This window comes from Pinus tabuliformis, chromosome 2_2 (genome assembly GCF_031772625.1).
Source record: "Pinus tabuliformis cultivar Carrire ecotype Pingquan chromosome 2_2, CPIR1, whole genome shotgun sequence".
NCBI lineage: Eukaryota > Viridiplantae > Streptophyta > Pinopsida > Pinales > Pinaceae > Pinus > Pinus tabuliformis.
Genome location: NC_142300.1, coordinates 20,044,576 through 20,188,754, shown reverse-complemented (window position 1 = coordinate 20,188,754; position 144,179 = coordinate 20,044,576). Strand labels below are relative to the sequence as shown.

At 37.0% G+C, this 144,179-nt stretch overlaps 1 protein-coding gene across 1 annotated transcript; it reads right to left on the bottom strand.

Moving 5' to 3' along the window:
- Positions 1-112,623: 112,623 nt before the first annotated feature.
- On the bottom strand, positions 112,624-114,235 carry LOC149191329 (uncharacterized). The gene has a single exon (XM_089406220.1). The coding sequence runs from the start codon at positions 114,075-114,077 to the stop codon at positions 113,133-113,135; it is 945 nt and encodes a 314-aa protein (XP_089262346.1). The 5' UTR covers positions 114,078-114,235; the 3' UTR covers positions 112,624-113,132.
- Positions 114,236-144,179: the final 29,944 nt, after the last annotated feature.

The window sequence follows — 144,179 nt, the reverse complement described above, 5'->3', positions numbered from 1 at the left end:
ATAATTCAGACTGGTAGCATACAGGCCTTCCTCCCTACACCAAGATCACTCCCATAGCATACCCACTCACATCCATCTCCACCTTAAATATTTTTTGTGAGTTTGGTAATGCAAGAATCATTACTTGACTTATTTTCTTCTTCAAATCTTCAAAGGCCTTATGTTAACCCTTTCCTACTTGAAAAGTCTTTCCACTCATTTTTATGGCATGGAGTGGTGTAGTTACAACTAAATATGAGGCTATGAATTTTCTTAAGTATTGTGATACCCCAATGAAACTACTAACCTCAGAAACATTGGTAGGAACTAGCCACGTCATGATGGCCTCCATCTTAGCGAAGTCCATATTGAGCTCTACTCCGCCAATCACATGGCTTGAATACACCAAATAGTATTGCACGAACTCATATATCTTGATATTTTCTAATAATTAGTGACTTTTAAAAGTCTCTAGCATCTACATCAAATTTGAGATGTGCTCCTCCCAAGTAGCTCTACATACCAATATATAATCCAAATAAACAATAAAAAATCAATCAAGATATGGGAACATATATCAGTCATTAATATCATGAATGTATCTAGTGCATTATGTAAACCAAATGCCATGAATAACAAATCATGAAAAGCTTGTTTGGTTTTGAAGGAGGTATTCCAAGTATATTCATCTTTGATCCCAACTTGGTGATACCCTAGTTTTAATGCAACTTGGTGAATATTTTTCTCGTTCTAACTAGTCCAATAGGTCACCAATCCTGAGTGGGGGTACCTATTCTTGAGTGTAATTTTTTTAAATCCCAATAATCAATGCAAATCCATTAAGTCCCATCATTCTTTGGCATAATCATGATGGGTGACCCACATGGTGAGGTACTAGGTTAAATACCTTGCTCCAATCGCTACTAGAATTGCTTCTTTACTTCACTTTCCTCTAGAACGAACTATTTATACATCCCAATTTTTGGAAATAGAGAGTCTAGAAAGATTTGGATCATGTGATCCACTTCCCTCTTGAGTGGTATCCCTTTATGCTCCCATCATAGTCCCATGTATACGTGTAACAACTCTTCTAGTCTATGTCTTTGTGCCTTAGGGCATCCCTCTAAGGATGACTTTTCTCTTGTTAAATATTGTACATACTAATTTTCTCCAAAAATAATAAAGCATACTTATTTAACAATCAATTTTATTTCCTTTTTAACCAACCAAGTACAATGACTAGGTTGCGACTCACAAACCTATAGAAAATAATTTTGATAGTAGTCTATGGATAATGGGAGAAGACTCCATGCCCTTACAAGTTATCCAGAATCATAAGAGCTCAATCTCTTCTCCTCCTAAGGAAGAATTTGCATTAAACAATAAGAATGAGGCCATTACACGTTGCCTGGATCAAATTAGCATACTTAGGGAACCTACCAAGGAAGAATGTAAAATAAGTTGGAAACATGTTAGTGAGGACATAAAGTGAAAAGATCCTAGCACTTTACATATTTCCTTGGATGGAGTGCAAAAATATGTAAAGTGCATGGGAAAATGTGGGTATAATTTGATTAGATTATATTTCCATTATCTTATGCTTTTTTTCTTGGACAAGCCCTACAAGAAGGAATATAATTTGGCCAAGAAAAATGAAGTTGTATATTATAAAACCATACACGAAGAGGGATATACCTCCTTACATATGAAGCAGGACAAACATATTTCAACCTTAGCCACTTCCATGGGAGCCTTGTTCTATTTGAATCTAATTGATTGTTAGTTACATAAGGGTCATGCAGTAGTTTTTTCTAGGGGGAGATGATGAGTATCCAAATTGGCACATTTTCAACACTCATTTGTAACATTTTTTATGTCATTATTCCACTTTCCATTCCTTCCTTATCCATTTTTCATCCATTATTACCCTATTTTTTGTGTAGGTATGAATAATATTTTTTCCACCACTTTTACACTTATTCTTATGCACTATATTGGAAAAAAAAACCATACTAACATTGTCAGAAATTTGCAAAAGTGATGGTTACAACTCCTCTGTGTTGCTACAACATCAGGTGCACCCCCACAACAAGTGTTGCCAACTGACACGTGTGCTGCAATTCCTTGGACAAAGACAAGCAAGTGTTGTGACTCTCCTCCATGCCATTTCTGCAAATCCTTTGTGTTTCTTCAACTCTGATGTGGTCACTTACAAAAAGGAATGCTGCAACTCACTCATTACCATTGAAGTTGATGTGGCTCATGAATACCTTGGACTTTGTGTTGCTGCAACTCTCTTAGTGCAACTCTTTTTGTTGCAACTCCTGTTGTTGCAACTCCAACATACTACACCAACTCGTAAGTCATTGCTACAAATTTATGCCTAACACGAGTCTCTCATGATGGAAGGTGATGGAGGAAAGTGGGTGACCAATTAAGAAGGATAAATGAGTTGCCAATGATGCCCAACTAATTCGAGTTATCTTTTGCTTAATTCATACCAATTTTTGATAAGCTTGTTGTAATAGAACGAACCATCTGATTCTCTTGAGTTGGCCATATGACCTTTCCATTATTTTAGTTAGAAAACATATTATATAAATACATGGTTTCCTTCAAATTTTGTAGGGAGGAGAAAGAAAATAAGATTTTACCATTACCCTTTGTAGAATTTCTCTCTTTACAGTAATAGAAAAACTCCTTTGTTTCAATTGCTCGATGTCAATTTTGTGATCATGTGACTAAAGATTTCATAGTACCTTTTATAAGGAGTTATGGCCTACTCCTTAGCTTGTTACTACTAGGTAGCATTAGTAGGTATTTAATATTTACAATTCTATTAATTTTCAATTAGTTACTATTGTTGCAATTTCGTTAATTTCCTTTTGCTACAATTCTGTTAATTTCCTTTTGCTGCAACTTAGTTAGTTTCATTTGTTGCAACTCTAATAGTTTCTTATGTTGTAGTCATGTTACTTACATGTTATTGCAACTCTAGGTTATGTGATTAAAACATTAATTTCATAATTAATGATTAATGCATTTATGGAAATTTTGGTTATTGTTGCAACTCACATGTAGATTAGTGTTACTTTGTTTTCAGTAATAGTTTATGATTGAGATCTTTGTGATGTTTGAATATTGTTTTTAGGTAGTTTTATTGTCATTCATTGAACCATAGGAATGTGCCATTGCATCTTTGTTATAAAAAACCAAGAATATCATTATACTTGAACATGTCACTTCTAGCAGTTGGTTTGTTAACTTTTTTGCAACTGTGTTTACTTTCATGATTTGTGATTTACTTACTCTACAATTTATTTTCATACAAGAGTCTTTTATTTCCTGCAAAGTGGTGGGCTCCAGTATTGCAGCAATAATGCTGCAACTCCTAGGACTCCCTTCTTTACTTTTATCAACCCGATAGTTCGTAACAAACTTGGAAGCGACGGTGTTGTATGCACAAGTACTAGCTGCTCTTGCCGCAGCTGTCACTTGGTCAGCTGGCACAAGTTTGGTAGGAGCTTAAGCCAACTTCTATGAGCTCTGAGAAGAAGATTTTTAACTGATGGACGAAATCTAACTCTAATAAGGCTGATCTACTTGCAGAAAGAAACTGGAAAGCTGAAAGGGAACGTAAACCCTAGCAAACCCTAATTTTACCAGCTAGCCCTACTGATACAAGAAAGAGGATGCAAGCTACTGAAAGAGATGCCATTGACTTCTAGGAAGGTAAAATACATGTATTTAAGCTACTTCTACAGTAACATCTGAAAAAAAGCATCTTTTTGTATTTTTGAATAAGTTGCCAGAATTATCATGCATGCGATTTGACTTTTTTTTATTGTGCCAAGGTGGATTGGCGAGAGGAAATGCTTGGAGGAGGTCAGAAAGGTTCAGAGAGGGCCTAAGGGGTCCCTAACACCCTTCCAGAGAGTTTCACAAAGTTTTTCTATCAAGAAACCTCATTCGTGAGCCTCTTCAGGAAGTCTGCAGGGATTCTACAGGATGTTCTGGAATTTCTACAGGATGTCTATAATTTTCTACAGGTTGTTCAGAAATGGGATTTTGGAGGATGGATGGAGAGAGAAAGGTGAAGGAGTGAGTATGGAAGTAGGACAGGGTGTAAGGAGGTCCAAGACTTGGTGGATGGAGTTGAGGAAAGATGAAGATGGCTGGATTTGTTCAAGGAGGAATGAAGCAATGTTGCACAAAAATTAGGGTTGCGTGAGCAAGTGTGGCAAATGCAAGGCAAGAATCCAAGTTAGGGGATGGAGCAGATGGGATTGATGGAGTATGGGTAGATAGGGAAGTGGTACAGGTGCTCTGCAAGTTATTTTTCCAACTGAACCAACGAAGACTTGTAAAATCAGAGACCTAGTTACGTTGACCTAACCTGATCTAGCTAATAGTAAAGAGAATGAACAGAAGTTTTAATTGCAATGAAACCATGTATACTAACTATGAAATGAAGCATTCAAGAATCTGAACATGTAACCAACTTCTGCAAATGAAAATCAAACACTAATGATTGCATGGTAAAGCAAAGTCAGTGTTTTTGTTGGCAGCAAGGTCACCTTGATCCCAACTCCTAATCCCACTGAGGGAGAGGTGAAATCAGAGGTGCTTGATGGCATTTTTTTGGAGATTTTCCCTATCAATAACCTATCAACTCAATCTGAACATCAAAAGTCTTTCTGATCATCAACAGTGACCTAGTTAATCAGCAAGATTTAATCTACTTAACAGAAATGATTTTGCAAAGACATAAAGAACAAACAACAATACATAAAGGAGGCCTTGGCACTTGGGTTGGGCCCAACCCCAAGAGCTGCAGGCTCCTATAAAGAACTCAGATCTGATGCCAAGTAAAGCTGCTTTTCATTACTCAAAAATAATCATCACAAGAAAGTTATACAGCAGTAGCTACAAGAAAATGAGCTGAGAAAATGACAGCACTATAGTGCAAATACCAACAATTCCAAAAGTAAACTACGAAGGCTGAGGCCTTCCTATTTATACACTACGAGGGGCCTAGAAACCCTCCTTAATTCAAGGGACTCGGCTGTTCAAACTTCCAGTAAATAGTCACTCTTCCCAAAGTTGCTCGGCTGCCTTTAGGATTCGTTTTGGTGGCCTGTTGAGCTCGGAGTTGAGGGTGGAGATTTCGAGGAAGGGCCATTTAATGCAAGAGACAACCTCCCTACAAATGCTCACCTCAAGTTTGGCTGTCACCTGGCCCATAATTGCTTGGTTTTGCTCCAAAATTTGTCCAAAAAACCTGAAATAACCACGTATTAGCCTCCGTGGTAGAGGGACCACCCTTATTCGTTCAAATAACATAAACATACTAAAAAAAACAAGCATAATCTATGAAAAATGGTGGATTGATCAAAGAAAATTAGGAAAAATGAGCCCAATAAGTTACCCAATTTGAGGCTCATCATCACCCCCTTGCTAAATGGGTTGCTCATCCTCCGAGCAACTAGTCCAGCTCATCATCCTTTATGGATTTGACCGCCTCCCTCACGTCCCAGGCCTCCATGGTGATATCCTCTTCCCGGTCGTGGAATCCTGCTTTCCTTTCCACTTCCTCCCATTGTCTACCTTCCTCCTCTTCCTTAACTCCTTCTAGCAATCCCAAAAGCAAAGGAGGACTGAATTTCAGGCCAATCCAATTGGCCTGCAGATTCTGCATCAACTGTTTGTAGAGAGGTACCCTTGCCAAGGCTTCCCTCATCCTGGTGGGAGAGTGGTATTCCTTTATCTTCAAGCTGTGAGGCAGTGTGTTCCACCGCCTTGTGTAGGCATGCAGGCAGTTTTCTCCCAACAGTCTCTCCATGTCCTCAAAGTGGGAAATAGCTTGAGCCTGTTGCTCAATGTATTCCGGTAGATCCTAAGGGCTGTTGGCCAAGTGCTGGTGGGCGCTTATCACTACTGAGGGGTCATCCGACTCTGCTCTGATCATTAGTGGCTCACTGAGTTCTCTGCCTATGATGCTGCGGACCTCTGCTGCTCTCTTCTCCTCATGACTCATCCAAGAGGCCATGGCCATAAGTTGGACATCTCCTATCACAGTGTTGGGATCCCATGCATTCATGTTCGGAAGGGCGAAGTTGTGCAAGTAAAACTTTGATAATTTGGCCCTGTCCTCCGATGAACTACTGCCACATAGAGCTGCAAATTGATGATAATTTTGGAATAGGGTGATGCCCCTTTGGGCCAAGGTGTTGATCTGAAACTATAACCACTGATCCTTGAGGTATAGGGCATAGGATTTGGCAGGCTGCCTACACTGCAGAGCTTCCATTGCCCAGCTGGCCATGTAGGCCAGTTGAGCCTCCTTTTCTTGTACCTGCTTATTCAGAGACTTTATCTCCAGGCCTGCTTGCAATTCCTTCTCCTATAGCTGTCTATTCAGTGTCTCAATTTCAGCATGCATCCCTTCCCTTCTCTGCTATTCATCAGGGGTATCTTTGTCTGATGTGGGCTCCTACTATTTCTGTTTTTCTCCCAAGACGTGAGGCCTATCTTCCTTCTTCTGTCCTTGTAACTGTAGCTGCTATTTAAGCAGCTCATTTTCTTCCTGTAGCTTGACCCGCTGGCTGCTCTCCACATGTCGTACCATAGCCAATTCCCTTCTTGCCTCTTTGAGTTGTTCCTCTAGAGGACCTATATCTGCCACACCCTTGGACTTAGCGATCTTCATCCAAGTGTGGGTCCTCACTCTCTCTTCTTCTAGTGCAAGGAAAAGTGGCACTGTGAATTTTTGGGGAATGATCTTTCTGGCCTCTAAGAAGTTATAGTAGGAGCCCAAGCTGGGCTGGGGGCTAGGTTCCACAATTTTCTCCACTTGTTCTTCCTCCTGTGGTGATTTAGCTGCCTCCCCCTCCATTTCTTCGGTCTCCTTTAGCCTAGCCAGTGTTTCCTGTAGAACAGCCTCAGCATCCTGTAGAGAGGCCTTTGTGTCCAACATTTTCATTCTTTCTCTCCAGGTGGATGTCTTCGGGCTTCCCCGTTCATAGGTGATGGATGCCTTTGAGGGAGACCTCTCCTTTTGTGTAGCTGGGGTGTCTACAATCATGATTGGTTCTTTTGACGGTGGCTGGGGTCTGCCAGTCTTTATCCTCACGCTCCTTCTTGCCTTAAAATACATGGAAGGCTCCCTCTTCTGCTTCCCTGTTTGCTTTGGAGATGTGCTTAGGGTAGCCAGCACAGCTGCTGCCTCCCTGGCTAAAATCTCAGGCGATTTTTCCTTCTATTGCCCTGTTTCCAGACTTCCTGTAGAAAGTCCTGTGTCTACTATTTTTTGGCTTCCTGTAGAAACGATTTTTTGGCTTCCTATAGAAGCGGTTTTCTGGCTTCCTGTAGAAGCTGTCTTCACTGTTTTGGTCTGCTTGGCTGGGGGTGCCTTCCCTTTTAATTTTGCTGTGGTTGCCTTGGTTGTGTCCTCACTTGTTTGGACTTTTTTAGTCCTCTCTGCCCTGATTTGCAATCGTTTCTCCCTTGGTGTTTGTGCCTTTATTCCACCCACAGTTTTGGGCTTAGCAGCTTGGCCTTTCCCTCGTTCCTCTTCTTGTTCCTTCTATGGTGGTCTGTCTTGGGTTTCCTTACCCTTGGATTTCTCTTCTGCCTCAATATGCTCCCTTTCCTCACTGCTGGATGAAGTGAGTTCCTCGGCCAGAATCCGAATATCATCATCCTTGGATATATTGCGAAAAATATCCCAGGAGAGAGGGACAGTGTAGGTATGGAGGGCATCTTCCACTAGAAGCTTGATAAGCCCATGATGGGCTAGCTGGTCCAGTGTCCCTTCCTTCAATTTCGTGCCACACTCAATTAATGATTGTAGGAGGAAATAGGGGATGCTTAACTTTTGTTTTGGGGGTAAATCCATCCTATGTCTGAGTTCACTTAGCAAGCGGAAGTGATAACTGTAAAAAATATTAAACCGCCCCTCACGGGTAATGTATTTCATGATTTGAAGGCTGACCTCGCTCCAAAAAGGGTGTAGGCTGGCTCTCCAGACCCCATTCTTATCTTCTGAAAACTGTTCCTCTGGGTCACTGCCACCAAAGAAGAGAGAAGGGTGACTCAGTGAAGTGGTGGGGGTGTTGGGTAGGAATTTTCCGGTATTATCTCTGTTCCTACAAGGCATGAAAAGATTTTTGGTTTCTTTTGTTTTTTTTTGCTTGTACCTGCAAAACTGAAACAGATGGAATTGCAACTAACTGAAATCTATCTTGTGGAAATGAAAATGCGGAATTGAAATGAAAGCAGGAAAGGACTAATCTATTTTGCTGAAATCAAATTGCGAGAATGAAATGCTAGACTACGCTTGCAGAATTGAAATTCTATTCTACGTTTGCAGAATTGAAATTGCGGAATTGAAAGGCTAATCTATGAAAGCAGGAAATGTCTAGTTTACTTTTGTAGAAATGAAATTGCAGAATGGAACTGAAATAAACTACTTAGCAGAAGGTTAGAGTAGGAAAATAGAAGAAAAGCAGCAATCACAAATACTCTGACGCTTCCCCGGCAACGGCGCCAAAAAGAATGGTGGGCTCTAGTATTGCAGCAATAATGTTGCAACTCCTGGGACTCCCTTCTTTACTTTTATCAACCCGGTAGTTCGTAACAAACTTGGAAGCGACGGTGCTGTATGCACAAGTACTAGCTCTTGCCGCAGCTGTCACTTGGTCAGCTGGCACAAGTCTGCTAGGAGCTTAAGCCAACTTCTATGAGCTCTGAGAAGAATCTTTTTAACTGATGGATGAAAGCTAACTCAAAGAAGGCTAATCTACTTGCAGAAAGAAACTGGAAAGTTGAAAGGGAACGTAAACCCTAGCAAACCCTAATTTTACCAGCTAGCCCTACTGATGCAAGAAAGAGGATGCAAGCTACTGAAAGAGATGCCATTGACTTCTAGGAAGGTAAAATACATGTATTTAAGCTACTTCTATAGTAACATCTGAAAAAAACAACTTTTTATATTTTTGAATAAGTTGCCAGAATTATCATGCATGCGATTTGACTGTTTTTTACTATGCCGAGGTGGATTGGCGAGAGGAAATGCTTGGATAAGGTTGGGAAGGTTCAGAGAGGGCCTAAGGGGTCCCTAACACCCTTCTAGAGAGTTTCACAGAGTTTGGCTATCAAGAAACCTCATTTGTGAGCCTCTACAGGATGTCTGCTGGGGTTCTACAGGATGTTCTGGAATTTCTACAAGATGTCTATAATCTTCTACAGGTTGTTTAGAAATGGGATTTTGGAGGATGGATGGAGAGAGAAAGGTGAAGGAGTGAGTATGGAGGTAGGACAAGGGTGTAAGGAGGTCCAGGACTTGGTGGATGGAGTTGAGGAAAGATGAAGATGGCTGGATTTGTTCAAGGAGGAATGAAGCAATGTTGCACAAAAATTAGGGTTGTGTGAGCAAGTGTTGCAGTGAGGCAAGAATCTGAGTTAGGGGATGGAGCAGATGGGATTGATGGAGTATGGGCAAATAGAGAAGTGGTATAGGTGCTTTGCAAATTGTTTTTCCAATTGAACCAACGAAGACTTGTAAAATCAGAGACCTAGTTACGTTGACCTAATCTGATCTAGCTAACAGTAAAGAGAATGAATAGAAGTTTTAATTGCAATGAAACCATGTATACTAACTATGCAATGAAGAATTCAAGAATCTGAACATGTAACCAACTTCTGCAAATGAAAATCAAACACTAATGATTGCATGGCAAAGCAAAGTCAGTGTTTTTGTTGGCAACAAGGTCACCTTGATCCCAGCTCCTGATCCCACTGAGGGAGAGGTGAAATCAGAGGTGCTTGATGGCCTTTTTCTGGAGCTTTTCCCTATCAATAACCTATAAACTTAATCTGAACATCAAAAGTCTTTCTAATCATCAACAGTGACCTAGTTAATCAGCAAGATTTAATCTACTTAACAGAAATGATTTTGCAAAGACATAAAGAACAAATAACAATACATAAAGGAGGCCTTAGCACTTGGGTTGGGCCCAACCCCAAGAGCTGCAGGCTCCTATAAAGAACTCAGATCTGATGCCAAGTAAAGCTGCTTTTCATTACTCAAAAATAATCATCACAAGAAAGTTATACAGCAGTAGCTACAAGAAAACGAGCTAAGAAAATGACAGCACTATAGTGCAAATACCAACAGTTCCAAAAGTAAACTACGAAGGCTGAGGCCTTCCTATTTATACACTACGAGGGGCCTAGCAGCCTTCCTTAATTCAAGGGACTCGGCCGTTCAAACTGCCAGTAAACAATCACTCTTCCCAAAGCTGCTCGGCTGCCCTTAGGATTCGTTTTGGTGGCCTGTTGAGCTCGGATTTGAGGGTGGAGATTTCGAGGAAGGGCCATTTAATGCAAGAGACAACCTCCCTACGAATCCTCACCTCAAGCTTGGCTGTCACCTGGCCCATAATTGCTTGGTTTTGCTCCAAAATTTGTCCAAAAAACCTAAAATAACCACGTATTAGCCTCCTTGGTAGAGTGACCACTCTTATTCGTTCAAATAACATAAACATACTAAAAAAAACAAGCATAATCTATGAAAAATGGTGGATTGATCAAAGACAATTAGGCAAAAGGAGCCCAATAAGTTACCCAATTTGGGGCTCATCACAAAGTGTGGTGTGTTTAGTCATATCAGTGACCTATGAAAGCACCTTTTTCTTGTGTTATGACAACCATCATATTACTACAACTCCAAGACACATAACAAATTTCACTAACATATATTGTGCTCGAACAAGTTCCAAATGAACCTTGGAATGACAATATAAATGTACATCTAACAAATTTCTCACTAATATAAGAAGAAATTGAAAATATAGTCAATTTACCAACAATCAGGAAGGGACATGACTACCCATTCATGGCTATTGACAATTTCATCAAGATGTGAATTCTCATGCCTTGTAAAAATACCATCAAACTAGAAGAAGTAGTAAACTTATTCCTTGGACATATTTAGATGCACTTTGGAATCCCAAGGAGCATAGTTTTAGACAAGGACACGATATTTTTTAGTGCATTTTGGAATACATTGTGGGATAATACAAACACAAAGTTGAAGAAGTCTACAACATTCCATCCACACATAGATGGATAAACAAAAGTAGTCGACAACACATTGGTTGCAACTTTTAAGAGGTTATAATTAGAATCATCAAAAGACTTGGGATGAAGATATGGTATGTATAAAACACTCTTATAAAATATAAGTCCACACTTATGGTGGTAAGTCCCCATTTGAAACTTGTGGTAAGTCCCCATTTGAACCTTGTTTTGGATATTTTCCACCTTCACCTTTAGATATTGCATATGGACAACAAGGAGCAAGGGAGGATCTTTTCTGGGATACCTTAAGGGCAATTTTTTTTTTAGAAGATTAGGTAGATCCATCTATAAGTACAAGATACATTGTATATTTCATAGGAAAAATGATCAACACAAAAAAAGAATTCATTTAGAGTGGAAGATTGAGTATTGTTGTAGTTAAACAAGGAGAGGTTATAGGGTCCTGGTAAGAATAGTAAGGCTCTATGATATGGTCCCTTTGAGATATTGGAAATAATGGGAGATAACACCTATATACTTAGTCTACACCCATACATGCAATTCTACTCAGTAATGAATGTAAAAAATATTGAACTTTATGAGCCTTCCATGTTGGACCAAGAAGACAAGTCTTACCTTTTGTGGAGGATTTAGCACTAGATGCTTATGAAAAGTTTATAGAGGATATAGTATTGTATAAGAGGTCCAAGAATATAATACAAGTCATCATAACCTTTGTAATATTGGGTTAAAAAGAAAACTTCCAATTCAACCTAAATGGTACTCCAGGGACAAGGTAGAGGGACAATTTCCTCAACTCATTAAATAAAATCTTTTGGGAAATAAAAGCATGGCAAAATGGGGAGGTATGATCTAGATTGGATAATCATATTATTTATCATCCATATTTATTCTTTTAGTAATATATAAATTTCCTTGGATATTTCACTATAAAATTCATCATAAAAGATCTACTAGGTTATATTAGAAAACCCGAAATATACATTATGAGAGTTTATTTCTCCTTAGTTTTATTGGTACATTAATTATTGTTTATTGTGTATACATGAAAATTATAATTACATAGAGAATAAAGAACATTAAAATAAAAATCAAAAACCAAAAAGTGACACAAGAAATAACTTAGAAATCATTTTGGGAGAAAATCTAGCTAGAACGTGAGGTTGCTCTGCTCTCTTTCTCTAAATGGAAAAATGGATCCAAACACAATGAAGTGAATCATGTGGCCCATGGGTTAGTATAGTGCACAAGTCCTCTCTATCTACTCTCTACCTATCCGTTCATGGCTACTCTCGTCATGTATGGAACAAAATTCTCTCGAATAGAATGTAACCCCTTTTCCTCCTAGTGGCCTGGTTATAACACATCTCGATAGCCTAGTAATGGTTAATTTTGAATCCTTCAACTCTTAATTAGAGTTAAAATATTGAATCTTCTACTGTATTCTTCATCTTGATCATGGGGCTAGCCCATTTTCCATGAATAATGTGTGTTAGAATAAGATCCTCTCGAATTACAGTGGTCAAAACAGGAAGGTCAACTTTCGAGTGGCATAGCTTTTGCATACGGACTTTGATTGAGGTGATTCTTACGTTATTGGGAAATATATGTGTGCATAATAGTTTTTAAAGATATGTAATTAAGTGGAAATATTTTACCTCCAGAAAGTTTTGTTTGATTCCTCATGTTACCCTTGAAAGATTTTAGACCCCAATTTGCCAAACTAGGTCCCGACGGTAAAAATGGTCCTAAGAACTGATTCCTCTACTTTTCCCATCACGAAAGCTTCAATATGTATAAAAAAAAATATAATGATCCAATCTGGACCAAACCTCCCCATTTTGGGAGGATCTTGGTCACCAAAATATTCTACTGAATGAGGTGAGGAAAATTTTCCTCCACCTTTTATTGGGTATACCATTTATCCTTGCCTAGAAGCTATTCTTTCAACACAATATTCTAAGAGTCATGCTACCCTTGTCATGTAGTTATGGACCTATTCTACAAAACTATACCCTCTGTTAACTCTACCTAAGCATCTACTCTTGAATCCTATATAAATGGGAAGACTTGTTCCTCTTCATGTTCTAGCATGGAAGGTTTATAGAGTTTTAGATTCTCTACATTTACCATTGAGTCTATAGGCATTATATTCCACCTTTGCCAATATATCAAAGGGACAATATCATCGAGCCTTAATTTTCTTATTAGGACCCTGTAGCCTCTCCTTGTTCAACTGTAACCATAATTTGTCTCTCACCTTGAAGGAATTATTTGTTCTATGCTAATCATGCATGGAATTATAATTTTCTTGTGACTCCTACAATGTCTCTTGTACCTATATATGGATTTTCATGGTCTTATAAAAACAATTATGCCCTTAATGTACCCTTTGTAAGATTCTCCCTCACTCCTCCTTGCTATCGTTATGCAATATTCCAAGGTGAAGGTGGCAAATATAAAAAACAAGTTTCAAATGGGGAATTACCAATAGAAGCATGGAATACTTGCTAATAAGAGTGTTTTATATATACTGGATTTTCATCCCAAGTATTCAAGTGCTTCTAATTGTAACCACTCAAAATCTGCACCAAAATCCTATTGACTACTTTTATTTTCCCATTTGTTTTTTAATAAAATGTGGTATACCTCTTCAACTTTTTGTCCATCTTCTCCCACAATGTAGCTCAAAAAACACTGAGAAATATTATTTACCCGTCTAAAATAATGTTTCTTGGTATTCCAAAGCGCATTGAAACTTTTCCAAAGAACATATGTGTTGCTCCTTTCCCATTGATGGTGTTTTTATAGGGTATTAGAAATCACATCTTACTAAACCCGCCAACTACCATGAATAGGTAGTCATGTCCCTTCCTGGTTGTTGGTAAACCTTGCACAAAATCTATGGAAATTATTTCCCAAGTGTTGGCTTAGGGGGTCCTAACCAAGGTTTAGAGTTAGTTGCACCAAAAAAATCCCTACACTATTGGCCCTTTCAACATCAATCCGCAGTGCACAGGCTGAAGTCTCACCTGAAGCAGTATGGGTGGATGCTGGAACCAAGTTTCCGCACCTAGAGATCAATGTGATGTCCTTTTGGCGACCTAGATCTATCTTCACGCAGACCTCTATGCTCCTGTAGCCTATTGTTGTAACTTCCTCCAATCAACATCTAGACCTCCGTGAAGGTCTACGACTAGCTTTTGCGGACCTTGAATAGGCGAATTAGCTACTTACGTGCACCATAGATTACTCTTAGACCATTATTTGCTCAGATCTACTTAAGTGTTCGATAACTTTAACAGAAAGCGTTATAATCTTCGCGTAATCACTTAACATTAATTGTGTTTAAATAATAATGTAGAACAAGTAAAGTCGTGCATCAATACATCATTATTTCATAAAACCATTATTCATCACAACATAAAGCACATTCATACATAGCAAAAGTTAATAGATAAAACACAAGAATTTCTGCAACAATCTTCTTTACTGATATCCAGTTAAGCTTACAGACTCAAGACTTCCCTGCGCACTCAGCTGCAGCGGTCCACGCACTCAGCTGCCGACACTACTCTAGGCATCTATGCACTCATTTGTAGAGCCTTTTCCTCCTCTAAGACTTCTACTTTTGTGCTAGACTTCTTTGCTTGTACCCATAGACTTCTTCCATTACTTCCCTTAGACATCCCTAAGATACACCTTTTTATACAATCCCATGGTTTGCAGACCATGGGTAGATCTTCACAAGTCGACTCAAGTTACATGAAAGAAGGGTAAAACCCTTTTTGACTCTTAATTAGCTACGCACTCTGCAACCACATTTTGTGGAGACTTTACATCTTTTTACATCAAAACTTGGGATTTTCCCCCAAAACTGACCCAATGTTACAGATCCATTTAGGAACATCAACCCCAACTTACAGATCAGTACTATTAGGGCCCATCAAACCCTAATTCAGTTGTTACATGCCCTAAATGAAGTCAACCATCAAAATGCCTCCTTCCCAAGAGATTCCATGACTGAAATCATCCAAAAACTGCCTCTAAGAAGATCAGCGCAAGCAGGCCTTTATCAAGGTGCACTGCAGTGTAGCCCAGTACATTGCCAGGGTGCATTGCAATGCACTTGAGCCCTCTTTGGCCTGCGCTGGGTGAATTTGAGTGAAATCTACATTGGGGTTTGGAATATTCTTATCCATAGGATGCCTCTAGAAGTTTCCTAAGGCTATCCACTCCTTTGGGCTCGAAATTGGATGAGGGAGGGAGTTAAGGAACATCAATCCCTTTATCCCTTCCTCCATGGAACTAAATCCTAAGTTTGGGAGGGCATTCATTATCACCATTTATGGCATAACTTCCTTCATTCACCTATAAAAAGACCACTCATCTAAGTGATCAGGGGCTGGAAATCATTGAATTATAGGGAGATGTTGTTAGTATGAGACTTGAGTTGGTTTCAAGTATTGTAATGATGTCAAAATGTCTTGCTTTTTATGAGTAGAGGATGGGATTGAACTGGAAGAGTGACACTGAATCAAGCAAATTGGGTTGTAACTCTTCCTTTTATTAATAAAGTGTTCAAAGATTTTTCCATATGTTTGTATTGTTCATTGATGCTTTCATATGTGCTTTATGCACTTGATTCCATTTTATGTTTAATCAATAGATCATTATCATATTCTTTGATCGGTTTTTGTCTTTTGTCTGTGTGTAGGTACTTTTCAAGCGGATTAAGTACGGAAAGGAGCGATAGAATTGGTCAAGGGAGATAAGGAGTAAGCAAAAGCTTCAGGTAGGCTTCTTTACTATCTTATTTAATGTATTGGTTATAGAAAAGGTAGAGAATAGGGAGATAAGGAGTAAGCGAAAGCTTCAGGTAGGCTTCTTTACTGTCTTATTTAATCTATTGGTTATAGAAAAGGTAGAGAATGCTTTGCATTGTTGTTCTAGACTTAGCTACTAGTCTAGGGGTTTAAGCGTTTATCCGTAGACACTAAAACTTCCCAAAACAAATTGGCGACTCCGCTGGGGACCAATTATCCATCGTAGTATCTTATCAGCCTCGTAAGACATTTTTACATACTGTAATTGTGGTTGTTGATTGAATTTCAGTCTTATTTCATTGAAAATTGAGTCAAAACTATGTCAAACTGCCTTCAGAAATGGCTTACTATCACTAGTGTAGCCCAATTAAGGACACAGTGCGCTGTAATGCACTTCCCGCATAGAGCCGGTGCACTAAAGCACACTGTCTCTCACTGCGGCCTACGCTAATCCCTTGGGGGTCAGTTTCCCATCTAGGAGCTGAAGTTTTGTGCCAATTTTCTCTTATTTGAATGATTTTCTAAATGTCAATGATGTCTTGTCTCTAAAAATAGTTTTTCATCTCCTTAGCTAGCCCTACTTAGACTAGGATTGATAAATGCTTCTTATGTATTTACTTTGTCATTTTCAATCTATAGTCGAAAGTTAGTTTTTGGTTAATTGATCTTTGTCGAAAGAAAGTGTCGTAAAATCGTCTTTTCCTTCGAAAATTGAATTGTCGTAAAGTCTTCATTCATGAAAGATTGATTGATTGATGTGTGCATATGATTAGTCTTTTTGTTGAAAGTGTCGTAAAGTCTTCCTTTCCTTGAAAAGAAATTTTCGCAAAATCATCATTTTTATGAAAAGAGTTTATTGATCAATTGTGCATTAGTTTTCCTTTTTTGTTCATTCACATTAAGGGAAATCGAAAAGAAATGCATGCATGTTGCATTGAAAAATTTTGTGTGTGCTGATAAGAATAGTGTAGGGAATTTGCATTTAGATTGTGCTCTTTTCTCTTTGATCAAAAGAAATCTAATTGCTCTATCCCTAAGTAGCTAGGATTTTCATCGTTAAATTGAATGGAAAAATGCTTATCATGATAGTTGCATTCCTAGGAATTTCAAAATACATCACGTGGTGAACTTGAAAGGCAAATTCCTAAGCAAGATCAACTTAAAATAAACATCAATTTACCTAATGGAGCATTGTCATTAACGAGAACATTTAGTGGTTCTAGGCTAGAGATGTGTTCTGGCATCGTAAAACAAAGTAGCTGTCACTAACTTGTCTGCAATACATCCTGAGTGTGATACCTCATTCCACGTACGTGAGTATATCGTAGCTCGTCCACGTACCTTTGGGTATATAGGGCGGTGTTACAGTATGTAAAGTATATGGGAATGCTCTCACTGTGCGGTTTTGCATTAGACAGCGCTTATACGGACTGGGCCTCCACGTACCTTCGGGTATATATGGGAGGACAACTCTAGGTTTCTATCCATCCTTAAGTAATTGAGTTGGCCGCCTTGTAAACTGTGATACACCGAACACAGCATTCGGGGAGATTGCCTGCTCGTACTTCTTGGTTCGCCAAGAGGTATTCTACAGTTCACAGTTGCTTGGTAAACCTTTTGCCTAGTATACCCATTTTTGTTTATTTCTTTTTTTGATAATAAAATTAATCAGCAATCATGGAGGAACATCAACCCATACCCCATCGTTCGCAGAGAATAGCGAGCAAACTGCCTTTACCTCCTGAAGCGACACCAATTCGGGCAAAGAGGTCTCGCTTAACTGAGTTTAGTACATCAAGAACTCCTAGTTCTTCATCTGAGTTACCTGAATCATCTATTTTGGTAAGTACAGAGACTCTAGTTACTCCAACTATTTCTGGTACATCTGTTCCTGAAGAAGAAGTTTCACAATTACCTGAGGACATTAACACTGATCCTAGTGAAACAGTAACTAAAGTTGTTCAACAACAAGTTGATCCTCAACTTGAAATTGCTCAACAAGAAAGTACTTCTAAACTTGAATCAATTCAACCAGAAGTTAATCCAAAAACTATCCCAGTTCAAATAGAAGTTACATCTGAACCTGAAATTGTTCAGGAACCTCTTTCTAAAATCGTTGTTCATTTACCTGAACATCTGGACTTCGAATTTGAACATTCAGAAGTTGTTACTTTACCGGAATACGATCAACCGGTTACCCCTTAGACATCAGTAACTATTGAAACTTCAACTTCATCAACACCAGAAATATTTTACGGACCTGACGGTGAAGTTCTTCCACCAGGTTTAATTTCTATAGAGGAGGAATTGGAAGAATATTCCACACCTGGAACCCCGTTTCATTTTGGAATTGGGCTTTATATTTACCCTAATACTCCTGCTTTTTTCGCTTCATTTGATCCTACTTCTTTTCAAGTACCCGTCGATTCTTTAGGACAACTTTTGGGATAGTTAACTATGGCTGAACAACCATCAACATCTCAGACTATATCATCTGATGCAGCTACAACAGAATCTTCTGTTGTAACCTCTTCGATGTTTTCTACCACACCTGAGTCGCACCTATATGGTGAATCATTCATCTCGGTTGGTTACCAATCATTGTCTGGAACCCACTCAGGGGTTGCTTCTACACCATGGTTGTCACCCATGTCATCAACTGGAATTTTACTTGGTTCTTCTCTAATGGGAACTCAATAGTTTGATCCTGCATATCAGTATGAAGCTGGGTAATCTGATCAACAAAGACCTATGTATCCATTAAATACTGGATTGCCACCATATGGAGAGCAATATGCTTATTCATCGTATCCTCCTTATTCCGGGGGACTACCATATGGTAATATCCCACAGTATTAAGCTCAATCTAGAATTAGAGTTTGTAAATGGAAACCAACAATGCCAGTTCAACCAAGGCTTGTGTATCCAACACAACCAATGCAAACTGTGTCAGCTATTCCCACTACACCTGTTGTTACTACCATACCACAGTCACAAGTTCAAACTATTGTATCTCAATCGATACAAACTGATCCTTCTACCTTGTAATCACAAGTTTCAAGTCAAGAAGTTCAAGTTCCTCAAGTTTTTGTACAACAACCACTTGTTTCTGGAGTTCAACAACAACCTCAGGTTAGTATACCCTTATTTGGACTGACCCAGGCTTACACTGGTATAGTTTATTCACAACCTGGCCAACCTTTCATTGCTGGACAGCAACAACCATTAAATTAACAACAATTGTACCAACAACAACAACAGTTGATTCAACAACTGTGGTAGCCTCAATTTCAACAACCCCAATTCTAGCAATTCCAACCCCAATTTGGACTTGTTCCACAAGCTTAACTTGGTTTTGGTCAACAAGGATTTGCAGGTTATGGACAACCACACATTCAACCTAGTTATCAACAACCACCTTATACTGGTTTTTTTCAACAACCATGCCAAGGTTACCAAATGTAGATGCCCTATGTCAGTATGCAAAGACCTATTGCTCAGGCAATTCTATCATATCCTAGGTATGCTCAACATGACTTGAATCAACAGTTGCCATTTGTAGCAACTTTAGAATTACCAGATTTAAATCAGCTCACTAATTATCAAATCTTATATGCACCTTGGTGGCCGGTAATTCCGCTTAAGTTACCATCTGACATTCCAAAATTTAATGGAAATCCTGAAGAAGGCCCATCAAATCATGTTATGACCTTTCATTTGTGGTGTTCATCAAACTCCTTAAATGATGATTCGGTTAGACTTCGTCTTTTCCGAAGAACACTTACTGGTCCAACTATTAAATGGTACATTGAATTACCAAGAGCTTCTTTCAATAATTTCACCACTTTAGCCACTACTTTTTTGACCCACTTCCAGTTACCTATCAGATACGAGACTGGAACAGAACTCCTAACCAACTTTAAACAGACTACTACTACCCATATATCAGATCATATTCATGAGTGGTGGTGTCATCGTCGAATGGTTAAGACATATGTTCCCGATCAACTTTTAGCTGAGTGGTTCATAAAATCCTTGTTGCCATCAATCACCGAGGATGTGGCAAAAGGTGGAGTTGTCACAGAAGAGCAAGTTATTTCTCGTGCCCAATACTTGGATTTGATTTACACACAATCCGGCATGCTTTATGATAAAATTCCCAATGCACCTTAACCAGCTTTCACTGTTCCTCCTCCTCCACAATCGAGTAAGGACTCTCATGCTGGCGATGGTGTGATTGGTTTTTGAAACACACAAACAGCAGGGAGACCATCTGGTCAAACTCTTACTGTTTCCAACCAAACTACCAATGCTTCAGAAAATACTCTTGCCTCTGAGATTAATGTCGTGTCATCTGACAAAGGCAAAAATCCAAAGCAACCTGGGAGCAAGAAAAAGGGGAAAAACAAAAATAAACAAGAAGATTCCCTCCCGAGAAATCATCTGGTTCCTCTACTTTGACAAGGAAACCTCATTATCCATGTCTGATATGTAATGATGAGCATTTTACAAGAGATTGTCCACATCGCTCTGAGGTCTCTAAACTTTTAAAGACTTCAAACACATCGACAGTGTTGACTGATCCGTTTCCAACCCCAGAGACACATTTGGTTGCAACAAACCATGCTTCCACATCCCAAGTACTCATGTTATCCATCACAAAGCCACAAAATGAAGTTTTGGTGTCAACAAGAAACAAAGATTATGGAAATCCATTGTCATCGAATAATCAGGCCACTGATCAACCTAATCCTTCGACTTCGACTTCATCTGAAGTTGTTCCACCCATTGTACCTGAATTGACAATAAAACCACCAAAGGGAGTTGTGCACAAATCGACATTCAACCCTCGAGCTTGAGCAGCTCAAAATTATAACATAGTGGAAGATCTTGCTCAATCACCTTCCGCTATGTCGACACTCGAGGTGTTGCAAAATTGTCCCTCCCAAAAGTAGGCTTTACTGTCAGCAATAGGCGGAATAGATCCTATGGATTCAAATCTTGTGGTTTTTAACCATGCAGGATATTCACCACAGTTACCGGCGCAATTAGCTTTCCTAATCCAAGTAAAAGCTCTCAATAAGAATGTTCACCGAACTATTATTGATGAGGGGGCATCTACTTGCATTATGTCCATGAGCTGTTGGAAAACACTTGGTTCACCGCCGTTGTCACGATCACCAACTATGTTGAAAGCTTTTGATGGAAGAACATATACTCCATGTGGGATTTTGAGTAACCTGCAAATTGAACTTGGGGGCAAAACAGTTACTGTTGAAGTTGAGGTAGTTGACGGACCCCTCGATTACAACATTTTACTGGGAAGGCCTTGGGTATATGCTATGGTTGCTGTGGTTTCCACGTACTTTCGTACTATTGCATTCCATTTTAAGGGTGGAATCACAGTCATTGATCAGCTAGCCTTCTTTGCCAATAGTTCACAGGCTACGGGAAGCATTCCATTGGTACATGGACCCCTGCTGTCACTTCAAAGTGTTGGAGTAGGTCTTTTTAAAGATCCTTCCCTAATGGGTACTTTTACCCTCTCGTCACCATCTGATTTGGCGGAAGTGACAAGAGTAGAGACTTGCAACATGATTTCCTCCTCATCTGATTTAAGGAGGATAACCAACCAAGTTGAAGATGATAGTAATATTGAGGTGTTGTCATTAAGCCCCATTAAATTATCATAGCAATCAATCTTTCGGGCTTGTGCGGCAAACCCAAAACCGCACTCAACAATTGTATGGGTAGATAGGTCGTTAGAATATGGTACCTCTTCGGATCTTTTTTCATGTATACATTCTACAAATGAAGGAATCATCCAATCAGTGATGATAGGAGAGGAACCATGGGAAGATTATCATCATCATTCCCATCTTCCAGAAGAAATCAAAGATTATTCAAATGAGCTAAACCACCCATCAATCGTTGATTTCCTGTCGAATTCTGTTAGAGTAGATACTGTAGATTCTGAGCGTAATTTGTCAAACATAGAAGAAACGATTTCTATAAACATTTCAACCAAGCCTAACATTGTAGAAAACATTCATATCGGCAAATCTTGTTCTCCATTGGAACTTGATAATTACAAGGAGATGCCAGGAATTGACTCAAGCATTGTTGAACATGAGATCAAAATGTAGCCTGATGTCAAACCAGTACGACAGCGCCTTCGACTTGTTCATCCAAAGAAAGTCGTTGCCATTAAAGCAGAGGTTGAAAAACTTTTGCATGCTGGCTTCATTTTCTCTGTACCTCTTATCGGTTGGGTATATAACATTGTTCCAGTTATGAAAAAACAAAGGACAATTCGAGTGTGCGTCAATTATAGAGATGTAAATCAAGCATGTCCAAAAGACAATTATCCTACACCCTTTATCGACCATATTATTGAAAAATGTGCCGGACATGAAATCTTCTCATTTATGGATGGATTTTCTGGCTACAATCAAATCAATATCCTCCCAGAGGACCAATCTAAAACAACTTTTATTTGTCCGTGGGGCACATTTGCCTATCAAAAGTTACCTTTTGGTTTGAAGAATGCCAGGGCTACATTTTAGAGGGTGATGAATTATGCCTTCCATGACATCAAGCACATTGTTCAACCTTATCTTGATCATTTTCGTGCTCATTCACGAAAGCGGACTGATCACCTGCAACATTTGAGAGTAATATTTTTACGGTGCCGACACTACAAGATATGGCTCAATCCACACAAGTGTGTGTTTTGTGTTGGCTCTAGTTGATTCCTTGGATTCATGGTCTCAAAATATGGAATTCGACTTGATCCAATTAAGGTTCAGGCAATCCTTGACTTGCCTCCACCTTTAAACTTATTACAGTTACAAAGACTTCAAGGAAAGGCAAAATTTCTGAGGAGGTTCATTCCAAACTACGCTGAATTAGCTAAAGGTTTTACTCGTCTATTAAAGAAAGCGGTACCCTTCCATTGGGATCAAGTTGTGCAAGCTTCCTTTGATGCTCTTAAAGATTCCCTGATTAAAGCACCATTAATGTATGCCCCAAACTATCAAAAAGACTATTACCTGTATCTCGCTGCTGCAGATACAACCATTGGCATGGTTTTAGTCCAAGAAGAAAGTGGAATTGAACATCCTATTTATTACTTGAGTCGTAATCTCAACGATACAGAAAGTAAGTTTCTGTTGTGGTAAAAACACAACCCCCCATTTTTGACTTGTTCACTTCAAATAATAGGGACCCTTTCTATAAAAATTTTGGCTAAACACTTTGTTGGATTTTTATTTAGTTGATTGCCCTACGCTTTTGTTAATTTTACATTTTCTTTCGATTCTTGTTTTGATTGCCTTGTTAGAATCGATTTTTTATAAGCTTCCCATTGACGCTTGTTTCGCCCCATTTGGTCAACTGGTTTGAAAATGGCACTCCTTTGAAGTCTCATCATTTATCTAGCCTGGGTTAAAAATGCATAAAATGTACAATATTGCATTTTGTAAATAAATTAGTTCAATAAGGCATTCATTTTAAATATTAACCTGTAGCGAGTTTTTACTAACATTTTTCATTTTTAGTTATGCGGCCAAATCATTAAGTATCGAGATTTAAGAAATTTACTCCAATTTTTAAATCAATTATTAATCTCGAAAACTCAAAATTTTCGAAGTGGCTATAGTTTATTTTTATTGTTACTTTTATTAAGAGTGGCTGTAGTTTATAAAATAACCCTCATAAAATAAAATCAAAACCAAAATTGATTTTTAATATTAAATCTCAGATTAATTAAATTAATTATTATTTAAAATATAATTAATTTAATTAAACTAAAATTTAATATATAAAAAAAAATATATCGCATCAGGAGTTTCATATATGGCAAGTTTAAAAAGCCCCGATGCGATATCGGATCGGGGATTTTGTATTGCATTATTATAAAAGCCCGATGGCCGATCCCGACACTCCATACCTCCGATCGCCGAAAAGCAAAAGGCATATCGCATCGGGAAGCTCATGCGCCAAAGTTTAAAAAACCCGATACTATGTCCTCCCGATTTGCCGATGCGAAAGGGCATAAAGTACTTACCATAACTTTCATAACGATTAGCATTGTTTTGGTTTTGACTTTTAAATTCACTCATACGTATGAGTGAGGTAAGTTAGTCCATTTTATTTTTTATTAGTTTTAATATTTATTAACTTAAATAATTAATTTTATATTAATTAATTTAAATATAAAATTTAATTCATTAAATTAAATTTAAATTTAAATATTATTTAAATTAGTATTAATTAGTTTATAATATTTAATTAGATTAATTAATTATAATAGTTAGTTAGATATTAATTAATAAATAGTTTACTAATAATTAGTTTAGTTTATAATTAGCAATTAAATTAGAATTAATTAGAGACTAATTTAGAATTAGCTTTTAATTACAATTTTTTTAGCCCAGCAATAGAATTTCCAGATTCATGCCAGACTTGACTCATCAACTTTGGAAGCTCATAGAATGAGTTTTACTTGGCTAAATGAAGCCCAAGACAGCTCATTGGAAAGAGAAAATCAAGGAGAATATTTCTAAGGAGATTTCATTGACAGATTTGGTCATTTATTGAGTCAAAAATCAGGCAGAAGATCAAGCTCCGAATTTTGAAAACAAAATCATTTTTCTGAGTTTTATTTTCATTGGTCCAGGCCTCTTCTAATTGCAGATTCACTCGTCAATGATATTCTTGGCCAATTAAATCATCCCAGGCATCAATAGAGAATTTACATTTTATGGAATTTGATTGGATTTGATTTAAATGTCAGCAATGCTATGTTGATTTTATGGTTTCATTTTTATTTATTTTGATTTCTTTTTGCAGGAAAACAGTGGAAGAAATATGGAGATAAAAATCTCAATCAATGAGAATGCTCCAGCAATTGAAGATCAGAATTTTGAGCAAGTAAAATTGGATTTAGCAGATTTCTCTTCAACAAACTCTTCTCTCAAGAATTCCTTTACAAATAGTATAAGTAATAGATTGCAAAATAGAATAAAGGCTGCTCTCCTCTGCAATGCTAGACTTCTAAAAGCACTACTGTAATAGGAATTTAGAGTTGTAGGAGAGATGAGAGAAAATCTCAGATCTGGGGATTATTGAGGATTTTTCCTTTGTATCTTGAATTATGTATGAGGGACAGAGTTTTCACTATTGTGGCTTTAGCTTTGAAGGCAGAAGTTCAACCAATGTAAAGGACTGTTGGAGACCAAGATCAGAGAAATGGATGCAATAAATTGGTATTTTTAATACTACTGTTTCAAATATCAGTTTCATTTTTATGGTAACAGGAATGTCTCATTTTATTCATGTTTGTGCACTATTGTCAATATGGGTAATTTGTCTCAATCTTGTTATTAGGTATCTCTGTTCTTATGAATTAAAATCTGATTTCTGAGTAACTATTTACTCAGAAATCTGTCTTATAAAACTGATTTATTGAATGGTAATGTGTTGTGAACTATTTCCACATATCATTATTCAATTATTGGATTTACTGATTTGATAATTAATATCATTTTTATGAACTACTTCTTGAATGTTGTTGGTTTATTATTTCAGTTAAGAGGTCTCAATGGGATGTGTTTTGGTAACTATAATATCAGTTAATTGAACTACTTCATTAACTTGATATTCATTATAAACAAGACATATTTAAATCTCAATACTTTAATTATCTTGCTCTTAGTTGGGTTAGATCTATATCTGCCTAATTAAGATAGGATTTAGATTAGTTTCTTTTGCTTGCATCATAGAATAAGCTTGCATTTAGAGTAAATTCTACATTCTTTTAAGTCCTCTCCTCAAAGAGGCAAAATTTTAGTTGTGGCTTGGCTGAACCCAAATCAGCGTAAGGGTCATTCTCTTGCCTGATCAGCAAGAAGAAGTGATCTGATATCCCTGTCTATTGGTAGTTAAAGATACATCATAAACCAATAGCAATAGGGAAAAGGTAACTGGACCTAGTTGAACTAGTCGGAGCCACCACACCAAACGAAAAAGGAGCTACTTTTAAGGTCCGGACCGGGTGGTTATCCCCCAATGTTGTTGCAGCGATTTTCGAGGCATCAACATTTTTGGCGCTAGAAGGAGGGCCTGAGACTTTTTGTCTGTTGGAGTCTTTTCAATTTTAATATTTTATTTATTGTGATGGCTCCTCTCAAACTTCCAATTTGGAGTTGTATCCATGGACGTGCATCTTTCAATACTCCACCCGAAGTGGGAAGACTCTTGTGTCAAGTAAAATTCAATGGTAAGAGAAATTATTTTGCTTTTAACCATGTCTTTCAATTTATTCAAAACATTTCAAATTATGATTTTCAAGGAATTGATGAAGGCATCTTATGCAAAATTTTTACTCTTACATTTGCGGCAAAAGCCAGAAGATGGTGTAGAACTCTTCCAGTTGCTTCAATCCACAGCTGGGAACAATTTGTTACAATTTTCATTTGTAAATTTGACGGCTATAATTATGAACAGGTAAGTGAAGAAATTGAATATCTCCGAAGGTTTGAAAATGAGTCTGTTAATGATTTTAATATTCGATTTCATTTGAATTGCTTAAGATTTAAAGACGAAGATAAACCTACGGAAGAAGAATCATTAGATTGGTTTGAATATATTTGTTCTCTTCCAACCATTCCCAATCCATATGAAATTAATTCGAGCTTTGTTCCATCCCCTTCTAATATAAATGAGAATTCCAATATGGATGTGCAAATAAATGGTGATGAAGTGGTTTCACAAAGCTTGGAAAATATTTCCATTCAAATGCAAGAAGACAACAGCAACAATTTTGGAGAAAAAGCCGCCTTGAAATCTGAAAGCTACTTTGAAGTAAATTCGGAAAATCAAATCGCAAATCAGCAAGTACAAGCAGCAATCAAAGTAAATAAAATGCAAACTGCTGTACAAATTTCTGAATTTCTCCATGATGAGCAAATGCCAAAATCAGAGAAGCAAAGCAGCGTTCTTCAAGAAAGCATATGCACGCAAAGGAATGATCTGCAATCTGAAATTTACAATGAGCATAATGCACAAGAGTTCTCGAACAGAGACAGTTTTAAATGCATTGTTTCAGGTTCACATTTTTCCCTTTATCCTGATATTTTTAATGATGGTAATTTTTCCCCTCTTGGTATTAATGATATTTCAGAAATTAAAGAGGATGATTTAAATGAATTACCATTAAATTTTTATCAAGATAAAGAAACAATAATTGATCATTCTTTTGCCACTAATGAACATGAGATTTTTGTTCCTCCTTGTTTTGGTATATTGGATGAAATCGAAGGGAATTCCAGACAATCTTGTGAGGTCATTTATGATGATTACTCTGACATTGAGGATGTTGATTTCTATTATTTTCAAGAGAATCCTCATGATAAAATTCAAATAACGTCTGAGGATGAGGAACGCTTCAATTTAGGAATTATCTCAACTAATCCTCATTTTAGAGCAGCAAATTATCTTCATGATTTCACCATTCAAGAAATCATTCCAATTTATGATTCATATGAGGATCAAACTCCCATTCCTATTCATAATCATAATTCGTTTTCTATTTCACAAGTTGGAATTCGAAATTATCCAAATTCCATAATTCTGGCCATTCCTTGTGAAAATGAAATCATTTCAAAACGATCCCAAATGTGCTGTAACATTAGTTGTAAAAATAGTAATTTCATTTTATTTTTATTTCCCCACTTATTTTGTATAAAATCAGATTTAATTTTTCAAAATTTCCACACTTTTATCTGGCATATTGAATACCTTATTATCAAACACTCAATTGATGCATTTCCCAATTGGGAAATTCAAGTTTCATATTATAATCATCAGCATCGAAAGATATTAATATTCCAATTTATATCAATGCTAATGTTTTATCAAAAGCTTCTATCTTTTCAAAGGCAATGTCAACAAGAGAATGTATTTTTGCAATCTGGCCAGCAATTCAATTCAATTCAATTAATAAATTTCCATTTTATTTGAAAGGCTTCCATCCATTTTTCATTGACTCATTTGAAAATTGTTTGGAAATTTTTTCTTCAAGTAAAATTGTCAATGATTTAACATTTGTACATAACACTAACAAATTTTTTCAGGTCAAAGAATCTAAAAGCTCATCTTCACAATCTGGCCTGTTATCTCTTCCTTTGAACATTTCTCAATCCTTAATAGAAATCCATCCAGATTTTTATGATCCAATAGGTAGTCAATTGGAGAGGAAATTTTAGGAGAGAGAGATTTTAATTAAGTTCCTAACAATAACTGTACATTCTGATTTCATATTTATTTTCCTTAGTTTAGTCAAATTTATATTTTTATTACTAACATTTGAACTGTACATAAACGCGGGAATAAAAATGAGAAAATGGCTACACTAAAAATATGACTATACCTAGTCATTTTCATGTATATGGTTAGAATAGGAGTAGAATTAATTTAGTTAGTTTGTTTTGTATAGATAATTTATTTTTAACAGTTCTGTAGATTAAAAATAAAACAAAACAATCAGCCATTCTCATACATGTTCAGTGAAAATATTTTTCCCTATCAGAAAATTTTAATTCTTGCTTTCTTTTAAATTTCTTACAGCAATACCTCTACTATGCCTATTTTGAATAATGTCTTGATTAAATTCAATTAAAGTTGCACTTGGTATCGATTGCCTCAAAGCCACTTTTCTTCATTTCGGGATTTCCTTCTAAGATTTTCTTTTGAAATTTATATGATAAGGATTTGAGGATAGAAAGCTTCATGACCTCATTATCCCATGAAATGTATGACTGTCTATGATAAGATTAATTCTAATTCAATCATTATTAGTCAGTCAAACCTTTCACGGTAATCACATGAAGTTCATATTATCTTCCTCGGAATTTGTTAAGGATGTTCATTCTGCTGTGTGCACACATTCAAATCTGTCTTGACATTTTGCCTCAATTAGTGGCTTTATTCCTTTCTGATCTTTAGTTTATTATTTGATGCTACAATACGCATCATATTTATTTACTAAAGGCATTATTAAACAATCACTATAGCAATACAGATTTTTTTCAAGCTAATTCGAAATGAGCAGAGGTAATAAATTGTTGTTTCAATTTAAAAGGGAAGACTATTTTCGAATTTATTTCTGGTAAATTCTATATTTCCTGAACATGAATAAACAAATTTTATTCAGGCTGATTGCACACTTAGATTTAGAATAAATAATGAGATGATTTTAAACGAAGGGAAATTTGATAACTCAAAGGAAGAATTTGAAGATTCATAAGGTAAAATTTGCAGACAATTTCCTTCCAGGTACGCATTTACAAGTTCGTTCTCATCTCTTATTAGTTTCTCGTTTCCTTAGTTTATTTTTGATTCGTGTTCTATTTTATTTACAGGTTTTTATTTGTTTTCAAAAACTTGAAGTAAGCAATAAACCCATTTCAAATTTGCAACAGGGTCAGGGAAATTTTACTTTTGATTCATTAGAATTTGAACATTTTTTAACTTTGCTTTTATTTACTTAGAAAACCCAATTGAAATTTCAAGGAATATCGTAAGACCATTCGCATCATAAGATTTCATCGGAAGTAGTTCTTAGCATTTCTTTTGATAGCAAATTGTTCATAAAATACCTCCAATGTATTATCTTACTCACATGCCATATCGCATTTTGCATATCGGAGCTTTGCAATTCAAGTATACTTCCATTATCGTGAATCGCTGATCTCCGATAGTCGACTTTACCAATATTGCGACCACCACATAATTATGGACCCGATATGAAATTTGAATCAAGTTTATAAAAACTATCGCATCCACTCAATCGCAATAATGGTAGGAGCATAACTTTAAAGCGGTCGATGTTTTGAATCCGATACATTATTAAATTTTTATCATAAAGTTATCGGGTCCACTCTTCATCGCATATCGGCGTATCGAGAATTGTTACATCATGTGCTTAAGATTGCCGATTGCGCCGATTGCCGATCGCCGATTAGCCACGTCATTCATCGCATATCGGCATCGCAAAAATATATCGTATTACATCGAGTACCAAAAGTCCACTCATCGCCGATTAGTAATCGTCGATATCGCAATCATCTCATCGCATTTTTATTTATGCTCAAATCATATCTCTGAATTTGCGATGTGCAATGTGGGAAGCACAGTGTAAATATGCCCTGACCCCTGATATAATATTTCTTTAATAATGCAATCGCTCCATCTCATAGCACAATTTCTCATCACATGTTTTCATATCGGCAATTCACCATTGCAACCTTTGATGCAAGAACTTCCAATGCATGCCTATAAGCCATTAACATTTAATCAATATATGGCATAGCAATAAAATTGAAGTCTTGCAAATTAAACTTAAAGCATGGTGAAGAAACATGTGTGGCGATATGTTATTTTAAAAGCGAGCTTGGGTAACCACTATGGGAAAAAGCAAATGAGGACAAATTTACAGCATACAAAAAACATTTCATTTTCTCATACATTTTAGTTTTAAATATATAATTCCATAATTAAAATTGGAATTCAAGACCTCTCTATCTTCATATTTGAATTCTATTATCTTCGATTTGGTCTTGATTTTGGATTTTATAAAATCATGGAGTTTATATAAAACTAATAATATTTTGAGAAACAGTGATTACTGCACATTCTCATTCTTATTTCTGATGCAGTTCTTTTAATTTCAATTCCCCTGAGCACTAAACATTCTATTTTTACATTTTACTGCTTGCTTTAGTTTAAATAAAATAAATAATGATTTTGGGTTATAGGATTTTGGTTAGTGGGATTTCTTCATGTTTTTAATGATAATTAAAATAAGGAGTCAGCTAGTTTGGAGAAATTGATACCTTTCAGGTAAGATCAAAAGCAATTATCCAATGGTAAGATTCATGTGCCCATTTTCATTAATTTCCATTTCATCACTCTAGTTTCATTTTTGTTTTTAAATTATGCTGATATAAAACTCTGTTTTGCAGTTCTCCATTTGAAGCTTCCAATCCTCCGCCAGATCATATTTTTGAAGTCCATACTCTTCTCCTGGCTTAATTTCAAGAGGCAGCGATAATCCTCATTGAAACAGCCACACCAGGAAGTTTATGAACCTTTAGTTTGTTTATTTAAGCATTCCTTTTTAGAAAATGATTAAGATGATGCTTGGAAACAAAAAGATTCATATCAGACAGAAGGTATTCATTGTGGCTGAATTTTACAATCACTGTTATTTAAAAACCTAAAGCATTCACAACTCTGCAAGGTATGTTTTTCTAAATCTCAACATAAGAAGGAATGATTACATGCTTATTTTCTTTTTCTTCATATTGTTGGAGACATTGGTATAAACATTCTTGTTTGAGTTTATCTTGCGAAACTTGGATTTTCCTTTTCATTTTTAGAGACTTCATCGTTTTTATTTTTGTTTGTTGATTTCTTGTCTCATTTTAGTATAAGAATTCTTTTCCTTCGGATTTCAGCTTTGATTTTGGTGACTTTGCCATTATTTATATGGAAGGCCTATTTGTTACCTAGCAATGGTCAGGATACGTGGAGAAAAATTGTTAATAGTCACCTATTAGCTTTTTCTTAAATCTCTTAGTGAAGTTTGATTTTATTATTATAAAGGTAGACATACTTAAGGAAGAGATTATTAATCAAGGAAATTTGGCAAAGTATCATAAAATCTGAAAAGTTATTTTTCATCGAAATTGTAATTATTTTGAGATTTCAATATTTTATTAAGATCTTTCAAAGTTTTATTATCAGTCAAGAAAAGTTATATATAACCAAGTAAAGACACTTTACAGCAAAGCACCTTTAACTCTGAAATTGTCATTCTTAACTCTTAAGGAGTCAATGATTCTCCTTGTCCCAAAGAGTCTTATTTTTCTAGAGTATAATCCAGAAATATATTTCAACTTAAAAGATAAGAGGTCTTATCGTGAGCCTGTTTACCATGATCATAGGGGAAAAATAGGCTGACATTACCAACACTGCTAAACAAACCAGGGTAATGGCTTATGATTGCAAACAATTATAAGACAAGGGGTCTCATCACGAGCCAGCTTGTTCAGTCAAATTTTAACCAGTGAATGGCATTGTCAACTATCTGGCCACCAAACCAGGACAATGGCTTTTAAGAGAAATAAAAAATAAAAATTCAAAGAAAATAAACATATATAAATGGATTTATCTCTAGATCAATAATTCTTAAACATACGGAATTCTGAATCATTTATGATTAAAAGGTAACCCTGTCGAAACTATAGATGTTTGCTGGCAGCAGTGGCTCTACCTATGACAAAGGAGTATATTTTAAAAGCTAAGCTGTAAAGTGACCCCTGCTTTATCTCTACAACTAATTAAGGACTGATGTAGAGTTTTGAAATATTTTAATGTATGAGGAATTTTAAGAAAAATTACAATTAGATGATTCTTGCTTTTATTCAGACTAATGAACTTAGTCAAGCATTTCAAGCATAATTTTATCTTCTTTAATTATTTTTACTTTAAATCTAATTCATATCAAAGAGAGATAACTGGTTCTTCTCCCGTGTGTCGCCATTGTTGTGGTAAAAACACAACCCCCCATTTTTGACTTGTTCACTTCAAATAATGGGGACCCTTTCTATAAAAATTTTGGCTAAACACCTTTTTGGATTTTTATTTAGTTGATTGCCCTACGCTTTTGTTAATTTTACATTTTCTTTCGATTCTTGTTTTGATTGCCTTGTTAGAATCGATTTTTTATAAGCTTCCCATTGACGCTTGTTTCGCCTCATTTGGTCAACTGGTTTGAAAATGGCACTCCTTTGAAGTCTCATCATTTATCTAGCCTAGGTTAAAAATGCATAAAATATACAATATTGCATTTTGTAAATAAATTAGTTCAATAAGGCATTCATTTTAAATATTAACCCGTAGCGAGTTTTTACTAACATTTTTCATTTTTAGTTATGCGGCCAAATCATTAAGTATCGAGATTTAAGAAATTTACTCCAATTTTTAAATCAATTATTAATCTCGAAAACCCAAAATTTTCGAAGTGGCTGTAGTTTATTTTTATTTTTACTTTTATTAAGAGTGGCTGTAGTTTATAAAATAACCCTCATAAAATAAAATCAAAACCAAAATTGATTTTTAATATTAAATCTCAGATTAATTAAATTAATTATTATTTAAAATATAATTAATTTAATTAAACTAAAATTTAATATATAAAAAAAAATATATCGCATCGAGAGTTTCATATATGGCAAGTTTAAAAAGCCCCGATGCACATCATACCCTGATGTGATATCGGATCGGGGATTTTGTATTGCATTATTATAAAAGCTCGATGGCCGATCCCCGACACTCCATACTTCCAATCGCCGAAAAGCAAAAGGGAATGAATAAGCATATCGTATCGGGAAGTTCATGCGCCAAAGTTTAAAAAACCTGATACTATGTCCTCCCGATTTGCCGATGCGAAATGGCATAAAGTACTTACCATAACTTTCATAACGATTAGCATTGTTTTGGTTTTGACTTTTAAATTCACTCATACGTATGAGTAAGGTAAGTTAGTCCATTTTATTTTTTATTAGTTTTAATATTTATTAACTTAAATAATTAATTTTATATTAATTAATTTAAATATAAAATTTAATTCATTAAATTAAATTTAAATTTAAATATTATTTAAATTAGTATTAATTAGTTTATAATATTTAATTAGATTAATTAATTATAATAGTTAGTTAGATATTAATTAATAAATAGTTTACTAATAATTAGTTTAGTTTATAATTAGCAATTAAATTAGAATTAATTAGAGACTAATTTAGGATTAGCTTTTAATTACAATTTTTTTTAGCCCAGCAACAGAATTTCCAGATTCATGCCAGATTTGACTCATCAACTTTGGAAGCTCATAGAATGAGTTTTACTTGGCCAAATGAAGCCCAGGACAGCTCATTGGAAAGAGAAAATCAAGGAGAATATTTCTAAGGAGATTTCATTGACAGATTTGGTCATTTATTGGGTCAAAAATCAGGCAGAAGATCAAGCTCCGAATTTTGAAAACAAAATCATTTTTCTGAGTTTTATTTTCATTGGTCCAGGCCTCTTCTAATTGCAGATTCACTCGTCAATGATATTCTTGGCCAATTAAATCATCCCAGGCATCAATAGAGAATTTATATTTTATAGAATTTGATTGGATTTGATTTAAATGCCAGCAATGCCATGTTGATTTTATGGTTGCATTTTAATTTATTTTGATTTCTTTTTGCAGGAAACAGTGGAAGAAATATGGAGATAAAAATCTCAATCAATGAGAATGCTCCAGCAATTGAAGATCAGAATTTTGAGCAAGTAAAATTGGATTTAGCAGATTTCTCTTCAAAAAACTCTTCTCTCAAGAATTCCTTCACAAATAGTATAAGTAATAGATTGCAAAATGGAATAAGGGCTGCTCTCCTCTGCAATGCTAGACTTCTAAAAGCACTACTGTAATAGGAATTTAGAGTTGTAGGAGAGAGGAGAGAAAATCTCAGATCTGGGGATTATTGAGGATTTTTCCTTTGTATCTTGAATTATGTATGAGGGGCAGAGTTTTCACTATTGTGGCTTTAGCTTTGAAGGCAGAAGTTCAAGCAATGTAAAGGACTGTTGGAGACCAAGATCAGAGAAATGGATGCAATAAATTGGTATTTTTAATACTACTGTTTCAAATATCAGTTTCATTTTTATGGTAACAGGAATGTTTCATTTTATTCATGTTTGTGCACTGTTGTCAATATGGGTAATTTGTCTCAATCTTGTTATTAGGTATCTCTGTTCTTATGAATTAAAATCTGATTTCTGAGTAACTATTTACTCAGAAATCTGTCTTATAAAACTGATTTATTGAATGGTAATGTGTTGTGAACTATTTCCACATATCATTATTCAATTATTGGATTTACTGATTTGATAATTAATATCATTTTTATGAACTACTTCTTGAATGTTGTTGGCTTATTATTTCAGTTAAGAGGTCTCAATGGGATGTGTTTTGGTAACTATAATATCAGTTAATTGAACTACTTCATTAACTTGATATTCATTATAAACAATACATATTTAAATCTCAATACTTTAATTATCTTGCTCTTAGTTGGGTTAGATCTATATCTGCCTAATTAAGATAGGATTTAGATTAGTTTCTTTTGCTTGCATCATAGAATAAGCTTGCATTTAGAGTAAATTATACGTTCTTTTAAGTCCTCTCCTCAAAGAGGCAAAATTTTAGTTGTGGCTTGGCTGAACCCAAATCAGCTTAAGGGTCATTCTCTTGCCTGATCAGCAAGAAGAAGTGATCTGATATCCCTGTCTATTGGTAGTTAAAGATACATCATAAACCAATAGCAATAGGAAAAAGGTAACTGGACCTAGTTGAACCAGTTGGAGCCACCACACCAAATGGAAAAGGAGCTGCTTTTAAGGTCCAGACCGAGTGGTTATCCCCCAATGTTGTTGCAGCGATTTTCAAGGCATCAACATTTTCCTATGTTGAAAAGTTAGCTTTGGTAGCTGTTCAAGCTATGCAGAGATTTCATCATTACATCCTCCTCTGTAAAACTACTATTGTTTCAGATTGCAACCCTATGACATACATTTTGTCATGTCAATTGCTGGGGGGCAAATATTCAAAATGGATAGTTATTTTGCAGGAGTTTGATTTTGAATTCATCAAATCTAAATCAAATAAATCTCTTGTTTTTGCCAAGTTACTTTGCGACCTTCCCTCATCCTCCAATGATTCAACATCAGAAGCATCAATCTTGGATGAGTCTCTGTTTCTTATCTCATCAAGTGATCCGTGGTATGGAGATATACTGGTCTATCTCCAGACCCAAGCTTTCCGGCCTAATACCTCTCGCTCTGAACAACGACGTACCCGATACCAAGCCAAAGATTATCTGATCATTGGTGATATGCTTTATCGTCGTGGTGTCGATACGATTTTACGTAGGTGCCTCACTCATGAGGAAGCCGAGAAAGCTTTGAATGAATGTCATTCAAGTGCTTGTGGTGGACACTTATCTGGGTATGCTACCGTGTAGAGAATTCTCCGTGCTAGTTACTTCTGGCCAACCATATTCAAAGATTGCATTATTGCTGTCAGAAGCTGTCATGCATGCCAGATATATGACCAAAAAACCAGATTACCACCTGCACCTTTGCATCCAGTCGTTGCTATTGGCCCATTCGCCAAATGGGGCATTGACTTTATGACATGTAACCCCACCTCAGCCGGGGGCATGGGTATATTATAGTCGTCGTTGACTATTTTACCAAATGGGCCGAGGCAATGCCAACATTGAACAACAGTGGCAAAACGGTTGCTTTATTTTTCTTCAACCATGTGGTTTCCAGGTTTGGTGTACCACAAGCCATAGTTACAAATCATGGATTGCATTTTCGTAATCACATGATGGTTGAGTTGACCGCCAAGTTAGGACTGTCACATGATAGTTCTACTCCATACTACCCGCAAGCTAATGGACAAGTTGAGGCCATCAACAAAGTCCTTAAGCGCATGTTGCAAAGAATGATTGGAGTTCATAAAAGAAATTGGCATTTAATCATGTACTCGGCTCTATGGGCATATCGAACCTCGGTGAGAAATGCGACCAGATTCACACCCTTTCAGTTGGTGTATGGTTTGGAAGCAGTCTTACCAATTCAATGTGAAATCTCGTCTCTCAAACTCGTGATTGACCTGCTACCTGACACTTCTAAAGAAGAAGCACATTTCTTAGAGTTAATCTGTCTAGATGAAACTCGCCGTGATGCCGCATTGGCTAACGAAGCACATAAGAAATGTATTAAGGTGCAATATGATAAAAATGTCAAGCCTCGTGTCTTCTCAGAAGGTGACCTAGTCTTTCTTTACGATCAGGAGTTTGATAAACTTGGAGCAGGAAAATTTGAACCGCTATGGATGGGCCCTTATATTGTTAAGCGTGTTTTGATGAAAGGTGCCTACGAGTTAGTGGACTATGATGGGATTCCATTGTCACAGCCCCAAAACAGGTTGTACCTTAAACATTACTATGCTTAGTTAAGTGTAGTAAAACTCATTGTAAATATGCTTTGATTTCATGTGTGTATGTGTTCCTTTTAGAGTTTTTATTTGGTTAAGTAATCCACTTTGCATTTGTTGCAGATGTTGAAAGTTTTGGAACAATTTTTTGGTTATGCCGATGGGGCTAGTCATAGTACGCAAAACTTATCCTCTGCAGCATGGACCATTTTCACTCCAAGCGGTGAGTTAGTGAGTTTTAAAGGGATTTGTATTGGTCGATTGACAAACAATATCGCTGAGTATAGCACATTGATTGAACTTCTCTCTGATGCCATTTCACTTGGCATACGCCGAATCATCATTAGGCTGGACTCACAACTCATTGTACTACAACTTACTGGAATTTATACTGTCCGAAACCCAGCAATTTATCACATGTTCCTTAGAGTTTGTATTTTGGAAAGGTATTTTGAGTTTATTCAATATCAACATATTTCCAGAAATCTAAACACATTAACTAATTCTCTAGTGAATTATGTGTTAAATAGACATTTGCGACATATGTAAAGTAAATATTTTCAATTCACATCATTAGTTGAATAGGATTGCATCACATAACCATAATAAAACTCTGAAAGTAAAATAGATAGTTGTTTTAAAAGTTTTTACAAATAGTTTGTGTCCAAGACAAAAATTAGTCATCTGATCCAAAAACTCAAAATGTATGCAGAAAACATCTAAGTAGACTAGTGGTGCTCATGATAACAGGTCATAACCTGTGCTATCATGCGTAAAAGTCTCATCCAATGACTCAAAATGCCAATAGTGTGGCGTTGCAGTCGCATAGGCAACTCCTCGATCCGAACATCCAGAATGCCTAGGGTCAAACCCTCTATGTGGTCCTGTAGTTCAGCCAGTGTCTCAGCTAAATCTAAGTCTCGGAGAACTGCTCTCCCAACAGGTCTCTGTGTTGGCCCACTTGCCACTCGTTGGTGCCCCACAGGTCGAACAGGTCCAACGTCTGCATACATAAAAAATGATTTTGTTTAGTCTTGGAGATAATCAAAAAACACAAAAAAATGTAGAAACTTTAAAATCAAAAAACACTTTGGTCAAACAATTTACCTATAGCACCCCACTGTGCTCCAACTGGTAACATCAAGTTTGGATCTCCGTGGAAATCCATCCCTGAATATGGATACTCTGCGATGGCCATATCCTGTCGATCAAGCCACTCAAAGAATGCAGGGGTAAATGTAATCAATGACTGACCAGCATGCCTAGCCATAAGATCTACCCATCTCTGCATCCATGGATCCCTAGGTCCAGATACACCCAGTGAAACAAGTTGTGGCTGCATAAGTGGAATTCTCTCCAAGGAGAAAGAAATCAGGATCGACCCATAGCCAAAGTTCTTTGTCTTTCCACTTTTCACCTTGGTCAGTTGTTCTTTCAAGGATGAAAGTATTGCCTCACACCAGTTGAACACTTTTGGCTCTAAACACTCTAATGCATACTACATGTATGATCTATTTTCCAAATGTAGTGTCGCGCTGCTAGCCAATTTGGCAATAGTAAAGAGGATCGTCCTCAATGGTAAATCACTAACATCCCTGATGTTAATCTTTCCATCCCTACTAGGCTGTGCACCTGGTTGACAGAACTATCATATGTAATCTCTCACTGATTCACCCCCTTTGGCAAATCCAGAAAGTGAGATGGGGGCACCCCGCCTCGACAGTCCGGTAAGAAAGTATATGTCATCGATGGTAATTGAGACCACTTTGTCTCTAATGTGAAATGCCTGATCAGTAGGATCCCATGAACGAACAAGGAACTGCAAAAGCTCAATTTGCTGCCTCATACCAGATAATCGGAAATATTTGAGTAACCCGCAATTCCTTAGGGCCTCAACCATGCCCTGGTTATTTAGGGCAATCATATCCTATTCTTCGTGCTCTCGTTCTCTCCATGTAATCGTCATTTTGATCCGATGAATACTTGAAAATACAACCATAAGGAAAATTAGGATCCATTTCTTGCAAAAAACAGAAGAATTTTTGGGTGAAAATAGCTTAATGAAATTGGGTTTTGCACTCAGCGCAGCCCAGCCTTAGGGACAGTGTGCTGCAATACAGGCAACCTTCTAGGTGAGTGCACTGCAGCGCACCTTTCGATGATGAAAGGGTGTGTTGATCCCAGGTTGGAAAATTGAAACCCCAAGGGCCCCAAAAACTCAAAAATTTTGCCTGAAACTGAAAATGAATGATATGAAATGAAAGAGAACAGAGATAGCTCCTACCTAGTCCAGACGACATGAGGAATGGTCCACTAAATCTTTTGCAATCAACTGGTGAGCTTCGAGGTAAAAACTGCTCCAAAGCACCAAAATCAAAGGGTAAATGTGAAATGGTAAAAATGAATGGTAAAACTTGTTTTTATGTTTATTTCTTGCACATTAATCGAGTAAACATTAGCTTTTATTCATTTTATCCATGAAATAGATATTTTTAATCTATTTTTGATGGTGTTTTGAGCAGGATTGACAACTGACATGCAGAATTTGACGTGCTCAAATGTAAATTGAACATCTTTGACCACAAAGCAAACTTTTATCTCTTTTTCGAGCTTTGTTAAAAACGAAAAAGGAACCCCCTTGGAGTCCTCTTTAAGCTCTTTTCAGACTCTCTAAACATGAAAATATTGCCGAGCGCTTGTCATTTCCAGCTCGTTAACGGATTGGAATTGATATCTACTCAATATAAGTTTAACCCTTTTTCGGGCTGAGATAGATTAACTACGAAAAAGGAATACGTTGATCGAACATGATCAATAGGTTCTCTCTCGTATTGTTTTATGCTTTTTCAGACTTGAGAGACAAATCTATGAAAAAGAACTTTTGGAGTTTCCTTTTTTGTTCCTTTTCAAACTCTCTGAACATGAAAAGGACCGAGTTATCTTTGTCATTAAACTCATTAATAACATCAAATAGCAACAAACTTGTCCATCTAGACAAGACTGAGTTTCACATTCGCTAGACTTGTTAAAGCATCAAATAGCGATGGATTCACCCGAAGGGTGAAATTATACAACAATCATATGTTATCCTCCTCAAGCTTGATAAAAATAAAGAGGTACTAGTCAGCAATGAATGGGGAAAATGGGAAAAAATGGAAGAACACTTTATGGTAGCAAGTCGCTCTTGAACATGACACTTTCACCTCATCAACCGTGACTATGTGAGTTGGGTCATTTAGCTTGATGGTTATCACACCATTGGTCTATCATACCATCCATTACTTTGTTTTGGATCAATGCTACCAATTCATTTTAGTGTCACCGACATGTTCAAGAGAAGTCATTCAGTTCAAACTTCATCCTTTGCAATACCGTAAACCTTTATTTTCATGACTGCCATTCTTGAATCTTTTGTCGTTAGTCAATTTTTTCATCTCCAAAATCATCTACCTCGTTTCGTGTTGTTGATGTGGGATACATCAAGGCCCTCCTGTGATGAGTCGCTTCTTGTCGACATCAGCACATTATCCAATAAGTTGACTTAAAAACACCCCTTCAGTACCTTGAGGCTTGCATACATCAATGGCAGGTTTCTCGCTTTTGGCGATAGGTTGACATCACTAGCCTTCGACCGAAAGACTTTGTATGGTGTTCGACATCAAATCATTTATTCACACCATGCGAAATGTACTGTAGTAGCTTGAGGGTCATCATCATTATCGGTGATTTCTCTCGCGTCTGTTAATGGCTTACATCATTGGCTGGTAATCAGATGACGTCTTCCTATGTTCGACTTCAGATCATCTATTCACATGGTTAGACTTGTACTTGAACAAGATTGAAGACCCCGGATCTAGTTTCATCCATCCAAGCTGCGATATTTTCAGGAGTACTAAATCAAATGTACAATGGCCTTACATTCATGGTCATCCATTCATGGGTCTATATCTGTAGACGACTATATTTGTACATGTAATGGAAGTTTATAAGCTGAGCATGGGTATGCCTTCCCTCAGCAAATTTATGAGAAAAAATCAATTTATCATGATATATGTATTGTAATTGATGCAGGTCACCTTCTACTTCGAAACCTCCTCTCCACATAGTAAATCATTTCACTCAACATACATATTTATGACTTCATGCTTTAGGGGGAAACTATTATAGATCCATTTGGGCACATCAACCCCGACTTACAGATCAGTACTATTAGGGCCCATCAAACCCTAATTCAGTTGTTACATGCCCTAAATGAAGTCAACCATCAGAATGCCTCCTTCCCAAGAGATTCCATGACTGAAATCATCCAAAAACTGCCTCTAAGAAGATCAGCGCAGGCAGGCCTTTATCAAGGTGCACTGCAGTGTAGCCCAGTACATTGTCAGGGTGCATTGCAGTGCACTTGAGCCCTCTTTGGCCTATGCTGGGCGAATTTGAGTGAAATCTGCATTGGGGTTTGGAATATTCTTATCCATAGGATGCCTCTAGAAGTTTCCTAAGGCTATCCACTCCTTTGGGCTCGAAATTGGATGAGGGAGGGAGTTAAGGAACATCAATCCCTTTATCCCTTCCTCCATGGAACTAAATCCTAAGTTTAGGAGGGCATTCATTATCACCATTTATGGCATAACTTCTTTCATTCACCTATAAAAATACCACTCATCTAAGTGATCAGGGGCTGGAAATCATTGAATTATAGGGAGATGCTGTTAGTATGAGACTTGATTTGGTTTCAAGTATTGTAATGATGTCAAAATGTCTTGCTTTTTATGAGGAGAGGATGGGATTGAACTGGAGGAGTGACACTGAATCAAGAAAATTGGGTTGTAACTCTTCCTTTTATTAATAAAGTGTTCAAAGATTTTTCCATATGTTTGTATTGTTCATTGATGCTTTCATATGTGTATTATGCACTTGATTCCATTTTATGTTTAATCAATAGATCATTATCATATGCTTTGATCGGTTTTTGTCTTCTGTCTGTGTGCAGGTAATTTTCAAGTGGATTAAGTACAGAAAGGAGCAACAGAATTGGTCAAGGGAGATAAGGAGTAAGTGAAAGCTTCAGGTAGGCTTCTTTACTTTCTTATTTAATCTACTTGCTATAGAAAAAGTAGAGAATGCTTTGCACTGTTGTTCTAGACTTAGCTACTAGTCTAGGGGTTTAAGTGTTTATCCATAGACACTAAAAATTCCCAAAACACCCAGGGGATCCCATCCCAACAGGCCCCCAACACAAAGATCGTGACTTGCCCTCGAGTCACTAAGCTGGCGCAAAGATCTTGCTGCAAAGATCCCCCAGCTCTACTTGCACCACTGCTACTTAAACCATGCTCTACTTGGCTGTCTAGTTCACTTGTTCAACCAGTTGCTCTGTGGCTGGTCCCTCGCTATCCTTCTTGATCTTCTACTGTGTAAGCTACAGGTTCACCAACTTGTCTTGTATGTTGGCTAAGAATTGGTAGGATTCTTCCAATCAAGGGTCCAATCGTGCCTTAATGACTACCTCTTTTTTCTGCATGGCTTCCACTTGTGTAAGGAGTTGCTTGCCCTCCTGCAACTTGGCAAGGCATTGCGCTGTAGCCATTGTGCGCACCGTCACTTGCACTTCATTGTATTGTTGTTGAAACTCACGGGTCTCTGTTTTTAATCTCTGCAACTTGGGATCTTCTAATAGGGTCGTCACTACTTCCATGGCCTACTAAAAAAACGTTGTGCAGTCCACTACCATGACATCGACAGTAGCTAGTCCATCCTTAACAGCTACTTCATGTTGTTCCCTAACTTCTTGCAATAGTTCCTCCGTTGCTTGCAATATCACCTAGTTCGAACATAGTGCTGAGAATAAACTGCTAGGTATCCTTAGGCAAAGTATCAAACACAGAGATGGCGACTAAGTCTATGAAAAAATGAGCATTCATAAACAATGGACAACATAGCTAAAAAATTCTAAGGATGCAAAGTGTTCTCTGTTGGATGACCACGCATTCAAATTCAATTGTTCCCCCCAAAATCCGTCCATAAATGCTGATTTGGCAACAAATCTTCAAAGATTTCGGAATTAAATGTCGCCCCCCTGCTCCTCTTAACCATCTCCTGGTTGTCAAATCATGAACAGTGACTATAACAGTCATTTTCTAGCTGTGTTACACAGTACCTCCCCCCATAGCACATCTCCCTTCATGCGCCTTCTGATACTCTGACATTACCCTTTTTCGCGCAGCCCCTCTATCGCGTAGTTCCACCAACCAGGCAGTGTAGTTTATAGTCCCGTGCTCCCTTGCAGCTACCTGGAGCGTTAAGACTCTCCTACCATCATGCCGTCATTGGGCTAGATCCCCTGTGTATGGCTTCAATTGACTTCCATTTACCCTTCCCGGAAATGGTTCTCCATTCAACTTTGCAAGCTGAACTGTGCCACCATCTGTAATTTCCTTGATGACATATGGCCCCAGCCAGTGCATCTGAAACTTTCTTGGAAACTTAGCGAACTTGCTATCATATAATAGAACCAAGTCATTTACCTTGAAGGTGCACAGTTTGATGTGCTGATCATGACAATATTTTTCGCGTTCCTAATTCTGAACCTACTGATGGAATCCAGGTAGAAACCTATCTTCTTCAAGCTCCATTAGCTCCACGATCCATCCTTCTAAGGCTTCGTGGTCTACCATTCCTATGAAATCTACTATGCGTAGACTTAGCACGATATATTCCATCGACATTACAGCCTCTACACCATAAACCAATCGGAAAGGCGTTTGACCTGTTAGCTTTTTGCAAGTAGTTCTGTATGCCCATAACATCGCTGGTACACACACGTCCCAATCATTCCGCTGCGCATTGCAAATCTTCATCAGCGCATTCTCCAATATCTTATTGAAAGCCTCAACTGTTCCATTGGCCTGAGGATGATATGGTGTACTCTTCTGATGGTAAACCTGGAACTCTTCTGTCATTGCGCTGATCGTTTCGTCAAGAAAATGTGTACCGAGGTCGCTCATCAATACCTTCGAGCAACCGAAACTGGTCAACACATATTCAAACAAAAAATTTTCTGTTGTTTCCCCTGTACAGTCCTTCACAGGTTGTGCCTTCACCCATCTGGTCAAATATTTTGTTGTGGTGATAATGTAGCATGCACTTATTTTCTTACCTGGGGGTTGAATCCGTCCTACAAAATCAATTGCCCATTTCTCAAATGGCTGCAATGACACTTGCGGATTCAATGAAATCTCATCCCTCCACGATAGCCTGCCTGTCCTCTGACATGCATCACATGACTTATAATGTGCTTTAGAATCTTTATGCAGCGTCGGCCACCACAACCCAGCGCGCAAAACCTTCTGCATTGTTTCTTTCCCTGCATAATGTCCTCTCGCAGCTCCTCCATGAGCTTCAGCGAGGATACTATTTCATTCAAAATTGGGCACATATCATCGAAGTATCTCGTCCGATCCCATCTTATACAAATGGCCTGCAATTACTGAGAAATTGGCCATGCGCACCATCAACTCTTTCTTCTTCTCATTGTTGTATCCTTTTGGAGTCATCCCCGTAGTCAAGAAGTGGATTATATCTATGAAGTGGTTATCCACTATGCACATCGTGAAGAGCTACGCATTGGGCAACCCTTCCTCCAAATTAGTAGGCTCCTCTCCTGTCTCAATGCGCGACAGATGGTCAGGTCCTGCATTCAACCTTCCCGGTTTCACAATTACCTCAAAATCATATTCTTGGAATAACTACAGTCATCTGCGTATTCCCCTCCCAACACAGGCTTATTGACTAGATACTTTAATGCAGAATGGTCTGTGTACATCTTGAAATGTCTGCCTAACAGGTAATGCCTGAATTTTCGGAGCGCGTACACCATCGTCAATCCTTCATGCTCTATCGTTGAATAATTCTTTTCAGCTTTTGACAACTCCCTGCTCGCAAAGGCTATAGGGTGATCTAGTTCTCCTTCACTAGCCTGTGTTAGCACTGCTCCAAACGCGATACATGAAGCATCAACATGCACATGGAATTCTTTCTTTCAATTCGGGAAGACCAATATCGGCGCGGTAACAATTTTCTCCTTCAGGACATCCAGACTGCATTGACATTCTTCATTCCAACAGAATGTAGATTCCTTCTCTAACAACTTTTCCATGGGCACGGTAATCTAAGCATAAGCCTTGATGACCTTTTGATAATACTCGGTATTGCCCAGCATTGCGTGCAGCTGTTTAAAACTCCTTGGGGCTTCCAAATTGATTATTACTGCGATCTTGGCAGGGTCCATTATGAGTCCTTTCCTTAATACCACATGGCCCAACAAAATCCCAAAGGGGACACAAAACAAGCACTTCTTCAGGTTCAGCGCAATCTGATACCTTTGGCACATATCCAACATTAAGCGCAAACTGTCTACATGGTGCTTAACTAGCCCAAACATTGTCCAGTCATCGAAATAGACCTCAAAAAAATTGTGAATAAACTATTTGAATGTCGTGATGACTACACGAGAGAATATTGTCAACGCATTCTTGAGTCTGAAAGGCATCACCGTATATTGAAAACACCATAATTGCATTGCGAAGGTTATTTTACTTCGGTCTTCTGGTGTGATCTTGATCTGATGGTATCTAGAGAACCCATCAGTAAACAAATAGGCCTCTTGTCCTCCAACATATTCCAGGACCTCCTCAGTAAATGGTGTTGGGAAAGGATCATGGACATAGGCATCGTTAAGTTTTCTTAGGTCTATGCAAATCCTTATTTTGTCCTTCTGCTTCTTTACCTAAACTACGATCGAGCTTACCCAATCAGATTCCTCCACTTGTTCAATAATACCTGCTTCAAGCATCTTGTCCAATTCCAAGCGGACCTTTTCCTTGTATTTGGGATTAAGGCAATATGGCCTCTGTGTAACAGGCTTCATGTCTGGTTTCAGAGTTATTTTTATCACTCCTAAATCGCCTATGATGCCTTTCAAGTCCAAATATTTTGTAGGGAATAAATCATTATATTCACAGAGTAACTCAACGACTTTATCTACTGTAGCATCATCCCAGTAATCCCCAATCTTCGCAAACTTCAGCTCCGCCTCTGTGCTAATGTTTACTTGCCTAATTTTCAATTGCGCAGTGATGTTTGGATTCTCTATCTTTGTTCCCTCAACCTCGCGGTGGCCTTCTACCTCTGGGATATTGATATTCCTTGGATCCTCATCCTCCGCTTCAGCAGTCATATTACAGCATTCGAGTGCATGGCGTAGCTAGGTGTTCCAATCTAGTTGAATCAATTCCAAAGGATCCTTCGGGATTTAGAATATCACTGCCTTAACCTCCTGCAGCGCCTCATCAATGCTTTCAAACCCGTCCTCAAAGCTGAATGTCCTCACGGACCCTTCTCTTAAGACATGCCACTTCGTGGTTCCATGGTGGAGCTCCATTTCCAAATACCAATTCATTAGGATTATGTCGAGAGTGTGACAGAATAAATGTACCATTATGGTTGCGGTTCTGTTCCATATACCTTAGTCCATTTGGCCAAATGATTGTGTGGATCATTCCTTCCATCATACTTCTCAGTTACCCATACTTTAGGATGACCAAATCACATTCTCATCATTCTTCTTTAATCACGTCACTCATCAAAGTTGTATTTGTGCGTACCCAACCCCTGACTGGGTGTAGCGCGTAGTGCCTAGTCCAATGCCTGAAAGTGGTAATCCTCTGGAACTTCTCTTTCAAAAGAAACTTCTCTTTCAAAAGAATCCAAAGTTTTATCTACGTGAGTTAAAAATTCATAGGAAGGCAAATTTCTTACCTCCGACGACACACAATGCAATGATTTGGTCATCATGTTGTAGCGTAGTGTGGATACTTCATGCAGCCTATTTTTCCAATGTTCCAACTCTTCGTCTGAATCCAAGGTACAAGAACTTTCGCAGTCCCATGCAATTCATCCATCAGTTGTTGAATTAACCCAGTCTTGGTCTCACGCTGTGATTTTATAGATCTGATCCAAATCATCATCACTCTCCTCATAGTCAAGGACCAATTCAGTATAGCGCGGCCCTTCTGCAAGGTCCAATGGTACTATAATGTAGATCAATTTCCTTTCAAACGACATTTTCCGCTTCTTCAAATTGATGACCCCATTCATGTTGATAGCCTAATAAATCCTCAGGAGCGCGAGGTATGGATTGCTATCATCAACAATCTCTATTACTTCAAAATCAGCTAGCGAGTGCGCTGTTACACTAAAAAATGTCACCTTGACTACTTACAGTTAGTATGGCTCAAATCAACAGTCATGCTACCCTCTTAGGCAAGTCTCATGCCTCTGTTATCCATCTCAAACTCAAAGAAGAGAGAAAGTCTTGTAAAAACTATGTTTATCTCTGGGGTCGCAGGTTCTCTCTAGCCTTACCTGCGGGGACGCTGACCATGTTCACAAAATCTGCGTCCATGGACGCTCTGTATATTAAGGGACAGGTGCGTCCCTCTGTAAAAGGCAAAATACGCGAGTTTTATCTTGAAAAAGTTACTTGTGGTTACTTCTAGAACATTCTAGAGGTCGGTTTGATGAAATGGATGCGCCTCCAGTTGGTTCATGTATCTCTATTAAGGGGGAACTTATCCCATCAATAAGGGAGCTATCCCACCCATAGAGGGGGATGATCCCATTGATAGTGGACCTGAATAACCTCTTTACAGCACTATAAATAAAGACATTGAGCCAGAGGGAGAGGAGGTTGGAGCTATACATTTTCTTTGGGTAAATGCTGCAGGATTTAGGTCTTCCATTAAAGCCCAGTGGAGTCGCCAATTTGTCACACGGAATCTGTCAAGGGTGCAGACACGACTGACCTTCCTAGAAGTCTAAGACATTCTAATGACAAACAAGACAAAATGGAGTGATCTTTCTCTAAATACACCTTTTACAACATGAAAACTACAAGTGTTTAGGCTTACCTTATTCCAAAACGCTGTTGTTGAAGTCCGTTCTTGACGATCCGGATGAGCTCCTCCTTCAAGTCAATTCCTGCAACCACAAACAATCAAACAATTACCAAGCACTTGCATTTCATATAATAAAACATATATTCAACATGCAGACCAAGGAACACATGAAATAACTCATTAACACAAGCTATTGAGAAAAATAAACCAGTTTGTATTAATAACGAAACAAAGAAACTCTTACAACCTGGCCTTGGTGTTGTGCAAGTTCCTCCCAGGGTCCATCAAGGGTTTTCCTCTACTTTGACAAAGCTCACCCTCTCCCAAGTAGAATCAAGTGAAGACAATCTCTCCTCACAAAGGCTCTAATGGAAGACCTAAATCCTGCAGCATTTACCCAAAGGAAATGTATAGCTCCAACCTCCTCTCCCTCTGGCTCAATGTCTTTATTTATAGTGCTGTAAAGAGGTTATTCAGGTCCACTATCAATGGGATCATCCCCCTCTATGGGTGGGATAGCTCCCTTATTGATGGGATAAGTTCCCCCTTAATAGAGATACATGAACCAACTGGAGGCGCATCCATTTCATCAAACCGACCTCTAGAATGTTCTAGAAGTAACCACAAGTAACTTTTTCAAGATAAAACTCGCGTATTTTGCCTTTTACAGAGGGACGCACCTGTCCCTTAATATACAGAGCGTCCATGGACGCAGATTTTGTGAACATGGTCAGCGTCCCCGCAGGTAAGTCTAGAGAGAACCTGCGACCCCAGAGATAAACATAGTTTTTACAAGACTTTCTCTCTTCTTTGAGTTTGAGGTGGATAACAGAGGCATGAGACTTGCCTAAGAGGGTAGCATGACTGTTGATTTGAGCCATACTAACTGTAAGTAGTCAAGGTGACATTTTTTAGTGTAACAGATTGCCCCCTAAAGTGCGAAGCCTGGAATAGAGTAGGGTTTTGTAATTCTAGGAAGGGTGAAGCGCTTTATCATTTCAAGGATTGTCTTGTGGATGGCCTGGTTGGAACCTGCAATTTTCAACACAAAATACATGGATAAGATTATATCATCACTGAGGTAGGCATTCCCATACTCAGATTCAAAACTTTAACTAATGGACTAACTATTCTGATACAGGAATGATCTTGCAGTACATCATTTTTATAGACTTTTGTAGACACAGTATGGACGCAGCCATCTGTTTATGATTAGTCTACATAGATAATGAATACAAAACTCCTCGCAGCCTGGATGGTAGAAACTAGATCCAGGGTCTTCACTTCTACTTCCCGAATTGGTACGATTCTAGCCATATGATTAAATGATTTGATGTCGAACATGTTAGAAACCACTTGATTACCAGTCGATGATGTAAACTGTTAACAAGCATGAGAGAGACCACCAGTAATGTCAATGGTTCTCAAAGTACCAAGCACAACCCGTGAAATGTGAATAGATGTTTTGATGTCGAACACTTCACGGAATCCTTTGATCGAAAGTCAATGATGTAAACTGACGTCAAAGGCGAGAAACCTGCCATTGATGCATGCAGACTTCAAGGTACTGTCGATTCCTAAGTCATCTTTCTAGATAATGTGTCGATGTCGATAGAAAGCGACCCGTTGCAGGCAAGCCCACAACACGAAATCATTGTTCAAGTTGAAGAAATGTTGCTGTAAGGACTGACTCAGGGATGGTCAAATGGATGACAAGTATTTTGCAGATGAAAGTTTTTGCTTGCAGACCTCTTGAACACATAACGACACAACAGATGGCTTGGTGACGTATAACTCAAAGTTAACCCCTGGAACCTGGTTAAAGACTTTCAAAGTGATTTGGTCAACTGTGAGGTAAAAGATTTCCCAACCCAGGTGAATGAAAAGTGTCGTGTTCAAGAGTGGTAATAAAGTTTCTTCTGAGACAAATGGTGACAAACAGGTTCATTCTTCTCTCTTTTCCCCCACCATTTCTGGCAAGTACCTCTTTATTTTTAACAAGCTTGAGGAGGATAACATATGCTTGATTATAAGCTCATCCTTCGGACGAGTCCAACCTAGTTTAAATTCGAACCCTAGGAAGGAGTGGTTCGTTCCTGTTTGTAATTGAACAGGTCCTCTACTGTAAAAGTTTAACGAGCCCAGTATAGGAGAAACTCGGCGTTTTTCAATTTTAGAGAGTCTGAAAAAACTAAAGGAGACTCCACGTTGAACTTTTTCGTATATTTGTGTCCCTCAAGCCCGAAAAAGTATAAAATAATACCTGGGGGAACCGCTTGATCTTGCGACCAAGGAGTACTTTCATGATAGTGTCGTCGATCTGACAGTTATGCTTAGGGGGCATCAAGCACAGTTTTATCTCTGTTTCAAGCTTGTGTAAAAATGAAACTACTCTGAAGCATAGTTTTTCTCTGTTTCAAGCTTTTGTAAAAATGAAACCTATCTCGAGTCAATTTCAGTTATTTTCAAGACTCGTTAAACTCATGAAAATACCGAGATTATTTTGCTATCTTTCTTTCTCGTAAAACAAATGAAAATGCCGAGTTCTTTCCGTCTTTTCCTGCTCGTAAATTAAATTGAAAGTCGGCCATATGAGTACATTTTTATCATTTTTTCGAACTCATTAAAACTTACGAAAAAGTGAAAACCATGAGTACATTTTTATCCCTTTTTCGAACTCGTTAAAACTTACGAAAAAGTGAAACCTTGGAGTTCTCTTTTAATCCCTTTTCAGACTCTTAAAACATGAAAAGATTGCCGAGTGTTTCTTTTTCACTCGTTAAAACGGAATTAAAAGACGGTCCCCTTTTAGCTCTTTTCTGACCGCAAAATCAGGAAAAGATTGCCGGGTTTTTGTCGTTTCAAACTCGATAAGGAAATAAAACGACGTGTCCTTGATCGCTTTTTACTTTTCAGATCGACGACACTATCATGAAAGTACTCCTTGGTCGCAAGATCAAGCGGTTCCCCCAGGTATTATTTTATACTTTTTCGGGCTTGAGGGACACAAATATACGAAAAAGTTCAACGTGGAGTCTCCTTTAGTTTTTTCAGACTCTCTAAAATTGAAAAACGCCGAGTTTCTCCTATACTGGGCTCGTTAAACTTTTACAGTAGAGGACCTGTTCAATTACAAACAGGAACGAACCACTCCTTCCTAGGGTTCGAATTTAAACTAGGTTGGACTCGTCCGAAGGATGAGCTTATAATCAAGCATATGTTATCCTCCTCAAGCTTGTTAAAAATAAAGAGGTACTTGCCAGAAATGGTGGGGGAAAAGAGAGAAGAATGAACCTGTTTGTCACCATTTGTCTCAGAAGAAACTTTATTACCACTCTTGAACACGACACTTTTCATTCACCTGGGTTGGGAAATCTTTTACCTCACAGTTGACCAAATCACTTTGAAAGTCTTTAACCGGGTTCCAGGGGTTAACTTTGAGTTATACGTCACCAAGCCATCTGTTGTGTCGTTATGTGTTCAAGAGGTCTGCAAGCAAAAACTTTCATCTGCAAAATACTTGTCATCCATTTGACCATCCCTGAGTCAGTCCTTACAGCAACATTTCTTCAACTTGAACAATGATTTCGTGTTGTGGGCTTGCCTGCAACGGGTCGCTTTCTATCGACATCGACACATTATCTAGAAAGATGACTTAGGAATCGACAGTACCTTGAAGTCTGCATGCATCAATGGCAGGTTTCTCGCCTTTGACGTCAGTTTACATCATTGACTTTCGATCAAAGGATTCCGTGAAGTGTTCGACATCAAAACATCTATTCACATTTCACGGGTTGTGCTTGGTACTTTGAGAACCATTGACATTACTGGTGGTCTCTCTCATGCTTGTTAACAGTTTACATCATCGACTGGTAATCAAGTGGTTTCTAACATGTTCGACATCAAATCATTTAATCATATGGCTAGAATCGTACCAATTCGGGAAGTAGAAGTGAAGACCCTGGAGCTAGTTTCTACCATCCAGGCTGCGAGGAGTTTTGTATTCATTATCTATGTAGACTAATCATAAACAGATGGCTGCGTCCATACTGTGTCTACAAAAGTCTATTAAAATGATGTACTGCAAGATCATTCCTGTATCAGCATAGTTAGTCCATTAGTTAAAGTTTTGAATCTGAGTATGGGAATGCCTACCTCAGTGATGATATAATCTTATCCATGTATTTTGTGTTGAAAATTGCAGGTTCCAACCAGGCCATCCACAAGGCAATCCTTGAAACGATAAAGCGCTTCACCCTTCCTAGAATTACAAAACCCTATTCTATTCCAGGCTTCGCACTTTAGGGGGCAATCTGTTACACTAAAAAATGTCACCTTGACTACTTACAGTTAGTATGGCTCAAATCAACAGTCATGCTACCCTCTTAGGCAAGTCTCATGCCTCTGTTATCCATCTCAAACTCAAAGAAGAGAGAAAGTCTTGTAAAAACTATGTTTATCTCTGGGGTCGCAGGTTCTCTCTAGACTTACCTGCGGGGACGCTGACCTTGTTCACAAAATATGCGTCCATGGACGCTCTGTATGTTAAGGGACAGGTGCGTCCCTCTGTAAAATGCAAAATGCGCGAGTTTTATCTTGAAAAAAGTTACTTGTGGTTACTTCTAGAACATTCTAGAGGTCGGTTTGATGAAATGGATGCGCCTCCAGTTGGTTCATGTATCTCTATTAAGGGGGAACTTATCCCATCAATAAGGGAGCTATCCCACCCAAATAGGGGGATGATCCCATTGATAGTGGACCTGAATAACCTCTTTACAGCACTATAAATAAAGGCATTGAGCCAGAAGGAGAGGAGGTTGGAGCTATACATTTTCTTTGGGTAAATGCTGCAGGATTTAGGTCTTCCATTAGAGCCTTTGTAAGGAGAGATTGTCTTTACTTGATTCTACTTGGAAGAGGGTGAGCTTTGTCAAAGTAGAGGAAAACCCTTGATGGACCCTGGGAGGAACTTGCACAACACCAAGGCCAGGTTGTAAGAGTTTCTTTGTTTCGTTATTAATACAAACTGGTTTATTTTTCTCAATAGCTTGTGTTAATGAGTTATTTCATGTGTTCCTTGGTCTGCATGTTGAATATATGTTTTATTATATGAAATGCAAGTGCTTGGTAATTGTTTGATTGTTTGTGGTTGCAGGAATTGACTTGAAGGAGGAGCTCATCCGGATCGTCAAGAACGGACTTCAACAACAGCGTTTTGGAATAAGGTAAGCCTAAACACTTGTAGTTTTCATGTTGTAAAAGGTGTATTTAGAGAAAGATCACTCCATTTTGTCTTGTTTGTCATTAGAATGTCTTAGACTTCTAGGAAGGTCAGTCGTGTCCGCACCCTTGACAAATTCCGTGTGACATGCGCACCTTCTATATCTATGGTAACTCCCTGCAATCGTCCCATAGGGATAATCTTCTACTGGTTAGCCATCCTTAGTTGAATTGGAGACCACTGTAGCGCAGGTCTCCCCATTCTCTCCCAGGTTTGTTTGGGCAGTACGTTTGCATCAGACCCCAAATCTAGAATAACCTGGTCCATCTCATAGTCTCCTATTTGTGCGGTAAGCTTCATCTCACGCCCTGTTCTTGTCTTATGCTTAAAAATCCTTCTGACTACTCACGGTCCATCAAGATCATTATTCTTACTGACACACTTCTTTATCAACTCTTGCAGCCTTTTTATAGCCTTTTTATCACGCATTAGTTTCATATAAGTCTCCAAGAAAGTGGTAAGCACAGAGGGGTCAACTTCTATAGGTAGTTTGTCTTGAATTCCTAAGGTAGAGGCCTCACGGAAGCTTTTCTTTGCTTCCATGAACGTTTCCTTCGCACGCTCCCGATCAAACCCAACCTCCTTTTCTGGAGCCTTGCAAACCCATCCACCTTCTTCAGGTTGCTTTCCCTTATCATCACCAGTCGCGATCCCACTTCGTAGTACGATATTGACATTCAAGTCCTCTTCGTGGGGCTTGACCCTCATCATCTGTAAGTTCTGGGTAGGATGTTGAGGGTGCACCTTCTTCTCCTACATCTTGGCCATCAATATAGGACATTCTTCGATTGTGTGGTCAAACTGAGTGTAGTATTGATGTGATAGGTGTGTCTAATTCATACACTCCCACGTGTAGTGTCCTGGCATTCCGCAATTATAACAGATGACCTGCCCCGGACATCTATCAGGTCCTCCTCCTCCTTGGCCTCATCTGCACCCTTGATATCCTCCACACGTTCCTCATGCACCCTGATCCAGAGGCTAAGTTTCTACTTGCATTCGATATATAATCATCCTTTCCATCATTAATTCATAGCTCCGACAGTGGCGCTCATCATGGCCCACTGATTTTCAGAAATCACAGAACAATTGTTGTGGTGTCTGTACAAAATTTTGCAGCAAATGACAATTGTTTGTTACATGTTTTCCGGCTACTTGAAAAATAGCATACCATAGCGCAAGCCCCACACTTGGTCCTGCTAGAGCCTCCTGCCTTAGAGGCATATGCCCCCCTCCTGTGATGTAATTCACGAAGACAGGGCAGTGATCTTTATCATGCCCCTGGTTTTTACACTTGAGACACCAAACTTCTTTGCGCACCTTTGGCCAGGCCGCTTTTTCCTTTTCAAGCTCTGCAACTCCAAGCAAAGGTTCTGCAAATATGCATGAATATGTTGAACTCCCAAAGAAGCGTCATGGATAGGTGACTCATGAAATCTCATCGCGATTTCCAGGGCTTCTTCCTAAGTTTCTATCTTTTGTTGTGATAAAGCAATCCTTAAGTGGGGCAGAAGCGCAACTATAAACCAATCATGGTGTTGGCTATTCATGAGATTCATATTAGCTTTGTGGATCCTGCACTTCAGTCTTTGATCTAGCTGCCATGGCATTTCACCGGGCCTCATCATGATTTCCTTAAATCCAATTACCAACTGTGATTCAGATTTAGGCTTACCGAATTCCTTGTTCAAAGCGATCTGTGTATCTTCCAATGACACCAATAGATTATCAGTACAATACTTTACATACCATGTCAATGCGTGGTCCTGTAGAGCAGTGACTAACCGTGCCTTCTTTATATTATCATTCGTAATTTGTTATGCTATGCACACAGCCTTCACAACAAACCAAAATTGATCTGGATCCTTACTTCCTGAGCCTTTGAAAACTTGCAACTTCATCGTATTCGACATATTGACCATTGGCAGTGGCGGTGTGGGTGAAGGTGTATGTTGTGGAGGTGCAGACATAGGTGGCATGGGTGGATGAGGTGTTCATTGAAAACCCTACCTTATCAACTGGACAACGCTCTGTGGTGAAGCCTGTGTTGCTCCCTCGTCATCACTTGAAGGAGGTCCAATCAATGGACTATATTCAAGCCTTGTTCTTCCTTGATTTCTAAAGCTTCATCCACTTCGTGTAGATCCAAACATCAAGGTAATGGAATAACCCGCTTTTCACACAAGAGAATTTTAATCCAAGTATTCAAAGATCTCAAGTACTTACCTCGCAGTCCCTTGAAGAAGCATTGCTCTGCTTCACTGTAACTGAATGAGGTATCAACTGCGAACTCTGTAACAAATCCTCCAATGACTCGATCAAGCCAATGATCAACTGTTTGTGCGATCTTACCTTCAGAAGCTTCCAACCTCCGCATGAGCTTTGAGGTCCACACTATCGGACTATTAAGCCTCCACCTTCCTTGGTCGTCTGCCAATTTAGCAATCCACTTGTATAGTTTGATCGGGAAGGTGCAGAAGAATATTTTGTGTACTTTTGTGTATAGATATCTGTCCAACCACTGTTCTCTTGTCAGGCACAGATTCCTATTTTCTTGGGCCTCAAATTTGTGGATCTTTCTATCCAACCACTTCTCAATTTCCTTCTTGGTCAAATTCTAGTGATGCGACATCACACATCTCTTTATGCAGATCTTAGTCTCGGCAATGGAACCATTTGTTCCCTTAAGGGGTCCTAACCCAGGTTTAGAGTTAGTTGCGCCAAACAAATCCCTACACTACTGGCCCTTTCGGCATCAATCTATGGGGCGTGGATTGAAGTCTCACCAGAAGCAGTATGGGGGGATGATGGAACCAAGTTTTCACACCCAAATATCAGTGTGATGTCCCTTTGGAAACCTAGATCTGCCTTCGCATAGACCTCTATGATCATGCAAACTATTGCTATAACTTCCTCCAATTGGACTCTAGACCTCCGTGAAGGTCTACGAATGGATTTTGCAAACTCTGAACAAGCGAATCAACTACTATGCGCACCATAGATTACTCTTAGACCATTATTTTCTCAGATCTACTTAAGTGTTCGATAACTTTAACAAAAAGTGTTATAATATTCGCGTAATCACTTAACATTAATTGCATTCAGATAATAATGTAGAATAAGTAAATTCGCACATCAATACATCATTATTTCATAAAACTATTATTCGTCACAACATAAAGCGCATGCATACATAACAGAAGTTAATAGATAAAACATAAGAATTTCAGCAACAATCTTCTTTATTGATATCCAGTTAAGCTTACAAACTCAAGACTTCCCTGCGCACTCAGCTGCAGGGGTCTGCGCACTCAGCTGCAGACACTACTCTAGGCCTCTGCGCACTCAGCTACAGAGCCTTTTCCTCCTCTAAGACTTCTACTTCTGCGCTAGACTTCTTCGCTTGTACCCATAGACTTCTTCCATTACTTCCCTTAGACATCCCTAAGACACACCTATTTATACAATCCCATGGTCCGCGGACCATGGGTAGATCTTCACAAACCGATTCAAGTTACATAAAAAAAGGGTAAAACCCTTTTTGACTCTTAACTAGCTACGCGCTCTGCGACCACATTTTGTGGAGACTTTACATATTTTTACATCAAAACTTGGGCTTTTTCCCCCAAAACTAACCCAGGGGACCCCATCCCAACACCAAGGAGGAGTGGGTACATGAAAGGGATAATATAGACCTTGTTTCTTGTTATTAGGCTTTTTGGTACTGTTACACAGTAATTTATCACCAACCCCGCATTCCTTGATTCCGGACACTGCCGGTCCGTGTTATTGACATCTGCCTTGTGTCATGTTGCAAATTACGTGTCAATATCTTCCTTGTCATCTCAATAAGAATACTTTAGTTCACTACTCCTGGAGCAGACCCTTTTTTACCTATGTTTTTGGGTCGTCACAGGACAACAGTTGTTCCACCTGCGAAGATGGCCAAGATTGCACTAGCCCTAGTGAAGTCTTCGCTCTGTCTCCATGTTGCACTCGTGATGAGCTACTTTTGGAAAAAAATTTAAACAACTCATCAAAGCTTCGAAGTGTAACAGCTTCATGGGTGGTCCGATTAGATGAGCTCACCTCTATCCTTTGGGATGGTTGTTCCACCTTTTGTGCAACCTCTCAAAGGGATAAGCTCTTTCTCCCATATTTTATGGAAGCTCCTCCTCCTATAAATACTTCCTCCATGACTGAGATCAGCTAGCTTCAAAGTCCAAGAATTCAATAGTAAGAGTAGAGAGTTTTGCTAGAGTGTGGAAGTAGCCTCTCATGTAACTTAGCTTGGGATGGTTTTGAGTGGAGTTAACTTGATTATAAGAGTATTCTAGCATTAGCCTTTGGGTAGGAGAGAGAGAGTTGTTCATCTTTTGGGAGATAGTATACGAGTGAATGCTTGCGGGGACATGCTGACATGACCCTTCAAGGAGGCTTACGACGTCAAGGCTTGGTTGTAAGTTCTACTTTGATTTATATTAATACAAATCAACAACTTATTTCCTATATCGTATGTCGAAATGCGTAATGATATATTGGAGCTCCTTGACTTTTTAAGTAGATAGTTTTTGTCGTACTCTATTATGTTCGTAGTTATGTTCTGTATGTTGATTTCAGGTACAAGTGATTAGAAGAACGAAAGCTATAGCAACACAATAGGAACTCCATCGAATGACAGTTTGAAGGTAAGCCTTCATGGCATCAACTTTGTAAGGAAATTTGCTTTGGTATTGTCTTTGCTGTGACTAGACCCACTCTAGGGCTAGAGGGGTCGCCTCTGTCCGCAGAGGGAAGTTTCCTGTGTCACAAGTTGGCGACTCCATTGGGGAGATTGATTTGTTTTTTGTCTCTTGAATTGAGTTTGTTATTGGTTTATTGTCTCCTTTACATTTGGGATGGATTTTTCATGTTCTGGTTTGTTTTTACTACTCCTGGTAGTCTTCCCTCTGTCATGAGTGATAGGTCTGGCCTTCCCTCGGCTAGTTTTTGAATGTTTTCCTTTATTTTAAGTTCGTCGCAGTTTATTTTGTGACAGTCACGAAGATAGTCATGCCTGCATTATCTGCTTAGGTGTGCCTTCTGTTGTTTGGCACGATTAAGTTGCCTCACAGTCGTGAAGAGCTCTGAAATCAGCTCGGCATTGTTAACTGGTGTACTTCAGTGACGACATCGCCAAGTTGTTAGTTAGGGAGGTGTGACATTTTATTATCGGTGCATGTTCTCTGTTTGATGCTCGCGACGATTCCTGTAGATTTCAATTTTGAGGTTTGCTTACTAATTGGCCAGTGTGTCCTGTCCTTTTGAACTTCTCTTCTGCCTTTTACTGTGTGTCAAATTGTTGATTACTGGAATATTTGATTCCAGGTTTCATTCCTCTTTTGAACTATGTGACCTATTTACCTTAGGGTTTCTTGAAACATTGGTTTTCTTGGGTTACTTGTTTGTTTGATCTTTGGGCGTGTTTGGCGCAATCCCTTGCTTAGTTTGAGGCTTCTCTTTATTAATTGTTTTTTTCATCTTCTTGATTGGTACGTGATGTTTGATTACCAAAGCTTTCAAGTCTTGGTCGTTTGGTTCCCTTCCTTCACTTGGCATAGATCACATTGCTTTCCGGTCAGTGAGAAAAGCTTTCCAATTTTGCAAAAAGAAACATTTTCTTGGTTTTGAGTCTTTGATTCATTCCGTTTAAAAATTGAAAAGTGAAATATGTGTTGTTCATTTCTTGATTAGGTTACTAGAATAGCTCTCTCCTCTTAATTGGTTTTCTTGAGAAATGATGAAAAGTACCATTCTTGCATTTTCTTGCTTTGAAATGAACTTCTCACTTTTCTTTCATTAGTTGTTCATTGAAAATTAATGGTTTCTTTTCACATTTAGTTGCATTTTAGGAGTTTTTTAAGATACATTCGGTAGGGCCTTAGAACTGAGATCTCATTCAAGATCAACTGTTAAAATTTATTGAATTAGCCTAAGGAAGCATTGAAACTTAACGCTCATATCTAGAGGTCTAGGCTAGAGACATGTTCCGGTGTCTTTAAACCTAGTGGCTGTTGTTTTCACTAAGGTTGGGTGATTCCTCCTTTTGTGATTCGCTAAGTGCTAGTACAGACTTGTGCTCCCTGTACCATCGCGCATATGATGGGAGACCCCACTAGGTTGCAATCCTATCATCCATAGGAATCTGATTCAACTACCTTGCAGACGTGATACACTGAACACAGCATTCGAGGAGATTTCCTGTTCGTACTTCTTGGTTCGCCGAGAGTTATTTTGCAGTTCACGCTTTCCTGGTAAACCTTTTGCCTAGAGTTCCAGAGCAGTCACTTTCATTCCTTTTCGACTCTCTAAAAGTAAAAGGATCATCCAAGCACTTGTCCTTTCAAGCTTGTTTCCAATCAAAAGTGATAGAGTCACCTTTCGTCCCTTTCTCAACTCTTAAAACATGAAAAGGCAAAGTTTTGTTTCAGTGTCCTAAAATTAACTTACCACGAAATATTCCTGGTAAAAGTTGACTTCCTTAGTGATTCTTTAGAGTCGATTCCAATGGCAACATTTCCGGAGTCTACCAGTCAAGGGTTCCCCTCGAAAGGGAATCTTGGTCCTTTTCCTTCCTTTGGAAATGTTGGTGCTCCTTATATGGCAACGTTGTCCCTCCTTGGGTTAACCATTGGTTTACCTATCTAGTTATTTTCGACCTCAGTGATCCCGAGTGTCTCAACTCTTGCCCCTCCATCTCCTTCATTCAAATCACAACATCATGATTCTAAGGTTGACCCATCGCCTTCTTCCCCTGTTTCTTCACCTTCCTCTTCTACTTCACCTGGTGAAAGTTTCAAATCTAGTAACTAGGAGGCTAAGGAGAAGAAGAAGAAGACGAAGAAGAAGAAGTCAACTAAGCAAGGGGCCGACCGTGTGGCTGTTACTCCAAATGTGCTTCCTATCGGCAAACCTTTTGATCCTCCGTGGAAGGTCAAATTCCTTTGCACGTTGTGTATGGGTGACCATCTCCTTTGAGACTGCCCTGGCATTCCTAGAGTCTTGGAGGTATGGTCTCAAAATCTGGATTGACTATCCCCATCGACCTCTGAAGATCATGTCGATGTTGCACTCTTGACTAGCAATGGTAAGAAGAAAGGGAAGATTAGGTTTCCCTGTAGGTTATGTGAAGGAGAGAATCTTCTTCACCTTTGTCCTCTTATGGATAAAGCTTCCAAAGTTTTGGAAAACCTTACAGCTCCTCAACCCCAACTTCCTGTTGGTTATTAGAGGCTTTCTTCTAACCCTCCCTTGGTTGGTAAAGAGATTGACTTGGATTCATCTCTTGCCCATCCTACTCTTCCTGAGCATGACTCTCTTGTGTCTGTTCCCTACCAACCATTGGTCGGAGAGACTATCGACTTGGTTTCGCCACCAGTTTCTCACTCTGTCTCAGAAGAGTGTGGTGATCATACCACTCATGTTCTTCTCATCTCCTCGGATTCTCATGAATTGAAGAGTGACCCTCCCATCCTGACTATTCAGGAGAGTCCTTCTTCTATTCCTGCAAAGCATGGGGGCAATCATATGATACCCCCACCAAGTAGTTCTGTCGTTTATTTCGATTGGAGTCACTTGACTGCTTTCTGCCTCCCATATTATATGCCTTTTCAGATCACTGTACAAGCCTATAATATGGTAGTACTTGGCACTCTATTAGATGAAGGTGCGTCTGTTAGCATCATGTCTTCCACTACTTGGCAAGATTTGGGCTCCCCACAGCTTGTGCCTATCACCCAAAATTTGTTGGCTTTCAATGGAGGAACCAGTCAACCCTTAGGGATCCTTCCGAAGTTCCCTGTTACTTTGGAAGGAAAGACCATCTATATAGACATGATGGTAGTCCAAGGTTCGTTAGATTTCAATCTTCTCCTTGGACACGACTATATTTATGTCATGGGAGCTCTTGTTTCTTCACTTTTCCGTGTGGTTTATTTTCCACACGAAGGAGGAATTGTGACTATTGATCAATTGTCATTCATTGGTCACCAGGCACCTCCTTTTCCACCATCATCCCCTATCGGCTCTTGTTTGCAAGCAGTACCTTCCCTGCCACAAGTCAATTATGTGGCTACCCATTCCATCTCAACCTCTACTGATGATCACACAAATGGTATAGCACATTATGTACTGGGGCATTGGAACCTGATCTGTCTTTGGTACCAAATGACATGTATCCCTCCTAGAGCGTGGTTCTTCCATCTAGTGAGGGTCTCTTGGGAGCCATGTTCTCGTATGGTCCATGAACAGATGGTATGAGGACAGTTCTTTTCTTGTGTCAACCTCATTAAAAAATCAAACCAAGGAGTGCGGAGGATAGTTCCTAGTCTTGTGTAAACCTCGTTAAAAAATAAAACAAAGGGTATGAGGATAGTTCCTGGTCTTGTGTCAACCTCGTTAAAAAATGAAACAAGGGGTGATGAGGATAGTTTGTTCCTGTATCAAACTCGTTAAAAAATGAAATAACGGATGAGCATAGTTCTTTGTCTTGTGTCAAGCTCGCTAAAAAATGAAACAAGGGTATTGAGGATAGTTATTTTACTATGTCAACCTCATTAAAAAATGAAACCGCTCCTTTTCCAAATCGAGTCTTTGATTAAGATCTCATAAAATCCCAATCGAGTCTTTCCAAGATCTCACAAGTGAACCTTCATTCCATACACCTAGTTGAATGAAATGAGGCTTGGGGGGCATGTACCTTGATTTGAGTCATTATGCTAGGGGCATGCAAACTTTTAGCAAGCATAGTTTTTCATTTCAAGCTTGTGTAAACATGAAACTGAATCCAAGCAGAGTTCTCCATGGTTCCAGCTGTTAGCTCTGCTATAAACTTCAATGCTTAAAGGTCAAATGAATGTCTGATGGTTGGTTTATGCCGAAAAGGGTTGTAGCACTTGGTTTTCCTTCCTTCCTTCATTGTCTTTATTGTTCTATGGTCCCGCTACCTTCATTCCCTCTTAACCTCTCGCTGCTTCTAGTTTCCTCCAAAACCATTCATAAGCATGTATTCCCTTTCACCCCGCTCATATTTCCTAACCCCCCCCCCGCTATCTCTATTTATTCCAAAACCTCGCATAAACCTGTTTGCTTTAACTCCCGGGCGCCAAGATCATACTGCCTTGTAGCCCCTTTTCCTTAGTCCCCGGGCACTTAACTCACGTAGCCGCGCCCATATAACCCTACGTCGCTTTTACAATCGTAGTTGTTGATTGCCCCGATCTAACGGTCCCCGTCGCCGCAGCTCGTGCGTTAAACCTCGTGCGCCTTCCCTACCGTCCATCGTTAGATCCGACGGTAGTCGCTTCCCCCGCTGCCATGACTTGCACACGCGATAACCTGCGGGGGAAGCGGTTTTCACCTGCCACGCGTCACAATTTTATTGGATCGCACCCCTGCATACAGAAATCGCCTATCCCCCGTGGGCGGTGCAGGGAAACCACTTACTGCCTTCCCACCCGGTCCCCCGCTTATTAACATACACGCACCTCTGCCACTCGATGGCCATCAGATCTGCCTGACTACGATCCGACGACCCACAATTATCCAATCTTATGGTCTCCTGATAGCGCCTCCAAATTGATCTCTGTCGTTGATCCACGCGATCCGACGGTTGATCTTTCTCCTTCCGCCCATGCCTCCACCATTCCTTCCACACCTTTAACCTATTTTGTGCTCCCGAAGGAGGAAGAAGGCCAGATCCAGCACTTTGCGCCATTACTCCTCACCAATTTCATTTAAAGAAGAGCATGGCCGAGAAGAAAATGGATGACCTCGCGCAGATAATAGCATTTATTAGTTATGGGTTTCTTTCAGTCAACACTCCACCTGCTCAGAGAAGGACCGCAGAACAATAGAAAAGGTCATTTTGTCCATTAAAGCAGTCAGATTTGTATCAGAGGCCCATATTAGATTGTAAATGTGGTTGGTGGTCCATTATGACCCCTCAACGCATAGGATAGTAGAGATTTTTGTAAACAACTCCATATATACTTAGAAGAGAGAAGGTTGATGGTTGATGAATGTTATTTTGATGTAAGATTCAACTTCTAGAGACTGTAACTACTGTGATACCTGCAGTGTCTGGTCTTCATTTTCAGCTAATGCAAGCTTCTTTTGCTGTTAATTGCTTACTTTCCACTTCTTCTTCTTTGTTCGAGGCTGTGCCTGTTATGCATTTATTCATGTGATGTAGATGTTTAGCATTAGAGGGGTTGTCATCCCACCTCTGTGTTATAATTTAGCTGTATCATTGAATTTGTATGCAAGTTTCTGTTGTTTTAATGCCAGAGAGCTATCATCTTGTCTGTGCATTAGGAAATAGATTTACAGATATTTTAACTGGTTGCAGCTGGCCATCACAGGGTCCTGTGCATCTGCTGGTGTGATCAGTATTCTCCATCATCACATTTTCCTTAAAATCTGTGAGTAATTGGTGGTCTAAAGCCTTGTAGTCTGGGGGTGTCCACCCATGTCAGGGGTTAAGCATAGTAGAAGTGGTTATCTGGCTTGAATATGTAGCATTTCTTTCATCCATCCACCATTTTCCAACATTTTGGTTGAGTTTGTAATGTTCCCGAGCATCTCTGATGTACAACCTAGGATAGTTTCTTGGGGTGATAACATTAATTGGCACCGTTGTGGAGGACAGGAGATTGAAGCTGAGCTTCCCTGGGAAAACGACACAGTTCCAGATTTTGATGATAGACAAGGTCTGGGCACATTTTTGGTTGTAATCATCTATCTGGCGACTCCATTGGAGGAAGACCATCCTTTGGCGACTCCACATTGAAGTTCTGGCTCAGTTTGTGAAGCATGCTCAGAGAAATCTTCAGAAACCACCAGCTGAACCAGTGCCTGACCCTAAAAAGATCATTGAACAGAAGTAAACATTGCAGAAAGGAGCATTAGGACCAGGTAAGCCTTGGAATTTTTATGTATCTCTGCTAGTGTAGAAATACCTTTAGAGATTCATACAGCTCTTTGTTATTCATTTCCCTTTCAGACCTCAGTGAAAAAAAGCATCCATGCTGTCCATCATATTCCTCTATTTCTATCATTCTTTTCATTGATCCATTCCACTCAGTCTACCAGTATCCTTCCACTTGCCTCAGTCATGGTAGGCCAGCAAGCCCTCACAAAGATAGAATGAATAGTTGCTGCTAGGTATGGACCCTTAGTCTTGCCTACCCCTTTGAATGCCATGCCTGCAAGAGATTATCAAGAATTTATGCCAAAGTTTACTGGTAAAGAAGGAGTATCAACTGAAGAGCATCTCAAATCTTTTTATAGCTATGCTGATAACTTGGATATCAATGAAGAGAATGTCTGGATGAGGGTTTTTATCCAAAGCCTAGATGGGGAAGCTAGAAAATGGTTTAGAGAATTACCCCCTAGGTCTATTGCAAACATTGAGGCCCTAGATGATGTGTTCTTAAAGCACTGGGGGAATAATAAAGATCTGCTCTTTTATCATGATGAATTTGGGAACTTGCAGAGAGAAGATGGTGAGCTGCTGTCTAAATTTAACATCAGATTCAATCATATGTACAGCAGAATGCCAGTTGAAGTAAGACCGACCTCTACTTTTGCTATGCTCACTTATGCTAATGCTTTCGATTCTCAATTCTGCTTGCTGTTAAGAGAAAGAAGATGTACTTCTTTGGCTGATATGAAAACTACAACCTTTGAAGTAGAAGCAAATATTATTGTTGTAGAAAGACTCGAAGGTGATGCTGAATGGAGAAGACAGGGAGGTGAATCCTCATCATCCTCAGAGCCTGAGATAGATGAATTAGCTAGGATGATTGAGTTTTTGGCCTCTGAAGTTTCCAAGCTAAAGGTTGAGCAGTATTCTGAAGAAGCAGGATCTCCTTGTGACTTTTCTTTTTCAATTCCAAATCCATATAGAGGAGCACATGAACATTTGCAGATTTTGCAAAGAAATAAAGTTACAAATGAGGATAAAGGGGTGAAGACCCTTTGTCAGAATATAGTCATGGAAGAAGAGTATCCGGATGAGGAGGAGGAAGTGTATAGTTTGGAAGGTGCTCCTTTCCTAACCAGAGTTGCATATGAAGAAGCATTATCAAGAGGCACTGCTTGTCAGTTTGTTGTGCCTGCAGAACAACAAGCTTATCAGCAGCAGCAATCAGCAGAAGGCACCTTCATCCTCCAAGAATCTGTGCTCGATGCTAGCCCATCTTCACATGGCTATGCAGATCTGCAAATGAGCTAGCCTGCTATTATTCCCAACACAATGATCAATAAGGGAGAGGAAAGCTCCCTGTCATCTCTTGTCCCTATGTTTGCTCAAATGACAACCCCTCGAAGTTGCCCCTTGAACACTGAGGCAGGAAATAGCTCTACTCTCAAGGCTGAGACTAATCACCTCAGTTTTGATTTTCTCAAACCTGCTCAGGTGGCCTCTACACAGACTGAAAAGGTAGCGTATCAGATGACAGAAGAAGAGGGTGTACAGTTATGGGACTCCTCCTTGGATGAGGATTGTGCAAAGAAAAATTCAGGAGCAGATAATATTTATGTGTCCCCTACACATGAACATATTGATACACCATTTATATTTATTGTGCAGGCCACAGAAGACATAGACAAGTACACAGCAACAATGGTTATTCAGTAGGTGTACAGAAGCTCACATAAAGAACATCCAAGGAGGAGAATACACAGAAGGGAGATGAAATTTTATCCATATTTACCTATTAAGCTTAAATGTCCTAAACTTTTTGAGGTAAAGGATCAAATTAATCCAGTTTTGCTGATCTATGATGAACCGGTTGACAGGCAGCAATTTTGGTGGCCCATCAGTTGGCCAATTTTTGAATGATTATGTTGTCTAAGGTCCTCTGGCCTTAATGATTGTAAGCAATTTCTTTTAAAGTTTTAGTATAGGCTTAGCTTGACTCCATGCCCAATGGATACTAGGCACAGTTTTTAAAGCTGGTTTTGCATGAAGGCATTGGTCTGTAGGTTCTTGAGACCTCACAGGGAGGATCTCATCCCCAAAAGGAGCCAGTGTGAGCTCTGCTATAAACATCAGTTCTTAAAGGTCAAATGCAGGTATGATGGTTGGTTTATGCCGAAAATGGTTGTAGCACTTGGTTTTCCTTCCTTCCTTCATTGTCTTTATTGTTCTATGGTCCCGCTACCTTCGTTCCCTCTTAACCTCTCGTTGCTTCTAGTTTCCTCCAAAACCCTTCATAAGCTTGTATTCCCTTTCACCCCGCTCATATTTCCTAACCCCCCCCGCTATCTCTATTTATTCCAAAACCTCGCATAAACCTGTTTGCTTTAACTCCCGGGCGCCAAGATCATACTGCCTTGTAGCCCCTTTTCCTTAGTGTTGGAAATAATACTGAGAGGGGGGGTGAATCAGTATTATCAGATCAATAAAACTTTTCAATTTCATGCTCAGAAACATATACGCGACTTCAGTTAAGTGAACCCGCGTGTACACGCTACTGTGTCTAAAGCAACTAGCGTATATCTAGAGATCTTATAATTCAGTTATCTTAATCTTCAGTAGATGCATCACAACATTATTAAGCATATTAACAGTAAACAGGTGCAGTATAACAGAACAGAACATCACACAAGAGCCACACACATGAACACCATGATATAAGGTGGAAACCCAATGTGGGTGAAAACCACCTGCTGCAAGTCATCTCAATCTTCTTCTTAATAAGAAAATCCTTTTACAATATTTGTACTGGTGCAGTCTTATACCAGTACGGGAGCTACAACCCCCTTTGCTCTTGTACTAGCCGATCCATTTACTAGTACGCAGGCTGCTACCTGCTATAATGCTCCAAAGATCTCCCTTAGCTTTTGTACTAGCTTAGATACTAGTACGTAGGTGCTTGCCTACAATCTTCTCTCCTCCAGGTACCACGTTTCATCAATTTTCAGACTGGATACACTGAAGCACAACACATAATCTGTAAGGCCACTTTTCATCCAATTTTCATACTGGACCCATAACTATCATTGAAGCTCAAAACAATCATCAAACCCTGAATCACTGAAACCCTGTTAACAACAGTCACCAGAACACAGAGCAGACACAGAACTCTGTAATAACCATCAGATCCATCTGCAACTTCAAATATCAAGCTTTACAATGTATACGCTACTTAGATGAATCAAACCCGCGTGTATACGCGCTTTTTCCAAAGACAACCCGCGTACAGATCTAAAAATAATTTCTCTTAACTTGCAGCTGTACTAGACATCAATCATACTCATAATATTTATAGAACAATACATGCGTCAGTATGTAGATCTAGAATAAGCATCATAAAGATAGTTCATTTCAAACCATTTGATCCCGATCTCTCCTTAGATCTTGCTCTCCATCAACCTATGAGATCTCTCCTTAGCTCAGATCAAGCAATGCATCATCAACCCATAACCCTGCATACTGGATCTAATGCTTCATCAGATATTCAAGACATTTCAGATACACTTGCCTAATGATTTCCTTCTCCTTATATAGCCTTAGGCCTTGTTCAATACCAAGGGCCACAACCATAGAAATCCAATACCATCAACTTTAAAACTACGGATCAACACGTCCGTCGAGACACCAAGGTCCAAAACCATATGCACAACTTCCAAGGAATAACCGCCGTGGACCAAAATGAGTTTTCCACATACACGCGCTTTTAATGAAGCCAACCTGCGTGTACACGCGACTTGGGCTTAACGAACCTGCGTGTATGAACTTTCTCTTCTTCTTATAGTCTGATCATCAATTCCTTGCTGCTGTCCTTCTGCACTATGATTTCTCATCAGTGTGGTTTGCCATCAAGGACAACACTTATCTCATAATGCCAACAATCTCCCCCTTTGGACTTGATGGCAAAGCTAACTTGTCACACTTAGAACTATCATCTGATTCCTTTGAGCTGTCCTCCATCAGTCACATCTGATATCTCTTCTGAAGATTCATCCAGTTATACATAAGTGAGATATTCTTCTATGAGAGGGTTGCCATCAAGTACAACACATGCATCATAATGCCAACAATCTCCCCCTTTGGACTTGATGGCAACAATACCAAATCACTCTCCCCCTTTGACATCAAGGGCAAAGGGTGGACCAAGATATTCTCTTCCTTTGCTGAATCATTCCACTGTCCATACTCCCCCTGAGTACCTGCTGAAATCTCTGAATAATCTCCCCCTTTGTATATGCCAAGGTGTACCAATCTGTCCATGCTCCCTCTGAGTATATGCTGAATCTCTGTGCCGCTGAAGTGTGCTGTTCATGCTCTTCCTGACTGTAGGCAAGATCTACAAAAGATGTTCTTCAAGAAGAACATGACTCTATACATCATAAAGGACCTTCCTATCACTTAGGACTCATACATACATCCATCTCTCAACTAAGTGAGGATATACAAAAATTGACTCATCCACCCAACCAAGTGGGAATACATCAAAAATTTATATATGACAACCAAACACATTGCATCAATCATCCCAGGCATAGTGGGGAAACCAAAATAGGCCGTTACATGACCTTGACACCATAAAAGATATATCACAAGAGAGATACATGACATAGAGACGTAAGAACTAGACCAAGACTTATGAAAGTCACCAGCAGCATCTGATAATCACCATTCAGATCAATAACCAAGAGATCCTTCTGTTCTCCTTTCGCCTTTGTTCCATCTGAAACCAACAACAAAAGTGAACCAGAACCAAAAACTTTAAGATAATGCCAACAATGCATCATTGGAAGATTATCTGCTCCCCCTGAACCTGTGCCAGATGATCTCTGTCAGACCCATATCAGACTTTCTGCAACCAACATCTGTCCCTGCTGATTTTCTTCAAAAACTCCATATACGCGTCTGTATACACATAAACAAGCGTATATACGCGGATATCCCTTACGCAACACGCGTATACCATATACGCGACTATCCTCTTGTAAAACGGCGTATGCACGCGAATATCCTTTAAACAGAACGCGTACACAAATTTCCATATCAACAACCTGTAAATGTCCTGCAGCAAGGTATGTCTGAACATAGATGTCAACTCCTCTTTTTAAACATCATCATGAAATCATTCACATTACATGTGAAACCACCATAGCCATTACATCAACGTCAAGATCTACAAGATCCAAGTATCATTTCTTGGGAACATCTGCATCAATCATCATATGTAAGTATCAACCTATCATCATATAGATAAGAACTCATCACCATGTCTCCAATAAAGCAACTTTGAGTAGTCATCCATGTGTCAGCACTATGTATCTTGAGCTCAAGCTCATTTGACAAAACTTCTTGATATCATCAACAGCAACAATCCTTATCCACATGAGTGCCTGCATCATAACTGTATGATCTTTATGCATATGACAACAGCAGTATATAAGTGACTCATCATCAAGTGAGGAAGATGTGTATTCAAGCTTTGTACTTCTCCTTGTTCTTATGAAGATCACCATGTAAGCACCATACATGCATCATCAAAGAATAAACCATAAATCTGATCTGAACATCTTCTATGTATCTTCAAGAATCATATGAGAGTTTATCATAGACAACTCACAACCACATCATAGCAAGATATATCATTTAGCCATATAAGAATCATCACCAAGGATTATTAACCATAATGCCAACAATGAATTACTAAAGGTATATGCTCCCCCTCAACCAGTGCCATCTGTTAGATCTGATCATGTATATATCAGCAATAAGCATCAAAACATCATCATCCTCAAGTTAGGATCAAAAACACTTCTAGACATCATACAAGTAACAAAACATTTCCACACATCCTCAGCAGACTGTAACCAATAGAGCAAATAACAGACTGAATCATATCAGATCCTTTTTCTGATCCTGTCCCCGCTGCTTTTCCTCAGACTGACATATACGCGACTTTGCAGTGTCTAACTCGCGTATATACGCGACTTCCCTTTACGGAACTTGCGTATGAGATTCAGGACACTGAAGTTTTACACTTTCAGCTCCCCCTGAGTCTGATATGTCTGTGCTGTGCTGTGTCTCAGTACATTGTGCTGACTGTACTTCCTTCTTCCTCCATATCTTCAAGTGTGATGTGGTTTTCTCCTTTTGGTGTGATGTCCATCCTTTGTTCCTACATTCCTTTGCTATATGTCCAAGATTGTTACATGCATAACATCTAACATGTTTCATGTTCCTCCTGTAGCAATCAACAGCTTTGTGACCAAACATATTGCAAGAGAAACAATATCCATTAAAGTGTGATGATCTTTTAACATGATGGTCTTGAACCCTTCTTCTTCCACATCTAGCTGCAACATGTCCAAGATTATGACATACATAACATTCAACATTATTCATAGGAGGAGTAAAAGATTTTCTTTGAGTAGCCTCTTTCCTTGATTGTTGATGGGGTTGACCTTTCATCTCCTTGTTGATCATTTTAGTTTTCTCTTTAGAGTTCCTTGCCTCACCTTGTGAACTAGATTCACCTTCAACAGATTCATGAAAACCAAGACCAGTCTTGATTGCAGGAGACCTTTGACTACTAAGAATATCATCCAAGGCTTTAGTACTATCTTGAAATCTCAAAAGTTTATCCTTTTCTTCTAGTTTACCTTTCAAGATATTTACCTCAACCTGAAGCTGTTCTTCCTTTTCAAGAGATTGCTTTTTCAAATCTTCTTCACTTTTCCTTCCTTCTTCCATTTGTTCCCTTAGTTTGAGAATCTCCTTTTCTTGTTCTTCATTCAGATCCTGCTGCATTTGACGAACTCGGAAGGCACATTCTAGTTGAGATTTTAAGCTGGTGGCTTCGTTTTCTTGTTTTGCAATAGCTTGGAGTAGATCTGTATTCTGCTTCTTTGATTCTTCAAGATCTCCTTTTAGTGAGAGGATTGTAGCTTCAAGATTTTCATAGTAGCTGGATCTATCTTTGAGTTTCTTGATGGTTGTGCTTCTTTCGTTGACTTCTTTTCTTAATGATGTCACTTCATGCTGCAATTTTTGACATTGATCTTCCTTGTCCTTGAGTAGCTTTCTTACCTTGTTTCCTTCTTCTAGTTGGGCCTTTAGTTTGGTAACTTCTTCTTTGAAAGCACATTCCCTTTTGTTCAATAGATCTTGTTGATCTTTAACTTTGTCTGTAAGCCTTCTAAATACTGCCTCTATTTGATACTTTTCTTGCTCACCCATAAAAGCATGTTCAGTAGTTTCACTATCACTTCCATCACTTTCACAAGGAAATATAGCAGGAACATCAGAGGATAACACATTCATACCTGATAATGATTCTGAATCTGATTCTGAATCTGAAGAACTTCTTATACCTAATCCCCAATCGACTCTCCCACTGTCATAGTCCTTCTGAGATGTCTTCTTCTTCTTATGAGCCTTCTTCTTAAGCTTCTTTCCCATTGTTCCACGGATCTCCTTCAAGCGATCAAGCTTCTACCAAAGGACCTGCTCTGATACCAATTGTTGGAAATAATACTGAGAGGGGGGGTGAATCAGTATTATCAGATCAATAAAACTTTTCAATTTCATGCTCAGAAACATATACGCGACTTCAGTTAAGTGAACCCGCGTGTACACGCTACTGTGTCTAAAGCAACTAGCGTATATCTAGAGATCTTATAATTCAGTTATCTTAATCTTCAGTAGATGCATCAGAACATTATTAAGCATATTAACAGTAAACAGGTGCAGTATAACAGAACAGAACATCACACAAGAGCCACACACATGAACACCATGATATAAGGTGGAAACCCAATGTGGGTGAAAACCACCTGCTGCAAGTCATCTCAATCTTCTTCTTAATAAGAAAATCCTTTTACAATATTTGTACTGGTGCAGTCTTATACCAGTACGGGAGCTACAACCCCCTTTGCTCTTGTACTAGCCGATCCATTTACTAGTACGCAGGCTGCTACCTGCTACAATGCTCCAAAGATCTCCCTTAGCTTTTGTACTAGCTTAGATACTAGTACGTAGGTGCTTGCCTACAATCTTCTCTCCTCCAGGTACCACGTTTCATCAATTTTCAGACTGGATACACTGAAGCACAACACATAATCTGTAAGGCCACTTTTCATCCAATTTTCATACTGGACCCATAACTATCATTGAAGCTCAAAACAATCATCAAACCCTGAATCACTGAAACCCTGTTAACAACAGTCACCAGAACACAGAGCAGACACAGAACTCTGTAATAACCATCAGATCCATCTGCAACTTCAAATATCAAGCTTTACAATGTATACGCTACTTAGATGAATCAAACCCGCGTGTATACGCGCTTTTTCCAAAGACAACCCGCGTACAGATCTAAAAATAATTTCTCTTAACTTGCAGCTGTACTAGACATCAATCATACTCATAATATTTATAGAACAATACATGCGTCAGTATGTAGATCTAGAATAAGCATCATAAAGATAGTTCATTTCAAACCATTTGATCCCGATCTCTCCTTAGATCTTGCTCTCCATCAACCTATGAGATCTCTCCTTAGCTCAGATCAAGCAATGCATCATCAACCCATAACCCTGCATACTGGATCTAATGCTTCATCAGATATTCAAGACATTTCAGATACACTTGCCTAATGATTTCCTTCTCCTTATATAGCCTTAGGCCTTGTTCAATACCAAGGGCCACAACCATAGAAATCCAATACCATCAACTTTAAAACTACGGATCAACACGTCCGTCGAGACACCAAGGTCCAAAACCATATGCACAACTTCCAAGGAATAACCGCCGTGGACCAAAATGAGTTTTCCACATACACGCGCTTTTAATGAAGCCAACCTGCGTGTACACGCGACTTGGGCTTAACGAACCTGCGTGTATGAACTTTCTCTTCTTCTTATAGTCTGATCATCAATTCCTTGCTGCTGTCCTTCTGCACTATGATTTCTCATCAGTGTGGTTTGCCATCAAGGACAACACTTATCTCATAATGCCAACACTTAGTCCCCGGGCGCTTAACTCACGTAGCCGCACCCATATAACCCTACGTCGCTTTTACAATCGTAACCGTTGATTTCCCTGATCTAACGGTCCCCGTCGCTGCAGCCCGCGTGTTAAACCTCATGTGCCTTCCCCGCCGTCCGGCCGTCCATCGTTAGATCCAACGGTAGTTGCTTCCCCTGCCGCCGTGACTTGCACACACGATAACCTGCGGGGGAAGTGGTTTTCACCCACCACACGTCACAATTGTATTGGATCGCGCCCCCGCATACGGAAACCGCCTGTCCCCCGTGGGCGGTGTGGGGAAATCGCTTACCGCCTTCCCGCCCTGTCCCTCACTCGTTAACATACACGCACCTCTGCCACCCGATGGCCTTCAGATCTGCCCGATTGTGATCCGACGGCCCACAATTGTCTGATCTTATGGTCTCCCGATAGCACCTCCAAATTGATCTTTGTCGTTGATCCACGCGATCTGACGGTTGATATTTCTCCTTCCGCCCATGCCTTTTCCATTCTTTCCACACCTTTAACCTGTTTTGTGCTCCCAAAGGAGGAAGAAGGCCAGATCCAGCACTTTGCACCATTACTCCTCACCAACTGCATTTAAAGAAGAGCATGGCCAAGAAGAAAATGGACGACCTCGGGCAGATAACAACATTTATCAGTTATGGGTTTCTTTCAGTCAACACTCCACCTACTCAGAGAAGGACCACAGAACAGCAAAAAAGGTCATTTTTTCCATTAAAGCAGTCAGATTTGTATCAGAGGCCCATATTAGATTGTAAATGTGGTTGGTGGTCCATTATGACCCCTCCATGCATAGGATAGCAGAGATTTTTGTAAACAACTCCATATATACTCAGAAGAGAGAAGGTTGATGGTTGATGAATCTTATTTTGATGTAAGGTTCAACTTCTGGAGACTGTAACTATTGTGATACTTGTAGTGTCTAGTCTTCATTTTCAGCTAATGCAAGATTCTTTTGTTGTTAATTGCTCACTTTTCACTTCATCTTATTTGTTCCAGGCTATGCCTATTATGCATTTATTCATGTGTTGTAGATGTTTATCATTAGAGGGGCTGTCATCCCACCTTTGTGTTAGAATTTAGCTATATCATTGAATTTGTATGCAGGCTTCTATTATTTTAATGCCAGAGAGCTGTCATCCTGTCTGTGCATTAGGAAATAGATTTACAGAACTTTTAACTGGTTGAGCTGGCCATCACAGGGTCCTGTGCATCTGTTGGTGTGATCAGTGTTCTCCATCATCACATTTTCCTTAAAACTGTGACTAATTGGTGGTCTAAAGCCTTGTAGTCTGGGGGTGTTCACCCATGTATGGGGTTAAGCATAGTAGAAGTGGTTATCTGGCTTGAATATGCAGCATTTCTTTCATTCATCCACGATTTTCCAACATTTTGGTTGAGTTTGTAATGTTCCCGAGCATCTCTAATATACAACCTAGGAGAGTTTCTTGGGGTGATAACTCCAGCTTGTGTCAAAATGAACCCACACCCGATCTACATCTTGTGATTGCCATTATTATCAACTGATTTCTGCTAGATGAGCCTTGGTTGTTTCGTCCCATTGCCACCATCTATTTGGCCGATCATATGCTTTCACTTGGTTGTTTTTCCTTTCGTGAGGGACCGCAACGATGAGTGGTTTTATTAGCCAGCCTCTTGACCATTACATGTTTTGAGCAGTTCCACCATTGTCAGAACCAGTTGCTACCCTTTATACCACTCGTTCCTCCAGGACAAATCCACTTTAAGCTCTGTTCTGACTCGTAAAAGATGAAAATATTGTCGAGTATTTTTCCCTTTTTGACTCGTTAATGAGAATAAAAATGGGGGGGGGGGGGTCCGCTTTCAGCTCTTTTCCGACCCTTTAAAAGCGAAAATATCATCGAGCTCTTATCGCTTTGAACTCATTAAAGGTTATGAAGCGTCATCTACCCAGTATAAGTTTACCCCTTTTACGGACTGGGATAGATTACTTACGAAAAAGTTATACGTTGATCTATCACGATCAATAGGTTCCCTTGGGTATTGTTTTCTACCTTTTCAGATTCGAGGGACAAACTTACGAAAAGGAACCTTTGGAGTTTTCTTTTCCGTGTCTTTTTCAAACTCTCTAAATATGAGAAACACTCCAAGTTTTACCTATGTCAGACTCGTTAAACCCTGGCAACATTGGACTCATCATCATGACGAGACTGACCTTCTCCTTCCTAGGGCTCGTTAAAACTTACTAGGTCGGATTTGTCCAAAGGACAAACTTATATTACAAGCATATGCTATCCCCTTCAAGCTTGTGTTTCAAAAATAATTGGGGTACTCGCCAGAAATGGTGGGGGGAAATTTGGAAGTATTTTGTTAGTTGTATTAATTATTACGACAACTTGTTGCTCTTGAATGTCGACACTCTTTCTGCTTCATGTCGGGTTGGGATATCCTTACTCTATCATTGGCCTTCTGGGTTTTGGGTTATCCATTTTGCCTCATTCCATCTGATCCTTGCTGCATCATCATGACCTTTGATCCTTTGGTACCAAAATGCTGCCAAACTCCAAAGTCGTGTCACCGATATGTTCAAGAGCTTAATCCTTCTGCAGTTTGTATCCTTACACACCTTCCTCCGAATCTCTATCTCATCCACATTCATCTTGTTCCTTTGTCTCATGTCAATGATGTGGGAAACATTATGGCCCTCCTTTGACCGATCACTTCCTGTCGACTTCAGCTCATTATCCAGGAAGTTGATCTAGAGACTCCTTTCTAGTACCTTGGAGCTTGCATGCCTTAATGGCAAGTTCTTCACATTCGATGACAGGCTTTCATTATTGGCCTTCGATCAGGTGATTTCACGGGTGTTCGACTTCATATCATTCTTCACACTTTGTGGATTGTACTAGCAGTACCTTGAGAACCATTGACATTACTGGTGGTCTCTCTTGCGCTTGTTAATGGTTTACATCATTGACAGTAATCAAGAGATTTTCTAGTATGCTCAACTTCAGCACATATATTCGCATATTAGAATTTGTACCATGATCAGGTTGGGATTCAAGACCCTAGGCTCAGATTACACAAGTCCAGGTTGCACAGATTGGTTCATGATTATATACATGACTCTTTTGATTGGATGGTTGCGACTATACTTGAGTCTTTTATATGGTCCTTTTGGTTGGATGGTTGCGTCCATACCACAGATCATTTATGTTTATCTTATGGATGGCTGCACCCATGCCTTATGCACATGTATTTCCTTTCACTATGTACTCATGTATCAGAGATATTAGTTGTACTTGTGTTTGTAGGTTCTCCGCGATGGTGTTCTGTTTCAATTATGGATTCGTAAAGCATTTCACCCCTCCCACTCTCTCGGCCTTCATGCTTTAGGGGGCATTTGTTACATAGTAATTTGTCACCGACCCCGCATTCCCTGATTCTGGACACTACCGGTCCATGTTATTGACATTTGCCTTGTGTCATGTTGCAAATTATGTGTCAATATCTTCCTTGTCATCTCAAGAAGAATACTTCAGTTCACTACTCCTAGAGCAGACCCTTTTTTACCTATGTTTTTGGGTCGTCGCGGGACAACAGTTGTTCCACCCACGAAGATGGCCAAGATTTCACTAGCCCTAGTGAAGTCTTCGCTCTGTCTCTATGTTGCACTCGCGACGAGCTACTTTTGGAAAGTTTTTTAAACAACTCATCAAAGCTTCAAAGTGTAATAGCTTCATGGGTGGTCCTAGGGTTGGTTGTTGGATCAGATGACCTCACCTCTCTCCTTTGGGATGGTTTTTCCACCTTTTGTGCAACCTCTCAAAGGGATAAGCTATTTCTCCCATATTTTATGGAAGCTCCTCCTCCTATAAATACTTCCTCCATGACTGAGATCAACTAGCTTCAGAGTCCAAGAATTCAATAGTAAGAGTAGAGAGTTTTTCTAGAGTGTGGAAGTAGCCTCTCATGTAACTTAGCTTGGGATGGTTTTGAGTGGAGTTAACTTGATTATAAGAGTATTCTAGTATTAGCCTTTGGGTAGGAGAGAGAGAGTTGTTCATCTTTTGGGAGATAGTATACGAGTGAATGCTTGCGGGGACATGCTGACAGGACCCTTCAAGGAGGCTTACGACGTCAAGGCTTGGTTGTAAGTTCTACTTTGATTTGTATTAATACAAATCAACAACTTATTTCCTATATTGTATGTTGAAATGCGTAATGATAGCTTGAAGCTCCTTGACTCTTTAAGTAGATAGTTTTTTTCGTACTCTATTATGTTCGTGGTTGTGTTCTATATGTTGATTTTAGGTACAAGTGATTAGAAGAACGAAAGCTGGAGAAACACAACAGGAACTCCATCGAATGATGGTTTGAAGGTAAGAATTCATGGCATCAACTTTCTAAGGAAATTTTCTTTGGTATTGTCTTTGCTGTGACTAGACCCACTCTAGGGCTATAGGAGTTGCCTCTGTCCACAGAGGGAACTTGCGTGTGTCATAGGTACAAAAAAGCATACATCCTCTTATGATACTAACTACTTGTTCTTGCATCTTGGGCCAATACACATACCTTTGCAAGTTTCTCATTGTCTTCCTTGCACCAAAGTGCCTTACAACCTTAGAGATGTGGGCCTCTCTAATTAGTCTCAGATCTCATATTTAGGAACACATAATTTATCCACCCTGTAAAGTAAGCAATCCTGAAGATGGTAGTCAACTCTTCTATCAAGATCATGCACATGAATCTAGCATTCTAACTCCTAAAATAACTCCTTGAAGTCCCCCACCTCCAAATATGCCTTTGTATATGCATCATGGGTGAATGGATCCATGTGCATCAAATTTCCCAAAGTTGTGATCTTTGATGTGGGTGGACTTGAAAGCATGTTGGCCAACGTTTTAGTGTTTCCCTTCTTTTACTTGATCACTGAATGAAATTTGTGTAAAAACCCCCCATCCACTTGTAATTCTCGGTTCGTTGTAGCTTGGTATATGCCTATAGGTACTATAGTTGCTAGTGATATATGTGGATCACTATCTCTTTTCCATCAGATAGTGTTTCCAATTCTTCATAGCTTGCACTAGGGCATAGATCTCCTTGTTGCATGTAGGGTATTTGAGAACTCCCCCCTAAAACACTTTAGAATGGTAGCATACAAGCCTTCCTCCCTACATCATGACCTCTCCCATAGCATGCCAATTGAAATTTGTCTCATCTTCAAAGGTTAGCTACAAGTTTGATAATGCTATAACTAATGTTTGACTAATCCTCTTCTTTAACACCTCAATGGCACTCTACTGATCCTTTCCCAACTGGAAATGCTTGCCACTTATTGTTATGACACGGAAATGCACTGCTATTGGTTAAAACGAGGCTATGAATTTCCCCAAGTACTATGTTTCCCCAATGAAACTCTCAACCTCATAAACGTTGGTAAGCACCGACCACTTCATCATGGCCTCCAACATGGAAATATCTATCTTCATCTCTCCTATGCCTATCACATAACCCATATACACTAAAGACTACTATGGAATCTTGCATTTCTTGAGATTTTCCAATAGTTAGTGCTGTTTGAATCTGTGGCTTGACTGTTGATGAAGTTTCTCTGTAGATGTTCTGATGATAGCCAGACTGTTTTAACACAGCAAACTGCATCTTTACCAAACTCCGTGCATGGACTTGTGGGTTATGGACCCACGTGTATATCAGAAATGTTCTGATTGGTAGAAACACAAAGAAACCCTTATGGCCCACATATATATCGGAAATGTTCTAATTGGAGGAAACACAAAGAAACCCGACCAATCACCATTCCTTTGGAGTTTCGGTCATCTGCCTCTAATTTTAGTTATTCTGCTAAAACAACAGAATTGGTTGATTTACGTGGAATATGGAAAACCTTTGTCTACCACAGAACCGAAAGGAAACAAAACTTTGGTTCATAATCTTATCACATCTGCCTTTTCCACAAACCTTTGCCTTCCCCACAGACCTGATAGGAAACAAAGCTGCAATTTATAGACTTCTCATGTCCAAAATTCATAATAAAACCCATGCACGTTTTAACGCGATATCTGTCGGATCTCATCCCTTTGTGAAGAGAGACTGTGATTGATCCAGACTTCAACGGATTAGATTGCATTCCATAAACCATCATGTCTATTTTCTGAATTAAACCTCGTCCATGTTAACCACGCGATTATCGTCGGATCTGCATTATTCAAGTGAACGAGCCTGATTAACTGAGGTTTTAACTCGGTTTTATAACTTCCCGCATCTGATTTTGAATTAAACTTCATCCTTGTTATCCACGCGATTACCGTCAAATCTATTTCCTGTCAATTAGACGGCTCAGACCTTCTCTCGGTTTTCTTACATCCAAAAGCTGTCAATAATATAAAACAACACATTTCTTTCATATTTTCGCATTCTCTTTTATTTCTGTTATAACATAATATTTGATTTTTTTTTTCATTTTTGCAATAAAACTGAAAATAAAATTAAAATGACAATAGATGCTACAACAGAGCTCATGAAAATTTGTTCTTATCTTAGACATGTTTTTTTTTTTCTTTACACTATTCAAGATTGTAATGTCTCCTCCCAACATTTACCCACTTTTACAAGTTCCCAGGGTAAATGTGACACTGATTTCTACTATGAAATGACCTGACCTCAAAGATCCGGTTAAGGAAGTGGGGCCTACAAACTTAACACTTACTGACATCTTATAGGGAATACAAATCACATGGGAGCTGAGAAACGATCCTAGGTGATCAATCCCTAAGATGGGCCCCTTTTTCACTAACCTAACACCTCAATCACATGTGAAACAAAGCAATAGTATGGTTACGAGGCCCCATCCACACACACAAGCCTGCTTCCATGCGTTTATGACCTGAATCCTCTGGTTCAGTGCCAACAGTTCTAAGATCTAAGCCCCTTTTCCAATCTAGCCTCCAGAACACTACCCATAACTGCCTATAACTTTCCATAATCATAATAAACATGACGACAATGTCAAACATTCAAACTTGAAGCCATAACTTGACCTAGATTGCCCAGTACAGATTAGACATTTTGTCAAACATATGGTAAACATATGAGTTACAGGTCATGAATGCATATTTGATCTTAAATCTATGAACTTTATTTGAAAATCACCAAGAAGTTCAAATTCCTTCTCAAGTAGCTGCAACAACACTTTTTAGCCCATGAAGTCATCAACCATTCAAATTCTTATCAAATCATGAACAAGAGCCATCATTGGAGCACATCATAAAACCATGTTAATAAGTAGAATATAACCATAATATTAATCATGAAAAATCCACCATCAAATAAACATAATAACAAGTATAAGTGCTCATATATAGCAATAGGAAAATAACTCTTATTAACATATGCAAAAGCTAACCAGGTTAGGGACTTCTACATATCACCCAACCATAGATTGGTTTGAACCAAATGTTTCTTTTATCCAATCATCCTCGTGCCATATTCCAAGCATGAATGGTGGATCTCACGGGATAAACCAAGACATAATCAAACAGGGAATCCATAGGTTAAACCACCTTCACTATCAAGTTATCGTGATCTCACCTAAACTGGTCCCAAGATCAAAAACCAAACTGAGCTTGGATGCCTCAGAATTTCTTCACCATACCTTGAGGAATTTTTCTATCTCCACCCACCTTCGAGGGCTTCTTGGATAAAACCATCTCCACCCCCAACCTTTGGGAATTTTCTTGAGACCACCTTACCTAGTTCCAATACCTTCTAGTAATCCAAAGCTCAACTAATAATGAATCCCATCACACCATGGTTACCCAAGAAATGGTGAGGCAAGGCTGAAACCACTATCAAACCAAGAAAAACTCATGCCAATGACAACAAATGAACCAAATAAATAAATGCATGCACCATGGCATTCACACCTCAGCTAGGAAATCATACATGCAACCTATTACATACAAAATCTTCCTACTGAAACTATTCATCAAACCTTCTCCTTTCTTTCCTATGCTTTCCTTCTTTTGTTATCCTTTCTCCAAATCCAAGTGAACGCCCAAATGCTCCAAGATTACTCTAAGTGTGCAAGAGTGTATGGGAGAGAGAATGAAAAGAGAGACCCAAACTATACTGACAAAATTTGCGAATCGATCCTTTGATGCCTTTTTATAATTGATTTCCATTTTCCCTTCGGATCTATCCATGAATCTGGGTTACACTTTTTGGCAAGAGAGGGCATGTTTTGGGTGAAAAAAAATAACTTGATCGAGCCATTTTAATTTCTCGATCGAGCAATATTTGATCCCTCGATCGATTTGTTTGAGGGCTTAAACAATGTAACCCAAGGTTATTTAGGAGTTTGATTGAGCAAGTGGCTCGATCAAGTAATAGGCTCAATCAAGCTGTGTTTTTGGAATTTCTCGCCAATACAACCTAGGCATGGGATTAAAAAAGGTGGCTCGATCAAGCCTTAAATCTATATCTAGCCTGAAATATAGATTTAGCTATAGGCTAGATCTAGCCTTAAAGCTAGATTGAGTTATAGGCTAGATCAAGCTTTAAAGCTAGATTGAGCCTCTATTTAACCACTTTAAGGGCTCAAACGAGGGTTTATTAAACTCTCTATCGATCTATTTGAATTTTGAAATCAAGCACTCAATCAAGTGTTTTAAGATCTCGATCAAGCTCATGAGGTCCTAAAAATCATAGCTTTAGCACCCCTTCTACATATTTCTCTGCAACCCCATTTTCTACACTAGTAGATTTAGGAAAGAATTTGTCCTTAAGTGGTGGAGTTGATCATGTTTGATTTGTGAAAGAATCCTCTATCCAATGGCATATGAGTTTGACACTTTCGAATTCATATGATATTTTTCATCTAATTTCTTTTAAACATAATGCTTGAATTTTGTTTTGGACGCTTTCAATGGGGTTGAATAAAAAATCAATAACATAAAATATACAAAACGAAAAAATAAAAAATACTACTATCTTTGTTTACGAGTCCTCTTCAAAATGGTACTCTTGGTTTTCCAATTTATTTAAAGAGTTGAAAAAAAAACGTATGTGAACACGCGTCTCCAAAATGCAATTAAAATATTACTTTTTCCAACTTCAAAAAATAATAAAATATATAATTTTGCGTAAAAAAAAATTAATATGAAAACCATAGTTCTCTTTGTGTAGATCATGCTTATATATATATATATATATATATATATATATATATATATATATATATATATCTATATATATATATATATATATATATATATATATATATATATATATATATATATATGACACATTTTAGACTAAGTTATGCTACGCAAACACACACATACCTCTTAAGATGTGTGAAATTTTGCAAGGGTAAGTATTGCATTTAATGGAAAATTGAGACATTATATGACACTAAATATTTTTGCAAAAAATATCATTAGCACAACAACACAATTCTCCACATATTACCTTTTTAATTTGAATCAAAATTCACAATGCTTATTTGAATTTTGAAGGCTTCTTTTCAATAAAGGAGGAAAAACTTGAAATTTCATTGCCACATTTGGCCCAAAAATGTAACCCATCTTCATGCATTCACCCCTTCATTTTCCTCCACTTTTCCTCTAATTTCCCTTGCCTACGTATCTATGTCTCTTCAGCTTCCTTTTCTCTATTTTCCTTTATTTCTCATAACTAAACGCCAATTATTGCCTCTTTTCCTTTTCCAATGCCTTTGCAAATTTCCATAGCCATAAATAAACTAAAAGTGATGCCCACTATGATGTTTTCCCAACATTCAACTTGGAAGACATTTCCCTTGACCTTGGTCTTATTCTACCTTTATTATCATTTATTACATGAAACTTTAACCCAAGGTTGTTACAAACCCCTCCCCCTTAGGGGAACACCATCCTTGGTGTTCTATGACACCTATGAACAACAAACCGCTGAAAAAAAAACATACTTCCTATGGAACTTTATAACATAGCTCAATATAGTATTTACAATGACATCATGCTGAAAACAAAGCAAACATGCCACTTATTGGAGCGTTATAACACAACTCATAATGGTATTTACAACCATACATATACATTCATATACCAAAAACTCATTTGCTTGAACTAATAAACAATGAAGGATAAAAAGCCTGCATCTGATTCACCATCTCCCATTTAGCTTCATTGGGCCCAAATTGCTTCCACTGCACTTTAACATGCTCTATTGATCGGTTCCAAAGCACGAGTTGTTTCTGCTGCAATGTGAACTGAGGTTATGGATGTAACTCTCCCTCTGGTTCCACCTGCAATACAGATCAATCAATCACATGATTACCATCCTGCACATATCTCTTGAGCAATGAAACATGGAAAACATCATGGAATTTCACTGTTGGCAACAGTGCAAGTTTGTAGGCCACTGGTCCCATGCTCTCAAGGATCTCAAAAGGCCCACAATACTGAGGTGCCAACTTGGCAACTAATCCAATCCTCAAGGAGCTCCTCTTGGGCTTGACGTGTAAGAACGCATGCCCCCCAACCTAAAACTCCTTGAATTCTCTATGTTTATCCGCATAACTCTTCTACTTGTCCTATGTTGCCTTGAAATTCCTCCTAATAACCTATATTTCATGTTCTATCTCTACCAACATATCCAGTCCAATCAAAACCTTGTTCACTGGATCACTCCATCTGATAGGAGTTTTAAAACTCCACCCATAAAGAGCCTCAAATGGACTCATCTACTCCTCCCACTTCCTCTACTGATGCATGATGTACATCCTCAACATGTCGTCAAGAATGTTGTTAACCCATTCTGTCTATCCATATTTCTATAGATGAAAAGTTGTACTGAAAGCCAACTCTGTCCCCAAACATGCAAACAACTCCTTCCAAAACCTAAAAGTGAACTTGACATCTCTATCTGATATCATCTTCTTGGGAACACCATGCAACCTCAGTATATCCCTGATGAAGATCTGAGCTACCTCACTAGCTGAATTAGTAGACTTTATTACAATGAAATGAGCTACCTTACTTAACCTGTCAATCACAACCATGATGGAATCATGTTTTCTGGATGCCCTTAGTAAACCTATAATTAATTCCATGGAAATGACCACCCATTTCCATTTTGGAATTAGAATCAATTGTAAAAAACTTGTTGGATTCTTACACTCTGCTTTCACCTACTGATAGTCCAAACATCTTGAAACAAACTCAACCACCTCTTTCTTTAAATTCGACCAATGATATAACTTCCTAATAGTTTTCAAAGTCTTCTTATATCCTGGGTGGCCAGAATATGGCTTGACATGAAACTCCCTCAAGATAAGCTTCTTGAGCTCACTATTGTCTGACACATAAATCATGTTCTTGAATATCACCATGCCATTTGTTGTGAGATGATACTCCTCATCCCTATCACCTTCATCCTACTTCTATAACTTATGCCTAGGTTTTTGTTACATGTCATCATGTCGCCATGCCTATGAGATCCACTCTTGCAAATATGTCACATAGGAAAGTACAGCTGAAATGTGATTTACCTGCACTCTCCTACTGAGAGCATCTGCAACCAATTCTCCTTTCCCTTAATGTACTTGATCTCAAAGTCAAACTCACTAAATGTAGCCAACAATCTAGCTTGCATCAAATTCAGATTAGTTTGGTAAAACAAGTACCTTAGTTCACTATGAATACTCATTAGAATAAACCTACTGCCAAGAAGATAATGTCTCCACATATTTAAGGCATGAATGATAATTGTCAACTCCAGATCGTGAGTCACATAGTTATTTTCGTGCTCATTCAACTTCCTTGACTCATAGCATACCACCTGTCATTCCAACATCAAAACTCCACCAAGTCCTCTCTTGCAAGCATTTGTACGTACCATGAAATCCTTATCAGGATCTACAATCTTCAAAACTGGATCCTTTGTAAGAAAATGCTTCAAGTACTCATAAATAGTTTCACACTCCTCACTCCATTCAAAATTCTTTCCTTTTCTTTGCAAAGATGTAATAGTGTAGGGAATACTTGAGAAGTTCGTGATGGACCTCTTGTAATAACCCGTTAATCCCATGAATGATTTGACCTCATCCACATTCCTAGGAGTTTCCCACTCCATGATAGCTTTAATCTTTTCTAGGTCCATTTCTATCCCTCCTTCGAAACAACATGTCCCAAGTAATGAACTTCAGTTTGAAAGAAACTACATTTGCTAATATTGGCATACAATTGATGCTCCCTCAACAATCTTAACACGGTTGCTAGGTGGTTTGCATGCTCTTCCTCATTTTTATAATGTATCAATATATCATCAATGAATACTATCACAAAATTATCCAGATAAGGACACAACACATTATTCATCAAACACATCAAAGTAGTTTGAGCATTAGTAAGACCAAAAGGAACCATGACAAACTCATAATGCCCATCCCTGGTACGTAATACAGTCTTGTAGTTAACACAATTGTTGATATCTTGGTCTCAATTCAATGTTTGAGAACATTGTTGCTCCCTTTAGTTGATCAAACAAGTCATGAATCCATGGAAATGGATACCTTTTATTGATATTCACCTTGTTCAGTTACATATAATCAATGCACAATCTACAAGTACCATCCTTCTTCTTTACAAACAATACTGGTGCACCCCAAGGTGATACACTTGGCCTTATGTATCCCTTATCAAGAATTTCCTTAAGCTGCAACTTCAATTCTACCAAATTTGGAGTGATCATCCTGTAAGGTGCCTTTGATGTTGGTGTTGCTGCTGGTACCAACTCAATAGAGAAATCCACTTCCCTATGAGGTGGTAACTCTGAAATATCTACTAGAAACACATCCTGAAGCTGTTGAAAAATAGGACACCTCTTTGACAAGAATTCATCATCTTCAACATCCTTCCATTTATCATTGGAAACATGTACTACAAATAATACATACCCTTTCCTGCAACTGCACTTTTCTTGCATAGTTGTAATCATTCTCATTGATGTAGGCTTCTCCTTTCCCTACACAATTCTCCTCTCTCCATCATCATCTAAGAACTTAATATCCTTCTCATGAAAGTCTACCTTGGTCCTGTGAGTAAACAACCAATCCATACCCAAAATCATGATATATGATCCCAATGGAAGCACATTTAGAGGTGTTGATGTAGGCATACCATTCAGCTCAAATGCACAACCTCTCACCCAATGATGAACTCTCTTCTTAGTCCCTGTAGACAACTACACCAACCAAGATTTTGCATGCAATTATTTATTCAAGCCATAATAATCCATCATATAAGACTAACATAACTATAATTAGATCCAGGATCAATGGAAAAAAACTCGATCACAAATCTTACCTTCCATCTCAATAAGGTATGCCTGGTGATTTTCCTTTCTATTATTAAGTGTTGCAAATATCGGAGGAATGATATGACCAACATCCCCAACTATTTGCGCCTAATCACTATATATATGAAGCCTTCCACCCTGGTACAATGGAAAATCCTTCTTATGATAGTCCTTGCCACAAATCCAACATTGCAATGGTTCTCTACCACTATCTTTATTTTGTTGCTCTCCAGGTTGAGGTCCATGTCCTTTCTTAGCTATGTTAAACTTCCTGTAAGGAGCCACATTTTCTTTCTCACCTACATCATGAAGTCTTCCTTGCTTTTGAGGACATTTTCCCTTATCCTTCTCATTCCCTTTCTAATCATGTTTAGACTCAGACTTATGCTTCAACTGTTCATAACAATGCTTCAATTTCTCGATGTCTTCCTCCATTGACCGAGGCTCATCATACTCATTTCTGATCCCTGAATGTTAATGGAAATCCACTAATGAATTTTTGGACCTTTGTCTTCTCATCCTTGAGATAAGGCACATATATCAACAACTCCAGAAATTTGGTTGTGTACTTTTCATCTATCTTAGATCCCATCTTCAACTCATAGAAATCCTTAACCTTTCCATCATAATATCTCTATTACAAGTACTTCTTCCTAAAGAGTCTTTTAAACTCATGCCAACTCAACACTTCTACCTTGATGCCTCTGACACGCTTCACATCTTCCCACCAGATATATGATTTCCCTTTGAGACTGAAAATAGCTATCCTGGCTTTCATATTCTCTATATAGTCATGACATTTGAAGAAATTCTTCATCCCAAGCATCCATGCTTCTGCATCTTCTGGTTTCTTTGTCTCTCCATCAAATATAGTAGGCTTGTCTTTCTTGAACTCATTTGGAAAGTATTGCTTCTCAGCTTTCCTATAAGGATGATGGAGGTGATGAAAATGATGTCTGTTTGATCTAGAACTAGAATAGAACCCATAAGAAGTACCTCTTATGTCAGATGTGTCCAACCATTTTCCACCTTTGACTGTGTCATCCTTGTCCAACATATATCCTAATTGAGACCCACTCCCATATGCCCCATTAGTCCTCTTCTCCTATCCATGAATGATCTGTGGTTGTCCCTGTCTCTGCGAATATGATAAGCTCTAAAGGATCACTTCATTGACCTCTTCTTGCTTCTCCTGAGCTCTAGCAAGTCTTTCTTGTGACTCAATTATCCTCTCATTATCTACCTTTCAAATTAAGATTTCTCCCTTCATACTTCTCAGTGTATCTTCTGTAACAAGAGAATACCCATCTCCTTGTTGCTCAGTTGATCCATAAGGAGAGTCACGTGAATTATAAACCATTGTTCTGCTAACCTCTGATCTTATTTTTCCTGCAAACAAACCATGTCAGATAAACCAAATAGAAACATGATCAAACATACCTTTATGAAGTTCATGGGAGGTTGTCTTGTCTGCACAAATCATTTTAGATTATATATATAATGATACCAACATATCAATCAATCTACATCATGCATGATAACTCAACCGTAACACTAACTATATACATGACAACCATAACCACTACAATGCATGCATATGACTAACATGCATGCATAACAATCTCATTTAACCCATCCAGTCCAAGTGTTTGAAGCTAGAAGCTATGATACCACCCTGTAACACCTCCTCCTAACATTTACTGCTTCTACAAGATCCTAGGGTAAATGTGACATTAAGTGCTACTATGACATGACCTGAACTCCAAGTTCCAGTTAAAGAAGTGGGTCCTACAAGCTAAACACTTGCTGACATCCCATAGGGACTATAGATCTCTTAGGAGCTAAAAAACCACCCCAAGTGATGAATCCCTAAGTTGGAATTCTTTTTCACGAACCTAACACCCCAACCGCACACATAACAAGGTAAGAGTGCAAATATGATGCCCCAACTACATGCACAAGCCTGTTTCCATGTGGTTATGACCTAAATCCTCTAATTCAGTGCCAGTGGTTCCAAGATCTAAGCCCCTTTTCTAGGATAGCCTCTAGACCACTTCCCAAAACTGCCTATAACTTTCCAGAATCATAATAAACATGACAACAATGCCAAAAATTCAAACTTGAAGCCGATTATTGACCTAGATTTCCTAGTACACATTAGAAATTTCATCAAACATATGGTAAACATATAAGTTATATGTCATGAATGCCCTCTCAAGTAGTTGCAACAATGCCAAGAAGGGCCAATTCCCTCACCAAGAAGGGCCAATGCCCTCTCATGTAGCTGCAACAACACGTGTTAGCCCATGCATTCATCAACCATTCAAAGACTTATCAATTCATGAAAAGAGCCATAGCTAGAGCACATCATAGAACCATTTTTATAACCAAAATATAACCAGAATATTAATCATGAAAAATCAGCCATAAAATCAACATAATGACAAGTACAAGTGTTCATAGATAACAATAGGAAAATAACTCTTATTAACATATGCAAAAGCCAAGCAAGTCAGGGACTTCCGCATACCACCCAACCATAGATGTGGCTAAACCAAATATTTCGTTTAGCCAATCACCCCCATGCCATATTTCAAGTATGAATGTGGGATCTAATGGGATAAACCAGGACATAATCAATTAGAGACTCCAGAGATTAAATTACCTCCAGCCTCAAGCTACCATGATCTCACCTAAACCGGTCTCGAGATCACAAAACCAAACGAGCTTGGATGCCTCCTAATTTCTTCATCATAACTTGAGAAATTTTCCTGTTTCCACCCACCTGTCGAGGGCTTCCCGGAGAAAACCATCTCCACCCCCAACCCTTGAGGACTTTCTTGAGACCACCTCACTCGGTTCCAAAACCTTCTGATAATCCACTGCTTAACCAATAATGAATCCCATCACACCATGGTTATCCAGGAAATGGCAAGGCAAGGATGAAACCACTGTCAAACTAGGAAAAACCATGCCAATGACAAAAAACGAACCAAATAAACAAATGCATGCACCATGCATTCACACCTAAGCTAGGAAATAATGCCTGCAACCTGTTACCAGCAAAATCTTCTTGTTGAAGATGTTGATCCAATCTTCTCCTTACTTTCCTTTGCTTTCCTTTTCCTTCCTTTGTTATCCTTTCTCCAAATCCAAGTGAATGCCAAAATTCTCCAAGATTACTCGTAGTGTGCAAGAGTGCATGAGAGAGAGAGTGAAAAGAGAGAGCCAAACTGAACTAACAAAAGTTGTGAACTAGTCATCTCATGCCTTTTTATCATTGATTTCCCTTTTCCCTTCATTTTCCTTAATTTTTCCTCTAATTTCCTTTGCATGCAAATTTGTGTCACTCCACCTTCCTTTTCTCCTAGTTTCCTTTATTTCTCATAATTAAATGCCAAATTTTGCCTCTTTGATTTTGCCAATTTCCATAGCCATAAATAAACCAAAAGTTATACCCACTATGAAGTTTTCCCAATATTCATCTTGGAACATGTGTCCCATGACCTTGGCCTTATTTTTCTTTTATTATCCTTTATTTCATGAAATTTTAACCAGGGGTTGTCACAAAGACAAAGAGATACCTTTTATTTTCAAGATTGGGTTGATCACCTCCTTATAATATCTTAATTTCCTTTGTCCATCTAACTAGATTATCACACCACAATTTCTCCTCAATCTTCAAGGTAAAAATATATTTGATATTATCTTTATTTTGCAAAATAATTTATTCCTTATTACCTAATAGTCTATAAAAAAACGAGCATCCTTATGCCATCCCCCCTTGATTCAAAGATGGTTTTGGTTAGAGTTTAAAGAAATTTCAGAAATCCTTTTGTCTTCCATGCCATTCAACCTCTTCTTATACATTAGATATATAGTTATAGACATGTTCTCAATGGAGGAAATGCTTGCTACAGTGAGGAGGATATGATAAGGTGTATTTTCTTTAATTTTGGTATTAGAGGCTATAAATTGCTTTTGAATTTGTTTTCAAGATGACTCTATGGAGATACTACATCCCCAAATTGCATATCCACATAGCATAATAGGAGAATGAGATTTTCATAGAGGAGTTTATTTTTATCCCTTATCCAGAGATATAAATATTTACAATTGTTTTGAATTCCATAATAAGTTTCCACCCTCCATTAATCATTTATCAATGCTATAATTTTAGTTGAGCTTGTGATGAATATCAATTATGAGATATTTGTATTAAGGCACTTCTTCTAAGTTGTTGTCATTTATGAAAGTGTCATATGTGATCTTGTTGGATTTAATTATCATGACCTAAATTTGTTAGTATTAATAGTACGCATATTGGAACAATATTAACATGTACGTTATATTTTTCTAAAAAAAATAAATTATGTTATTAAAATATATTCTAATTTTAGATGTTTAAGTTGATTTTCATAAAGAAAATTTATATAAATCCATAGGTTAGTTAGGTTTCCTACGAAATTAACAAAATAATAATTAGAATTATGAAAATAAAGAAAAGAAAAAAGAAAAGACTATCTTTTATTGAATTCTTTACTTGTCTCCTTATGAGTTTACTCAAATATCAAGTACAAGATCTTGCTAGATGTGGAATTGAATTTTGCATCCAAAAAGTGAGTGTTTGCATTTGACATTTGAATCAACCTATAAAGATATAGTCTAAAATATGATTTAAAAAGACAATTTTCTTCTTTTTCCTCCAAAAATATTTGCCCATAAAAATGAGATTTTTTTTAAAGTTGATTTTGATAATACATTTTTTGTTTTGATATCATTTTTTACCTCAAAAAAATTTGATATAATTCTAAAATATGATTAAAAAAAGACAATTTTCATCTTTTTCCTCCAAAAATTTTTGCCCATAAAAATGAGATTTTTTTAAAGTTGATTTTGATAATACATTTTGTTTTGATATCATTTTTTACCTCAAAAAAATTCTTAATATTTAAAGTATTTTAATACACACATTCCTTATATATATAAAAACATATTTATATATCAATAATATGGCTTTTAAAATTATATATGTGCAAATGTTGTAAAAAAAAAACATTTATAAAATTCAATTAAAATTTTTAATTTATTTTTCATATATATATATTTGAAAGAGTACAAGTCTAATGCTTAATTATACTTATTTACCCTGCCTAATTATATCTACAAGGTCTAATTAGCATGATAAATTATTGCCTATGTCTATAACCTTAGGATTCATGAAACTTAAATGCATCTTAAAAGTATAAGTATTAGTGGTGATGTCGTGGTATTATGACGTTTGTAATTGTGTGTGTGTATATATATATATATATATATATATATATATATATATATATATATATATAACTAATACATGAAATGACATTTTTCTAATCATTTTTCTGGTTAATTTGATTCAAAATTTGATACAGATTTTTAAAAATCATAAGTTTAAGTTGTTTATTTTGTAAAGATTGAATGCTTGATGATTTTTCAGGGTGGTGAATTTATTTATGCATTCAAAAGTGTATTTTAAACAACATAAAATCATAATCTCACTAGAAATTTTATTGTCAGACTCTCGCCAAAAAAATCATTTCATCTGTTAGTTAGACTATGCCTATATAAATATTTTGTCTCATCTCATGTTATATTATAGTATAAATGCAATTAAAATATTTCAAAACTTTTTAAAATCGATTGAGGTTGACGAGTATATTTTACAATTTTGATTAATTAATGTGTCATATTTGTGTGAAGATTTAATTTTTATATAAGTTAAGTTTAAAGTTTTAGTTTAAATAGATTAGATTTAATGGTGAAAAGTGAGTTTTTTATCATTGGATAAGGTTTAATTGTTATTATGACTACTTACCCTGGAAACTAGGAGACAACTTAAGATAGCGGTCAAACATGTGGTTGCACCCAATGAAATTATATTAATGTCCTTGCACATATAAGTGAATCAAATTCCACTCCTTACCCTTCTGATTGAAAATGGTCAAATATTATAAAAGTGATTGTATTTCGAGAATTTTATTCTATAAAATAGCGAAGATTCAAAACACATAAACATAGACTAAAAACACCAAACCTCATAGAAATGGATAAAAGACCCAAAAAAAAAATCCAACAATATTAAATTTGGCTCCAGTCATCCTTCAATATTTTAAACAACTAAAATGCCTTTAGATTATATTCTATTAAACCATGCAATACTCACATAAACAAATAATATATATATATATATATATATATATATATATATATATATATATATATGTATATATATGTATATATATGTATATATATGTATATATATACATATATATACATATATATACATATATATACATATATATATATATATATATATATATATATATATATATATATAATTTAAATTTGTTGACACCTAATCATTAGGATTGGGTGAATAAATAAAATCAATGTAAATAAATAATAAGAGATATGAACAGTCATCGGGAGATGAAGTGAACAGTCTCCCTCATGTATATAATAAAGACCAACCTGAAGGAATAATATGAATTGATTTGTGTTGAGGAGTTACTGCCTGGCCTGACATGGTATCAGAGCCAGCTCCTGAAATTAGTTGTAACTCCCTTCTGCCATTGTCTTGCAGTTTGTCCCTCTGTGGAGTCTGTCTGCCATAATTGATTCTACGCCATTCTTCCCTCTGTTTGCCATAATTAATTTTGCGCCACTTCTGCCATGCCTCAGCTCTGAAAACCCTTCTGAATTGCTGCGTTGATGGTCCGAGTAGCTATGCGGAGGAGCAGTGAAATGCTGTTGCATTGATGGTCCGAGTAGCTATGCGGAGGAGCAGTGAAACACTGTTGCATTGATGGTTTGAGTAACTACCAACAGACAAGGCAGCGTGCACAATCCTGGTTCGCATCCCCATAACCGATGATGCTGGGCAATAGGTTAATCTCATTGTAACGTTGGTTTCATTGTATTTACGTTGCCAACATGGTGATTTCATTGTATTTACGCTGCCAACATGGTGATTTCAGTGTATTTACGCTGCCAATATGGTGATTTCAGTGTAACGCTGGTCTCATGACATTGTATTCACGTTGGTCTCATTACATTGTATTCACGCTGGTCTCATTACATTTTATTCACGCTGGTCTCATGACATTGTATTCACGTTGGTCTCATTACATTGTATTCACGCTGGTCTCATTACATTTTATTCACGCTGGTCTCATTACATTATATAATGCTACTATCATTGTATGCGTTGAAGTTTTTTGGCATATAAAATTTGTTGAATGCCAATTCCTATGATATTGTAACGTTGGTCCTACAGTTGAAGTTTTTGGCATATAAAATGTGTATGCGTTGAAGTTTTTGGCATATAAAATGTGTTGAATGCCATGTGTAGAATAGAGTTTTTTAAAAAACTAGGTCGTGGGTCAAAGCACTGTGGCATGAAGTGTTGAATGCGCTGTACAGATTTGTGTATTTACAGCCTTGGGTATTGACATTTGCTGTCGAGTTGAATTTGTTGTCCAGACATATCAGAATTATATTTTTTTCCCATTAAGAGTAAAAGTTTTGCAGCAGAATTTTTTTGTTACAGTATGCATTCAATCATATCCATTGTGGGAATAGTTCTCATTGGCAAGGAGAACTATCCTGAGTGGTCCCGGATGATAAAACACACCCTCATTTTCAATGAGTTGTGGAAAGGAGTGTGCATTGGAGACGGAGACAAACAGCCAGAACAGCCTACATCAGACAAAGAGCTCACCATTTGGGAAAACAAGAACAGCAAAGCCTATGCATTAATCATAGCATCTGTAAGTGAAGAGGTGAGTCGCCATATTACACCATTTTCAACTGCTCTCGAAGCCTTACAAAAGATGAAAGAACTCTATGACTCACATTCTGCACTTGAAGTTGTTCACCTCATGATTAAACTATTCACTCTTGAACTGCAAAATAATGATCCTCTTGCTCTTGCATCTGAAGTAAAGTCTATAATGCATGATATCCAAGCCACTAAAATTGATTTGGATATTCCTCTTATTGCTTTTCTCAAGGCACTTTATCCTACTTACTCCAATTATCTTGAGTCATTGCAAGAAAATGGAAATCTTAAAGACATTACCTTTGACTCTCTTGTGAAAAAATTTGCTAAAAGAGAGAAAGCTTTTGGAAAGAAGACAGCCCCTGAATCTTCTGAAGAGGTTGTGCCCCTTGCTCATAAAGAAAAGCATCCTGCTCAAGATTCTTCAAGAGGAAGAGGTGGTCAAAGAGGAAGAGGAAGATATTTCAGAGGCGGGGGGTAGACACTCTCAAGGAGAAAAGGCAGATTTACACTACATACACTGCAAAAGAAATTGATCACACGATGCCTCTACATGCAAGTTACCATGGGACAAAATTGAGCAGCAAAGAAACCAATAGAAAGGTAAAACTGATGATACAGACAAAGGTAAAGCACCTGAATCCGCTGACTATGTTGTGGCACAATGTAATATTGGAGTAAATGAAGATTTATTTAATGCTTCACTTGCTTCTTGGAAAAATGATTGGTTGCTTGATTTAGGAGCAACCTGCCACATGACTCATGGAAAAGATTTTTTTGAAGAATTTACTGACAATGTTGATGGAGTAGTATACTTTGTAGACCAATCAAAAATCAAGCCATCAGGGCTTGGTACAATCAGGCTTAAACTGCGTGGTCTTTCTTCTGCATCATGTTCTATATCTCCCACAGCTCAAGAGAAACTTGTTGTCCTTGGTCCACATCCACCAACAAGGTCACTCCATTCATATGTTTGATGGCAAGCTTGAGGTAAGAAAAGCATCTGACCACTCACTTGTCATGAGGGGAATAGAAGAAGAAAGGCTTCTCAAGCTACAAGGAACCTTTGCTCATGCACAACATTTCTCATACAATTCTCATTATGAAGAAGGTACACTTTCATCAAGTTTATTATGGCATGCTAGATTTGGACATTTGAACTATGACAGCCTCCGCTTTTTGAAGAAAAATGGTGTTGCTAGTTTGCCTACAATTCCTAGGAAACTTAAGCAATGTGATGCTTACATTCTAGGAAAGCATAGCAAACAGTCTTTTCATGATTCACATTCAAGAGCACATAGAAAACTTGAACTCATTCATTCAGATTTATGTGGTCCAATGCCTGTTCCTTCTGCAAATGGAAATAAATATATGATGACATTTATTGATGACTACACCAGAATGTGTTGGGTTTATTTATTGAAGTACAAATATGATGCTTTTCAAACATTCAAGAACTTTCATAAATGGATTGAAAATGATGCACAATCTCATATTGGGTCTATTTGCACTAATAATGGAAAAGAATACACATCAAATGAATTTGAAAACTATCTTTGCCAACATGGGATCAAACATCAAACAACTGTGCCTTATAATCCCCAACATAATGGTGTAGCTGAAAGAATGAATAAGGCAATCTTAATATGGTACAATCCATGCTCTTCTTCAAAAATGTAAAGATAATGTTTTGGGCTGATGTTGTTCTATGTGCTGCATATATAAAGAATAGATGTCCATCCAATGCTATTAGAAGCAAGACTCCATATGAAATGTGGTATGGACATTTTCCTTCGGTAAAGCATCTCAGGGTCTTTGGTTCCACCTGTTATGCCTTGATACCAAAGGTACATAGAAACAAACTTGGTGCTAGAAGTCGTAAATGTATCTTCCTGGGGTATTCAAACACCTCCAAAGCATATCGTCTCTATGATGAAGTAAATAAAAAGTTTGTTGTATCTAGAGATGTAATTTTTCTTGAATCATCCAAAACTGGTAATGTTGTTGAGCAGCAACTTGATTGCTTGGATAGATTCACAAAAGCAAAATCATTTCAAGAATTTGATAATTATATTCCACATCTTGAAGGGGGGATTCCTATACTAGATCAACATGTGGAATCTTATTCTAAATAACAATCTCCCCTGCATGAAACTCTAACAACAGATGATGCTTTAAGTGATGTGATTGACAGAATTGGGAGACTCAACCTTGATTCAGTCCCAACTCAATCAGCGGAGCAGCCTGGACCATCTGAGAAAGGTCCCCCAAAGTGGCTGACAAAGACACTTGAAAGTGTTCATCCTGATGAGGTTGGAAAGAAAGGAACCATAAATTCAAACCGGCAAAATGGAGGTGATGTTGATGACTCTAATTCACCTGTTGATATGGATGTTTCTTATGACTGTGACTTGAACTTGTCTACAGATTTTGAACCAACTTCCTTCAAAGAAGCTGTTTCTCATGATGAATGGAAAGAAGCGATGCAAAAGGAGTATGATGCCCTCATAAAGAATGGCACTTGGAAGCTGGTTGATCCTCCATTATGAACCAAACCAATTGGCTACAAGTGGGTCTACAAGAACAAGTATAAAGTTGATGGCTCACTTGACAAGCACAAAGCTAGGCTTGTGGAAAAAGGTTTTGCACAGAAGGAAGGGGTCGATTATGAGGAGACTTTTTCCCCCACAGCAAAATGGGCTACCATCCGGACACTCTTTGCCCTAGCAGCTCAGAACAGTTGGAAAGTCCATCAAATGGATGTAAAATCTGATTTCTTGAATGGATATCTAAAAGAGAATTTTTTTATGTCCCGGCCTAAAGGATTTGCTGTGAAAGGACATGAACATAAAGTATTCAAACTTGTGAAGTCCTTGTATGGCCTCAAACAAGCACCACAAGCCTGGTATGAAAAACTAACTGAGCATCTTCTGAAACTCAATTTCAAACATTATGATCTTGATGATGCAACTTTATTTGTCAAGAAAGTTGGCAAAACAGTTGTATATCTTGTGGTATATGTAGATGATCTTTTGATGACAGGGAATAATGAAAGCTACATTGCATCCATAAACAAAGAATTTGGGAAAAGTTTTGAAATGACTGATTTGGGCTATGTTCATTACTATCTTGGTATTGAAGTAACCCAACATCCAAAGTCCATATTTCTTTCTCAAAAGAAATACATTGGAGATCTGTTGAACAGGTTTGGCATGACAGAATGCAATCCTCTTACTACTTCAATGGAACAAAACTTAAAGCTCACATCTATTGAAGGAAAAGAATTTGAGGATGCAACAAAGTATAGACAGCTTGTAGAAAGTCTCAACTACCTAACTACTACCAGACCAGACATTTCGTTTGCTGTTAGAATCCTCTCTAGGTTTATGCAAAAGCCTTGTGAGGGACATTGGTCTGCTGCAAAAAGAGTTCTAAGGTACTTGAAGGGAACTCAAGACTTTGGAATCAAATATACACAGGTGGACGACTTCCGTTTGATTGGATACTCTGATTCAAACTTCGATGGAGACAAAGAAACTGGGGTATCCACTTCAGGATATGCTATGAGTCTTGGATCAGGAGCTATCTCCTGGAGATCACGCAAATAATCAGTTCCAGCAGATTCCATAACAGAAGCAGAATACGTGGTAGCAGTTGAAGCAACAAAAGAAATTGTGTGGCTCAGGAAAATTCTTGAATATTTGCAGGTAAAACAAGTACAATCAACTCCACTCATGATTGACAATACCTCTACAATAAAGTTGGCCAAGAACCCAAAGTTCCATGATCGAACGAAGCACATCAATACCAAATATCATCTGATTCGACATCATGTTGAGGCCAAAACAATCCATCTCTGTCATTGTTCCACTAATGAGAAAATTGCCGACATCTTCACCAAAGCACTTGGAAGAGAAAAGCTTGAACGATTCAGAATGATGCTTGGACTCACCAACATCCCTTCAGATTAGGGGGGGGAATGTTGACACCTAATCATCAGGATTGGGTGAATAAATAAAATCAACGTAAATAAATAATAAGGGATATGAACAGTCTCCCTCATGTATATAATAAAGACCAACCTGAAGAAATAATATGAATTGATTTGTGTTGAGGAATTACTGCCTGACCTGACAAAATATATATATATATATATATATATATATAAAACAAAAATTATAAATATAAATATTTAATATTTATATTTCTTTCAAACATTAAAAATAATTAAAGTATATAATAATTAATATATTTTTAATTGAAATTTCTTTTTTTACTTTGATTTGAATCCACATCAAAACATATAAAACGATATCATTGTTATGGTTTTTAAGTCTGATTAAATTAAACTTAATGGTTTAGATTACATTAACCAATTCAAATAGTATTAGAGTTTTGAATTGAATTTTAAAAAAAAAAAAATAAAATTGTGGCATAATGTAATTATTTTGGTTTATAAATTTTTATTTAATTAAATTTTGATTTCTTTATTTTTAAATTTTGTTTAATTAAATTTAAGATTAAAATATATTAATTAATTTAAATAGTAGTTTCAATAAATATTATGATATTAGTTTTTAAGTTTTCTTTAATTAAATTTAAAAGGTTAAAATATATTAATTGATTTAAATAGTCTTTTTAAAAAAATAAAATTGGGTATAGATATATTAAATATGTATATGTTTACAATATAAAAATTTGGGAGTTATATCTTTAAAGTTCAGATTTATTTAGATATCCAAAACATTACTAGCTTTAATTTCCTATAAACCATAGACTAATGAAAGATCGACACTTGACACAACTACAACGTTATAATGAATTGATAATAGAATGACCAAGACTTGTGAAAACATCATCATTACAAGACATAAGACTTAACATAACATCCTTTCTACATCGTGCATAGAAACAAAATTCCTTTTATGACCTAGCAGGGAATATCAATCACTATCAGTGGTTGGTTGATTGAGGTCAATCTCGCACTACCCAGTAGCTTCTTGGTGATTGGTTGAGCCCACTTGAGCATCCTTACTTAGCTTCAGATCCATAACCATGCTCCTCAAGGTGTCAGCTTCATCAAGAAGATGAGAAAACTAAAATTGGAGGGACAACAGCTTGTCTGTAAGCTCAATATGGGAATGAGACATCTGGAATAATTTTACTTTCAAATCATAATAATCAATGTGGTGGAGAGAATCATGGGAGGACAAGTGGTGCGAGAAAGGAATTTCATCCGAAGAGGTCTCTAAATCAAAGGCTTTGTCCATTGTTCTATGAAAACTGGTGACCAGACCTCAGAGGAAGGGAGGAGGAAACAACATTAAATGAATGCTCTCCCAATTTAAGATTAAGAGAGGGAAACAATTTACCGAATGGATTAGAGGGGAAATAGAAACCAGACTGACACTATTACCAAATTTAGAAAGCCACTTCACAAATTGGACCTTACTGAGCTTTGTCACATTCCCAATTTTAATCCTATGCCCAATATTGAAGCCGAAGTCCCGAGTCATGAAAACTTGTGCCAAAAGTTGGCTACTAATTGAACAAGAGAAAGAAGAAATAGAGGTACCTTCCTTGTGATAGAAATGAAACAAATTGAGAGGAGAGAGACCTAACTTCTCCGGGTCTAAATTTTTCTATGAACCTGAAAGCCCCAAGCATAAGAATTCCAATGAACAAGAGTGATTTTCCCACTCTAACGCATACAAGAAGAAGAATTGGAGCCAAAATTGGAGCTATGCACAGAGTTTCCACAAGAGAAGTCACCTTGACGTCACAACTAAGGATTGAGAACTAACCAGGACCAAAAATTCCAACCCCTGAGAGGGAAACACTCTTGGAGGAGGGAACATGAGAATGTATGGCCCAAAGAAGAGGTCCCTTACGCATTTAACACTTCCATCTCTGTCAGCCCACACATATTTCATTATCACAACTATACATTTCCCTTGAATTCACTCAAACTTCATCATCATTATGTTGCTTGGAGTATATTGCTAATTCTTGAGCAATTGTTTTTGATGTTTTGAGCATGCAATCTAGGCAAGATGAAACTTGCATGAAAAATGCTTCCATAAGAGAACTCATAATGGATAGAAGGAGTGCCAAATAAACCTTTCATATAGATGGAGATGGATTAAGCCATCATTATTTTATGTGGTATTTATTCGGGAGGTGGGTAATTCGAATCTTGGGAGGGGCCAATATCTAGGAGACCCGAACACCGGCAGATGAAAGAAAATGACACAACATTCAAAATATGTTTGGAATGCACAAGGAAGATCACCATTCAAGAAACAATTGACTAATTGAAAGAAACTTTGGCCTCTACATTGTGGAGGATGAATCTTACCTCTTACAAAAGGAGGCTTATTATTTGTAGCCTTTTTAAGTTACATTACCATGGGTGGGAAAATTTATTTTGGATAATACTATGGGTGATTTATTTATAGCCTTTAGTTACATTTCCATGGTTAAACACCATGGGTGATTTTCCATTCAGATCATTCCTCCCCCTTAGGAAGAAATGGTCCCCATTGTGTGAAGTTCCCTTTGGAGAAGCCTTTGTCAAAGATGAGTTGTGAATGGCCAAAAGTTTTTCAAGACAAGGGTTTTGCATGGTTGACCCATAACCGCGGATTTGTGGATGACCTGTAACCATGATACACGAAGATCCAAGAATAGAGATACCATGTAATGCTTATGAGCCTACTGTTTTATTGACAGTGTGTGGCCAAGCAAATGGATTTTGATGGCAAGGGTTTTGTGTGGTTGACCCATAATCATGATGAATGAGGAGTTGAGGATAGAGATACCTTGTAATGTTGGTGGACCAACTGTGAGGTGGAAAGTGTGTGGTCAAGCAAATGGACTTCGTTGGCAAATGGTTTTGTGTGGTTGACCCATAACCGTGGGGCTTGAACCATGATGAATGAGGGTCCGAGGATAGAGATATCATGTAATGCTTGTGGGCCAACTGTGAGACTAATAGTGCATGGCCTAGAAAATAGACCTTGAGATAGTTCGCTTGTTGGTTTGCCTAGTATAAATATGATGGCTTATGTGTTGGCTTATCTTTGTATATTCTCACTATCCAATGAGATGTTGTAAAGGGTTCCTCCAAATACTCAAGTTTCACAATTTTTATTCCCTTGACAACAAAGGTGAAGCAACAATTAACATACCACTTATCATTTCCTTTGTTGGATCCATTCTCGAAGATGATGAGAGGCTTTGTTTCACCATTTTTAACATGAGGCAGTGGCATAAGCTGCTTACCTTGTTTTGATTGACTATCAACTACATAGGAATACAAGCCCATGCCAACTATAGCAATTAATATTCCTAAGATACTCCACAAACTAAATGGATCATGAAGTAAAATGTTTCCAAATGCAGGAACCAAGCAAGTCTTCAAGTGTCCTTGAACTTCATATGCAACAAGAGATGTCTTGACAATAATTGAAATTGTACTCCAGTTGACAATCACAAAGATCAAATAGGATAAGAAAATTAAAACACGAGGCATATACCTAGTTGCAACCATATTTTCGTTTGTCAAAAACCCATCAACGAAGGGACAAAGTAGTTGCTTGATATAAACTTTGAATCTTCTATGGATGATGTTTGTCATAATTTGTGCAACGCATGTGCAGAGGCATAGGAAAGGATAAACTATCTCTTGCTCTCTAAGGCCAAGCTTAGGAATTTTATCACAGAATTCTGCTTCCACTACTGCTTTCTTCAAATTCCCAATGAGCACACCAAGTTTCTTCACAAAATGAGTAGCTTGCTCACTCCTGAAAGCCTGCAGCTTTGTTCGAAGAACCTTGTCATCCCCAAGATAATCCTTCACAAAGGGTTGCACCATGATTCTTGGATTTTTAGTCATGGTGTATCACTTCTCGAAGGTGTTGATGATCGTGCAGATGTCGTTGTTGGTCAGGGTGTAGTCCAAGTTTCCAACATGCAAGGTAGATTTCAAAGGAACCAACTCGTTGTTTCCTTGCTTCTGTGGTTGGGATTGGTTGTCCACCATAACGGAAACCTTGATATTTTGTTTGTTAAGGATCTTGCCTTGCATTTCCATGACAACCCTATAGGTGTTCTCTTGCATCGTGAAGAAGACAAAGGTGACACCCTTTCCCTGAAGAGAGTGGTGGTCCTTCATGACGGTGACCTTTCCTACCTTGTCGAAGGTGCTGAAGACCCTCCATGACTCCAGATGCACTTCCTTTCCATAGATCTCGGAAAACATGACACGGGAAATGAGCTCGATATCTCGAATCTTGAGCCTAATGAAGGAATTAACCATTGGGAGTTGAATCTTGGAAGCTTCAAAGATGGATTCACAGAGAAACCATGCCATGGGGGAACACATTAGGAGAACCATGTTGTGTGATAGGCTCTTGCACTCAATGGACATGAGCATGGAAAAAGGAAGTGAAATTTTGGATTTATGCATGGTGCCATTAAGATTTGTGGCCATCGTATGGTGTTCTCGGCCTTTGGAATTGCACTTTCTAATCACCAGCTTATGAGAGAAGAGTTTGTTGCTAATATCTATGAACCCCATATTGAATGACCCTCTCAGTACAAAGCTCATTTCACTAGCTCTCATATGGGTAGGTATCGCAAATCCCAGGGCCATGTTTATGCGACCCATTTCCAATATGAGTGTGTCAAGAGCCAAAATGTTAACTAGGATCATAAGAATGATATTGAATCCCAAGGGACTACCTGATAACTTCCCTGCCTTTTGCAGGGCCAACTTCATGAAGTGCTCAAGAGAAGCTTCCTTAGTATTTAGGCATGGCAACCCATTCATGAAAATAAAAGACTTTGTGTTCGCCACATAGATGTCCTTCAACGCCTCTGGATCTACATGGGGACTACTGATTACCATAAGGGAAACAAGGAAGATGCCCGTAGAAGCTCTGCAACATGAGGACATAATCATTAATCATTAAGGGCCATTGCAGCGAGGTTGCCTACATTCAAAATGAAATGAATCTTGACTAGTTTTAATGATGTAACGTACCTACTGATCCTACCCAAAAAATTTAGCCCGTAGGCTTCATAAATTTAAAATTTTGTTTGTTTACTGTTGAGATTTAACCAATGTCAACGGTATCGTTATATCAACACTATTGTTCATACAACTATACTCATAGAATTATCAATTTCATAATATTAAAATTGGATCCGTGATGTGGATTTTTATGTTCATCGACAAGATTTGCATATCAGATCAATTATTAAGCATACTGCACATCTGGAGAAAGGATTTAATGTTATCATCCCAACTCTTTGATTCACTCATAACACATGAAGAATCTCTCACGGCATGCACCCTATAAAGTTCTGAGGTTAACCTACCCCATCATTAATGAAGTTTTTATATTAAGTCCATTGTGGCTAGCTTGGCCATGCATCAGTTTCATAGTCCTTCAGACATAATCAAAGTGCTACTGACTCAACCTTTATTTCACATGCATGACTAACTAGTCTAGTCTCCATGGATGTAATCCTTATGACATGCATGGCATAGATGACTTGAACCATTGACTTACATAATTAGATGCATTATTACCTATGGTTCTGCATGCACAGATATCTCCTACCCATAACTATCTCAACACGAATAAAGATGATTTCATAGTAGTATTAGTGATCATTATCATAAATGAATTGCAATTATCATCGACCAAGGCCTATGGCGAAATCAAAGAATACTGACATATATCTTTGTGCAAAAAGTCCACAGTAGATGTCAATCATTCTGTAATACAAATGCATAGCACAGATAATTGGAATCTTATACTAGATAATATCAAGTGCTAGAACCGAACTATATATCTCATGCATCATATTAACACATAAGCCAAAGTGGGGTAGCATATCCATTACTGCATCAATTTCACATAATATATTCCTCTACTAATTTTAACTTGGACTACATTAATAAGCCATAATTGCCATATGCATCCATTTTAATTATCTCGTAAAATCCATTAACTCAGATAATCTATAACAATCACATGCAACTCCGTCATTACATCTACTAATGATCAAGCTTAAATTCAACGGTTATTTCCACCTTAACATATGACTATCATAACAAGTTAGTACCAACAATTCTACTAATGCACAATGGTCTCATGCAGATTTGATCATGAGTAGGCTAGCTCCTTGGCACCAGCACTAACAGCTACCTACTATGATTTCACCACTATCATGGATACATTAAAAGTCACATGCATAAGACTGCAATTATTTTCATACATACAGATAACACAACATCTATACAATTGAACCAAATGATTTAATGACATAGAGGGTAAGAGACCAACATACAAAACATCCCACACATGTGAATCCAACTAAAACATCACTTGGAGAGCGGAGCACCACCACCCAACCATGAATCACCTCTGATTCCCCCCGAGCCGAGGTTCTCGCCATGGATCAACTACCCCAATTGATCTATGCCATGGGTATTTAATACCCTTTTTCATGATATAGTTTCCATTAGCGGCATCCCGCTTTTATGGATTTTTCCATTTGCCTAGGCCTTTCTCGGAAAAGCTCACCTTTATCTCCCGCGAGACTTTTCCTCATAAAAGCTTATCTTTATCTCTCACAAGGATTTTATGTTTTTTCCTTGATGGATATTTATCTCCAATCCATCCAGCTTATCTAGAATCACATCTAGAAGCTTATCATGAAAGATTTATTCCTATCCCATTCCTCAATGGAATTTGGAAAGAATCTCATCTCTTGGTGTCTCACTTTTCCATGTGATTTATTTATTAATTTATTTAATAATATATACTTTCTTTCCATATTACACATCACACCTAGATTTTCTTAGCTTAGGTTTACAATAGTCTAACACACAATGGAGGGGTGTTACAAATGACCGACATGATCAAGGAGCTCTGATCGGTGGCAGTTGCATTCCTAAGTGACTAGATTTACAGAGTTTTCATGATGGGATAAATCAGGAGAGCACCAACAAGGTTGTGAAAGCCTATTAATCTGTAGCGTTTCTTGGATTAGCTTATGGTGATCCATATATGCTCAGCATTAGGTCAACCCTAGCAGTGTTGGAAATAAGATCCGCAAATGTGCTTCGACATGTTCCATCAAATAGTAGTCTCTGTGAGGCTGAATTTTTAGAAAGAGAACCACGTTGTGGGGATTTTGTAGTCGACCCCATTAGTGAAGAAAAAAAATGGCAATGGTGGATGGTGGTCGATCGAGGCAGGGAGGGTGAAATTTCATTGAGCTAGGTGTCAGACATTGAGTGAAAAAAAAACCCTGCAGAAAAATTACCCTCGGCTTACCACTACTAGATTCCCACACATACTCACTTCCCCATTTGTAGAACAAAGGATGATGCGTAGATCTTAGAACTTTCACTAGAAACCCTTAAAACTCCAATTGTCATGGAGTCGAATCTAGCTCTGATACCATTGATCTGAATCTTGGGAGAGGCCAAGATCTAGGAGACCTAAAAACCAGAAGATGAAATAAAACGACACAACATTCAAAATAAGTCTGGAATGCACAAGGAAGATCACAATTCAAGAAATAATTGACTAATTGAAAGAAACTTTGGCCACTACATTGTGGAGGACGAATCTTCCCTCTTACAAAAGGAGGATTATTATTTGTAGCCTTTTTAAATTACCTTACCATGGGTGGGAAAATATGATGGATGGATGATACTGGGTGAGTTATTTTTAGTTACATTTCCATGGTTAAACACAATGGGTGATTTTCCATCCGGATCAATGGGATTAATAAGGGAGAGAGGATTGAAAATATTACAAATAATCATGTCTTGAATCTAAGAATAATTACACTTAACCATATTAGTTAGAGTCTTTCAAATGCTTAGGGAATCAAACAATTGGATCTGAGCTCATTTGTCCTTATCACAATTTCTTCCATTGAACAAGCCACTTTTGCAAAACATATATGCCTCTGAATTATTGGCTCTAGATATGAAATGAGTCTGCACTGTGGAAGGCTAACATCAAACCTCTAATTCTTTGGAGAATTTTGGAAAGAGAACTATATTTTGGGAGCTTGTTAGAATTCAGATATTGGATCATTATTAGGGAGTCTCCTAATACGATAAAATATTTCACTCCTTTGTCCTTAACAACGTATAGTCCCTAGAGAAGACTATACATTTCTACTTGGTTATTTGATCTTCTTCCTAAGTCCCATGAAAATTTGGCTTCATCTATGCCATCGAGATTAAACAAAATCCCTCCCCCTCCCGTCGCCCCTGATTTAAATAGTATTTTTAATATATATATTTTTAATATTTTTATATGAGGTGGTAATTGTAAAAGTATTATAGAATTATTTTCACTAACATAGCAAAAGCATATATTTTATAATAACAATTCAAAATAACAAAACGTAATCAATTAAAGTACTAAGGAACTCCAAAACTATAATAACAATGTAGAACGGGAAGATAGTCCTCTTTCTCCAATTATGAAATGTTGTAAACAAAAAGAAAACTCCTTTTCCAATATCAATATCTATCATATATTGCAAGATACAGATTACCTCATCAACCATCTTCTTTCTCCAATTATGAAATGAAGTAAACAAAAAGAAATCTCCTTTTCCAATATCAATATCTATCATATCTTGCAAGATACAGATCACATCAAATATATGAATATTAATGAAAAGGCTCGAGAGTCCCTCATTTGCATTTGAACTTGCATGCTTATTATATAGTCTCTTATTTCTCCAAATCAATGTGGGATAATGGTATTGTCATACATACGAGGTATGTCAATCCTATTCATCAGGTAAGAATACTTTCTAGTTGGTGTTTGGACTACTTCATTGTGCTACGAAACTTCTAAGGGTATCACCTCCATGTTGGATATTAACTCAAAGTGAATTAGAAAATTGCATTGCAACATCAACATTTGAAACAATTGGCTAGACTAATACATAGCTCTTAGGACTTACTGATATTTGAACATTAGCTTTGGGAAGTGCTATCAACTTCCCATTTTTAGAAAAAAGAACCATGAAGCACCCAATATGTCATGCTTATAAAGGATATCGGTTATATAAAGTATTAGATGTACTCTAAAGAATTAGAAGAAATGTGGATTCCTTAGAAGTCATGAGGAACAAGTTCACTGCAACATCTTTTCAAGCTTTAATCTTGTTTCAAAATTCATGAAATTAAATGTGCTGAAATTACAATTCATAGAGTAAAATCATGGGATTTCATGGAATTGAATCAATGGTTGTAGTTTTGGAAGCTGAATGTAATTTTATTCCAAATTTGGCATTTAATTTGCATAGTGGAAACTAATCCATGAGTGAAAAAATTTGACATTCTATCTGCATAATCAAAACTAATCCATGGTTGCACTCACATAGGAAATTTAAAGTAAAATGAAATTCTTCTAATAGCTTGAAGATGAGTTCATAAATATGAATAGAAAAAATAAACTAACAAGTAGCATTCTAGATGATGTCACTAGCTACTATGTTGATTATTAAAATATTAGGTATATATTATAAAATATATAGCATCAAGGAGCATTAATAGTTATATATTATAAAATATATAGCGTCAAGGAGCATTAATAGTTTTATATAAGGAGAAAGAGAATTTCTTTTCTGAACTTGTAAAGGGTTGTAGCTCACGCATACGTCGTATCTGATTCGAATTGTCTGGTTTCTCTACAATTCGTGGTATGGGCATACACATTCTTATACATGTATTTTGTAATAACGCTAATTCAGCAGCTTGATACCGTTTATCCATATATGGAATACCAATTTCATAAACGATCATACCACATCTGATTAAGAATCTGGCTATAGATATTTCTATTAGATTATCTCCCATGAAAAAGACAGATTTTCCGCGTACCAAATCAAGATAATCTTTTAATATTACCTTTCTGGAATTGTGATTGTTATTTTGTAACTTTTTAAAATTATACAACCATATAACTTATATTACATCATTTAATATAACATTTTTACTAATATGATTTATTCCATTATTATTTTATATAAATAAATAGATAAATATAAATACTCAATTATTATATTATTTTGTAACTTAGTAATCGGAGAACGCACAGTAAAACCCATTTTTCGTCAACGTTTCAAATCCCAACAATCCATCATCAGGACTATTTTGAATGTTGATAGAAGAAGAGCTCAATTGTGAGAATTAAATAGTTATGAGGTGAACTGTTTTGTTTTAACTAAGAATGAAGGTCCGCTGCTTAATAATTAATTTTATCTAAATATTTAGGTCTTTGGTAAATTAATATTAATAATAAATAATAAAGGTGAAATTTCTTTATAGTAATTAATAATATTTCATAATAATTAATAATTTTTATAATAATAAGTAATTATTATCTAATAATTTAAAATAATTTATAATCAAAATAGTTAATAATTTTAATTTTTAATGTTTTTTTTTTAAATAATTTATAATAATAATAATAATTTTATGATAGTTTATAAAAATAATAAAAATACTAGTAATAACTAATAAGTATTATAATAAATATTCACTACTATATTATTAATATTTATAGTTATAAATAATAAAAATATTAGTAATAATTAATGTTATAATACATATTATTATTATAATAATAGTAAACCATGTTTATTAAATTGATTATTAATGAGATTATTTTTGGGATTAATTAGATTTATTTTTAAGAATTAATAATAGTACTAATAGTTTTATAATAATTTAAGATAATAATGATTAGTAATAGTTTATAATAATTTTTATAATAATAATAAATAATAAGTCATAGTGATAATAATTAATAATCAGTAATAAATAAATATTATAAATAATATAAAATTATTATAAATAATATAATATTTACTAATTCTTATTAATTAATAATCAGTAATAAATAAATATTATAAATAATATAAAATTATTATAAATAATATAATATTTACTAATTCTTATTAATAGTTACTTATAAATAATAAAAGTTAATTTTTGATATGAATTAATAATAATACATAATTAATAATAATATTATTGGTTTTGATTGATTTGTTTTGAGCTTGTAATATTATTTTTTGGAAATGTTATTGTTATTTGGCAACTTTTTAAATTTATATAACAATATAATTTCCATGGTTTTTTTATTAATATAATTTATTTAATTATTATTTTATAGAAATAAATAGATAAATATAAATACTCAATTATTGTATTATTGATTTTGATTGATTTATAAGATGATTATAATAATTTTGATTTTTTATTTTGGAATCCAAGATTCATAAAGATATTTTTGATCTTTAACCTTTTATCAAAATGATCCTATGTAAATTTATGCAATATTAAAATATTTACATCTAAAAAATTTGGAGCCTTTTTTTTGGTAAAATCCAAAAAGTTAAACTAAATACATCCTATCAAAATAAATATGTTAAATCAATTCCCAAAGTCTTCATTTAACTAGAATGTTTTTTTGTCTTGAAAATCATGGAAATTTTGGCAAGATTTTGATGACAGCTCAGTCGTTTTTACGCAGCAAAGCTGCATCTTTACAATATTAATACGTGTACCTGTGGGTTATGGGCCCACGTATATATTAGAAGCCTTTGAATTGGCGGACTTTACACAAAACCCATCCAATCACCGGTCGGTCAACAAACAATGCAATACAACAAAACCCAACCAACGAACGCCAGTCCCACTTTAATGTTTAAGACCCGGAACTCAAAAGGAAATAAACCCGTGTTGATAACACATCGGGTCCACTTGGCGCGTTAACCCATGCACACATTCGAGTGCGCTTACTGTTCGATCAGACACCCAACGAATGGTCTGGATGGCCAGAACTCAACGAGGTCTTAACCTTGTTGTATAAACCCTCATCGCGTCCGATTTTGAAATTAACTCTTGTTCATCTTCTGACGCGATATGCGTTCGATCAACTATTCAACGGATGGTTCGATCCTTTGGAACCGTAAACTCGATTTAATGATTTTCTCGGGTCCATTTTTAGATTTAAGCTTCAGCACCTGTAACCATGCGATGACCATTAGATATATGGATCTGTTGATCAGACGATCTAGGTCTACTCCGAGGTTTCTCCACAAATTTGTCAGGTTTCTCATGTTCCACCAATACTATCCGTCGATCTAGACGATCCGACGGTTTCCGCTGTGCTAGTCAATCGACCCCAATCTCGATTGAAACTCTCCTTCGTTCGCTTATTGGTGGAATTGCGTTAAACACACAAATTAACTCTGCCATACTCTGTCTAAGGCACTCACATCACTCCATACAACAGCTCACTCTGATATCGTATTATCATTGGATCGCCATTGATCTTTATGGTGATTGATGGTCGATCAATAAACCTATAACACATGATTTAGCTCTTCCATCAGATACATCCCAATTATAAGTAAAACAACACACACACACATGAAATCCACATGACATGTATATTTCAATTATATACAGAATTGATTACAGGCTAGGGCATCTCAGCCTTCGTCACAAATTCCCATGTGGCTACATTGTATCCTATCTCTCTCTCATAACACGTAGCTACACAATTTATAGAAATAACTACAGAACCATGGATCATTCTAGATCCATGATCTTCTCCTAAGATCGCTCAAACCAACCCCTAAATCTCTCTATATGCATACATGGCAGGTAATTACGTTAATTAAGCCTTCTAGAGACTTATCAATTCCATCAATTTAGCTCTGTTTTAAACAGAATTTGCCCTAGTTTACAATGGTTGTTCATGTTTTCCCTTTTCACAGCTTTAAATCAAACTCGGTTTAATGATTTTCTCAGGTTCGTTTTTAGAGTTAAACTTCAGCGCCTATAGCCACGCGATGACCGTTAGAGCTATGGATCTATTGATCGGACGATCCATGTCTACTCCGAGGTTTCTCCACGAATTTGTCAGGTTTCTCATATTCTGCCAATACTATCCGTCGATCTAGACGATCCAACGATTTCCGCTATGCTAGTCAATCGACCCCAATCTCGATTGAAACTCTCCTTCGTTCGCTTATTGGTGGAATTGCATTAAACACACAAATTAACTCTACCATACTCTGTCTAAGGCACTCACATCACTTCATACAACAGCTCACTCTGATATCATATTATCATTGGATCGCCATCGATCTTTATGGTGATCGATGGTTGATCAATAAGCCTATAACACATGATTTAGCTCTTCCATCGCATACGTCCCAATTATTAGTAAAACAACACACAGACACACAAAATCCACATGATACGTATATTTCAATTATATACAGAATCGATTACAGGCTAAGGCATCTCAGCATTAGTCACAAATTCCCCTGCGGTTACATTGTATCCTATTTCTCTCTCACAACACGTAGTTACACAATTTATAGAAATAACTACAGAATCATGGATCATTCTAGATCCATGATCTTCTTCTAAGATCGCTCAAACCAACCCCTAAATCTCTCTATATGCAGGTAATTACATTAATTAAGCCTTCTAGAGACTTATCAATTCCATCAATTTAGCTTTGTTTTAAATAGAATTTGCCCTAGTTTACAATGGTTGTCCATGTTTTCCCTTTTCACAGCTTTGGATTTAAATTTTGATTAAGGGTGCTCCTATGCTCTTGCATCACATTTTGATAAAATCATTTTTGTAAATACAGGTTATAACCATCCAACTTCAAGGTTTTGGGTGTCTTAGATGTTTTTGATGGTACTGAATCTATTTCCACCATCAAAAACATGATTCAAACACTGCTACAAGATTTTTTTAATTTTACAACAATTCCTCTAGCAAAATAAAAACTTCCATTTCTAAACACTCAATTTATTAAACATTTCTTTTAATCTTAAACTTTTAAAGGAAATAATTAATATTTTCCAAAATGTAATTTTCTTTATATAAGCTTCTGCGAAATCAAAATATTTACATCACAAGAAATTGAAGCTTTGTCAACTTTCCTTTCGTTATCATAAAATTCAAAAATTATAAATTAACATAAAATTAAAAAATTATAATAAATACATGGTGATTTTATCGCACTCCCTTCAATAAATATGTTAAATTAATTTCTGAACATATATCTTATTACAGTTCCTTTACACAAAATTTATAGGATTGCAGATACCAAGAATACCATGGAATCGTACAAACGTTGCCACTGTTATTTGGATTCTGAGATATGCCATGAATCTGCAACAGAGAGAAAGGATGACCGGTCCTTCAGATACAGATAACACCATCACCAAATGGCCGATCGTCCAGATGCAGATAACACATCACCATCACATAGAGGATTTATATATATATATATATATATAGATATTTTCCTCCGCAATTGATGTTTGCCATTCAGTAAAAGATACTGTCAATAACTTACACTCATGGTGTTCTGACTGCTGAGAAAATTTAATAGCGAAAGACCAACCTCCTTCTTCCCAGAGTTGTTATGCAAATCTGACATTGATGCTCTTTGAAAAAACCAAAAACACAGTGATCCACAATATACATAACACCGATCATTGCCGTGCTTGGCAATGGCAGTCCATCCATCAAGTTCCTTCCGACAGAATACACGAAATATTGACACAAACTTTCGTGAAAGCCTCCACGATAATCCCATGGTGCTCTGGAGAATTCAAGGAGAGGAAGCATTCCAGAAGCCCTCTCAATTCGGAGGGCTGATAGATATTCTTTTCAAGAATCATCTGAACCATGGAACACCTGAAATCAGAGTATGGATCCTCTGACCTTTTCACCTCTGCAAAGCTTTGGCAAGCTTTACCATGGACGCTGCAGCAACGTCCCTGCAATATCCCAACATTCCCCTCAACATCATGACTGCAAGCACATTCTTCGCATTTTCGCGCCCACCAATTACAATTTACTAAATCATTCTCAGTCTCATTTTCAGCGTTCTCCCTGCTGTGAGCTGCTGAATTAATATTATAATTCTTATTATACATTGCCCCGCAGGTCTCTGGTTCGAAACCCTCGGCGGAACCGCTGGAATTTTTACCATTTGAAATTGGGGGTTTAAGCGCAGGCAAGTTAGCTGCAGCGCTAGAAAAACGAGAATTCATGGGGGAAGAACCAGACGAAGGCACTGAATTATAATTACCATGATCCACAGTTCCTTCCCCCTTGGTATTTTCATTTTTCTGGGCACGGCTTTTTTTAACCCTGACTGGTTTTTCTTCTTCTTCTGTTCGGAGCCGGTGCGAATTGCTGGATGATCTCCAGCATCTGCAGCCGACGTCCGACACAACCTCGGCCTCTCTGGTGGCACGCGATTTCCCCTGTTGTTGATTCTTTGATGGGTAAGCAATATCGAAGCTTTTGTCATTCAAAGGCGAAAGGCAGAACTTATCGGCTGTTGCCGGATCTTCATTTGATTTTTCGTGGACCTCTGCGACTTCAATTTTGCTTTTGCCGGGAGTATCAGCGGACAGGCGGAGCCATTGGTGGGAGCAGAGGTTCAGCTTCAATCGACCCATTTCCAATTTCTGTGTTATGGGGTCACTCAGTGTCTGTGGTGAAACTGTGAAACATTATTAATACCAAACAGATTGTGGAGGAGACGTGGGTTCTGGTAATTGGTGGAATGAGTCGTGCAAGCAATTCGAGATTACTTACTGACTCTTTCACGACTCATTGGAATCGTCTGCTTTCCAATTGGATTCTATTTTTTTTTATTGCTTGCAGATATCGATTCTTTAATTTTATTAAATTTATTAATTTTTATTAATTCCTGCGTGGTAGACATCACTCGTGGGCAAGCAACTTCCATGTTTGATTTTTTAGATAACAAAATTAAATTGCAATGGGATTGTATAGTTTGAGGCTAATTGATATTTGATAACATTTAATTTCATTATTATAATTTTAAAGTTGACGATATGGAAAGTTATTCCTTCCCTAATTTGTTTTAAAATAAATTTGATTTTGTTTTTAAAAAAAAAATTGATTAAAAATTTGTCTTGCTCGAAGGTAAGACAACTCGAAATTAGAAATATTTGGTAAGAATGAAAATTTATGTGCATACTAATTACTAAGTAATGATTTTAAATAATATGGTTTTCTTAAATAAGATAATGAGTTAGTGGGTCATTTTCGAAGGTAAGACAACTCGAACTTAGAAATATTTAGTAAGAATGAAAATTTATGTGCATACTAATTACTAAGTAATGACTTTAAATAATATAGTTTTTTTATTTAATGACTTTAAATAATATGGTTTTCTTAATTAACATAATGAGTTAGTGGGCATGTGTGATTTTAAATAATATGGTTTTCCTAAATAACATAATGAGCTAGTGGCATGTGGGGATAGCAATTAATAATTATTTTACTTATTATTAATTAAAAATTAGATTGTAATAGATTTGTGTTATTTTCAAAAGAAAAGTTAAATAATATAATGAGTTAGTGGCATGTGGGGATAGCAGTTAATAATTATTTTACTTATTATTAATTAAAAATTAGATTGTAATAGATTTGTGTTATTTTCAAAAGAAAAGTTACACATTTAAATGAATAAAACAAAACACAACTATTTTAAATGATATGATTTTCTTAAATAAGAATGATAAGTCAGTAGACATTCATCAATAACAATCAATATTCTATTCATTATCTTCACTACCAAGTAAGAATTGAATTATAACATATTTTACCATTTTCAAAAGAAATACTCAAACCTTGAAGGAATGATATTGGAATCCCATCATATCTATTAAATAGGTTTTGGGTATTTGTAGAGTGTATCAAAACTTGTGAGGCATAATCTACAAATATTATTTTAGTATCCCTTATTCTATTTATCTATGGATTTTTTTAGGGTTATTTTCAAATTTTATTTTTTTCCCTCTTTCAAAATGTGTTTATGTAATGTTAGAGTATGAAAGTGTCATCATTAACTTTGATGGAATATATATATATATATATATATATATATATATATATATATATAGGTGACGAGCATGGTTTTAAACAATAAAGCAGAAGTTTCAACACTATAGTAAGGTCTTACTCTTCTCAACTCTTGAATTCATGGGAGAATATTGTTTATTTTAGGAAACTCTATGCTTGTCATCATTACATGGAAATGACTCAATGGAATGTCTTCTCCCCCCTTTCACACATTATACAAAGACCGATTGCTTATCAAGAAATTAAAATAAAGTATCATTCTTTAATGTTCTTTATGACAACGATTTTATTGGAGATGAAATGGTCAACTAGGGTCTCGTGATAAACAAATACCGACCCCTCGCCTATGAAAACGAGTTGGTGTATCTTTCCATTTATCCTCATCCATGACCTCTCTTGGATGGGTAACATATTAAAGGTTTCAAAGGGAGGGACTCTTCCTACCAAATTAGACCATGTAAAAGAGGAGAGGTGAGCTTTATTATTCATCATATTGCCAACATAGCCATCCCTTTCCATAGATAAGCTTGAAGAGAGAGCCAATGTTGTCTTCCTCTAGCTCCTTATTTTCTTTTCCCTTTACATTCTGCTTCTCATCATTTCTCTCTTGCATCTCTAAGCGATCTCTTTGTCTCTCCTAACTTCGGTTCAAAAAATTTGTTGCGAGGCTTCCTCCTTGCCTATGCACACATTGCCATTTCTATCATTCACACTTGTTACCACTATTATTTAGCAAAGGAAATTGAATGCCTACATAAATGAGTGCAAAGGAAAATGTGAAGACATATGGACATTACCACACATGTTCAATACCTAATTCTTAGTTTTAGAGCAATATTAAATGCATATAAAATTAAAAAAAAAAAAACATATTTTATTGATGAAAAAAGACATGTAACATCATCTTCCACATCTTTAATTGAGTGGAGAGGCTCATTCTACATCCCTGTATGAAGGGGATGTGTAATTCCATGAGTTCTCAATGTGGAGTTGACACATGTCCCTCTAAAAATAAAAATAAAATATTCATTAAATAGAAAGCAATGTCGGCTATAATTAAAAAAGAAATGAATATGTCATGCATGTTTAGTTAGTCCTTCATATGATGTAATATGATTTCACATAAAGTAATTAGAAGTAAAACAATGTGTGAGTAAGATGTTTAAACCTTATACTTTTCAAAAATAGTTCAACACGGTATTTAAATAAAATGTTTGAAGATCTATATTAACTAGTTTATGTCGATATCAACTTCATATATATTTATATATAGAAAAAGATTAAAAAAAGATTAAAAGAAAATATTTATAAAATATTCAACGTGGAGTATCAATAAAAATATTCTAATACTAATTAATATTGATGTATACTTAAAAATATATTAATAACAAAAAAAATCATGTGGGCTGATAAAATGTCTAGATGCATATGTGATGTAAAATATTTTAATGTGAACTATGTATATATTATATATTGTTTAAAAAAAATTATGTATATATAGAATAATGTTATTGACAAAAAATAAGTTGCTTAAAATTTTTTATGTATATATAGTATAATGTTATTGACAAAAAATAAGTTTTCATACATTTTCTTCAATTTTTAAGTATATGTTTTCTCTACGAATCAAACAAAGATTTTTTGGACTTACAAGTCTTTGTATTTTATATAACATTGGAAAATACAATTTAAACAATAAAAAATTACATATTATATTTTACACTCAAAAAAAAATTATACCTAAACAAATTTAATCTCTCGACTTATATTATATCTGTACTTAAAATAAATCTATACTAATCTTAATAAAAAATCACTTACCTTAATCTTTTTCACCTTCCCCTTTTTAAAAAAATCACTTACATTAAACTTTTTCATATTCACCTCCTCGTCACTAAACACATTACAACATTCCCTGCAATCTAATCACTTACCTTAAACTTTTTCATATTCACCTCCTCGTCACTAAACACATTACAACATTCCCTGCAATACTTTGAGACATCATATATTTAAATTAACAATTAGGTTCCACTCTCCCTACTCTTCCACCAACAAAAGTCCTCCCAACTAGAATAGCAACATAACCCAACCACCCTAACTATGTAAGAATTAATATGAACCGCCATAATAATATTGCACTTAGTTAAGTTAGTCGACTTACTTAGGGAGAAGCAATGTACGTAATTCGTGATATCATTAATGTTGACAATCTCCCCCACAAATTCTAACTATAAACGTTATTGAAATTGACATAAAAGAAAGTATTCAGAAGATTCCTCACCAACCATCATCTCCGCAAGGACCCTGAATTAGGTGAACGTCATTGGCTCACCACGACACGCTTTCGGAAGAAAACAATGAAACAAATTTGTTGCGGTGTTGTGTACCTGCCATTCTAACAAATATTTAAATTTCATTATTAGTTTTAAATTGATTTATATGATAATATAAGTTAGTTTTTGATAAAATTAAAGATTGATTTAATTATTTATTATTAATGTTTTGAATCTTTTTATTAATTTACTTGAATATTAATATTATTATTATTAATATTATACTAGTTAATATTATACTAGTTTCATCTCACTAGAGAGATATTTGAAATTTTCAACATAAATATATCGACACAAATAGACAAATTTATTAAACAGGCTATGTATGGAAATATTTTTAAAATATTCCTTTGAAAAAAATTATCTTATAAATTCATATATTGTTTTTCATATAATGAGTTTACATTTACAATTTACTTATGGTTTTTGAAATTTTAATTTAAAATTTACAAATTTTATTAAATTATTTAAGAAAAATAAAACTCAATACATTTTTTTTGAAAATATCATAGTAGATTAATCATTAAGCTCCATGATATTATAGTTGCAATAAAGAATGTAAGGTATTTATTTGAGCATGTTATTTATCAAGAATGTATAGTATAAGTGAATGTAATGGTAAAATATATGTGTTTTTTCTTTAGAAATTACAAGGTCAAAAGAAGAGGAGGTAGAGTTTGTACATGTTGAATGATTAATATTGGATTGTTGTGGTTAATAGCACCCCCTTGTATGGAACCCCCATATGGAAGTGTCTTTGAATGTCTTGATCATTTCCAAGTGCCTTGTATTATTGGATTGCAAGATGTCAATATTAGCTACATGCTCCCATGTCCTTCAATTTTATATATTGTCCAAGGTTCATAGTTAGGGTGGTGGGAAAAATTAATATTTGTTTTCCTCCCAACCTAGGTTCAACTACCACGTGACATGTTCGTCTACTATGATAAGGCTAAATGGGTAGACACCCCTTAGGATATAAGTACACTTTGGTGTGCCTTGAGATGCCTCGACTAATATGTCAATTGTTGTGGATATTCCACAGGACAGTTCATCACAACAAATATGATAAAAATGGATTGAAATCTAAAATATACTATGAGCCTTAATTTTCCTTAAATATTTTTCTGCTTGTGCATCTAATAGATAAAATGTAAAAAGTAGATAACAATAAAACACAAACACAAATGAATCACAACGAACACTAAGATATGATCTAGGAAACTCTTTTGAGAGGAAACCCAGTTGGAAGGTGAGGACATCCTGCTCTCTTTTGTCTCAATGGAAATGATGAAAATGCAAAAGAGAAGGCACTCTCTATGGATTTTCCCGAGATCTGTGGCTGATGGGTTTCTACATAACACAAACTTCCTTTTTTCTATGCTCTCTCTATTCCCTCTCATCTACTCCACTCTATTATGGAACAAAATGCACTCAAATAGAATGGAAACCCTTTTCCTCATAGTGGCCCATTTATGGCACATTATAGCCAACTAGGGGTTAAGTTTGACTAATTTATCTCTGAACTAGAGTTACAACTTAGGTTGACCCTTTTAGAGTCTTCTTCATAGTCTCCATACAACTATCATCTTTTTATGAGTAATGGGAGTTGATGTGGCATCCTCTCGAATTATGGTGGTCAATCATGATAGATCAACAACTTGGAGGCATAACTTTTTCATTCATACTTCAATTAACATCTTTCCTGGACCGTTGGAAATGTATTTATGTGTAGAATAACATCATAGGGTGCTACACTTTAGTGGAAATGTTTTAACCCCCAAAATGTGTCATTTAAGGCCTCAAATCAAACCAAAAAGGCTTCGTACCCTGATTCTCCAAACTGGGTCTTACCGGAAAAACTACTCCTGTAAGATAATTCCTTCAAAATTTCCACTCATTGAAATGAATGGAAAATTATATCGTGGTCCAATCCGTATCACACCACCCCATTGTGGGAGGATTTTTCTCCCAAAAATATTTTATTGAATGAGGTGACAAAATTTGTCCTCTATCCTCCACCATGGAGTACCATTTCACCTTGCTTGGAAATTGTCCTTTCAACCTAATCCACCAAAGATCATGTTTCCATTGCCTTGTAATTATAAACCTATTCTACAAATTTGTATCCTCTATCAAATTTTCCTAAGAATCTAGACTTAAGTCTATGGAAAGTAAGACCTACTCCTCTTCCTTATCCAGCATGGATGGCTCATAGTGTTATAGGTTTTTCACACTCACCACTAAGTGAATGCACATGTATGGGTATACTAAGTCTATAAGAATTATCTCCCACCATTTCCAGTATTTCGAAAGGACCATGTTGCAGAGCCTTCATCTTATTACCTAGACCCTATAGCCTCTCCTTGTTCAACTATAACCATAGTTTGTCTCTCACTCTAAATAACTTCTCTATTATGTGTTGATCATGCCTATCCTTGTACTTTTACTGTGACTACTTCAGTGTCTCCTATACTTATAGATGGATCCACCTGATCTTCTTAACAAAATTCTCTACCCGTAAAGAACCTCTGTGAGATCCTCCCTTTGTCCATATGCAATATCCAAAGGTGAATGTGGTAAATATCCAAATAAAATTTCAAATTGGGGACTTATTAGTAGAAGTGTGGACTTCTCTATTATATATATATATATATATATATATATATATATATATATATATATATATATATATATATATATATATATTTATATCCCATGTCTTCAAATGCTTATGATTGTAACTCCTCAAAAGTTGCACTATAGTCTTGTTGATTATGTCTATTTTCCCACCTATATGTGGATGGAATATTATAGACCTCTTAAAATTTCTGTCCATCTTCTCCCACATTGTAGTCTAAAATGTGCTAAGAAATCTAATGTCCTTGTATAGAATGATGCTCTTTGGTATCCGAAAGTGTAGGTTTTAACCATGTACAATTAATTGTTGCAAACAAATTCTTAATAAAAAAAATAGAAGCAATGACAAACACACACATTAACATGGATATTTTATCCTTGAAACCCAAACTAGGAAAACCAACAAGATTTTTTCAAGTATATGTATATATATATCCCATGGCATCCAAAAATCACCAATTCGTTTACCATGGAAAAATATACCATGCACTACAAAACCGCTAAAGGAGAAAATTGTGTGTCAAAAACCACAAAAAATGGATGCAAAAAAATGCCCAATCTTTTTGTTGGAGGGTGTTGTCCCCAAACCCCTCAAGTAGGGGAGTATTCCCCCCCCCCCCAACCCTTGCAACCCCCCTAACAAGGGGGGATGTTGAACTTGGTGCATTGTACAATGCATGTGGATAATCATGCAAAGAATATAACACATACCCAACATTCCCCCGCTTGTGTTCTTTGCAAATAAGGGGTCGAGAGAGTACATGATTAGTGATCCACAAAAAATAATGTACATTGTTTATCTACACCAAGAGAACTTCTTGGTGCTCACATATTTTGTTAATAAATCTACAACATTCTTCAAAGTGTCCACCTTCACCAACAACACCTTCTTTTCTTACAAAGTGATATTTAACATCAATATGATTTTGTATTAGAATGGTACGTTGGGTTCTTCGCTAAGAATGTTTCACTTTGAATATCACAATCTATCCTCATAACTTGTTATACCAACTGAATACTTGAACATAATATCTACAACCATACTACTTCCTTTCTTGCATGAATGGTTTTTTGTGTATTCAACTTATGTAGTTGAGAGTGCCACTATATATTGTCTCTTTCTCATCCAACTGATTGCTCTTCCAAATAGGTTAAACACATACCCACTTGTAGATCTTATATGATCCCGATGTCTAGTCGAGCTTGCATCAACAAAGCCATGTGTGCCCCGCACTTTATCCAACCCTAGTATTTTGTAGTAAATCTGACCTGCAAATATATAAAAATAACAAATATACCAAGAAATAACAAGATCGACCCAATAATATAACATGAAAAACCTTCTCTTTATTGATCAAACCCTTGAGGTAGGGTAACATCATACAATCACTCCTTAAGGAAGGAGAACACTCCACAAGCCATATGCTTGTCAATACAATAATCCTTGACATTTCTCAATGGGGAGTCTCTAGCCACTATATAGGATTCATACATACAATACTATGGGTCATTACCATGGTTCTCTCAATACCATATACCTAATACAATGAGCTTATCACATTATTTCTAACTACTCATGGTCCCTTACATGATGCGGGTTAACCACTTTATTTAATAACTATGGCCCATCAAATTATTACATTATTCCCTTGGGTACCTCCCTCTGTACCCCATAATATCCCCCCTAGGTATACTACATATTACTTGGTAGCACAATCCATAACCATTAGTGCCACACAAATACCTAAAAACCATCTTTACTATTTTCTAACACTCCTTCATTGCTTTTGACATATACTTGCTCAACACTCCCACTACATGTGCAATGTTTGTTTTAGTACAAACCATTACATACATCAAACTTCCAACTACGTTGGCATATGGAATAGGGGTCATGTTCTCTTCCTCTTTATGTGTCTTGTGACACTGATCTGTAGATAACTTTAGACCTACAAGAATAGGCACTTCACCAAGTTACATTCTTAAATATTAAATCTCTGTAATATTGTCTTGACATACTTCCTCTGATTTAAGTAGAGTTTCTACATTTCCTTATATCTTTTAATTTCATGCCCAAAATTAATTTTTGTACCAATATCCTTCGTGTCAAATTTAGAGGAAAATTAATTCTTCACTTCCTGTATGAGTTCCCTATAATTTTCAATTAGAAACATTTCATTTTCATGCATGACCAAATAAATAACATGATCACCAACTAATCTAAAATACACACTGTGATTTCCTTTGCTCCTTCTGAAGCCAAGTCTCAATATATAAGTATCAAATTTTGATACCACATCCTTGGTGATTCCATCAACCCGTAAAGGAATTTTTTCATATTACATACCGACTCTTTCTTTCCTTTCACAAAAAACCTTTTTGGGTGCTTAATGTAGATTTCTTCTTGCATATACCTATGTAGGAATGTTTTCTTCACATCCATATGTTGAAAAGTATAACTAGGTTCGGCCTTTATAATGACATGTAATTGTGACTTTTGTAAATGATGTAATGAAGAAAGATAAAATTATTATTGTAAGCCTTGCTTCATGGGTTTCATGAGCAAGTGATTTTATTTTAGTTGGCTCCCATTGAGAGCCTTAGGGTTGGCCATTAAAATTCAAAGAGTCTATGTCATGTATGAAGAACCCTTCTTTGGGATATTTCAATGTATATGAGTCTAAAAAATGTTTAGATAACCCTCCAATGACAAGCACTAGTCATCCACTTCAAGACGACCTCCAAATGAATAAATTAAACTCATGTCGGCTCACAGTTAAACGGACACATCCCTTCGATAGATCATGTCGGCTTATTTATGGAGACAAACTACTATATATACACAACTAGGATCTTTGCATTTACACACAAAAATTCAGATATGTCTCTGATATTTTCATATGACAACTACAGTTAGAAGTTCAGTGGTCTCTCTGTGATTTCAGTTGGGTAATAGAAGAATGAAGTTCGAATGAGGTTACAAGTCAAGTTCAAATCTCTAAGTTCGGTGGGCAATCACAATTATAATTTCGTATGGGATGAACAGAGAGAGGTTTGTATCTCTATTACAGTGAAGTCAATTTAGATGGGACAACGAAGGGACATCAAGGAATAATAAAAAGCCAATGAAGCATTGTCTAGGTATAACAGTTAAGATATAATGAGTTAAGGGTTTTCATGCTACAACAAAAGAACACCACTTGATAGAAGTATATATATACTACATCTTTTTCCTTTGAAAATGCCACAACTTGGTGTTATCTTGGAGACCATTGTGTGTTCATTAAAGAGATGATCTCAGCATGAAGAAGGTCAAAGGGGAAGAGGAGTCAAGATGAAGAACATAGAACTAGTGTCTTGGTCTTGAAGTGGCTAATAGGTCAATGGTCTTGGTCTTGGTCATGGTATTCATGAATTGAAATCTCTATAAGAAGAATTTGTGTGGTTTTTCCTCTCCAAGAGTGAGAGGTTTTGGCCCTGGCTCATAGCCTACATATTGTGTCTCTTGTATATTTATGTTCATGCATTGGTTATTGTTTGATGAAGAAGAACACTAATAATCTAACAAGAAGAAGATCCTAATCTAAAGAAGAAAAATGCATTCATAAATAATCACTAATCAAAGAGAAATCACCTAAGGCTAATGCCTTAGAATTCTCAACATGGTATCGAAGCTAAGGTGCTAAAGTCAAAATAAGGGCATCTAATCAAAGAGACACCCAAGGATCGAGTTTCAAGAAATACGTCTAAGCAAGTCGAAGGCTATCAAAGCAAAAGATCAAGAACTACATTGAAGAATAAAACCCTAGATCGAAGAAGCAGACTACAACAAAAAAAGTTTTGGATCCTCTAGTCATCATCAAAATACCACTAAGACCCTCATTAATTTATCTACAAAGAAAGTTAGCTTGAAGAACTTTAAAGATGAAGATCACGTCATCTTGAAGAAATTCGAAACCCTAGAAGAAATTATGATTTGCACTTATTCACTACCAAAGAAGTCGAAGTATCCTGAAGGCTAGAAGGTATTGTCATCATCTTCAAGGTTATAAAGCAAGCAAGGATCCTCTCCTTTTCCTTGAAGAAGATCATCTAAGGAAGCATCAAATCATCCTCATAAAAAGGAACTAGATCAAAAGGCGTTGTCATCATAAAAGGAGCAATATTCTTTATTTAAGAAAGGATTTTTTCATTTGGAAGAAGATCATCCAAGAGGGAGCACTAATACATCTTCTTCAAGCATCATCAAAGTTATCATGTAGAAGATTTCATCTTCACTTGTCAAGTAAGTATCTTTCATTCTTTAACTAAATTTGGTAAAATGACTTCGTATTTGCAAGGAGATTTATAAGTTGGTTGGGTCATCGAAATTCCTTGCATGAAAAAGGAGGATATACATAGTCCTTGAAGAAAGTGAAGTCATTGAACACATCAATGAAAAAGGTCTCCTCTGAATTCATGGAAAGGGATTCTTATGAAAGGTCCCCTCATATATAAATATTGGAGACATCAAAGAGATGTATATGATAAGCTCGTAAGAATATTATCTGAAGATGTGATAAACAAGGTCACATGAATTAGATCTAATCTACACAAAATTGAAGGTATCAAAGAATGAAGGGATATCTTCATAAGATCTCGGCTGCAAGATCTGGGAGAGATGATAAGAAGATAATCAACATTACTCTAAATGCACTAACTAATGAATAAGGTAACAAATGTCCATGGGGATAATAATTTTACCTCATTCGACAAATTTTGGTTTCTATGCAAGATAGAAGAAGACAAGTTGAGGGAAAAAGATTTTAAGGTTAAAGGACTCAAACATTTGTAGGAAGGAAAGGGAAGTTTGGAAAATTTTTTGTCCTCAGAAAAGAAAGAAGAGTGTAGCTGAGATTCAATGATATGGATGTAAAATTATGGACATTACAGGAAAGATTGCCTTAAAGGGACAATATCAAAAGAAGAGAAGAATCACATATCACTGAAGAAGTGGAGGAAGCTAAAGAGAAGAAGTCCAAGACAAGAGGAAGTATGAGATCTCTACTATGAATGAGATAGTCTCCCTCACAAAAGGTATCGACCTAGATTCTAAATAATATGTTATAGGATATGGCTGTAATAAATAATAAGATGCATCATGGCATCATGGAAGCATTAGAAACAAAATCTCATGACATCACCATAGGAAACATGAAGGATGTCTAGAGCAAAATCCATGACAGTCAGATATGAAGGATATGGCTCTTGGTAACCTCATTGCAATCTTAAGGAAAGGAAGAAGTCATCTAAGAAAAGGCTTATTATACATCAAGTCAAAAAGGAAACATCTGTTGGATAGGTATATGAAAGATCCTTATGATTCTTTGATGGAATCCTCATCGAAGGGTTCACTGATCTAGAGAGGAAGAAAGTGTTTCATTAGGAACTCCAACTTATGGAGTTCATGGTATGATGGTATGATGACATGAGAGATGAAGCAGATCAAGGGGTTGAAGATCTTTTCAATTAATGAAGCTGTTGAAAGAAGCCTAGATGACCTAAAGGTAAATGAGGTATGTATTCTTGTATTTAATATTATAATGTCATGTCATATGGTTGTAGGTAAAATGGATCACTACTTCTATCTTGAGAAACATGATCAAGGGAAAATGATCTCCTCGTCTGAAAGGATGCAGGAAGGCATAAGTCACACTAGATAATATGTCCTCATATGAAGTATGAGGTGGTTGACTACAATTAAGGAACTCTAGTTGGAATCTCCTAGGAATGGAATGTGTGAAGAAAGGAAGGAAGAGATCATGAACATCCAAAAGACCAAGAAGATTTAGGAAATATCCTAGAAAGATATGAAGATTCTGATGGAACTCTGAAAAAATGGGGACCATTGACAATAGATATATTTGGGAGATGTGTCAACATGCATGTAGGATGTTGATACCTACAGGAAGATGCCATGATGAAAGTGTAGAAAATCCTGTAGATTCACAACTTAATGCAATTTTCTAAAGAAAGAGACAAGAATCTACTTCTACCCTTTACAACGGAAGCCCATAAACATCGAGCAAACAATAATCAATAGAGGAAGAGAATAAAAGGCACATAACACAATAAATATCCAGGGAAAGCCACAACTCAAAACCCCACTATCTGTTTTGTATTAATCCAAAAAATCAAGATGAAATTACCATGCTTGTTCTCTCTAGAACAATCCCAGCACTCAGCAAATTCAATCTCCAACTCATAAGAAAGCTCAAGGCCAAAGCTTATCCCCTTCACAAGCTCTCCAAGTCTCTATTCCAATGTGTAACTCCTATGAAGGATAACTTGTATTTAAACGGAAATAAAGCCTCTAAAAATAGCATAATCCTTCAAGGATCAGTTCCTGAATGTATGCACTATCAGTGCAACTCAGAAAAATCTAAAACAAATAATACATTGTCCCTGCACTCTAGTCTCAACTGGGTCTTTCTCATAATCGACATGCATGAGTTTTTGATGAGTAAATATTCAGTTGACTAGAGTAGCACTAGTGGAGTTCATTAGTGTCACCACTAATTGTTAACTCACTATTAGTTCTCTCAATCAGTTTGAGAACTAATTTAACTGAACTGACTCATGAAACTGAGTCTTCTATTTTAAAACTCACGATTAACTCACACTAGACTGCTACAAAGTAGGGAGAACACATACATGACTTCCAAATACTTCCAACTCAAATTTCCTAAGTTAAGTAAGTTTAATAAACTTAATTTAACCATTTTAAGTTGCTATGGGAATAGAATTCAAATTTAATTCACAGTTTAATTCAAGGACAAATTAAACTGGAATTTCTTGTTGCCATTTCTCAACACTCCCTCTCAACAAGAAAGGGATTATCAACTACCTCAATCATGTCTCAGTGAAACTTGAATTTGTTGAAAATGCAACAAGATGATGGAGCTTAGTGGAAAGGAGTCGTCTTCACTAAGTGGGCTCGCAGGCTATTTTTGGTGCAAAGTCTATTTTTAGACTATGTCTATTTTTAGACATATGGATCATGGTCTATGAGTTGCAGGATGCTATTTGTGGATGATTGGTCATGTTGGTAAAAATAGATGGACTTATATTTTTAGACATATGGGTGGTTTCTATTTTTAGATTGCCAGGCTAAAAATAGAACAGTCGAATATTATTAGCTCATAATAATATTTGGACTATAAACATTATCTTATCCTCTTGGAGCACTTCAGTTTGAGCTACAGATGTGGCACATGCAGCTGTCAGAAGGAAATACGCTTTTCTTGTGGGTCAGTTGAGCTATTGCATGGTGGACTTCAGTTAGAACTCAAGTGGTTGAGTTTTGGTGGAGTTGATTGTGGAGTTGATGGAGTTGTGTTCAGTTTGACTTGGTTAAACTAGTTGTATTTAGTCTAACTGCAGAATACACTAGTGATGAGTGATGTGAATTAATTGTTAAATTAATTCACTAATTATTAACTCATAAAGCAACTAAAGAATACATCAGTTAATTCAGTGCATGGACAGTTCAGTGGAGATAGGTGTTAGAGATTGAGATTGCTATCAGTTGTGACTATAGTTGTGCATGAGATCTTGCACAATCAGTGGGATTGAGTAATTCCAATGAGGATTGCATGGTTCAGCCAAGGAAATAAGAGTTTTCTTCAGCCATTCATCATTATTCTCTTACAGGATTGCGCAATGGAGGCAAGCAAATAGTGGAGGAGATTTGAGGCATCAGATCTGAGCTAGTTTGTGTGTAACAAGTGGAGATAGTACTGAGTACTTGTGAGGAGTAATGTACTATGTATTGTTACATGTTCTCAATCAATATAATATACAGATAGTGTGGGGTTTTCAGCTGTATGCTTTCCCCGGGTTACATATTGTGTTAATGTGTGCATGCGATTGATGTTTCATTGATTTTAATGCTGCTAAAGTGATGATCAACATAGAGGAGGTTATGTATTATGCATGTATTCTGCAATAGTGTATAATCGGGATAATCTCTGTGAATAAGTGTCATATTATTCAAAATTTCTACATGGTATCAGAGATGTTGATCATAAGATCTATTATTCAGAAAGTGTTTACATTTTATTTCTTCAGGCAGAGTCTGTAATCGGGCCAGGTAGCCTCTGGATTCATCCTTCCTTTGGAAGGTGAGATATCCAGTAAAAGCCCATACAGTCAATCTTTGTAAGAGAAATACTTTATTCTCACGAATTTTAGATCAGAGGCGGTTGAGTTTTGAGCTGGTTGAATTCGAATTTTCAGCAGTGTTTTCTTGGTGTCAACGTTGCAATGTCTTTCAACTGATTGCGATTGGAGTATGCTCTTGAGGGCAGCTTGAACTATATTGCATGGAAGGACAAGATGGAGGTGGTGTTAGATGATAATCGGCTGAAGGAGTTCATAGAGGCTAAGGTACCAAAGCCTACAGATGCTGCCGAGGCTGAGGTTTGGCAAAAGAAGACAACAAAGTGTCGAAGGATTTTGTTGGAGGGCGTGAAGGATCACATTGTGTCCAGCCTGCATGGAAAGGCTTCTCCATACTTGATGTGGAAAGCGTTGATAGATCTATTCCAAAGCAAGAGCGATAAGAGGAAGCTGGCGCTCAAGGATAAACTCAGAAACATTAAATGTGAGAAGGGAGATAGTATGCCCAAGTATCTCACGAAGTTCACTCAGTGCAGGGATGAGTTGGGAAGTGTGGGGGTGACTGTCGATGATGAGGACTTGGTGAGCTTGGCTCTCCTTGGTCTTCTGAAGAGTTGGCATTCCTATCAAGACTCTGTCAATGGTCGGGAGAAATTGCCAGGATGGGAGAGACTTTGTTCAGATCTTGTGCAAGAGGACATCAAGCAGAATACCAGGGACAGATCTTCATCAAAGGCATCTGATGAAGAAGATTGCACTTTGTCTACCAAAGCAAAGAAAGGGAAGGAGAAGGGTTCTCTTTCTGAATCTAGTTCTGGTTGACAAATCAAAAGTGAGATGCTTTCATTGTCATGAGGTGGGTCATTATGCTGTAAATTGTCCATGGAGGAAATCCAAGAAGGGATCCAGGGAAGGATCTGAAGGTGAGGCACTTGCTTCACAGTTCGAGTTGGATTTCACACTCTTCGCATGCATGGTTTCATCCATGGTGGGAAGTGGTTGGTTTCTTGATAGTGGAGCTTCTTTCCACATGACCGGTGAAAAAAGTTTGTTCAGTACTTTGGAGGAGAAAGATCTCCAGATACTCATAGCGATGGGTAATGATGAGAAGTATAGTGTCTCAGGTATAGGCGCGGTTATTTTTCAGAGGGAGCATGGAGCTCGCCTTACCTTGACCAATTTCAAGTATGTACCAGGACTGGAGAGAAACTTGGTGTCGATCACGATGCTGGAAGACAGAGGTTGTGATGTAGTCTTCAGTAAGGGAAAGGTTTTCCTTAGACACATCATCACTAGACAGGTGAAGAAGATTGGTTCATGGGTCAAGAACCTATATGCTCTTGAGGTTCAAGATGCATGAAAAGCCTTGAGCAGCGAGGCAACTGATGGAGACTTGGTGGTTGAGAGGGAGCGTATATTACCTCTCAACATGCAGAGCCAGAAGAAGTCTCAGATGATTATGGAGGAGCCACGATTGGTGCAGCAGCTTCAGGAGGTTGTGGAGCAGCCACAACAAGGGAAGCTGAGAGGAGATCAAGTAGAGACATCTACTCATGCAGAGACCTCCAGTAGGGGGAAACTTCGAGCTAGGTGGGCTGAGGGATCACATGTAGCCATACCTCCAGGTAGGAGGTGGGGCGATATAGAGTGATCGTCCCAAGGAGGAGGGGTAGGATCCTTGAGGTACCCAACCTCTTGGATGAGACCTTGCTACGGGAGCCCCGATGTGGAGTAGCAAGAACTGACTGATTGGGTAGAGACAGATGCGGATGGATTGGCAGAGAGAGCGACAGTGTAGGGAATACTAGGACAGCGCATAGCTAGCAAGCTGCAACAATGCGAGAGGCACAAGTGTTTTACACAGTGCTAGGTGGCACAAAGAGGTGTGCAATGGTGCGAGATGCATGGAGATGTTACAGTAGCGCAGATGTCAAAGAGGGAGCACTTGTCAGCAGCAGGTAGAGCTTCAGCATCAGAGTATGTTCCTATCCCAACAGAGTGGTCAGTTGGGAGTGTTTTTGTTCCAAGTGTTGTTGGAGCAAGTGGACTGGGCAAATGTGTTGCATGCAGAACATTCTAGAGGCAGGATAGGGGTTGCAGATAATCCATATCTTGTTGAGAGGGAGTGTTGAAAATGCAACAAGATGATGGAGCTTAGTGGAAAGGAGTCGCCTTCACTAAGTGGGCCCGCAAGCTATTTTTGGCGCAAAGTCTATTTTTAGACTATGTCTATTTTTAGACATATGGATCATGGTCTATGAGTTGCAGGATGCTATTTGTGGATGATTGGTCATGTTGGTAAAAATAGATGGACTTCTATTTTTAGACATATGGGTGGTTTCTATTTTTAGACTGCCAGGCTAAAAATAAAATAGTCGAATATTATTAGCTCATAATAATATTTTGACTATAAACATTATCTTATCCTCTTGGAGCACTTCAGTTTGAGCTACAGATGTGGCACATGCAGCTGTCAGAAGAATATGCTTTTCTTGTGGGTCAGTTGAGCTATTGCATGGTGGACTTCAGTTAGAACTCAAGTGGTTGAGCTTTGGTGGAGTTGATTGTGGAGTTGATGGAGTTGTGTTAAGTTTGACTTGGTTAAACTAGTTTTATTTAGTCTAACTGCAAAATACACTAGTGATGTGAATTAATTTTTAAATTAATTCACTAATTATTAACTCATAAAGAAACTAAAGAATACATCAGTTAACTCAGTGCATAGACAGTTTAGTGGAGACAGGTGTTAGAGGTTGAGATTGCTATCAGTTGTGACTATAGTTGTGCATGAGATCTTGCACAATCAGTGGGATTGAGTAATGCCAATGAGGATTGCGTGGTTTAGCCAAGGAAATACGAGTTTGCTTCAGCCATTCATCATTATTCTCTTGCAGGATTGCACAGTGGAGGCAGGCAAACAATGGAGGAGATTTGAGGCATCAGATCTGAGCTAGTTTGTGTGTAACAGGTGGAGATAGTACTGAGTACTTGTGAGGAGTATTGTACTAAGTATTGTTAAATTTTCTTAATCAATATATACAGATAGTGTGGGGTTTTCAACTGTATGCTTTCCCCGGGTTACATACTGTGTATGTTTCATTGATTTTAATGCTGCTAAATTGATGATCAACATAGAGGAGGTTATGTATTATGCATGTATTCTGGAATAGTGTATAATCGGGATAATCTCTGTGAATAAGTGTCATATTATTCAAAATTTCTACAGAATTTACATCTTGACAATGCCTTTATCAAGGTGTCAGCATCTTGCTTCTCCGTGGGAATGTAATCTAACAACATGATCTGCCTCAATACACAATCTCTGAGATGATGATACTAGATATCAATATGCTTGGACCGATCGTGAAACACTGATTTTCACAAAGTTTGATACAACTTTGATTATCACAATAAATCACCTTCGGATCCATCTGCTGACCAAACAAACCAACCAGGATCTTCCTCATCCAGATAGCATCACATGCTACCTAACTTGTAGCCATGTACTTCGCCTCTGTCGAACTGAGTGAAACCAATATTTATTTCCTATTGTACCAAGAAACTGTCGCTGAACCAATACTAAATACCCCTCCTAATGTGCTCTTCCCATTGGATGGACTCCCTGCCCAATCTGCATTGGTGAAGCCTTAAAGATTCACTCCCTCTGTCTGTCTGTACCAGAATCCAAACTGAGTAGTGCCTATGAGGTATCTCAATACATTCTTTTCCACCTTCCAATATAGCTTGGTAGGCCTAACCATCGCTTTACTAAGCTGGTTAACTGCATAACACATATCCGGTCTTGTGTTCACCAAGTACATCAGTGAACCCATAAGCTTCCTATAAACAATAGCTTCCACTAATTCCCCTGAAGTAGCATCCTCCTTCCTCTAGTTACCATCTAGAGGAGTCTCCATGGGTTTACTTCTCTCCCCGCGGAATCTCCTGAGTATCTAGTTGGCATATTTTCCCTAAGATACAAACAACTCCCCATCTCCCTGGCATACTTCCATGCCAAGAAAGTAATGCATGAGACCCATGTCCTTCATCTCAAACTCTCTTACAAGGTCCTCCTTGCAAGATTTGATGAGATTCTTATCACCTATTAGTATAAGATCATCTACATAAAGTATAATGATCAACAACTTGCCTTCCACCACTATGTGATACAAGTTCACATTCGCTTCATTCTTCGTAAAGCCCAACCCAGTGAAGTAAATATATATTATGGTGTGCTTGCTTCAGCCCATACAACGCTCTCTTGAGTCGGTACACATGCGACCCACGGTCCAAGGTTTGAAAACATTCGGGCTGCTCTATGTACACCTCTTCTTCAATCATGCCATTGAGGAAGGCAATCTTCACATCCATCTGATGGATCTTCCAACCCATATGTGCTGATTGTGACAAAATAGATCTGATTGATGAGTACCTTGCAACAGGAGCAAAGGTCTCATCATAGTCAATCCCCTCTACCTGTGAAAAGCCACGGGCCACAAATCTGGCCCTATGCTTCTGCACACTACCATCTGCAGCTTGATTTAACTTGTAAAGCCAACGGGAGCTCACAACTAACTTATCCTTCGGTCTCGGGACCACATCCCAAACATTGTTTCGAACTATGAAGTCATACTCCTCCACCATCGCATCAACCCAAACCAGATGCTGCACTGCTTCCTGAAAGGAAGATGGCTCTTTCACAACACATGCACCGATAAGTGCCATGTATCCAATGTACCTCTCTGGTGACCTCCTCTATTTGCGGTGAGAAGAGGGTGCTCCCACATTCTCTCGTGCCTCATCCAACAATTTGTCAGCCTCTCTAGTGTACTTTCTTCCCTCTCTGGAAGACTCTGCCTGAGTGGATGTCTCCTCTCTCTGAACCTCTGCATGTGGTTGCTCCACATCAATCTGAGGCCCCTCAACCTTAGGAGCTGAAATATCCTCATCTGCATGTTGCTCAAACTCCCTCTCAAGGGATACTTGCATGGCCTTCTCCTCATCGAACCTGATATCCCTATGAACCAATGTCATTCGAGTGGTTGACATGTACACTCGATAATTGTGGGGTGTATCAGTGTACCCCACAAAGATCCCCAACTCTGTTGTTGGATCAATCTTCTTCCATGCATCTTTGGTCACATGGCAATAAATCGATGACCCAAAAATCCTAAAGTGACCAACATCTGGCCTCTTACTGGAATAAGCCTCCTTTGGTGTCTTCATCTCAAGTTTCTATGGCATATCTTCCGGATACATCGCATTAGGTTTGTTTATAGTCGACATTTCGAACCAGCAACGATGGTTCATCATCAGGATTTGAAAAATTGTTGAAAGACTAATCCCATTTTTTTTAAATATATAGAGATGTGTGAGATGTTTAGCCGACAGTTGTAATTTTACTTGTTTTATTATATTTTGTTAATTTTGATTGTATTTTTGAAATATAGGGTTTTAAAATTGTGTAAATTAATTTGATTATTCTTTCTTTCTTTCTTTCTTCTTTTTTTTTTTTTTAAAATATTATTATTATCTGGTTATATTTATTTTGATTAATTTTGTAATTATTTTAAATTAGTTATTTAATTTTGATTATTTTAATTAATTAATTATTTTTGATTATTTTTAATTATTTAATTTTATTAATTATTTATTTTAATTATTTTTAATTAAATTTCTTTTAATTAATTCTGAATTTTAATTATTCTAATCCTATTTGTTTTTATTTATTTATTAATTATATTTATTCTAATTATTTATTGTAGTTAATTTTTTTTTTTTTTTTTTAATATGTTTTTATTGTAACTATTATTTTGTATTTGTGTTAATTTGAATAATTAGAATAAATTTTTATGTTTTATTGCAATCATGGTTATATTAATTGAATTAGTATTAATCTTTAATTATATTTCTTTTAATTATTTTAATTAATTATTTATTTTGAGTATTTAATTTGATCAATTATATATATATATATATATATATATATATATATAAATTAATTATTCTCATTATTTATTATAGTTGATCCATTATTCTTATTCTTTTTGTTTTGTTTTATTGTAATTGTTATTTTGTTTTTGTATTAATTTTAATTATGTTTAATATTAATTAGAGTAATTTTTTTATGTTTCATTGTAATCATGGTTACATCAAATGAATTTGTATTAATCTTTAAAAATATTTATTTTGATTAATTTAAAATTATTTTAATTATATTTATTTTATTTGATTGTTTAATTTTAATTATTTTAATTCTAATTATTTTAATTATATTTATTTTACTTAATTATTAATTTTAGTTGTGAATATTATACTTATTTTAATTTTAATTATTTGAATTCTAATATTTTAGAACTTTTAAGTTTGTTCTAGGTTAATTAGAGGAGGGTTATGGATAGGTGGGGTCGATTTGGATGATAGGATAGGAGTCCAGTTTTTACTTATAGTCCATCCATCGTCTCTATTGAGGTTATTAGGGTGTTTGCTAATTTCTATGGCTTCTCTGAATTTCCTTATGAAGTAGTGTTCACTTCTAGCTAAGATGCGGGTATCTTCTATACAGATTTGGTGTTTGGTTTTATCAGAATGCTCAGCTAGAGCTGAGGATTTGGAACGATTGTGTTTAATGTCAGCGGCATGTTCTTGGATTCTTGTGTTAAAGGATCTCCCAGTTTCACCTACATAGGGTTTGCCGCAAGAGCAGGGAACTAAGTAGACCCCTTTATGGCATTTGGGATCAATTTTGTCTTTGACTGGCTTAAGGCAGTTCCAGATAGTGTTTAAGGGTTTGAAAGTGGCTAGAATTCCATTATTTTTTAGGATGCGGGAGATTTTGTCTGTAGTCCCTAATATGTAGGGGAGGTTGACTTTACCTATTATGTTATCAAAGATTTTGTTTTTGTTTTTGTTAGCTTTTGTTACGAGAAATATGACATCAATAATGAACCTAGATCTCAGACAAATAATAATAATAAACCCAATGACAACAAAGACAATCTGGTCATAAATCTAACAAAAGCAAAAGCTTTGATAACATAATAGGTAAAGTCAACCTCCCCTACATATTAGGGACTACAGACAAAATCTCCCACATCCTAAAAAATAATGGAATTCTAACCACTTTCAAACCCTTAAACACTATCTAGAACTGCCTTAAGCTAGTCAAAGACAAAATTGATCCCAAATGCCATAAAGGGGTCTACTTAGTTCCCTGCTCTTGCGGCAAACAATATGTAGGTGAAACTGGGAGATCCTTTAACACAAGAATCCAAGAACATGCCGCTGACATTACACACAATCGTTCCAAATCCTCAGCTCTAGCTGAGCATTCTGATAAAACCAAACACCAAATCTGTATAGAAGATACTCGCATCTTAGCTAGAAGTGAACATTACTTCATAAGGAAATTCAGAGAAGTCATAGAAATTAGCAAACACCCTAATAACCTCAATAGAGACGATGGATGGACTATAAGTAAAAACTTGACTCCTATCCTATCATCCAAATCGACCCCACCTATCTATAACCCTCTTCTAATTAACCTAGAATAAACATAAATGTTCTAAAACATTATAATTAAAATAATTAGAATTAAAATAATTAAAATTAAACAATCAATTAAATTAAATACAATTAAAATAATTTTAAATTAATCAAAATAAATATATTTAAAGATTAATACAAATTCATTTGATGTAAACATGATTACAATGAAACATAAAAAAATTACTCTAATTAATATTAAACATAATTAAAATTAATACAAAAACAAAATAACAATTTAACATATGAATGAAAACAAATAGAATAAGAATAATGGGTCAACTATAATAAATAATGAGAATAAATTATATATATATATATATATATATATATATATATATAATTCATCAAATTAAATAATCAAAATAAATAATTATTAAAATAATTAAAAGAAATATAATTAGACATTAATACTAATTCAATAAATTATATATATATATATATATATATATATATATATATATATATATAATTCATCAAATTAAATAATCAAAATAAATAATTATTAAAATAATTAAAAGAAATATAATTAGACATTAATACTAATTCAATTAATATAACCATGATTGCAATAAAACATAAAAATTTATTCTAATTATTCAAATTAATACAAATACAAAATAACAGTTACAATAAAAACATATTAAAAAAAAATGAATTAACTCCCATAAATAATTAGAATAAATATAATTAATAAATAAATAAAAACAAATAAGATTAGAATAATTAAAATTCAGAATTAATTAAAAGAAATTTAATTAAAAATAATAAAAATAAATAATTAAAAATAATAAAAAATAATTAATTAATTAAAATAATCAAAATTAAATAACTAATTTAAAATAATTACAAAATTAATTAAAATAAATATAACCATAATCCTAATAATAATAATATTTTATAAAAGAAAGAAAGAAAGAAAGAAAGAAAGAAAGAAAGAAAGAAAGAAAGAAAGAAAGAAAGAAAGAAAGAAAGAAAGAAAGAAAGAAAGAAAGAAAGAAAGAAAGAAAGAAAGAAAGAAAGAAAGAAAGAAAGAAAGAAAGAAAGAAAGAAAGAAAGAAAGAAAGAAAGAAAGAAAGAAAGAAAGAAAGAAAGAAAGAAAGAAAGAAAGAAAGAAAGAAAGATCAAATTAATTTGCACAATTTTAAAACCCTATATTTGAAAAATACAATCAAAATTAACAAAATATAATAAAACAAGTAAAATTAAAACTGTCGGCTAAACATCTCACACATCTCTATATATTTAAAAAAAAATGGGATTAGTCTTTCAACAATTTTTCAAATCCTGATGATGAACCATCGTTGCTGGTTCGAAACGTCGACTATAAACAAACCTAATGCGATGTATCTAGAAGATATGCCACAGAATCAAGAAACTCGCAGAAGCCTCAAAGGCAAAATACTCACCCAATACGGAAGGGAGATAATGAAAGAAGTTCGTAGATATGAACAACACAGATTGCTCTTAACGAAAAAGAAGACTGACCTCACATTCTTGAAGAGAAGCAGAGATTCAACAATTGTTCCTACCTTTGCCACAATCAATCATTCTCTGAGAAGCCAGCACAATAATCAAATATTCATCAAAGCCAGAATAATAAAAAAAACCAGGTATGAACTCAGCACTTTATCCCAAAAAACTTTTAATCTTCATACTAATTTAGCTAATTCAATCAAACCAGAGTTATGGGTATTAATTGACTCGGCTTTCGCATTAAAAGCTACTAGATTGGAACAACTTACTATCACTAAAAAAACTCAAAACTTTTCCAAACTCCTAAACAAAAAGGTAACTCTCCACAATGTATCTGAATATAGCTTTCACTCTAAAATAAAGGCTTCACAATTTTCCTCATTAAAATCCCTCATCAGCCATAATCTTTCTGTCAATAACAGTATTCAATCTGTGGAAAATTCTGAACTCCCACCCCCAAAAGACCCAACAGCAAACCCCTCACATGAAAACACTCCCTCTTCCTCCTTTCAGAGCACACCCCTCAACAAATACAACCCAACCCCCTCACAGTCCACTCAACTCACAACCCGTACCACGCAGTCTATTTTCAATCCCTCGTTGTCCTCCAAGGTTTCTCCTCAACCAACGCAGTCCAGACTTGATACCACGCCATCATCCGGCAAGGTTCCCACGCAGTCCAGACTTGGCTTTAGCAACCCCACGCTGTCATCAGGCAAGGTTCCCACACAGTCCCGGCTAAAGTCCTTTACTCAACCCACATTGTCCTCTACTCAACCCACATAGTCTCACGATATCCAACCTGCATCCTTGTTCCCACTTGAAACACCACGCAGTCCAAGTCTACGTTGTCCCTATGCATTGTCTCCACAGTCCAGCCCAACTCAAAGCCATCCCACGCTGTCATCCGGTAAGATTCCCACGCAGTCTAGGCTAAACCCCACGTTGTCTACTCAACCCACGCTGTCTTACGATAACCAATTCCCACGCTGTCTTACGAAATACCACGCAGTCCAAATCTACGCTGTCCCTACGCACTGTCTCCATGGTCCAGCCCTACTCGCGTGATTAGAAACCCAACACCCTCTCCCACGCTGTCTGCTCCCACATCCCGTAACCCAGCCCCCTCACCTACGATGTCATTAACAGGGATCACTCAATCACCTATGCTGTCACAAATCCATAATACCACGCAAATGAAAGAAATAAAGCAACTCAGTAATGATAACAAGACTCCCCAGCCCACACATTCCCAACCAGCATTGCCAGACTCGAGCATTAAACTCCAACCCACACCTACATTCCAACCTAGGTTGTCCCAACATGCACACAAATACGAGAAATATGACATCAATAATGAACCTAGATCTCAGACAAATAATAATAATAAACCCAATGACAACAAAGACAATCTGGTCATAAATCTATCTGACCTCCAACTTAACGAACACACCCTAAACTTATTAAGAAAAGGATTAAATTTCTCCATCACACCTCACAAAATCCCTGTTGAAGACATTTTATGCAATATTGAATATGGTGTCAAAAACCTTCCAGACAACATAGAAGAACAAATCAGACAAGACTGCTCCATCACCCTTAGGAAAGCAAAACTCCCCAAAAGAAATGTCAGCAAACAAGTGTATCTAGCTCTCAAAACATTGAACTCCAACCCTAATATTATAGTGTTGAAAGTAGACAAAGGAGGAGCCACCGTTATCATGAACAAAAGTGACTACATAGCAAAAATGCTAGATCATCTAAATAACAGTGGCTGCTACAGAAAGCTCAACAAAAACCCATTAAACAAAGTCTCCAAAAAAGTATGCAACCTAATCAAAACCAGTAAGATACAAGACAACAAAAATCTCATAGTCAACAGTCCCTACACACGAAGAATCTATGGAGCTCCAAAGATTCACAAGGAAGATATCCATCTCTGACCAATAGTAAACACGATTAATGGACCTACATACCATTTAGCAAAACACCTAGCCAAGAAACTAAAACCGCTAGTGGGAAACACAGACTCCTTTGTCAAAGACTCAACCCAATTCATTCAGGAAATCAAGAACATCAAACTTGATCAAAATGACATTTTGGTTAGTTTCGATGTCACCGCACTATATACCAATATCCCCATTGATGATGCCATGGAGGTCATCTACAAACTCATAGATCCAGACACATCAAAACTTATAGAAATTTGCCTAAGATCAACCTTCTTCAGCTTCATGGAAGACAATTATGAACATACATGTGGAGTTGCCATGGGGTATGTGGATGACACATTCATCATATGGCCTCATGGAAGAGAAACCCTAGAAACCTTCAAACAACACCTAAATAGTTTATCCCCTTCAATAAAATTCACTATGGAAGTTGAGGTCAACAAAAGCCTCCCCTTCCTTGATATCCTCATCACTAGAAATGATGATGGCTCTATATCCCACCAGGTATATAGAAAAAAGACTCACACCGAACAATATTTACATGCCTCCTCACATCATCACCCTACCCAAAAACTAGGAGTCCTCAACACATTAGCAACCAGAGCCCTTAGAATCTCTGACAAAGAACACCTAGAAAAAGAAATAGAACACCTTATTAAAGTTTTCCTAAAAAACGGGTACAACAAGCATCAAGCCATCAAAGCCATAAACAAGGCAAACACTCAACCTAACAAAAACAAAAGCTTTGATAACATAATAGGTAAAGTCAACCTCCCCTACATATTAGGGACTACAGACAAAATCTCCTGCATCCTAAAAAATAATGGAATTCTAACCACTTTCAAACCTTTAAACACTATCCAGAACTGCCTTAAGCCAGTCAAAGACAAAATTGATCGCAAATGCCATAAAGGGGTCTACTTAGTTCCCTGCTCTTGCGGCAAACCCTATGTAGGTGGAACTGGGATATCCTTTAACACAAGAATCCAAGAACATGCCGCTGACATTAAACAAAATCGTTCCAAATCCTCAGCTCTAGCTGAGCATTCTGATAAAACCAACCAAATCTGTATAGAAGATATCCGCATCTTAGCTAGAAGTGAACACTACTTCATAAGGAAATTCAGAGAAGCCATAGAAATTAGCAAACACCCTAATAACCTCAATAGAGACGATGGATGGACTATAAGTAAAAAATGGACTCCTATCCTATCATCCAAATCGACCCCAGCTATCCATAACGCTCCTCTAATTAACCTAGAACAAACATAATGTTCTAAAACATTATAATTAAAATAATTAGAATTAAAATAATTAAAATTAAATAATCAATTAAAATAAATATAATTAAACTAATTTTAAATTAATCAAAATAAATATATTTAAAGATTAATACAAATTCATTTGATGTAACCATGATTACAAAGAAACATAAAAAAAATTACTTTAATTAATATTAAACATAATTAAAATTAATACAAAAACAAAATAACAATTACAATAAAACGTATGAATGAAAACAAATAGAATAAGAATAATGGATCAAGAATAAATAATTTATATATATATATATATATATATATATATATATATATATAAATAAATATAAAATAAATAATTGATCCAATTAAATAATCAAAATAAATAAATAATTAAAATATAATTAAAGATTAATACTAATTCAATTAATATAACCATGATTGCAATAAAACATAAAAAATTATTTTAATTATTCAAATTAATACAAATACAAAATAACAGTTACAATAAAAACATATTAAAAAAAAATAAAAATGAATTACCTACAATAAATAATTAGAATAAATATAATTAATAAATAAATAAAAACAAATAAGATTAGAATAATTAAAATTCAGAATTAATTAAAAGAAATTTAATTAAAAATAATTAAAATAAATAATTAATAAAATTAAATAATTAAATATAATAAAAAATAATTAATTAATTAAAATAATCAAAATTAAATAACTAATTTAAAATAATTACAAAATTAATCAAAATAAATATAACCATAACCCTAATAATAATAATATTTGAGGAGGAGGAGGAGGAGTAAAAAATAATTAATTAATTAAAATAATCAAAATTAAATAACTAATTTAAAACAATTACAAAATTAATCAAAATAAATATAACCATAACCCTAATAATAATAATATTTGAGGAGGAGGAGGAGGAGGAGCCCGCGAGTCCGCTAAACATCTCACACATCTCAATATATTTTAAAAAAAATGGGATTAGTATTAATTAATTAAAATAATCAAAATTAAATAACTAATTTAAAATAATTACAAAATTAATCAAAATAAATATAACCATAACCCTAATAATAATAATATTTGAGGAGGAGGAGGAGGAGGAGGAGGAGGAGGAGGAGGAGGGAGGAGGAGGAGGAGGAGGAGGCCGCTAAACATCTCACACATCTCTATATATTTAAAAAAAAATGGGATTAGTCTTTCAACAATTTTTCAAATCCTGATGATGAACCATCGTTGCTGGTTCGAAACGTCGACTATAAACAAACCTAATGCGATGTATCAAACTAGAGTTATGGGTATTAGTTGACTCGGCTTCCGCATTAAAAGCTACTAGATTGGAATAACTTACTATCACTAAACAAACTCAAAAATTTTCCAAGCTCCTGAACAAAAAGGTAACTCTCCACAATGTATCTGAATATAGGTTTCACTCTAAAATAAAGGCTTCACAAATTTTCTCATTAAAATCCCTCATCAGCCATAATCTTTCTGTCAATAACAATATTCAATTTGCGGAAAACTCTGAACTCCCACCCTCAAAAGACCCAACAGCAAACCCCTCACATCAAAACACTCCCTCTTCCTCCTTTTAGAGCACACCCCTCAACAAATACAACGCAACCCCCTCACAGTCCACTCAACTCACAACCCGTAACATGCAGTCTATTTTCAATCCCTCGCTGTCCTCCAAGGTTTCTCCTCAACCAACGTAGTCTAGACTTGATCCCACGCCATCATCCGGCAAGGTTCCCACGTAGTCCAAACTTGGCTTTAGCAACCCCACGCTGTCATTAGGCAGGGTTCCCACGCAGTCCAGGCTAAAGTCCTTTACTCAACCCATGCTGTCCTCTACTCAACCCATGCTGTCTCACGATATCCAACCTGCATCCTTGTTCCCACTCAAAACACCACGTAGTCCAAGTCTACGTTGTCCCTACGCATTGTCTCCACAGTCCAGCCTAACTCAAAGCCATCCCACGCTGTCATCCGGCAAGATTCTCACACAGTCCAGGCTAAACCCTACGCTATCCTCTACTCAACCCACGCTGTCTTACGATAACCAACTCCCACTCGAAATACCATGCAGTCCAAGTCTATGCTGTCCCTATGCACTGTCTCCATGGTCCAGCCCTACTCTCGCGATTAGAAACCCAACACCCTCTCCCACGCTGTCTGCTCCCACATCCCGTAACCCAGCCCCCTCACCTACGATGTCATTAACAGCGATCACTCAATCACCTATGCTGTCACAAATCCATAATACCACGCAGATGAAAGAAATAAAGCAACTCAGTAATGATAACAAGACTCCCCAGCCCACACATTCCCAACCAGCGTTGCCAAACTCGAGCATTAAACTCCAACCCACACCTACATTCCAACCTAGGTTGTCCCAACATGCACACAAATACCAGAAATATGACATCAATAATGAACCTAGATCACAGACAAATAATAATAATAAACCCAATGACAACAAAGACAATCTGGTCATAAATCTATCTGACCTCCAACTTAACGAACACACCCTAAACTTATTAAGAAAAGGATTAAATTTCTCCATCACACCTCACAAAATCCCTGTTGAAGACATTCTATGCAATATTGAATATGGTATCAAAAACCTTCCAGACAACATAAAAGAACAAATCAGACAAGACTGCTCCATCACCCTTAGGAAAGCAAAACTCCCCAAAAGCAATGTCAGCAAACAAGAGTATCTAGCTCTCAAAACATTGAACTCCAACCCTAATATTATAGTGTTGAAAGCAGACAAAGGAGGAGCCACCGTTATCATGAACAAAAGTGACTACATAGCAAAAATGCTAGATCATCTAAATAACAGTGGCTGCTACAGAAAACTCAACAAAAACCCATTAAACAAAGTCTCCAAAAAAGTATGCAACCTAATCAAAACCAGTAAGATACAAGACAACAAAAATCTCATAGTCAACAATCCTTACACACCAAGAATCTATGGAGCTCCAAAGATTCACAAGGAAGACATCCCTCTCAGACCAATAGTAAACACGATTAATGGACCTACATACCATCTAGCAAAACACCTAGCCAAGAAACTAAAACCGCTAGTGGGAAACACAGACTCCTTTGTCAAAGACTCAACCCAATTCATTGAAGAAATCAAGAACGTCAAACTTGATCAAAATGACATTTTGGTTAGTTTCAATGTCACCGCACTATATACCAATATCCCCATTGATTATGCCATGGAGGTCATCTACAAACTCACAGATCCAGACACATCAAAACTTATAGAA

Coding starts and splice junctions, on each gene's coding strand:
- LOC149191329 (XM_089406220.1), bottom strand. CDS start 114,077: ATGGGTCGATTGAAGCTGAACCTCTGCTCCCACCAATGGCTCCGCCTG.